The sequence below is a fragment of the Peromyscus leucopus genome, chromosome 22, assembly GCF_004664715.2.
Source record: "Peromyscus leucopus breed LL Stock chromosome 22, UCI_PerLeu_2.1, whole genome shotgun sequence".
NCBI lineage: Eukaryota > Metazoa > Chordata > Mammalia > Rodentia > Cricetidae > Peromyscus > Peromyscus leucopus.
The window spans coordinates 44,516,787-44,660,965 of record NC_051081.1 but is presented as its reverse complement, the minus strand read 5'-3'; the positions used below and the strand labels follow the sequence as shown (position 1 = coordinate 44,660,965).

Below are 144,179 nucleotides of genomic sequence, written 5' to 3'. Positions count from 1 at the left end.
GGGTAGAAGTTGAGACTCGTGGTTTAGAAAAGGCCCAGAGGGAACGACAAAGACCAAGGAAACCACAGCAGCACAGTAACTCAGCAGGTTGGGAGAAACACTTTGTTTACCTGGCTTAGAATAGGCAGCCAACGGACGCTAGCTGATCGCACAAGTGAAAATTCAGACTAAATACCACCAAACATTGCGCGTAGGTCAATAATAGCACCACTCAAGGCAATTTAACTGAACGTAAGCTGAATAAAAGCCATCAATTTCAGATAGAAGCCTAAGCCCGTATTTGTGCCAGAGAAGGGTTATCCACACCAAGGCAAGTTCTCTGTAGTCCTATGAAGCATGCATAGCTTCTGTAGAGCAAAGGGGCTAGAGGAATCATGGCTTGGCACCCCAAGGCTACCCAGCCTAGAAAGGGCCCTTAGTTGAAGTCATGACCATGCACAGCTCCCCCTGGCATGGTACAGGATAGATTTCCAGTACACTTTGCTGACAGAGCACCACAGGGGGTCTCTTCACTTGATGTTTCTGGGTCTCTTCAACAAAGCTGCATCCCAGCCCTGGAAAACCTCTGACTTGCATATGCTCTCATAGTCCTAGGTGTGAGAGCTCTTTGTGTTCGCTATGGCAACATTATATGATTATGTTAAAAGTTTTTTTTTTTTTTAGTTCTGGTATCTTGATGGATATATCACTCAGTCATTGTATGTAAAGATTTGTTTACTTTTGTATGTGTATGGGTGTTTTGCCTGCATGTACGTCTCTGCACGTGCATGTAGTGCCTGAGATGGCCAGAAGAGGGCATCACATCCCTTGGGACTGAAGTGACAGTTTTGAGCTGCCATGTAGGTGCTGGGAATCGATCAAACTTGGAACCTCTGGAAGAGCACACAGCGCTCCTAACCACTGAGCCATCTCTCCAGCCCTCAGCAAACATTTTTCTCTTGTCCCTACTTGATCTTTTTACTTATCAGGCAATCCCTCAAAACTCCACTGGTCACTGATTGCTTATATTGAGTTGTTTCCTTTTTCTGATTGCTGTGTGGGTTTTACTGATTGGATCCAGATTCGTAACATCTCGCAGCCATACTGGGTGGACAGCACTTAGTCAAGACAAGAAGGGGGAATGGGGATTAACACATTCAAATCACTATTTTCAATATTTGTTATATTTGGGTCTTAAATGCCTCCCCACCCCCAAAAGACCACATGGTAAAGGTTTGGTCCCCAGCTCTTGGCTTTGTTGGGAAGCTGTAAAATATTTAGGAGGTGGAGGCTAGCGAGAAAACTTAGGTCTTTTGGGAAATGTTGGGACATGGCCTTTTGCTCTTTCTTATTTTGCTTCTCATTGACTACCAGGTGATCAGTTTTTTCCATCACACACTCTGAGCCCTGGGCCCAGGTAACAGAAGCAAGCATACCAAACCTTCTGAATTCAAGAACTAAAACACATTCCTCCTCTCTAAAAACAGTTTATCTGGGGTATTTTGTTAGAGCAATGGAAAACGAACATATTTATATTATTTTTTAAGGGTTAAAAAAACTAGTAATAATTATACATAATCTGATTAGAGATTCCTTAATGAGAAACTGTGTCTGATTCTTCTACTGGCTTATAACATTGTAATGGGCAGGCAAGGTGACAAGAAATGCTTTTGGACATTGGCCAGCCAATCTATTTAACAATAGTTGAGGGCTGAAGAGAAAGACCAGTTCTCCTTGCAGGTCTTTGGAAATAATGATATATTAACATAATACTAGAAGAAAACATTAAGCAAATGATATGAATGGGCATTACATAAAATGAGCTCACAGCTAAGGAATTTAAAAGCCTGTATCAAGTAGATATTATTATACCTGACACATGGAAGAGTTCTACAACTTGTCTACATTCACACAACTAACAAGTGGCTAAGCCAGTCTGTCTCCACTATCACTAGCTCTTACACTTAAATTAACCTCTATTTTCGTCTATATTTATCCATGTGGCTTGATACCTTTTTTCAGTACAGCATTCTCATCTTGCTCCCTCTGCATTTGGCTGGTGACTCCTGATTCTTCCCTTCTTCCCAGCATTCTCCTAATCTGGCTCTCATGCTCAATCTCTTCCTGCTCAGCTATTGGCCAATCAGCTTATTATTAACAATGAGCATAATCCATAGCACTTGGGCAACCTCCCATGTGGGCGACCACAACCCAACATGACTCCACAACCATGCCAGCTGCAATAATAACACCTTCCAATGTTCTAGAAAAGCAATAGATAATGGGTTTTATGTGTTAATGCAGGGATAGTTTTCCTTATAAATCAAAATGCCTTCCACTGAGACTCAAGAGGACAGTTTTCAGAATGCTCCTGATTGACTTGTTATGTTTGGGTCTTAAATGCCCCTTCAAAAGACTGTGTGGTAAAGGTTTGGTTCCCTAGCTCTTGGCTTTGTTGGAAGCTGTAGAATATTTAGGAGGTGGAGGCTAGCAAGATAACTTAGGTCGTTTGGGAAATGTACTTACTGAAACATCTGATAGGCTGTTCCACTCAAGAGGTCCAGCCCCTGCTGGGTGCTTATCTCTTTCATATCCTCAAGTGGTTGTGATTGTGAATGTCTTTCAGAAGAATCAAAGTCTTTGGAACAAGATTCTTGCTAGAGTCTCAAAATAACGTCATTCTAGCCAAAGATCTCTTCTGATTCTTTGCCCATAGGATGTCATTGAAAAGTCAGTCTGGCCCACTTCTAAGTTTTCTACACTGATGTACTTTTATTCTGGAGAAGTTGGAATCTAGCACTCAGTTTCTCTTGGCATGCTATAGAGACCCATAGAATCCCACATGGGCTCTAAATTTATTTGACTTATAAGGTGCTGAGTGATTTTTTCTTTGACTTGGAATCCCTTATTGCTCTATTCTTTTGCTTTGAGAAGAAATACTCTACTCAATGTACATTCTAAGATGTTGCCAGTCTCTTGGGAAAACAATAGTTCTCTGGTATCCTCAATGTGGCCAAGATTCTTGTTAGACCTAGTCATGTTTCCCTGGGACTGACATATATTGGAGTCTTCTCCAGAATGAACATCCTTAGAAGGCAGAAGTTGCCTCATATTCATATCCATTTTGTCACAGCCCAATGTTATGACTATGGATGAGTAGGTGCTCAATAAACATTCATTATGTAAGTGAGTAACTGAACAGTGAATATATCATGATCTTTCCTAGTTCTTGCACTATCTATAGACCAAGACAAATCATATCACCTCTTTTAACTTACTAAGTCATCTTTTAGAATGAGCCAGTATGGTTAGATGATGTCAAAGAGACCTCCCATTTCTGGGATCTTGTACATATATGATTCAATAAACATTTTCTATATGTTGACTCTGAGTTTGCCAATGAAACTTTTATACATACAACACTTTTATTACAGTGCTAAATGCTATATATGACCTTGATGCCAAAAATCTCAGAGAACTCTGATTCATCTCACTTCCAGAGACTCCTGGCTCCAGATGCTAGTGAAACACTCTGACAGTGGGCAAGAGTCCACTGTACTGTAAGAGCATAGCCACATTAACCAAGCAGTTTTTTAGCCTTTCTGTATTATCTGCCACAGCTTTGACACAAACCTCCAAATCTGAACTGAACATTAAGCTGGCTCATTTGATAGTGGATGAACATCTACCACACATGTCTTCTCTATTCTCATTGATGACTTTAGCAAGGGACCAGATGCTATTTTGTTGCCTTTGTTTGAGTTGAAGCATCCACCTATAAAATCCAACTGAAGTCCCCCACCACATAAACACACTTCTATCCTGAGCTTAAGAGACCAAAGAAGCAAAGTTTTCCTAAGAGCTGTAGGTTGAGGCATTAGCACACAAGGCCAAACTTGAAATTTATGAGGAAATGTAATTGGATGGGAGATTGAACTCATAGGGACATCATGCTCTCATACCTAGGGCAAGCAGCCCAGACCCCCTTAAGTCCTGGGACCTTGGGCACCATTAGAATATTATCACTGGGGGTTTTCCATTTATCAGGGAAGATTGCCATTATGGAGACCAGTTATTGCATTATTTTATTTTAGCTTCACGGAACTGTGAAATCATCCATTTCTGGGAAGCATGGTCTTTGTGCTCAATCAAGAAGGAATTTAAATGTATAGTTCATACTACAATCCTATTATCCAAGAAGGGATGCTTTCCTGTTGAGTTAGAACCCATGGAACAACCCCTCTCATCTTTCTTCCCAATGCCGGGCATTGTGCAGTTACCAGCTGTTGGATGACCAATGCCAAGGGAGGCAATGCCCCCAACTGGCCACACAAAAGAAGCAAGATGAAAATGATGGCAAAATTAGGGTTTCTTTATTAACTTCTTATTCTTAGGGAGGATATAGCTTGTAGTAATTAAGAAGGCAACCTTAAGTCTCAAAGCAAGTAAGTATAACTCAAAAGAATAGGCTTTTCCACGTGTATTGTGGTATGTGTGTATCTGAGACAGATTGCACTCTAAAACATAGGCGTGCGTGCGTGTGCTCAAGTCCATTCATTTCAAGTAAAGGGATAACAGACAAAATAAGCACACACAGAGATCACATACACAGGTTGGGACCTACACTCCCTCGGCCTCAGCACATCAGATGCTGTTGAGTTCTCTGCTTTAGAGAGGAAGCCTGGCACTGCCAGAGGGGACACAGTCAATGGCATGGCTGGAAGGGGACAATAACTTGTGCTCTTATCAACTGATAAATCTAATACATGTGTGTTACCAGTGAGGGACATGTACAGAGAAGACAATAGTCATGTCTTACTCACTTTATGATGAGTCAGTCAAGATGGTGTGTATATAATGCCGAGTACCAGGGACTCAGTAAATGTTATGTCCCTCTTTGAATAGGGCTATTTAATTTTTATAATTATCATAATTATAAAATGTACTTGATAAAAATTTTAAACCATTCAGGGAATTAATGGAAGGATAATATAATTTTCTCCCTAAGCTTGTTCTCTACTGGTAATTATTTAAAATCTTTTCTGATTATTCCTATACTGAATTCTCAATATTTCAAGTATAGTTCTTTTCATTTAGTCACCTATTTGGTTAATTTAGCTATTATAGTTTAGCTCATAATTTTTTATCCCATCAATGCGTGGCAATCCATTCTGTTACACAATAGGGAGAAAAAAACTTACCACTCCCCATTTCTCATCCATTTATAGCTTTTTAAAGTCACAATTGGCAAGTATAAAATTACTTTTACATCATCAAGATTTGCCGCATCATGGGCTGTGGTGATCGATAACCCCAGCGTGCAGGAAACGGAGACAGGAGAATAGCTGTGAGGCTAAAGCCATCCTCTACTATGTGATGAATTCCAGGCCAGCCTGAGCTGCACAGAGCAATCTCGTCTCAACAAACAAAACCACAACAAACCTAAAGTCTTAAGATACAATTTCATTCTGTTACTGCAATGTAATCTTTTATAGTTGTTGTCCACAAGTTGGTTCTAGATAGAGGAGCCAATAAACAAAATTTAAATATTTGACTATACCAATAGTATTCTCTATAACACCAGCTATTATGTTTGGATGGAAAAAGAGAGAAATTGGTGTATTTTGTCACTGACACAATATGGTTGAAAGGTAGAGATCTAACCAATATATTTTGAAGGAGTTCTTTTTCTTTTGACCAATTAAATACCAGCAATCACCCCATATTTTAATTTAATTCTTAAATATGTGGTATCATTTCATGTATCCCTTGGTATTTTTAGTTTCTTTTTTTCTTGAATATGAAAAAAAATACCCCTACATACAGTATGTGTAACAACATCTGTATTTTAAATACACCAATTAACCATCCAGTGGTTCTCTTTGAGTGAAGGCTTTCCCACCCAGCTACATTGCAGTCTAAGATGTATCTGATTTTGTTTATATTTACATTCACTTCTGGAGTGTTGTCGCTGTTTCCTGAAATCATGCCTTTCGTCATAGCCTGTGCATATGAGATTTGGGTTTTTATCCTTTACAAAATGCATAAGCAAATCAACTTAAAGTGTGGATTTATTTTGGCTCATGGATTCAAAGGCTTCAGTCAACAATCATTTGACTGTGTTAGTTTGGGGCCCTCATAGTGAGGCAAGATATCATGGTGGGGTGTGTGAAGTTATCTCACTTCATACAGAAGACAGAGCCCTGATAGAAGACGGGTCCAAAGAAGAGATAAACCCTTCAAAGTCATTCAGTTCCTTCAACTGGGCCACAGTTCCCAATAAGCCATTAATTCATTCATAAACTTAGTGACCTCATTATCCCGACATCCCTCTATAGCTTCATCAGCTAGAGATCGAACCTTCTACACACGAGGTCTATCGGGGAACATTTCATGTCTAAACCGAAATTGTATATATTTGCTATATGGTATTCTCAGACATTTGGTCTATTGAAACAGTTGGTAAAAGAGTTTGGGCCTTTTTTTTTTTTTTTTTGAGTTCTTACATAAATAACACAAAATTTTCTCCCTTACCTTTAAGTTTCTTTTCATTTACCTTTTCTGACTTTGTTCTACTGCCTGGATGAAGTTCCTAGTTTTATCTTCTATATTTTCTATTGATTCTTCTGACTGAACTTGGACAGCGTATTTCACCCTAACTCCCCATGCTCTACCAGCCTGTGAAATAAGAGCAGTCTGACAGCTGACTCTAACACTCGGTACCCAAAACTTATCCTAGCCAATTTTTTTTTCATTTCTTAGAGTGAAGTTATGGGATATTCTCTGGGTGGAGGCAAGGAGCCCCAAGTGATGTCTCTAGGGAGGGATAGTTAGCTCAGTCAGATGGTTGGTTCATTAAGAGGCTTCTCCTTAAGCAGCTGGTGTCAATCATTCCTCCATCCTTGGTTTTCTATCTACAAGTTTGGAGCCCATGTAGAGCCCTTGATGATTCCAACAGCACCTGCTCCCATGCTCCTCTGTTTTGGTCCCTCACTGGCTCCCCTCCAGTTACCCACTGACTAGAATTCATCTACTTCCTTGCAGAAACCCCCAGTGCTCTGCTGTACCTACTTTGGTCTTCTACATCATTTTTTAAATCATGTTTATAGTTCCATTATGTGGCTAGGACTCAGGAAGGAGAAGGGGGAACCAGTGTATGCTCAGGTCTACATCACAGCCCCGAAAACCCTCAATCGTGTTTTAAAATGCCGTACACTTTTGAAAGGATTATCTTAAAGTCTTTTGGTGTTTTCTCATGGCTTTCTGTCTGTGTGATTTGGCTGCCATAGCAAAATACCACGGGCTGGGTATCTTAACAGAAACGTATTTCTCAGACTGAAGGCTGAACAGTTCAAGATGAAAGAGCCAGCGAATTCGGTTCCTGGAGAAGGTCCATTTCCTAGGTTAGAGATACGTTGTCAGTGTGACTTCACTGATGGAAATAGGAGAAAGGAGAGAGAAAAAAGGGGGCAGATTTTTTTTTCTCTCATAAGGCAACAGTCTACCAGGGTTATAGATGAGCTCTTATGACCTTATTCAACCTTAATTTCATCTTAAAAACCCATCTCAAAACACAGTGGTGTGGAAATTAGACTTTCAACACAAAAAATTTTGGGAAGATCCAGTTCATTCTTTCCTAGCCTCAATCAGTTTATTATGAAGAAAATTATTTGTAAAAATGGATTATATCCTTGATTTACAAAGTAATTGCACACTTGGATAAAAACTAAATTGCGGTACCAAACCCATTTTTAAATATAAACTACTGAGATGAAATAAACCCATGATTTCTTCTCATAGAGAATGTGTCTTAGAAGACAAAGAACTCAGCGTAGGTGCGTCTAGGTGAAGCCAGGTGTCTCTCTCTCTCTCACACACACACACAGGTGCACAAACCATCCATGGAGGGGACTGTCTCTCCTCTCTTCCCCCTCCCACTCCTTGTGTGTGGTTAGGGCCCTATACATCCCCCTGTGCTGCTTCAAGTCCATTTGCTTGGCTGTAGTCAGACCCTGATGGGCCTTATCTTATTGGCAAAGGCACATGGCAATTAAAAGGTCATTGGCAATCTTCTGATCTGTCTTGTGTAACAGAAAATTCAGATTAAGGGAAGATTATTCTAATGGGAGACGATCTCCGAGCAGGAAGTGCTTTTTGAAGACAGCTTGTTCAGTTCCCTGACTGACATGCTCTCTATTACATCCTGCCTAATGGTCTCTTGATCATCTCCAGTAACAAGGATCCTGGAACCTCCAGAGGCTGCAGTTTTTCTTAAACAGCACAGTTAAAAGGCCTTTAAACAGAGCCCCGACCTAGCACTATATACCTCCCTGTGAGTACTAGCTGTGTGCTCTGTGACATACAGGGAGAGTCAAAATGGCTGTCACATGCAAGAGGGATCTATATTTTGTATGTTTAACAGGACAGGCAAGGAAGATTCTTAATGTCATTGACAGTTGTCATTTCCCTATCTAAAGACACTTACATTCCTCAAGCGGGTCTTTTTACAAAAAGCAAAACTGTTAAGTGAATGCTTTAAAAATAATTCCATTACCTACCTCACAAAGACAGAGTGACAGCTGATCATTAAGAGAAGAATGTCTTTAGAACTTGGAAAAAAGATGAGATTTCACCCATCATAAAACAAGACGCATGGCAGCATCACACAAGGGAGCTGTTGAATGCTGGCCCACGTCATCTCTATGGTTTTTGCCTATTGCCACTGAGGAGACAAAGAACGCAGCATAGCTGAGCACAGGTCAAGTCAGTCAGTCTCCCGGTCACAGATGAGATGCACCCAGGCTAGTTGCAAAGAGCATCCGCAGAAGCAACAAGCTGAGGTGCCTTAGAATGCCCGAACAGCAACTGCTCGTGTAGTCTGTCCACAAAGGTCTGGGGAGTCCAGGAAGACGGCTAAGCCCTTGCTGCAGGTGGTCACCGAAGGATGTAGGTCCATCCGAGTGCATATCCTCTCTCTCCTTGTGATGTGTCTAAGCAACAGCAGCCAGGTCATAGGACCAGGAGATCTGTAAAGCCATTACCTTGAGCCCTTCACTGTCTCATTTCTGTGACTTAGATGTCTCCGGTCATTGTCCAGTCAGTGGTAGAGAAAATATTCATCTGTGCTATACTGTACACTGAAGCTTGGTTCCTTGACACATAGAGATCTCTCTCTTCCATTCTCCCATTATAGCCCGTGCTTCTTCCTGACCTGGCCCCTTTCTCCATCCCACGTTCTTCCTTCTTGTCTCTCCTCATCCATCCATTCATCCATTTGGCTCCAACAACTCAGGCATCCATACTCTTCTTGAATGACTCCAGTAAACTCCCACCTATGGGTCTTCGAATCTGCCTGCAACTGTTCTACTCCCTCCTCCCTGCTAGGACACCCACCCCCACCCCCCACCCCGCAACTACAACTAGGACCCTAGTCTCTCCAGGTGTGACCTCCTCTAGCATACTTTTCTCAATTGCTTTGTATAAACTACAATTCCCTGTCTCCTTTTTCTTTGTCCTGATTTTACTTCTGTATTTCTATATTTCTTGATCCTCAGGGAGCTTACCAAAGCCCTACATTCTATCCAAGACAAAGATGCTTGTGTGTGTTATAAGTGCATGCATGGACCCATATCCCCAGTAAATAGAAGTTTCATGGGGTTAAGGGACTTCTGTGGGTTTATATACTACTCTAGCCTCAGGAACTAGTGGGTACAAATATTTCTGAAAGCATGCTGAAATTATACCTGTGTTGTTTATTAAAAGTGAGAGCCTGCCGGGCGATGGTGGCGCACGCCTTTAATCCCAGCACTCGGGAGGCAGAGGCAGGTGGATCTCTGTGAGTTCGAGGCCAGCCTGGGCTACCAAGTGAGTTCCAGGAAAGGCGCAAAGCTACACAGAGAAACCCTGTCTCGAAAAACCAAAAAAAAAAAAAAAAGTGAGAGCCTTCAGAGGGTAGATTGCCACTCTGAGAGTACAGTTCAGGGCCTTGCCTTCCACACATGTGGTGGCTTTCTTGTCTCCGGTCTGTTCTGGCAGTCCCTAATAGAACCCAAATGGTCACCTAGTACCTGCTTTCCTGTGTTAGACACTGCTTGAGTCACTGAGAAATCAATTTCTAGAAGCCCATTACACAGAAGAGAACTACAGATTGTGCTGTAAATTCAGAGGTGAAGAGTTAGTCAGCTGTTTCCAGATGGGGCAACATGGTGGAGAGGTGTCTTCTGAATCCTCCCAGTCAACGTGGAGAGAAAGTTAGCTGTGAGAGATCATCCCGGGAAGGGTGCAATAACATTTGTCATTGCTGGAAGCATTTGAGAAAATGGGGGCAGAGGTAGAAGGAACTCAGAGGCAGAAGGATGGGGAGGAAGGACAGATTGTCGCTGCAGATAGTTTCTGATGCTTGGATCCCCAGGAGTCGCCATGCTGTCCCAGTGTTGTGACTAAGCATGTTTTATTCACACACCCTGCTGTCAGCAATTTGCGAAAGGCGGTTGGGACAGGGTCTGCTCAGACTGGCTAACTGCACCACACACTCAGCAGATGTGTCTTCTGTTAATAAGCATAGTTATTGATTTCAAGGGCACATTTTAGTAGTAGAATAAGCACAAGAAATAAGGATCCAGGATAGCTAGAATGTTGGATCCCCATTCTGACACTGGGGATCAGTTTAGGCAAAGCCTGAGCCTGGTGCTCATCTTTAATCCATCATCCAGTCTTCAAATAAGGAAGGTAAAATGGAACAGCCCCAAGAGACCTTCCAGTTCTAGAATCTCAGCATCATAAAACAGTCCCCCCCCCCAGCAGTTCCCCTCACCATTGGCTAGCACCATTGATATTAGAAGCATATTGTATTTGCATCCCTTAGGAAAGCTGTTCCTCTGGTCATGGCCCAGGTCCTCTCAAATAGACAATAGGCCAAGCCACAGTCAGAACCTATTTATCCACAGACCCATTTCCCAGCAATCTGATGCATTCAGGACCTTTTGATCTTGAACTCATTGGAAGAGCCTTCCCCAGCATCTACAGTAGCTGGCAGCAAGACCCCAGCCTTAATGATTGCATGCACTATTCCTCTTGAATTCTTGCAAAGCTGAGAGTCCAGATTCTTGGTTTGCATCAATTAGCCACTACTTAGGCTGGAAACTCCCTTCCTGACACTTCTTCCTGGTGAATTCCTATATGTTTCTGGAATTTTTCTGAAATTTCCTGCACATTCCTATTCCCCAGAGTTATGGCTCCGATCGGTTTATTGTAACTGTAGCACGTGCCTGCCTTTATTGCAGCTACTCTGCATTAGAGGCATGCTTGTGAACATGTAAGGCTAGTTGAGGTCACTGCCATGCTTAATGTCATCCACTGCCTAAGACAGAGCCTAGTTTCCCCAAGGTAAGTATAAAGTATTTTCTGGAGACTTGTAGCGATCTGGCTTCCTGGAAAAGAAATACAGTGTCCTGAAAGACAGTGGTTGGGAAAGGCATTTGGGAAAGATGAATACATGGGTTTTGAACAAGGCACAGGTGGCGTCATAAGATACTGAGAGAAGAGAGAGAGAGAGAGAGAGAGAGAGAGAGAGAGAGAGAGAGAGAGAGAGAGACTTGAAACCTACTACAGAACAGTGATGCTGCGGAGGATGCTAATGGCTGTGTAGTATGACATTGCTGAGTGATTTTTGAAATTATGTAGTTTGGTACGGCAGATGGGAATTGAGGATTTCTGGAAATGTCAAATACATTTCAGAAAGATGCTTATTAAAAAGAGCTTACTAGATTCACTTGGCCACTTGACAGACTCAACTTCAGTTATCTGGAAAGAGCCACACCGACAGCCGAGTGAGACACGACCTCGAATTGAAAACAGACAAGATCTAATGAAAGGCTACCATTTGGCCGGCATTGTCCAAAATGTTGCCGTGAGAAGTCAAAGACTGGACTGTCTAGGGAGTGGAGGGAGAAAACTCACAAAGCTGGATCAAGTGCAAGTTAGCACCGACAGGCACAGCACACGGAAGTGAAGACCTTGGTAGCTGAAGAAGGGCCAGGCGTGGCCTGAAGAGACAGGAAGGGAGGCTTCCCACAAGACTTGGGTCCACTCTTACACACTACTGAGGGTCAGGACTAGTAAAAGAGAAGGAGAAGGTTTTCTGGCTCAGTACGGCCACACAAGCAAAGGCCCTGGGGTAGGACTAGCAAGAACAAGGAAGGGTAGCACACTTCAGTCCACAGAGTAGTCGGTGGGATAACAGAAACCATATTGCGTCAGTTAGTAGGGACTGCTGGCAGTGGAGCAGAAATACCATGATGCAGAGGGAGTGGACAAGGCCAAGGTACAAAACGTTGACAAGTGAATAGCACAATTATTTTGTCTAATTTTACCTATGTCATCAAGTCAGAAGTAGCTGGATTGCAGTGGGGTGCTAGTGTCTAGACTCACATTACTTTATTTGGGCCTTCCTTCACCCACATCCCCCCACAGAGAAAGTGTAGACAGTACTTAACGCGAACTAAATGACTCTGGCTTTCTTTTTTTCCTTCGAATGCCCCACATTAGCAATGTCCGAGTCACTACACAGTGGAGAAACAAAGCCTTAGAGGAACAAAGCCATGACATCCTAGTGATACAGATTGACCTCTATCCTCTCCTCCTTATCCCCCAGCTCCTCACAGAAGCCAGGGTGAGTCTTTCCAAACTACGGAGCAGTCCTGTCCTTCCAGAATCCTCCTGCCTTGCTCCAAATAGGATACAACTTATCTGCAAAGGTTTGGGGCCCTGCTGACCTGGATGCTATCTTACCATGTACCTTCCTGCCTAGACTGGAGCCTTACTAGTTCTATGGGGCATCCTACCTTCTCAAGGCTTTTATTCTTGCTTTTTCTTCTGCCTGGAATTCTTTTCTCCAGAATTCCCACCTCATTTGTGTCCATATGAACTTGTTTAAATGTTGTTTCTGCAGAGAGGGAGAAGAAGAGGGAGAGAGAGAGGGAGACAGAGAGACAGACAGAGACAGAGAGCGAGAGAGCAAGAGAGAGCGAGAGCGAGAGCGAGAGCGAGAGCGAGAGCGAGAGCGAGAGCGAGAGAGAGAGAGAGAGAGAGAGAGAGAGAGAGAGAGCACACACTAGTCTTCTTACCACCTTATACAAATAGTACCACCACAGGCTCCTAGATCCCTCTTTGAAAGATTCATTTTTTTCTCTCCCGGACATTATTACCAGACAATAGTTAGTCTATATACTTGTTGACCCCTGCTGTTAATCCTCTACATCCAAGTCATCGGCATTTGTTCCTAAAGTGCTGAGATTCTGCCTTACACCAGGTTCTCTGCACTTAACATAGAGCATCCATCAAAAAAGCTTAGTGGAGGAGAGACTGTGGTTCAATGATAGAACACACATGGGACATGCAGAAGGCTCCAGGTTTAATAGTTATTGAATGAACAAATGAATGGATGAATGGCGGGCTTATAGAAGTCTTTAATAAGCCCACGAACTGTATTCAAATCTGTGTCCTAGTTTACTGCAATCACCACCAGATATTATTGAGGGTCTGTACCCAGTAGTCTGAAAGAGCTCCACGGGACATGAGTAGACACAAGAATCCTAAGGCTTGCTCTTAGATGGAAAACTTCATTGCACTGTGACTCTGTGCCTTTCATTTGCAAAATGGGCACACAATTCTGGTTTCATTTCCACTACAGTTAGGAAAGTGAAAGCTGTTGAGGCCTCCCCTGTGCACATCGCCATCCTCAGAATATAACCAAAATGTCTGTTCCCCTGTCTCAAAAAAAAAAAAGAAAAAAAAGCCCCCACAAAATTCAACAACTCACCAGAGAGGGGCACAGTGGTAAATCACTTCCAACGTGAGATGCTCATAGGATCTAATGTGGATACTCTTACCAGAGAATGCACATGCCTACTACACATACAGCATTGACTATTCCAACCATACCTCACAAAGTTACTTACTTTCACTAGAGTTGTTCTAGTGGCCAAATGAAATAATGCTTGCACAGGATTTAATAATACCAGGAATAAATTATTATTGATGCAAACTTGCTAAAAATTTACTGAAGATCTGAATAGAGTGCATATAGAAACTAGTTGGAAGGTTAGAAAATGTAAGAGAAGAGAATTTTAAAAATATGATTTTTTTTTTTGCTCCATATACTAAGCCATATGTGTTTTATGTATTTAAATAATCGGGCTCTTGGGTACATACCCAAGGGATGCTTAATCTTACCACAAGGACACATGCTCAACTATGTTCATATCAGCATTATTCATAATAGCCAGAACCTGGAAACAACCTAGATGACCCTCAACCAAAGAATGGATAAAGGAAAATGTGGCACATGTGGACAGTGGAGTACTACTCAGCAGTAAAAAAACAATGATATCATGAAATTTGCAGGCAAATGGATGGAACTAGAAAATATCATCTTGAGTGAGGTAACCCTGACTCAGAAGGACAAACATAGTATGTACTCACTCATAAGTGGATGCTAAATGTGAGGGAAGGGATGGCCAGACTGCAACCCACAACTCTGGAGAGGCTAACTAACAGGGAGGGACACTAGGAAGGACACATAGATGGCCCAGTGAAGGAGAAGTGGATGAGATCTACATTAGTGGACTGGGAGTGGGGGGTGGGGTGGCAGAGGGCGAGAAGTGGGGGATGAGAACATAGAGAAAGGGGAGGGTCGAGCTGGAGTAGGGACTAAGTGGGAGGCTGGGGAGGGAGATACCATGATAGATGAGGACGTCATAAGAATAAGAAGAGGAAGGTGCCGGGGAGGCTCTCAGGAATCCACAAGGATGACCCCACCTTGGACTGCTGGCAGTGGTCAAGAAGGTGCCTAGACTGATCAACTCTGGTGATACCCTAACTGTCATCATAGAACCTTTATCCAGATGGAGGTGGATGCAGGGATCCGCGGCTGGCCGCCAGGCTGAGCTCTGGGAATCCAGTCGATGGGAAAGAGGGGGGGATTCTGGAGGCGGGGGATGTTGAGATCATGATGGAAAGACGTGCAGAGATGCCCAGCCACAATGGTGGAAGCCCATGAACTGTAGACTAGTGGCCGTGGAGCCCCTGTGGGACTGGACTAGGCCCTCTGGATACATGAGACGGTTGTTTGGCTAGAACTGTTTGGAGAACACCTAGGCAGGGGGATTGGGATCCATCTCTGGTGCATGGGCAGGCTTTTGGGAGCCGGGTGCCTGCGGTATGATGCCTTGCACAGCCTTGGTGCAGCAGGAGGGTCTTGGACCTGCCTTGGTGCAGTGTGCTGGGCTCTGCTGACTCCCCATGGGAGACCTTGATTTGGGGGATGTGGGGTGGCTTGAGAGGGAGAGCTGGGGGGTAGGAGGAGGTGAGATCTGTGGGTGATATGTAGCGTGAGTCGAAAATTTCTTAAAGAAAAATGAAAAAAAACAACAACCATAAATAAATAAATAATCGGGCATTTACTGAATACCTTTGGATGTGTAAGCCCCAAATCTTGACCTTGATCTATGCTTTAGGAAGCATAACTGAGATATACATCTAAGAAATATTAAATGAGGGTGAGACCAAAGGAGCAAACCAAACATGTGTTGACTGAAAAAAATAATTGGATGAGCTAAGAAGATAGTTCCAGGACGGGTGGTGAAAATCTTTGCAGGAAAACGGGATAGGGCTTTGGTGGCATGTGCTTATTACTTCTTGATTTCATATATTCAATCTTATTTTCTGTGCCCCTTCTGCTGGGCTTTGCCATGTCCACTAGGAAATATGACCATTATGGTCAGTTACATTTCTTTGACCCCCCCTTCCCCGCCCCAAGAGCCAGAAATAGTCTTAGAAATATAAGTCTATATGTGTTACTATAGCTAATATTTGGGAGGTTCTCTCTCTGGCAGTTATAGAAAATGGAGATCAGAGGTAGGGAGTTAAGAGCTTACTCCAGCCAGACTGCCAGGCTAAGATGGGTTGAACATGCACGTCTCCGAGTTCTGAGCCCGCGTCCTTTCCAGTTCATCAGAAACTGTGGTTTCTGTCGCCGAGGAGCTCCAAGTCTCATGAGCTGAAAGGGGAGGACAGACATGATGGACAGTTGCAGCAGAAGTGTCCCGGGGACTTGAGAAAAGATGAGAAGGGAAACACAAGGTTGGTGAAGCACTGGAGTCAAGATTGTTCTTCCTGCCTACTCTGTGAGAAGGCGTGGCAGGCACCAGGACAGTGCTCTCTGGCTGTGCCTAAAGGACTGAGTTGGACTCCACTGCTGGCTTCGTGGTTGTCACGCTGCGTGGTCTCGGGCAACTCATTTTTCCCTCATCGAGCCCAGGTTTTCTTCTTGGGCAGGAGTCTTGGACCAAGCGTTCTCCCAAAGCCTTTTCCATCCTCCATCTGGGAGCAACACCTGGGGACACTGAATTCCAGGGGGCTGAGAGTGAGAAATATTTAGAGGCCAGAGCAGCTGGCCTCCTGAGCTCCTTTAAACCTTTTCTCGTCAGACACATTCCCTGCTGCTTTCGCAAACATGTCTAACATGTGAGACATTGAAGCAAAATGTCGGGGGTCCTGCCTGGAAGGGTGCTTATGGGGAGACTCAGAAAGAATGAGGAAAACTTTCTTCTCTAGATCACGTGATGTCATTCATGCTTCCTTGGCATTTAGGACCCCGGTGTTCCATGTTCTGGACCGAGAGATGCAATCAGAGACAACAGAATGTGTTAGTTCATCCCCGCTACTGTAACAAAATACTGGATTAATAAACAACATAAGTAACCGACTATAGTGATACAGGTTGGGAAGTTCCAAACCAATGCTCCGGTCTTTGGAGGTGGATTGTTACACACAGATGTGCCACTTCTGGGTCCTCACACGACACGAAGAGCGAAAGAGCACCCCACGTCCAGCCCTTTGGCATGGCACTCATCTCGTTTATGAGGCCAGAGCCCACCAGCTGCCAAAGAATCCATCTTTTAATATTGTTTTATTGGGAGTGAAGTTTCAGTATAAAATGAGGACGGGACACAACCTTGGAGTCATAGCATCATGAACAAAGAGCGGCTGCCTGCTGTTCCGCTCTCAAAGGAGGCCAGACCGAGCCAGGAGATGGGTGGGAGGAATCAGTTGTGGAGAAGTGCCCGCTCCTCCCAGATGACAGTGTCTTTCAGGGTGCACTCCACGTTGGTGAATGGGGAAGCTGAATGCAAGCCATAGCCAGAGGCTGAGCTATTATACACGTCTGGGCGAGAGCAAAATTGGGGCATAGAATGGACTTCTGTTGAGGCAAGATTTTCAAAGGGTTTGGTGCCCACGCTGATGGTTTCTGTTGGCACAAATGAACTCTGTTCCACTGAAACCAGATCTCTCCATCCACCGCCTTTCTTACTGCCTTTTGTCTCCCTCCCCCCTATACTTTACTGAATAATACCAAAAAACAACATATCTGTTCAAAATCTAGTTTCAAGTGAAAATAAATTAGCTCATGAGCTGATGGTGAAGTTTTCAGAAATTTTGTGATCTAGCTGTTAAAGCCTTGTTAAAATTTTTAATTATATATCTTACAACTAAATGATAGCAAAAACAGCAATAACTATGTAAACCCATCAGCTGCTAATTATTTTTCTAGAGTTTCTAATTTATTTTCTATAGTCTCAAGTTTACGTGCACTATATAATGATGTAGGTATATCTCTCCAGCTTAGATTTAAATTGGTCAAGGGTGCAAGTATTTGCACCATGCACATATTCAGTCCTTACAAATCAAGGCCCAACTTATTGATTTGTGAATTATCTAGACAGACGGGAGTGATGGATAAGGTGTTAAATGCAAATTACGTTGTGAATAACACACACGCACAGCTTGAGGAAATGTTACTTCAGTGTTCCAAAACAATACTCTGAATCACTGAGAGCGTTGTGTGTGTGACTGGGGAATGAATGGGATCCTAACACACATTTTCAATATTTCACTTCCGTCTTCCTCGTGAACCAAAGTGAGAACATCAGCTAACATTCATGGCTAAGCTATGTGCATTGTTTATCAATTGCTATCATCGATTGGCAGCAGATACAAGAGTTTGGCAAAAATCGATGGAAGCATCATATCCTGTGAGCATCAAATGGCTACAGGAAATTCATCACAAAGAATTCTGTGTATTTGTAATGTATACACTATGTACTATATATACTTTATATTAGTAAATCAATATTCAACTAATATACCAATCTATGTAACACACACATGCACATGCGCGCGCACACACACACGTCTTTTTCCTAAGGAGCTGGTTGAGAACTATTTAATGACATACTACTGGTTCTTAGAAAATGGATGCGCACATATATATATATATATATATATATATATATATATATATAATTGATGTATGATATATAATGGATATGTTATACGTAGTATATGTAATGGATATATAATAGATAACTAACATATATAATATATTGCTGTTATGATTTTGGACATGGAATAAACAAGATAGATGAATGGAGATTCGATCAAGATTCTACCCTGTTATCAGACTGTAATAAGTGCTCTATCATTTTCACCCCCAGTGTTCTTACTCACTTCTTAACATTGTCATTCCTGATCTCCAGATAAAAATCCGTGACTATAGTCTTTGACACTGAGGATACCTAGCAGGGCACAAGCAGGGCACATGGTGGATTCCAAGGGAGAGCTCAGAAAGGAAGGAGCAGGCTGGGAGAAATGTTTCCTCGGTCAAACTCTCCCTTCCTCATTTGAAAGGTTCAGTGTTCCAGGAGTGACATTCCTAGAATGCCAAAGAACAAACAGGTGGACATTTTAGAAGGCTAGCCTCCTGGAAGCCCATTTGTACCATTCCATTGTGCCTCTATGAGATGCATCCTAAGCACTCTGGAAACATAGTCAAGAGCAAATTAAGAGACTGACTTATTAGAAGTCACAAAGAGTACCTACCCATCTTATACAGTGCTCTGTGCATCACACACATTAACTTTTGCTTATTGTCTCTGCAGACTTTATTATCCCCCCCTCTTATAGAAAAGTATGCTTTAAATAAATGTTAGTCTGAATGAGAATGATTCCTCCCTATGCTCATATGTTTGAATGCTTGGTCCCTGGTTGATGGAACTATTTGGGAAGGTTTAAGAGGTGTGGCCTTGTTGGAGGAAATGTGTCAGTGTCAGTGGGCCTTGCGATTTCAAAAGCCCCGCTTCTCTCTGAGTTTTCTCTGTCTTATGTTCATGGCTCAAAAAAGCTATCGGCTACCGCTTCAACACTATGCCTGCCTGCCTGACACCATTCTCCCTGCCATGACAGTCACCAATTCTAACCCTCTGAAACCGTAAGCCAATTAAATACAATGTTTTATAAGCCATGGTATTTTTGGCACAGCAATAGAAAAGTCACTAAGACAACAAGCAACACTTGTCTAATTTCACTGTCATATCTAAACAAATTGTAGCTGCTCCCTTTATTGGCTTGTCCAGCTCCTGTCTACCATGGGGGAGGAAGCATGTGTGTGCTACCACACAGAAGGAAAGGTGCTATGTGCATATCTACTCCCTGTGGTCTGTAGGTGCATATGAGGCCGATGGATAGAGAGAGGCCCTCTCCAAGCATCAGAATGATGCACTGCGACCCTGGAAGAACTTGCTTCCCAACAAGTACATGAACAATGACCCTAGAGGGCTGCTCCCATGTCTGTGATCCTGCCTAAATTTGCTGGACTTGGGTAAGGAACCGTATGCCCCAGTGTTTCCTAAATTATACTGTTGAGCACTGGCTAGAAATTCCAGGTGGGATTCCCGTCTTACATCTTCAGTGAACTCTTAGGAGTGAAAACAGTAGCAATAAACATAACAGCAGATATTAGTAGAGCAGCTGGTGTGCCAGGCAGTGTTCTTCAGAACCTCGTGAACCATCACACTAACTTCTTCCTCTGAACAGCCTCCTGAAGTGGGCATTGTAAGAGGGGTGGCTGCATGCATGCCTTCTTTCTGGGACTCTATCTCCCCCTGTCCTCCCGAGCTCCATGGGTCACATGACTTGGGTAGCTAATGGAACGGGAGTCAAAGCCACGTGTCTCTTCCCAGTTGCCCCTCTATGTTTTGTCTCAGGGGCTGACCATCAACTCTCGGAGTTGCTAGAATGGCTCTCAGCCTGAGTCCTTCTGAACAGCTAGAACAGAGTCCTTCGCTCCTCTGAAAGGGCGCTGGTGGATTTTGTGAAAGAAAAATAACTTCTTTAGAATCGACGGGCTTGGATTTAGCTGTGGCCACCACCTCGCCTGCTCCAACCAAAATTTACAGTTTTTAAAGTCAGTGAAACACAGGCCGCTTGTCCTGATCGCACACACCTAATACAAGTGGAATTCGGTCTGGTGGATTTGAAGTCGTCTGGACCCAAAACACATGCCCTAAGCTATAGGCTACATGCACCCTTATGGACTGGAAGAAAGTTACCAGTAAGAACACAGACTGTGGGGGAGGTAGAGGTGATCCTCACTAGTCCCCAGGTGGCCTGGTGCTCCTTGTCACATGCCAGGCTCCATCCTAGATCAAGAGAGGCAACTCTGAGACTCTGCAACAAGATGGTCCAACAGGCTGGCTGGAATCCTTTTGCCGAATCCCTCATCTCTGGCTGGCTCCAGCATTTAGCCAGGCTTAGGAATGTAAAAGCAAACTTTAATCCTCATCTTTACAGATGGAAGAATAGAGAGGCTAGAGGATAGCCTGCCAAAGCCAACCTCTTGGCAAGTGGGTAGAACAGGGTTCGAGTACATCCAACTCAGAACTGTTCTAACAACCAGCCTACACCCGAGTTAGAGGAGCTGAAGATGCCCACAGACAAACTCAGAGTGAAGGACTGGCTGTGAGAAAAGCCTCTCACATCTAGCCACGGGTGCTCATTTGGAAGTCATTACCACATGTGAAGTGACCATGCCTTTACCGGGGCACCATGAAAAACAGCTTCCCAGCTGGAGGTTCCTCTAGCCATCTATTTTGAAGCACATGCCTTCCTTGGGTCTCTGCCCTGAGCCTCCTCCAGGGAAAGCCTGAATTTCGCTTCTTACGTTGTGGGTGGGCGGGATCTTGCCTTCAGAAAGGGGTGCAGAGCGCTCAGCTGGGGAGGCGGGACAGGCTGCTCCTTGCCCATTTCACAGACAGGAAGGTTGATAGCCCGTGAAGGGACTCAGCGGCTGCGCACAGATTCTCACCACAGCCCACTGATCTTATCTCCTGCAGCCCGGAGTCTACGGATCCACGATCTAGCAGTGTAAAACCCAGAGTGGAATTTGGGCTTTCTAGGGCACTGTCCCCTGTAGGAAAAGAGCGGGTCCTACTGTAGCGCTGGGAGTTACTGCTTGGCCCACCTGCTGCCCTAATGGGCGGTGGCAAGGTGACAGGGCGCCGCACAGTCCCCAACCCCTCCCCATTTCCTCCCCTCCCGATGGTTTCGGGAACCCCTCCACAGTGATCCACAGCCCTGCATGGCAGGGGTCCCTGTGGGCCGAGGGGTCGCCGCGCCCTGCTGCTTCCTTTGTCCCGGCCCCGCCGCCAAGGCGTCTGCAGCAGCCTGGAAGCCTGAGCAGCCAGGCGGGGCGTGCCGGGACTCTGCTCGGTGCACCAGCACCATCTAGAGGTGGCTAGGTGCAGCCTAGAAAACAGAGAAGGCTCCTTGGGGAGCCGCCTGGGGCAAGCTGCCACTCAAGCCCTGGCCCAATTTAGGGTTTCCTGGTTAGCATGGAAGTGGTAGCAAGCCCACCTCGTGCCCACCCTCTTGGCTTTCTCTGTAGCAAGATGGCATTCTATCTCTAATCAAAATCCTTCTGCTGATGGTCGCTGACAGACAGGGAGAGAAACCGAGGCTTTGGATTGAATTAAACTTGTCATACGGAGCACGGACAGGCAGAACCAAGTGTTAAAATCTGGAGTGTTGGCATACATACCTGTGCGTTCATCCTCGTTGGCCTCTGCTAGGCACTCACTATGTGACCTTGGCCAAACCAAGTGACCCCAAGAGATCTAACTGTGTCACTTAACAACGGTAGGAATCCTAAGGCCTTCCTTGGTCCGACTCGCAGGGGAGGGTAAGCCAAGCTCGGGAAAGAACTGGACAGTAAAACGCCGGCCAGGCATGTAAACCAGAAGAAGTGAGTCACCGGTCAGGATCAAGAAGAAAGGATGTCTGAGAAAAGAGCCTGCCCCATAAACCGGCCAAATTATCCTGCCCACAAAGGCAGGGCTCCATCGCCCTCCAGGCAGAGGCAGCTCCCTTTAGACTCTGGCTTTGAGGCTCACGGCCAGGGTCATTATCTCCATTTTACAGCTGAGAAAATCGAGGCAGAAAGAGCCCTAGATATTTTCTCAAGAGTTGAGTCCCAGGCTAGCCAAGAGTGACCTCATCCCTTGCTTCGACTGAGCCCCCTCAGAGTCTGGGGTGGGAAAAGTCCTCAAAGAGGTTCTGAAATGGTCTGGAAGCATGTTGAGGGGAAAATATGAAAGACACGGGCAGCAGCATCCGTCTTCTTATCCATGAACGGGCGTGTCCGGCGTTTTCTTGACATTGCATTCTAACCGACGTTTGTGAAAAACCCAAATATGAAAATAGAGGAGTTGGCGGGTGCATCAACAGTTTACACACGTTTAATAAAACAGGTCTTTCTGTTTGAACGCAAAGCAGGGGGAGGAGGAGGGTGCCGCTCTGAGGGTCCGCTACCATCAGAAAAGGAAGGCCCAGGGTACAGTGAGAACTTCCTGCGAGCCCAAGAGGGCGGAGACAGGGATGCGGAAGCCCCATGTGGAGCAAAGAAGATATATATGTGTGTAGGCGTGATGGAATGGCTCAGCAGGTGGAGGGCTCGACCCGCCTGCAAGACTGACGACTTGTGTCCGATTCCCGGACCCCATATCAAGGTAGAGAGAATCGAATCCACAAAGTTGTCCCCGACCTCCACAGGTGTGTGAGGTGGCAAGCATAACGCCCACTCCTGTCTCCATGTCCTGTGTGCACCCATGCACGTGAGCACACACCCAGAGTAATAATAAATAAATTAAAATAGTTTTTTTTTTTTGTTTTGTTTTTTTTAAGTGCTAGGCACCTTGGATGGGTAACACGAAGTGGTGGTCAGGCGCTTTTAGCACAAAGAGCCACAGAAACTCTGCAGCCGTGTGGCTTGGGTGGTGGCCTCCTCCCCAAAGCCACTCTGTGGATCCCTTCTCTCTACAGGCAGTGTCCCCTTGCTTCTCTGAGTCTTGGGCTTTCTTGATGCCTTTTTCTCAATGGTATACTGACAATATCCCCACAGCTGCCACAGACCGGGGCGGCATTTGGGAACTTTCCTTCCTCCTGGCTAGGGCAGTCATGTCTCACCCTACTTGTATGTACCTTGCAACCACACCACCTTGGGCTGTGCTGGTCCAGCCATTTGTACAGGCTCCTAGGATATTCCTAAGCTGGGAGTGCACCTCTCCATGTCCGTAAACAAAAGGGGCTTGTTGCTTCCCCCCTGAGAGTCTCAGTGACAGAGCCCACGTCGGTTCATCCTTTCTCCGGCTGCCCATACGCTGTATGTATGCTCTTGGGGTCCTGGGCTGTGTTTTGCCTGTGCCCTACCTCTCCCACCACTGCTCCAGTACTAGGATTACAGTCACATACAGTCACACCCAGCTTTTCTCTGGGTGCTGGGGATACAATCTCAGGTTTTCGTGCGTACCTGATCAGCAAACACTTTGCCCACGGAGCCATCTTTCCAGTCCCTCACCCCCCTTTTTTTCCCTTTGGCCTAAAAACGAAGCTAGTTAGTTGACTTAGTAGGGATAATCTGGTGGGCCACACAGGAAGCGAGAACCTGGCCCTGCTCTCACTAAAATGCTACACAAGGTGCTTCCTAGTCACGGTGTCGCAGCAGATGGAGAAGCTGCAGCCTGGCAGGCTATGAGCCTTGCACAAGGTCACCAAGCTCATTTGAACAGCTGGGTCTAGCCCTCCATTGTAGAACTCTAACACTGCCGTGATTGTCTTTTCCATGGGTCTTCTTTCTGTGTGTGTGTGGGGGGGGGACTTCACTGTCTCAAGCGTGACCTAAATTTGCAGCCTGCTGGAGACCTTCTATTTTTACTTCCAGTACTATTTAAAGCTCCACTCTCTGCCCCATCTCACTCCAACTAAAAGCATGCTGGAGTCAATGCCCCTCGTTTTGATGGCTGACCATCAAGCGGAGTCTATGGTATCCAGGGAACATTACATCATGGTAGCCGATGAGATACTTCCCAATACTGCCCAAGACAGGAGCACTGGCTATCCAACGAAGCAAGGGTAGCCCCAGATCTCTCCCTCTAGGCACTAACACATTAAATGTGAGGATTCCTTCGGTTCCTTCTCTGGAGCACGTGGACATCTCACGGGGGTAAATGGACAAACCACACTGGATCTTGCTAAGATACCAGGTAAGGGGAAAGAGCCAAGGTGAGGAGCATGCTTTTCTCGTGGCCTGGCAGGCCTGCAGATGGAGGTAGGAACAGGACTGCAGAGGTGGTATTTCTCACAGACACTGGTTAATCAGTGCCCTCTCTAGGTATTCTCCTTTAAATATCTTATCACTGAGAAATATGTAGGGCACACGTTAGTATCCCTAATTTATTAAGGAGAATACAGCCTAGGGAGTAGAAATGTCTTATTTAGGACCGCTGGGTTATTAGTGGAACCAGAGCCAGAATCTAGGTCTCTTCCCCTGGACAGAAGGGAAGTGCAGGAAGATTTTCGACCTCGTACATGTGACTGCTTCCAGACTCTCTACTTCTAGAGAGGGAAGAGGGGTAATTTGACATCCCCTCAAAGGAACCTAAGATTTATGGGAACTTAGCAAGACCCAGTTTGCCCCATATCCAGCCTCCTTTGATTCTGTATTGAGGAAAAGGGGAAGGGACTCTGGCTTGCTATCATGAGTACTTGAGTTAAAGTCCTGACTCCCTTTTCTGGCTGCTCGCATGATCTTGGCTATAGCTCTTTGAAGCAGGGTGGTGTATCCAGTTCCTAACAGTGATGAACATCTTGGTTCCTCGTCCCTTGCTGCTTTGTGAATCCCAGGTTCATGCCATGGGGTTTTCAGTGTCTAGTCCAAGCCTTTGTTTTGATTCAAAAACCCAACGTGCTTTCTTCTAGGTGAGACCCAGACCTCAGGTAGCCATCGAGAGGCCCCTGAGTAAAAGCTCCTATCAAGTGAATTAGGGTTTCATTGGTTTACTATATTGAAATTAGCACATTGATTGTTTCTACTAGGAAAGTCTCATTGGTACAAACCAGATCACCACTCAACTGTAAAGGCTACCATATTGCCCATGATTAGTCCCTGAGGGCTTCTAGACTGTGTGCTACCTCCATCCCTCCACCTAGGTGTGATTGAAGACACCTATCAGGTCCTACTTCAGTAATAAGGTATCTGTCACTCATCCTTTTCTTTCTTAAAATAATGGAGGTTTTTTTTTTTGTTTTTTTTTTTTTTTTTTTTTTTTTTTTTTTCCAGACTTGCATTGACATAAGAGTTGAATCAGCAATGGAGAAGAATGAGTCCATAGTGCTATCCCAGGGATGCTTACCGGCTGCCCTCGGGGTCAAGGGATTCTCTATCTTTTTTGTCCTCAGGTTATTATGGCCCAAACAACTACTTTGAAAGTTCCCTGCTGCCTCCAGGGCCACTACTGAGACCCTGCCCTTCTTCAGGAGTCTCTCTGCTCATTTACTGTGTGGTTGGGTCTGAGGGTGTCAGACCTAAGCATCCCTTTCAAGTTCAACTGATAAGACCTCCTCATTCTGCAGGAATGAAAGCCCCAAGACGGACAATGCCAATGCCTTGCCCAGGAGTGCTCCATCGAGGCTTCTAGCAAGTGCCTCAGTTCTTGACTACTCTTTCTTCTGCCAAGCGCACCAGGGGGAAGATTCCACAGATCATCGTGAGCCTTGCTAGAAAAATGACATACTGAACCGAACAAAGGACAGGTGCCTCGGCCAATTAGTAAGGGGATGGAGACGGTAAGGGGGTGGGGACAGTCACTGTGATGTTATGGAGAGCTGGTCTCTGCTTAGGAGGTGAGGCTGAGGCAGGGATTTACTGTGGAACTATTGCTTTTTTGCCACAGAATTGCTGTTTCCCTGCTAGTGATGACTTTGTAAGTTAGAGGGAGAGAGAAAAGATGTGAAGTGTCGTACTTCCAGTAGGCTCAAGGAGTCATGTGCTTCAGACCTTTGCTCTTTCTGCTTCTGCCTGGGGGTGGGAGAATCTACGAGATGGGAACGGAAGTTCTCCCCTCCTCCCTCGCTTCCTCTTGCTCTTCGCTTTCCACCTGTTTGCCTTTGAACTCACTGTGTAGGCCAGGCTTCCCTTGAACCCAGACTGATCATGTCTCAGCCTCCCAAGCGCTAAGGTGACAGACATGACGTGGTCAATGAAGTCATGAACTCACACCAGCTACTCACAGGAGTGCACAGGGCCTGCCCGAAACGGCAGCTATGAAGTTTTCGGTCATGGATGGAGGAGTGCCTCAGGAGGCCAGATTCCTCCCCCAGGGAGCTGTGGGCAGTAGGTGGCTGCTGGAGGAGGAAGAAGCTATTGTGTCATCGCCGATGACTGACTCACACTCCGGTAGATAGCCCCCCACCCCCACCCCGCACCCATGCTCACGAAGAGCGGCCCCGGTTGAACTCAGTGGCTCTTACGATAAAGCAAGACCAAAACCAAAAGATTTGAGAGTGGGAGGGAGATTTGTTGGGAGGAGAAGGTATTGGGGGCAGATAAGCGAGGGTAGGAGGTGAGTGTGACCAGAATGTATATTATACATGTGTGTTTATGTATGTGTGTGCATGTGCAGTGTGTAGTGCATGTGTGGGGTGTGTGTGTGTGTGTGTGTGTGTGTGTGTGTGTGTGTGTGTGTGTCTGTCTGTCTGTCTGTGTCTGATGGTTCAAGAATAAAATAATTTTAAAAATCACCTAAAAATATAATGCCTTTTATTCTGGACCTGAAATTCTACTCCGCTGATCTATGACTCCCAGATCATCTTGACTCCTGCAACTTTATAAGATTTGGAAGTGGTCTGGTAGCAGTGGCGCACGCCTTTAATCCCAGCACTTGAGAGACAGAGGCAGGTGGATCTGTGTGAGTTTGAGGCCAGCCTGGTCTACAGAGTGAGTTCCAGGATGGCTAGGACTGTTACACAGAGAAACCCTGTCTTGAAAAAAGAAAAAAAAAAAACCCAAAAGAGTACTAACAGTTCCTCTAATTGGGCTGGAGCACATGGCTCAGCAGTTAAGAGCACTGGCTGCTCTTCCAGAGGGCCTGAGTTTAATTCCCAGCACCCACGTGGTGGCTCACAACTGTAATTCCAATTCCAGGATCCAACACCCTTACACAGGCACTCACGCAGGCAAACACCAATGCAAATAAATACATCCCCCCAAAAATAAATAAATAAAAAATAAAAAATAAAAATATATATTTGGAAGTGCATAGTCTAAGTCCTGCTGTTCTCTAGCTGCCTCCAAAGACAACTCCTGGAACTCTAGAATCTAGCCATCAGGGAAGCAGCTTCCAGCTCAGGCCCAGCTACATTTCTCTATGTCCTGTATCCAAAGTGTATAATATCTTCTGCAATCTGCTTTTCCCATCTGGTTCTGATGGACAATATGTGAAAGGTCAATATGTGAGCGGTTTTGGCCTTTGGGGCTTGGAAACTGTCTTGTCCCTGGCATTCTGATTTTCTTGTTGGTTTTGGTAAGACAATCATTTCTTCAGAAAACCGGTCATGGTAGACAGGGTCCATTCTGATCACTCTGTATGATTCAGAATGCAGGAACCATCATCTTAAGAAAGGATGTATTGTTTCAAACTGAGCCACCTTGGGAGCCTAAGAATGGGAAATAACCACCAGTGAGTGAGCCTGGATTAGTCTGTCCAGCTCCAGGGCATTCCTGGGAGGCAGCTCTGGAAACCAAGAGGGCCAGATGCTAACAAACCGTGAAGTGCAGGTAACAGAAGAGTCCACTTAGGCAGCAAAGTTCACCAGTGGCTGAGGGACCTCATCAACTGAGAATAATCTTGGTATCTGATAATCTCAAGCCTGGGGACAGCTGGTGGCTCAACCTCTGGAGCCGCCTGTCTTCTGTTCACTGTGATACAGCCCCCAAACTCAAAGTGCCCATGGTTTACTTGATGCTCAAAATGTTCCTCCAGCAGGGTGATAAATACTTAAGTTTTGGAAGCATGAAAATAAATTTCTGCCTGCTCATATCTCAGTGCTACGGCTGCTTTTCACCCTTCTGGGGCACTTGGAAGATACCTGTCAGAACAGTAAGCCTGTCAAGGTGTGGGAGCTGGAGAATTCCAGGAAGAAACTGCTTAGCCCATCCACACCAAACTAAGATGTCCAGCAGAGGGCGCCAGTATGCAAAGAGCAGTGTCCAAAGTGAGCACAGCTCGGGCCCACACATTGGACACTTGTCCAATAGGGGATGAAACCAACATAAACAATAGGGAAAACAAGAGCCCGCAAGTCCAACTGACCTGCCACACGTGCATGTAACTGTCAGCCGCCAGTTTTTGATGATGCAGAAATAAACTGCTCCAATACACCATTCCCCACTCTGTTCTTACCCACCCCATTGCTTTTTTATTATAATTTTAGTAGTACTTTTTACTTCTTGATATTTTAAAAGTATTTTTTTCTCTATTTACCCTTCTTACATTCACATGATGCTGTTTGATAGGTCCTGAAACAGTAACAGATAAGAGATGAAGAGAGTTCACAGTTACACTACACCATGGACCAAAGAAAGAGACCTGAACAGATAGATATCTACAGAAGAGAAATGCATTCCTTCTTTTAGCAGTTTGTGGAAACTTCTTTAAAATAGATGCCATTCTAAGTCACAACGAATGTCTGAACAAATGCAAAAAGAAACAAAAGAATGTCTTATGTCTCATCAGATCACAATTTAGTGGAATTAGAAACCCATAGCAAAGAAACTACACAAATCTCGGGAGACTGCACAATACACTCCGGAATGACAAAAATATCATTGAAGAATCCAGGGAGGAAATGAAAAAAAACTCTTAGAATCAAATGAGCTGAAAACACAACTTAGAACATTTGGGCTACAGCTAAAACAATTTTAAGAATAAAGTATAAACTTATGGATTCTTATAGTAAAAATTCAGACAGATATTAAATAGTCTAATGATGCAACTCAAGGTCTAGAAAAGCATGAACAAGATCAATTAAAAGTAGTAGGCAGCAATAAATAGTAAAAATCAAGGCATAAGTTAATGACATGGGAAAATACCTCATTTTCAATCATCTTCAAAAAAAATTTTCCAGGGATAAATCTAACAAGGAGATGAAAGACAATGAAGGTAGGAAGACCTCTTATATGGTCATGGATTAGCAAAACAACTATTGAAAAAAAGTCATATTTTGAAAGTTGTCAATACAATCCTCATCAAAATTCCAATCATATTTTTCATAGAAATTGAAAAAAATTTGAAATCTATGGACACACAATACACACACAAAAAAGCAGACTAGTCAAAGCAACCCTAAAGAGAAAGAGCAGGGCTAAAAGCATCGTAATACCTGATCTCAAATTACACTGTAGAGCCATCATAACAAAATGGTGTGGTGTTAGCATAAAACCAGACGTGTGGACCAATGGGACTCAGAAATAAAACCACACAGTCACAGCCATCCCAATTTTCTGACCTAGTCACCCAAAGCATTTATTAGGTAAAAATATAGCCAGCCTCTTCAACAAATGGTTCTGGGAAAACTAGGAATTCACTTATAAAAGTGAATAAATAAACAAGAAGAAAACCAGATTCCTATTACACTGCACAGAAAAGGAAGACTGAAAGCCACCTTAATGGGAGGCCTTGCCTGCTAGAGGAAACAGAAATAAAACAATTCAAGTGCAGATAGAGACAAGGACACCAATGAGCTCAGAGAATAAGAAAACAAGAGCTGACAAGTGAGGTTCAGTGAAATCAAAGAGCTTTGGTGCAGCAAAAGATCATTTCCCTACTGTCTATAAGCCAGGAAACTAATATCTATAAAAATATAAAAATGTTAGAAAATTATGGGCTGGAGAGATGGCTCAGTGGCTAAGAACACTAATTGCTCTTGCCAAGGACCCAGGTCAGGTTCCAGTACCCACAGAGTGGCTGATAATCACCATCGGGAATTCCAGTTCCAGGGGATCTGACACTTTCTTCTGATCTCCATAGCCACCAACACAGGGTGCAAGCCAAACACTCCCACACATAAAATGAAATTTTAAAAATTAAGAAGTTAAAAATGGATGCACCACCCCCTGCCCCAACCTTTCAATCAGTGACTAGGCCAACGAGGCGACAGTTATCAACGGGAGAAATATAAATAACCAGTAATAACTTGAGAAGTGTTCAACGTCCTCAGCCATTATGAACATATAAATGAAGACTCCTTTGGGATTACATCTTACCCCAAGCAAAATGACCATCATCAAGAAACGGCACCATGGCGGCAGAAGTTTGTGTCAGGGGAAGAATGAACTTGGATGAACTGCTGATGGGAATGTAAATTGTGGCCAGTATGGAAGTCAGTGTGAGGCGTCCTTGACATTCTCAGAGTAGAGGAGCAGGTGCCTCGGCTGTAGCAGGCTCCCTGGGTAAACCAGAAGGACTCTAAGTACACACACCACAGAGACACAAGCACACCCCCCTTCATCACTAATTAAGAAAATGCCCTACAGGCCTGTCTACAGCCTGATCTTATGGAGGCATTTTCTCAAATGAAGTTCCTTCCTTTCAGATGACTCTAGCTTGTGTCAAGTTGACATAAAACCAGCCAGCTCAATTGATGGCTTGTCAACTTGACACATGAACACCCCACTGCTAATTCATAACCTACCCTTTCTTGTTCTTCTCCAAGATCACACGTGAATATCAACATTACAATATCAACACTGCAAATTTTAAAAACCCCAGTCTTTAAGAATTCACTTAAAAATCCAGTCCCTTTGAAATAGCCAATCTCTTTAAATAGAAATTTTAAAATGGAAACTCGCACAACTATGAGCTCTTGTAAATTAAATACCTTCTCACTTCAAGAGGGAAGGACCAGGGCACAGTCACAATCTGAACGAAGCGAAACCAAACTCCCAACAGTGTAAATAAGTCAATCTCCAAGGTCTGGAATTTACTCACTATTTTCTGGGCTCCTCCCAAAGGCTTGGGTCACTTCTTTGGCTCTGCCCTCGGCAGCACACACCCCTTGTCTTCTCTGGGTGCCTCCACTCTTCTGCTGCTGTTCTTGGTCACCCATGGTACTGGCATCTCCAAAACTGCCACAACTGGACTGAACTTTCACCCAATAGCCTCTCATAGGCTCTCTTCAGGGGCTTCATCCCTACCACACAGTGCCAAGCCTCAGCTGCTCTCCATTTGCCTCTTCATGCCTTCAAAACCAGTACCACCCTGGTAACTCTTACACACCACCAAGTTTGGCTGCCAGCATGAGGTATATCTTTGACCACCCCTGGAACACAGCTTCTGCATGCTGACCCTGAGGAAACACATCCCAGAAGATTTCACCCCACTGATGCTGGTCTCTTAATCACAGCCGATTCTTCAGCCCCAGCTGACCAGTATCTATTACTCCAGCAAAACAAAGGTTTCACCTTTGTGGCTCTGGTATCTTGTTAATCACAGCTGATTCTTGAGCTCCAGCTGACCAGATACCACAGATTTTTCACATAAGAGGTCTGGCAGAGTCTTGTCTTCCCTCTGAAACCTCACAAGCCAGGCCTCCATTGTCTACCCTGCTCTCAACATTCTTATCTTCAAACTCCTGCAGAACTGGCTCACTGAGCTCTCAACACGCATTGGCTTTTCTAGCTCAGAGTTCCAAAGTCCTTCCACAATCCTCCCCAGCACATGGTCAGGTCTGTCTAAGCAATGCCCCGGCATCCCGGTACCATCTTCTTGTGTCTTAGTTAGGGTTTCTGCTACTGTGTTGACACACCATGACCAAAAGCAAGGTGGGGAGGAAAGGGTTTACTTGGCTTACACTTCCGTATCACTGTTCATCATTGAAGGAAGTCAGGACAGGAACTCAAACAGGTCGGGAACCTGGAAGCAGGAGCTGATGCAGAAGTCACGGAGGGCTGCTGCTCACTGTCTTGCTCCCCATGGCTTGCTCAGCCTGCTTTCTTACAGAACCCAGGGCCACCAGCCCAGGGATGACCCCACCCACAATGGGCTGGGCCCTCCCCCATCAATCACTAATTAAGAAAATACCCCACAGCTGTGTCTTCTGGGGGCATTTTCTCAATTGAGGTTCCCTCCTTTTGGATGACTCTAGCTTATGTCCAGTTGACAGAAAATTAGTCAGCACAATGTCCATCAACAGGTAGCTGGATAAGGAAACGTGAGACATATACACAACAGAATTTTATTCAGCCATACAGAAAATCATAACATTTGCAGGAAAATGGATGGAACTATAGAGTACAATGGGAAAAGAAATAGGTCAGACTCGTCAAGAAAAATACCTGTTTTCTCTTCTATGTTGACCCCAGATCTCTCTGCCATGTTCTCTCTCTTTAAGTGCACACATGCACTTGTGTGTGTGTGTGTGTGTGTGTGTGTGTGTGTGTGTGTGTGTGTATTAAAAGAGGATTGTTGCACAAATCCTAAATGGTCTTATAATAAAAACCCAGAGCCAGACATTGGGTTAATTGCTGAAAGGTCAGAGAGACAAAAGGAACAAGCCACAGCCACTTCTCACCTCACCAACTCCACAAATTCTCTGAATGCCCCTGAGGCCTCAGCCAAAAGGGCCTCTAGCTCCTGTCTCCTCACGCCTTATATGCCTTTCTCCACCCAGCCATTTCACTTCCTATCTCAACCTTCCTAATGCTGGAATTAATGTCATGGGTGCCTTCCAATACTGGGGTTAAAGGTGTGTGCCACCACTGCCTAGCTCTGTTTCTCTCCAAGACTGGGTCAATCTCACATAGCCCAGGGTGGCCTTGAACGCACAGAGTTTCAGAGGGATCTCTGCCTCCTGAGTGCTAGGATTAAAGGTGTGTGTATGCCACCACTGCCTGACCTCTGTGTTTAACTCTGTGGCTGGCTCTGCCCTCTGCCCTTCAGACAAGCTTTATTTCTTAGATGACAAATATCACCACAGAGGATCATGAAAAGGAAGAGGTCTGAAGGAGAAGGAGGAGAAAGGAAAAGAGAATAATGGAATATATGTGATATGAAGGCAGAAAGGGAAGACTTCCAAAAAGGTAGTAGGGGACCAAAAAATGTGGGTAGAGGTGATAGGGAAGGGCAGTGGAAGAGAGGAGAAAAAAAAAGCAGGATGTTGCACATGTATAAAAAAATGTCATAATGAAAGCCATAATTTTGTATGCTGATATAAAAAAATGAAAAAAAATTCTGACTTTTTGAATAGGCATGAGAGGCAACTAGACTATAAAATCCACTGGCCAAAGCCTGCTAGCAGTCATTTGTTGAGACCTTATTTATGTTCCTCTAGGTGAAGATGCCCCTTTTGCAATCCAAGTAGCATATTTGACATCTTGGCTGTAGAAGCCAGTGCAGGAATATCTTGGTTGAGTCTTGGTCTGTCTGATCCAAGGGAGGATGCATATACTTCACACACATATGTGCCCTGCTGTCTTAGCCCCTCTATTGATTGTCCAGAAGTGAGTTTAATGAAGACAGAATGTCTCCTGTAAACACATCATTAGCCATGATCAAGGAAGTGTAAACAGAACCCGGCCTGGGAAACTGGCTCTTTGTCTCCCTACCACAGACATAAGAACCACTTGGGCCCTAGGGATTGGCTGAGATCTGGAGTCAATAACATACTTCTTAGAGCATAGAATAAGACCCTAAGATCAGAGGCACTGACATCTTCAGTATCAGACCATATTATAAAAAAATGGGGGGGGGGTGGATTTAAGCAGGACTAGGTAAGTGTTATTTGAAAAATACTCAAAAAAATTGTGTTATATTACAAAGGCAATGACCATCGCAACACTTACATCATAGGCTCTAGAAATGGACAAGAAAAGGATTTTATTTCCTTTAAAAAAAAGCCAAAATGTTCTCTTTTTATACCCTTTAAACACACACACACACACACACACACACACACACAAACACATATATGCGTACATAATAAAGTATTACATTATCTATCTACTTTATAAAACTTGTCTAGCTCTTCTCCTTTTTATGAAGCCAAACTGTTTTAAAATTATAAAATAGAAGGTAGACATATGAGGCTATATTTCTCCAGAGTTGAACACATAGTAGGTAGTTGTTTTCATGATTGCTGTAATGCTATAATTGCTGACTTTTTTTTGCCATTTAATTACTACAGCGGTAGAGGATGCAATTATGTCATATTAATAATGGAATGCTCGTTCTGTCTTATTGATTGTTAAGCTACATGCCAAAATATCTACCAGGCACTTTGCATGCAAACTGACACCGTATTTGCCTTGCTTTGGGTTCCAAGTTGCATGGTAGCTGTCCCACCTTCTCAGAGAATATTAATCACACTGACTTACCCCAGTGCAGAGAAAGTAGGCAGCTTGTACACAGCCCATGGAGACATATGGGGAAGTCTTGGTTCAGTGCCAAGTCTGTCTACATACACTGCTCTTCCCATTACTCTGGGCTGTCTGCTTTGGAGAGATTGACAACATATTCTAGAATTATCTTGAGTTATTTCCCCTGTCCCTGCCAAATGCACCTTGTTTACATGGACTGGCAAAGCCATCTGAGACTTCAGATGAGCCTTCTTGCCGAGGAGATACTTAAGCCTCGAGAAGTCTCAAGGAAGTTCTTTCCCTGTTTGTCCCCTCATTGTCCCCATCCTTTAATTTCACCCAGTGTGGTCTGAAGTACTTCAGGAGCAACAGATCCCAGTACCAGTCACTGCTGAGTCTGCTCGGCCATGCTCGCAATACTCACCAATTGCCAGAAAAGAACCTTGTGCCACCAGGTCTCACAGCAGAGGACGGGTGGGATCAGAGCTGAAAATTGTTCCCTGTGGGTCCTGTGCCTTCTATACAAACCGCGAAATGGCTGTCTGTTGGTTCAAATACAGCCAGGTCCCCCTTAGAAGCGCTTGAATACTTCTACTCATGGGAGGCTCATCACCTGCCAGGGAAGCCTGTTTTATGACTGCAAAGCTCTGCTGACTTGGAAGTTGGCCATAGACATTTATATTTAAATGTTAAGGGAATGTAAATTGGCATCTACTTTCTAAAGGTCAATGTATCAATACATAAACAAAAGCTTCCAAATAGTTTAGTTTTTGATTGGCTAATTCCATTCTTGGAATATACTTACCAAAGAATCTGAAACAGCGTGTGTAAGTGGGGGGGGGGGGGATATTCTATTTTTAGAATTGCAGTGGTATTTATATCTTACATTTAAATGAAAATATGCATCATCAAGGGTTTCTGTTGTCTTAAGTGTTGCTCAGGCAACATGTGTGTAAACATAAAAGGCTACTTCTGGAGGAGAGTTTCTTCACTCTCTCTCTCCACTAACATATCCCAGGTCAATTAAATGGGAAACTCTTGGAGGAAACCTGGGCATGGGCATTTCTTTCAGGCTGTTTGGGTAACCCTCGTGAATAGCCAAGGAGAGCGACTATTGTTTTAGAAAGACTTTTATAGTCACACACACACACACACACACACACACACAAAAAGCCTTGTTAAAATCGACCTAGCTCTTATTTTTCAGAAGGAAAAGAAGTGTGCCAGCTGTTTTCTACAGGGCTGTGGTGCCCAGGTTCTGCACCGCCATCCCACGGCAGAGGGGCTTAGCATCTGGGCCATCCCATTACAACAGGCACACACACACCAGGACCACTCATTACACCTCATGGAGATGAGTCTCCCAGGTATCCTGCCGGGCTCATTAACTGTGCCAAGGGGAGATTCAGGTCTGACAATCTGACGGGCTCTCTAACGGACTCCATGACACTTCACCCGTCACTGACAATTTCTGGGCCTCCATTTCTGGTGGAAAATGAAGGTAATAGCTCCCACTTCAATGCGGGTTGAGAGGGTCAGAAGGGACTGTGGGTAGAGTCACCTTGCTCTGTGCACTGAATAAACTGCCTGTGTCTTTTGGAGGTCAGTCGGAAAGGAGAAAGCACACTTCATGTTGCTGCTGTGTGGGAGGTGGAGAGGGCTGCCCTAGGAGGAGCCGGGGCTCCTGAGATCCGTCCCCTAGTCCTCTTCATCTTCTACCCGTGGAACTCAGCGTCTGCCGTTTCTCCTCACTGGGGCCTGCTCCGATGAGAGCCTCCTGATGGTTTCTGCCCCAGAGTTCTCTGCCTTGCTGTCCCTTGCATTCTTTACAAGTATTGGCCTCTCTCTGAAATTACATTCCAGGAATCAAAATTCCTACTTTCATCCTCTTCAGACGTGCCTCTTGCACAAATTGGAAAAGTACCAAGTGAATTCGGCCAGGTATTTTTTTTTTTTTCCTGCCCAGTGTCGCCACCATTGCCGAGGGCACAATCGGGTGTCTGTTCCTTCAGGTTCTATGAAGTTATGATATTGGGAGCACGCCTCTGAGCATCAGTCATGAGAGTCTTCCAGATTTGGTATATATTTTGTTGCCATTTTGTTTTTCCCTGAGAATAAAAAAAAAAAAAATCATTGCCGCCTGAGGTTGTAGCTTCGGGCACTCATCTGTATTCTTGGATGGGCTGTGCTCTGGAGTCAGAAGGACTGGGAATTAGGAGGTGGGGACCAAACACAACCAGAATGCAAACATTTCTCAGTGCTTCTTTTGCAACTACAGAGGCCCAAGCTACCACCGCCTCTGAACAGGGCAAGCACGGTTTGCTGCGGTCTGTCACTCAGTGTAGGAGGCTGGACAAGGAGGACCCTGATCAGACTCTGCATCATACTTACTTGGATTTCTAGCCTCCAAAAATGCAAGCTAAATAAACAGTATCCAACCTAAGTATCCCATGATGGTAAAGAAAAGCTCACTGATACAACAGTGACCTCCTACATTCTCTTTCCCGGCCCTACCACTGGCTCGTCTCAAAGAAGTCAAGGTTCATTTGATATGTTATTTATACTAGGTCACTCCTTGGCTCTAAACTTTTTTTTTTTTTTTTTTTTTGAGACAGGGTTTCTCTGTGTAGTTTTGGTGCCTGTCCTGGAACTCACTCTGTAGACCAGGCTGGCCTTGAACTCACAGAGATCTATGGTGATATTTTATTTGTACTGAAATGTGATTCTATTTGTATGTTAATAAATAAAGTTGCCTGGGGGTCAGAGCTATTAGCAAGCCATAGCGAAAGCTGGGAGGTGGTGGCGCACACCTTTAATCCTAGTAGAAGAGCTAGGTAGATCTCTGTGTGGTCAAGGATATAGCCAGCATTGGAGACACACGCCTTTAATCTCAATACCAACCATAGAAGACTTGGAGGTCTGTACAGACAGGCAGTGACAAGGTGGTCATGTGGTTGGGTTTACAACCAATGAGAAGACAGAACAGAAAGTCTTTATAAAGACAAACACACAGAAGTAGGTCTCTTTCGGAGAGGTAGGACCACCGTGATAGTGAAGGGTAAGGTTTTTAGCTCTTAGCTATTGCTCTGACCTCTTGGCTTTCATCTCTGTATTGGCTCTGTGTTTCTTATTTAATAAGACGGCCTGGCTCTGCCTCCCGAGTGCTGGGATTAAAGGCGCGTGCCACCACCGCCCGGCAGCTCTAAACTTATAGGAATTTACCACTTAACTCTGAGTAGAGAGGTTCCAGGCTTCACTAGGAGTCTCACATACTCACTGGCTACCAGCCTTGTGCTCCTGACCTCCAGGCTCATTCTTTAGAATCACGGGCATTAGGGCTTTGGAGTTGCCTCCATTCTCCTTCTGCCTCAGGTGTATTTTGCTAATCTAACCAGAGCACTGTATTTTGCGGGACATCTGAGAAGGTGCCATTAGCTGCAGGCTTGGTAGAGGAGACACCAAGAGGTCAGGCACGTTTAGAAACACCCGTCTGCCGGTGAAGGATCTCCTGATCTGCTTTACCTGAAGCCAAACATCTGGATAGAATATGCAAAAACCAGACCACATAGCTGGGTGTTCTTCACATGGTGGTGTTTGCCAGAGAACACGGACCATCTGGTGACTGTTGCGGCTTTCACTTTCTGTTCTCAGGTTAAGGTTCACTTGCGTTAAATTCCACAAACATTTGTTTATGCCAACAATTTCCTGGACCCTGTTCAGACTGCAGGGAAGGTAAAGATTAACAAGTCCCACTGTGGAGGAACCCTCAGGCCAGAGTAACGGTGATGAGGGCATAAGTAAAAAAGACAGAAAGAGATTTGCACGAACTCCAGACCTGAATCAGGAGCTGTCCATAGAGGGGTTCTTGACAGCTAGTCACGGGAAACAGTGGACGGGAACCAGGAAACTTGCAGCTTGTCAAGGCAATGAGGCAGCCTAAGGCTTAGTTATTGAATCTCTAGAGTGAGAAGGATCGGTTTTTTTGGCTTGTTCAAGGTTAAGCTGGACAGTGAAGCAAAAGACTTGGAGGCTTGCTGTAGAGGAAAACGTTATTCCTGATGGCTAATGGGAGTATGTGCATATGATTAAAAAAACTTTTCTGTTTAAAAATATGGTTTAACCATGGACTAATCAAACAGAAATTGTACCTCTTCAGAAAACAGGTCCCTCCCCTGCTCTCTCTTGGGTAAATATTTACCTACCAATGAAGACATGGCTGGACCTCATTATTCTCCTAGACGGATCTTTTCCAATTAGATGCTCATGAGCCACCTTGGCCTCCCTAACTCTCCAGCTTGTCCTCCACTGTCCTGAGAAACCAGGAATCCGGCAGCCTTTGCATGCCAATAGGGAACCTATACTAGAATCCCAGGTGAGGATTAGGTGGCATTCTCTCTATTCTCGGGAGTATTAGCCTCATTATCTGTACCGTAGTCCTAGCGATTGCTATCACTATATTATTCTATTGCATTGCCATGACTAAGGGGCCCAAATCCTCTCTGCTCCACGATGGCTGCTGATCATGTCAGGCCCACAGGAAACAGCTTCGATCGACTATCCATGCATAGAAGGGATTCCTCTTGCTACTACCCTTCTAACTCTGCTGTTTTCTGGGTTTTTTTTTTCTTTTCTCTTGCTTCCTCTGTCTTTATGTCTCTTTCTTTTTACTCCCCCCCCCCTTTTTTTAAATGCTTCCTTTCTGCTTGCCTATTTTAGTTCCTATCTGTTTGTGAAGTACTGGTATCCTTTAGCCAAGGGTGACGTAAGGGTTGGGGAGAGGAGCAGCAGCATCCTTGAGTTTGCTGTGGGCAGAGCATCCCGCTAAGTATTTTCCATGCACTGTACCAGGTATGCCCACCTCCACACCATCTGGCACGTCTCCTTGTCCCTACTTTGTAGAGGAGGCTGGAGAGACCAAAGGATGTTTCCAAGGTCAGACATCTAGGTGAAAGGTGGCCATGCCACTTCCCAAGTGCCAACCGTATACAAGATTGTGTGCAAGTCCAGGGCCATAAAGGACACATATAGGCTTTTCTGTAAGTTTCCTAACTGAGCAGCATAAGAGCCCCCAGACCTGTGCATCATAGGCTTAAGCACATTGCTAATCACAACTATGTCTCAGCTTGGGGAGAAATCACGCAAGCAAAAAACACCCAAGAGGCTGTAAAGGAGGCAAGTATAAGAATGTATTGGTGAGTGCTCATCTTGAGTGATAAGTGCTGGGATGTTCATGTAATACTTCCTGTAGTTACCATTTGAACATCTCCATGTCTCATAGTTTATAAAGGTGTCTCCATAGAAAAAGATTGTCAAGCTGGGTATGGTGGCACATGCCTTTAATCCCAGCACTCAGGAAAGAGCCAGAGACATGCAGATCTCTGTGAGTTCCAGGGCAGCCTGGTCTACAGAGTTGTTAGTTCCAGGACAGTCAGGGCTGTTACACAGAGAAACCCTGTCTCAAACAAACCAAACCAAGAAAGAAAAAGGAAATAGGGTGTCAAGTTCAAAGTGAAGCATCTCTTCCCAGAAATCAAGAGGTCAAGAAACAGAAATCCAAAGTAGATATGTCTCTCTGAGGCCTGTTCCTACTCTCTGGGATATATAGGTCAGTAGAGTGGACATGAGTCTAGACAAAAGAGGATTTTATGTCTTAAGCATCATGGGCTGACATCAGAGACACGAAACCATATGAAATTAGAGGTTTGTTCAGCTTAGATATCATGATATTCTTGCTCCTCTGTTTTTCAAATCTCTATGATTTAGTCACTATTCATGATGATTATTTTAGACTATACTAGAACAAAATTATGGTACCCCCAAATACATGAACCACTTTTCTTTGATATTCTGAGAAGCTATTCTCAGTAATCCCGTCTTTGAGAAGGTAGAACAGTACAATGTCATTTTGTACAGAAAAAAAGGAATTCAGCTGAAAACGGAAGCACACAATTCCATCTTCCATCTGCTCTGCGGCGAGTTTTCTGCCTGGTTACGGTAGCTTCTTGGTAACATGGGCTCATCATCATTCTAGGGGCTATCAAAAGGTAGGGATCTGGTGTTGATACCAGCTCTCCTCGCACCAAGAATGCTGCTCTGTGACAGTCCCAGAAGCTGGCCTCCCTGCTCTGTCTGGATTGAAGATGTGACACCCGATGCTGACACGGTGCTTCAGCTACCCACACGCTCGGAATGCAGAGTCCTGCCAAACCCCAGCTCTCTTGGTGGCTAACTTGGTTAGACCATGGAACATGAGAAGCTGTGCCATTCTATCTGTGCCTCCCTTTGAAGCGTGTGCTGGGAGCCCAGGGAGAGAAGGAACATGATTTCAGCCAGCCTTGTGGGATCTGGGGAGACAGAAACAACATAACTCAAGCTGGATGTGTCCCGTCACTAGATCGGCTCATGCCGCCCACAAACAGTCCTCTGGAACACTATCTTGGGCCAACCCAGTTACTCCTATCCAGAGACCCGGATCCATCCTAGAGTCTCTTTCCCAACTCCCCAGCTCCCTGCCCAGCTCACCAGTCATCACACACTCGACATTATACTTTTACCCACCACGTGAGCTCTCCCTGCAACTGGCCCGCCTCTTTTAACCTTCTGTCCCGTCTTCTCATGCCTTCCTTTTTCCACCCCATTTCCTCATGTGATCATGGCAGCCTTTTCCTTTCCCAAGCTTGTCAATCACTCTCCGTGCCCCTTCAGGTCAAGCCTGATCAGTCATTTGGAAGTCAGGTGTTCTCCATGGCCTAAGTCCAGAAGAGGTCTCCGACTTCATAGCCTACAAGCCCTCTTGGGAATCAAACCAGACTCCTCTGCCAGCATCCAGATGTTTTCCTGACAATCCCTCTGTGTAATGTATCTCCCTTTGTCCAAATACTGCCTGTCCTTTACATATAGCCCAAATGACGCCTCTTCCATGAAGCCTTCCTGATCCAATCAGCTGTGTGATTTTTCCTGTGCCGCACAGGCTTCTGTTCATGGAAACCTGCTAGGCAGAGCAGAAGACATATGTAAAACAGGCTTAGGCTTGAAATTTGATCAAGTTACAAAATGGCTGCGTGCTCCTGTGGTGCTAACACCGCTCACTCACCCCAGAATCTTCCTTTGGGAAAGAGAGGATGATCCTATCTCCTGTATTTACTGTGAGGATCAGAGATAGTATGTGGAAAGCTATCATACAATACAATACACACGGCAGGTTGTTCATAAAGTACAGGGATGACTGTTCCTAATCATACCTGTTATTGTGACTGTCTTCAAGTTGGTTGGGTGTTAGTCAATACTTCCATCCTCTTAGCACCAGGACCTGCTCTTGGGGGTAATAAGCTGGGCTGATGTCTTGCTTATTTAGGGGAACCCTACTCTGGGGAAATTGAAGAGGGTGCAGAAGGGTCACAGAGAACAGAGGCCCTGGGATCAACCCCATCAAAGGGCCGAAGGCCCCCCAAAGACCAGCCAGTTCGGTTAAAACAAAAGGAAGGATTTCCTTGAAAACCCCGTTCTTCCCCTCCCCACCGCGTTTCTCTGGGCTGCTTTGGAGGCCACACATGTTTCCGATGAATCTACATTCAAATGAATTTCAGCCGACAAATACTCGATACAGCTCTTTGGTGGGAGAGAATTCCATCAGAATGAGGTCATGGTTTGGCTACAGTAAAATTAAAAATAACCCAGAGCGCCCCCCCACCCCCTACCCCCCACCCTTCACCCCCACCCCACGCCCAGCCTGGCATCAACCCAGGGCGGTGCATTTGGGAACCATTATCGGGTTTATCAGGGTAACGTATCGCAGAAAACCTGCTTCTGTTTATAGACCATTTTATTATTCCGTTTTGACATTTCCCTTTTTTCTCCAAGCTCTTTCCCCCCTAAGCAAATATCTATTAGACTGAGTTGAAATATGATCCAAGCAAATGTACTCTTTTTCAACTTCGGGCTAAAGCAGGTCTGACTAGAAGCAGAAATGCTTAAGTGAAAAGTTATGATTTACTTGCTTTCTAAAGGGAAACAGTGTCAGAAGGAGAATTTTATGTGACAAGGAGACTCTTGCAGGGGTTGGCTGAGTTGTCCTGGGAAAGTATGGCTCCCTAGGAGGCTGGGTCTGGGCCTCCAGCGCCCCCTATGGCAGAATGGAAATACTGCACCGGGAGAACCGGATGGCGCGGGAGGCAACATTGGGTAGAGAGTGCAGAGATACGTCTACCCTGAACAACTTATATCTTACTGTTGGGGAAGCCGAGTCCCAGTGGCTCGTCTTTCAAGGTAACTGTGCAAGAACTTAGTGCAAGCGAGGGTACACCTTGGCACGTGGAAGGTGCCGGTGTGAGGAACAGCCGGGCCAATAGATTTTATCTTATGATGCCTCGAGCTTACAATCTACAAATGGGATTATGCTTTCTGCCCTGCCCAAGTCACACAGTTTTAGAAAGATCCAACGAAGAAGCAGACGGCAGGGCAAACACTTGCCCCGCCCTTCCTATGTGCCATCCACTATTGTAAGTATTACCTCTGCTCATTCGCCACTCCGAGCAATACTGCTTCGTGCAGTAACAGAGAGTTAGCTGATCTAAACCTAGAGTGTCCTGTTCCAGAGCCTGTGTGTTATCTACTTTCTGTCACCAATTAAAACAGCACCCAGATGGGCAGGTGAAAGGTGAGATCCAGGACCGGGCCATAATAGAAACCCACGTTCCCATCACTGCTTCCGTCGTGTCCTTTTCTAGGGCCAGTCCGTTCCCACTTTGGGAGGAGTAGGGGTGTAGAGGGGAGATCGGAGGCTCTCAGGCTGCTTTCCTGCCCTTTCTCTGAGGCCTGGGGCAACCATTATATTATGGAATGGAAAGATGGTTTGAATTCTCTCTGAATGCATCAAAGAACAGACCTGAAAGGAATATGTGTTTGTGAGGGACCAAGGGCATGAGAGCCTGTGCCTCGCCTGCACGTTGACACACTTAACAGTATTTCACGCATGCTTGGCTGGAGTGGCTGGAGGTGGGGAGCCACCCCCCCACCCCCAACTACTGCTCAGGCTTCAGTCTTTGTATCTGCCTCCTGTTTCCCCTCTGACTTCTGATTATTCCCAGGCATTGCTACCTCTAGCCTGGCCTTCTCCCAAAATCTTAGAAAAACCTCATCCCTTCTTTCTCTTTATACTGGGGTTCTCCCTGCGACCCTCCAAGTGGCAGCCTATCTGGTTGTGTGTGTGTGTGTGTGTGTGTGCTCGCACGCGCTGTTGTTGCTGATGTGTTTTGACTCCTCCATGAACCTATCCATGTCCTTCTAGGACTATTGCCCCTGCCTCAAAAACTCCATCAGGCACTCTGCCCACCCCACCCTTCAGGGCTTGGTGAAAATGCCCTGCCTCTAACAGCTTCTCAGATTCTCAGTCTAAATTAATCTCTCCCACGTTTGGTCTGTGCCTTTTTTATGCTTTTCATATATCTACATATATATGCATATATATAGATATATAGATATATACATATATGTGGAGGGTATCAGTCACACTGTTGCTGAAATGGGTTATTTAATATGGCCCATGCTGAGAATTATGAGTTGTTTGTCCATTTTGGACAGTTACATTTCAGATGGCTATAAAGCACCTATAATATCTTCAACCTTATTAATGATAATTCTTACTTTTCATGGTAGTCCTGGTCTACAAGCTCCATGTTAGCAAATACTGTATTCATCCTGTACACCCAGAAGAGTCTCTTACTCACTTTAACATGCCTCACTCATGTCTACAGATTCAACCAACCTAATACAGAAAATACTTGAAAAGAATTGCATCTGTATTGAGCATGTCCAGATAGTTTTCCTCTTACTCCTCCCAAACAGTGTATTTACATGACATTTATATTTCACTAGATATTTTAAGTAATCCAGAGATTATTTAAATATATGAGAAAATGTGTATAAATTATATGCAAATGCCAGATGATTTTATCTGAGGGAATTGAGTTCCTATAGGATTTTGGGTTCTTTAAAGAGTCCTGACGTTACTCTCCCCACCAGCAGAAGACTAGAGGTGACGGACCTGCCACGTAGTGGTAATTAAGAAATATTAGGTTACTGAAAGTATCAATGAATTCGCTGTTTCTTCTAGCATCCCTGTGCCTTAAGCGAAAGCAGTAGGTTCAGAAGTGGGAATTCATGTGGCGTATAAAAATCTCGTGTGAATTCCAGGTCTGCTTCCCAATGGTGGGATGCTAAGCTAAGTGAACTTACTTGAACCTCAATATTTTCAACTTTCAAATGAAGTTAGTAGTTGGATGAATAAATAAGGCAATTGGACAAGAAATAAAGATTGTATGAAATGCTGAGAATTTGGTATTATTGTGCCATATATCAATCTGCTGCTCCTTAGCTCCAAATCTGTCTTTCATTATTGACCCTGTGATAACGGAGCAGAAACTTTTAACTGGATCCCCCTTTGCCAGCATCTGCAATGTTTAGCTCTCCCAGTAGAGGGCACAGATGGAACACACCCAGAGGCTTGGGTCTCTGGGTTCTAGTGTGTTGCCTCTGGCTCCCACTTTGCAGGCAACATTTGCATGTAGCAGGACACCCACTGGTTCTCATGACAATTAAATTTTAGTGCCCCCATCCCCGTAGACAATTTTCTACTGCTCCCCAGCAGTAATCCTGGGGTAGACTCCTGGTGGGTCCAGCAGGCCTTGCCTAAATCACAAGTAGGTTTCCAACTTTCCACGCATGGCTTCTCTTCTTGATCACTTGGGACCACAGACACCTCAGAGAGGAAATTGCTGCTTGCTCACCTGGCTATCTGTACCTGGGGAGACTACTTCCTTTTCTGGAATTTTCAACTATATAGTTCCAGGTCTGCAAGGTTCAGTGTGGTGACTGTGGACCAGCTGTGACCCCAGGAAAGCCAGTGAACAGTCCTGCTATCTAGCAGAGTACAGAACACATATTCTGAAATAAGATCACTCATCTCTGGACAGACTCCTCTGCCTCTGAAATTGATTGTTTTTAAGCTGCGCCTCACTGACCTTATGACATCCTTTATAAATAAGCCCTTTATTCCCTTATAAACGAAAAGCTTATAATCCCTCATATTTAATTTCCCCTTTCAAATACCTGCATGGCTCCAGTCTCCAGATAGGTCCCTAACTCATGCAGAAGGTCTCAGGGGGCAGTTACATCAAGATGGAATTTGGAAGCTAGTTTGGTAATGCTTTTGTCTTGGGTGTGGTGCTAGGGTGTTGTTTGGCAATTGGAAATGAGTTGCCAGCACTCCATGGTACACAATGACATCAAGATGAAAGGAGCCGTCACCTGTGGTGGAAGGTGATGAGGTGCCTTAGGAGCTCATCTGGCCAGTGTGCTCGACCACTGTGTCAGCGATGATGACGATAGGGACCACAGTGTAGGATGAGTCCATCTGAGTTCACTTGAACAATTACAAAAGGAAAAGGATAAGTTTTGACCTTTCCCCACGAGCTAAAGCCACAAGTTGTAGACAAAGAGATTCTAGGACAACTCCAGACTATGTATTTATTTCCTGTAGCTAAGCGGCTGATATTGCTACAAGTCAGCACACATCTCAAATTACAATGACAGTTGAGTCTAGAGACTCGCCAGTCTCTAACAAGAAAGTTCAGACATTCCATGGGAAATGTTACTATGCTAAAATGTGAATGAGAACACGTGATGGAAGCTATGAATGGACAAGCTTGAATTCCCATATAATCCAGAGGTTCCCCTACCACTGAAATCAGCTTGCCCTACTACAGTATCTAAGAGAATACTATTCCTCTGCATGGAGTCCTCATTCTAGGTAGATGCCTTAGTAGTGGATAATCAGTCTCTTCAAAACCACAGTAGCCACCTTCTGCTGCTAGACCCATGGCCACAGTCATATTGCCATATGTTCTAGAGACACAGGTGCATGTAAAGTCTCAAAAAGAAACAGTTGGCACCAAAAAAAAAAAATCAATAGTCTTCTAATACTTGTTTAGAAACTTGGGAACTCATGCGTAGCCGTGGGTTTTAGGAGGATTTGAGCAAGAAGGGTAGAATGTCATAATATCCTAAGCTGAACTCATGGATGGAGCTCGATAGTCTGAGTGTGTCAGCGCATGCATTTCTGTGACGGGAGCCATAAGCCTAAGGGACCCTTGACACACATGCTGCCATGTTTAGGTTTCTCTCCTCTTTTCTTAGATCTAGGCCTTACTTAAGTCTCCATAGCACCAGAACCTCTTCCCACAGATACCAGAACCTCTTCTCAGATATCAGGTGAATGAGCTGCAGTTAAGCAATTAGGCAGTTAGACAAGGATAGATAGATAACCTTCAGAGCAACATTTCCTGCTGGCCAAACAGCCCATAATTAAATCCCTTCCTGCTTGCAACCCCCATTACTAAGTCCCTTCCTGTTTGCAACCCCCATAATTAAGTCCCTTCCTGCTCTCAACCCCCTTTGCCTACCTATATATGCCTTGAGAGTAAAATGAAATTTTGGAGCTTGACCAGACGACCTGTCTTGCTCTCATTCTTTGTGTCTCTTGTCCCTCTCATTCGCCAGCCCTCCCTTTAGGTCTCTGTTGAAGACCCCGCTGGCCAGGGCATTTCTGGGTGGCTCTCATAGCTTGCTTGGTTGGTCAGCTGGAGTGGCTTCTCAACTGGCACTAGAAGGTGACAGAAACTCCAGTGGGGGTGGGGACATCTTGCTTTTGGAAGACAGGCACGCTTCATCATTTCGGCACTGCCTGTGTTTTCCTGCGACAACAAGCTGAGTGAGTAGTGGAAGCAGGGACGTATATGCTAGGCTATCTTTCCAGTAAAAATTTTCTGACCGCTGGGTCACACACAAATTTAAGGAGAATGAGATGGTGGTTGATTTTTTTTTTTTTTTTTTTTTGTCAACTTGATACACACTAGTTAACTCAGAAGAGGGAGCCCCGAATGACACAATGACTCTGTCAGACTGGCCTGTGTGTTCAGTCCTTAGGGCATTTTCTTCATTGAGGATGTGGGAGGGCCAGCCCACGGTGGGTGAAGTGACCGCTGAACAGGCCGTCCCAGGCTGTATAAGAAACAAGCTGAGCAAGCCACGGGGCACAAGCTCACTGGCAGCGTTTGTTCCTCTGTGAGCTCTTACTTCGGTTCCTGCTTCCAGGTTCCTGCCCGACTTCACCTCGTGACGGACTGTAAAGTGTAGGATAAATAAACCCTCCCCTTCCAAGCCGCCTTTGGCCATAGCGTTTTATTACAGAAATAGAAAGCGGGCTGAGACAGATGCCGTCATTTCCCTACATGCGTGGGCACGTAGTAAGTGGAGCTGAATTGATCCTGGGTGATTCCTATACTCGTTTTCTGGCTGTCTGAGGGGATCCAGAACTCAGCTCCTTGACTAAGACAGACAGATGGACTGGTGAGTGGGGCACCCCAGGGGAGCTATCTCAGTTAGCACAGTGCTTCCCATGTTTTTGTTCATTTGTTTTTTTTTTTTTTTTTTTTTTTTTTTGGGTATTTCGAGACAGTATTTCTCTGTGTAGCTTTGCGCCTTTCCTGGGACTCACTTGGTAGCCCAGGCTGGCCTCGAACTCACAGAGATCCGCCTGCCTCTGCCTCCCGAGTGCTGGGATTAAAGGTGTGCGCCACCACCGCCTGGCTGTTCATTTGTTTTTTGCCTTTTTTTTTTTTCAAGCCAGTAACAGTGGCATGAACTTGTAGTCCTTGTACTGGGGAGGCTGTGACAGCAGATCCCTGGGGTTCACTGGCCACCCAGCCTGGCCTCATTGGAGAATTTCAGGCCAACGAGAATGACATTCCTCCCCACCAACGCACACACACACACACACACACACACACACTCACACACGGCAGTGCCTGAGGAATGATAGCTGAGGTTGTCCTCTGACTTGCACTCACACAGTGCAAGTGCTTCTGTCCTTGGAAAGTTGCAGTGACTGTTATTTGCAGGATAGCTATGAATCGAACAGGGAGAAGGACTCTTTAGGAAACAGAATCAAATGGCTGCATCTCACTGTAAACAGCTCAGAAACCTATCAGAATCAGAATATAAAAAAAAATTAACAGGGCATGGAGCATTGTTTGGTCTACAAAGTGTGTGTGTGGGGGCGCACATTATTATATCTGACAATCAAAAACATGACAAAAACCCTATTTACATTTCATCACAATAGTGTACAGTTACAGACTCTCATCCAATTTCTAGACACCAATCAGTTCACAGACTTAGAATCCACTAATTAAAGTGGAGTCAGGGAAATAACTCAAGTCATCCCTTTTCAGGACCTGGTGTTGAATTATTCTTCAGGAATCTCCAAGTGGAGGCGGTGTTGTAGTGGATACCTGTTCTATGACCCTGAAGCACAGCCCTAGAGACATAGCCAGTAACTGCTCTACCTGCCTACGGCCTTGAAGTCCTTGCCCCTGAGGTGTGGCCTCATGTGTATGAGATGCACATACGCTACTCTCTTTGCTCCCTCACGGGACTTGGATGCTGGGAGAGTCTCAGGCACGAAACAGCGTGGGACTGTGCCTCACCTTTTCCAGGACCCTGTGACAATTCCTCTGTTCTGGCTTGTGAGTTTCCCTTTTTTAAATAAATCCATTTGCCCTTTAAGCAGACTCGGTGGATTTCTCGCAGTAGGCTGTCTCGCCTCCAGTGCCTGTACTCAGGCATCCTGACAATTGCTAGATCAGTGGTTCTCAACCTTCCTAATGCTGTGACCCTTTCATACCTTTCTTCATGTTGTGGTGATCCCCCAACCATAAAATTATTTTCGTTGCTACTTCATAACTGTAATTTTGCTACGGTTACTAATCATACTGTAAATGCCTGTGTTTTCTGATGATCTTAGGCGATCATTGTGAAAGGGTCATTGGATGCCACTGAGGGGGTCATGACCCACAGGTTGAGAACCACCGTGTTAAGCCTTAGCTCTCAATCGCTGCTGATTTTTGAGCTCCCAAAAGCTGCGTCGTTCTCTCATTTACAATGGTGTTTAAAATGGGCAGGCGAAGTCTTAGCTAAAGTTTGACCTTCGCTGGGCTCCGGTTGTCCAGAGACTGCCTGGCAGTTATTCCCTTCTTCTTCTTCTTCTTGAATTTAAAACATGGCAACTAGGGGCTGGAGAGACAGTTCAGCTGTTAAGGGCACATGTTCCTGCTCCTGTAGAGGACCAAGTCCAACTCCTGGTACCCATATGGTAGTTGGTACTACCTATAACTCTAGTTCTGGGGGACTAATGCCTTATTCTTACCTCCACAGGCATCAAGAACAGAGACAGTGTACACACACACACACACACACACACATATTTTTCAGGCAGAGTACTCACTCATAAGATAAATAAATCTCATACTTAAAAAAAAATGACAGGCGGCAAAATCTTGACCTTGGCTTTCTAACCCGAAGCATGAGGATGAACCTTGTAGGGAAATCTAAGTAGCACCTCAGGAAGTTCCCCTCCCTGTCAAGACAGTAAAGGAGAAATAGTACTGCATAATCGCAGAGATTAATGTCACCACTAAAGACCCGAAAAAGGAGAATAGGTGTTACCCACCGCATGTCATTCAACTCAGCCAGACTCTCAGCTACCACACATCCATCTAACGGCGCTTTCTCCTCTCCAGGGGTCTTGGGGAACAACTTCATTGTGTAAATTTAGGCAGATGTGGCTTATAGTTCCAGTCTCTGTTCCTCACGTGGCTTTGTTACGGCAGCGAGTCAACACAGCTCCTAGGGCATGATATAAAACTATTGGTAAAAACAATTCCTGCATCTCCATATCAACCTGCAAGCATTGTTACCACCAGTCGGCCTTCGTGTAACACACAGCCAAAAAAAGTGTGCTGCCGTGGTTGTGTGGCAAGGCTATCCAAACATTATACCAGTCCATTAGATTGATGACTCTGTATTGACTAAATCTGGAGATAAGAAAGTAGTAAGCATTCTGGATATGTTAGTAAGACAGTGAAAGCTAGTGAGTAGAAATAAACACTACAAAAAGTCATGGGCCACCACCTGGAACTTTATAAAGTGTTTTTCTTTTAACTACTGTGAAAATAGCCACTGCAGGTAAAGAGAAGTTAATGGATTTCATATTACCTCTGATGAATCAGGGCCAAAATTCAATGGATCAACCCAGATTTTGGAAGCAGTATTTTTTGAGGACCTCTTTTTTAGTCGCCTATAATGCTATAAAATTGAAGGTAGGAAATTGTGGGAGGTTGATCATCAAATTAACATTACAGTAAACAGTAAAATTTTTTCCAGCACTTTTTTCTAATGTTCCAACAAATCTTAGAATATTTAATTAATTTATTTATTCTGTTTGTTTTGTTGAGTGAGGGTCTCTCCATGTAGTCCTGGCTGTCCTGGAATTCTCTATGTAGACCAGGCTGGCTTTGAACTCATAGAGATCCATCTCCCTCTGCCTTTCCAGTGCTGGGATTAAAGGTTTGTGCTGCCACACCTGTGTCAGTGGATGAGAAGGAAGCTCTATGGAGCTGCTGAAACACACCCAATCCCAAGATCACAGCAGTGTTGCAGAATTTGGGAGCAAGGTTTTGGTCTCAATTGTGTGCCATTTTCCTTTTAAAAAATGAGTTTCTGGCTTGCTACTGGATTTTGGTAGAAACCAGGTTTATTTAGCCATAGGATGTTAGGTGAGTACGAGATCTGAGCTTGCCATGGTCAGCCGAGTACTGTCTGGGGGGTGATGCAGGGCAGAAAGCTAACCACAGCAGCAGCAACAAAAGGAAATCTTATAATAGAAAAGGTTTGGACAGGTCTAGAAGGCAGAAGTGCGCTCCGTGACTGGATGGCTCATGCTCTAAAACAGACTCCCGTTGCCTTGTCTGCTCCTGTCCCTCAATCCATGGCCATGGTCAGCTGGGGAGTTATTTCACAGGAGCAGTTGACTAAGGAAGAAAAAAATTCAGGTCCAGCTTACAGGTATGACTGTGCAATATACTCAAGCCACTCTTCTGTGGGTGGCTGGGGCAGCACACCTCTCTCCCAGGAATGGTCCTGATGTGTGATGGTGAGCAAAACATCCCTGGTAGATATTGCTGAGAGAAGTGTCTCTTGTTGTCCACTACGCTGGAAGTAAGAATGGCATGGGTCCCCGAACAGCTGCTAATGGATTGGCTGAGACAGGACTGAAAACGGGTGACAGGAAAGCCAGAGGACAAGGTCTCTGTGTGTGTTCCCCTCTCACTTAGCACAGATCATGAAGTTACGTCTCTCACATGGATTCCCAAGGAAAGAGTATCTACTGTGGAGGAGCTTTTTATAACAGGATGAGGAGACAAATGCAGAAAAAACCATCTGGTTTCTAGTTTCAAAGAGTTCCCTGTCTGCCCAGGAGAGGTGAGAGGACCATGAGAAGCCAGAGGAGGCATGCACTAGTGACATAAATTTTATGAGCTTTTCCCTACTACTATAGTCAGACAGCCCAGTCATTACCATCCCAGCAGATGTAATCTGTGTTATCAGACACCTGTGCTGTCTAGGAGGGGGGATTGGGTTTTGCATAGCAAGAGCATCCTAAGAATTCCTTCTCTTTCCACCTCATTTCTTCTCTTTCTACCTTAGACATTTGTGATTCTATTGGGGAGAAAGATACATGGATATCCGTGCAAACTAGATCCAAAACAGTTTAGAGAAGCAGCTGGCTCAGAGCTGTTTGCTAAGAGGAGAGATCTTAGGAGCAAGAGCAATGAGAAGATGTTCATTAAATGGAAAGAAAGGGCTTTGGTTGGAGCCAGAAGGCTGGCTAGATTTAGGGAGGATAGCAATGGGGTATGGGCCAATGACAAAGAGTAGTAGGCTTCAGAATCAGAGCAAAGCAAGTATGTGTATAGGTCATGTATCTCTACATGCCCTGTAGAGGCCAGTGCTCAACCAGACACTAGCTTCTGATGGGGTAGGCACAACCTCATCATCCCAAGATTATGGGACCTTCTCTCTGCTCTTACTATGGATCAAGCATGCTCCTGTATTCTGCTTCCAGGTATCAACACATCTACATGTTTTCTTGCATTGTTATTTAGAGTCAACAACTAAGGCTCAAAAGACATGGAACCCCCTTAGTTGCCCATGAACACAGCTCCTCTGTCAACTCTTCCATCTTGTCTGAGACAGCTAAAATGGATATTTTAAGGGGGTTTAACGCCTTAAGACAGGGCTAGCACACATACCAATGACTTAAAGTTACCATGACAGTATTTTGACAAGATTTCTCCACCTCTTGGCCAGGGGTTTTATCAAGAAAGTTGGCTTAGCCTTGGGCTATCACTTCCCTCAGGGAAGCTTGCTTTCCTTCCTGAAAGGAGGTGACCTGGCATTGTACGCTGTGAAGTTCCATCCAGTTCTGGGGATGCAGAAGTTTACCTTCCACATCCTTCAGATCTCAGGCCATGCAAAAATGTCCCCTGGGGGAAGCAGTGATTTCAGACTACTCTGATCATCTTCTAGAGTTGTGAACATGTGTTCATCAACATGGGATGAGAAATCAGAGTGAATTAGCACTTCAATGGATGGATAAATAAGACCAGAGAGGCAGATCTAGAATCAAACAAATACAAGGTAAAAGCAAGACATTATTTTGTCTGCATATAAGCTCACTTAAAAAAATCAGTGTCATTTAATTAACCAGTGTCCCTTTAGAAATAGGCTCCCTACCAGTAGAGTGAACAGACATCAAGAGGGTGACCTTCCCCTACAAGTTCCATAAAAATGATTTCTTTCCCTGAAGTACATGTCAAACTGTCACCTGGATTTATGTTGATTAAGCTATGATGTAGATGGGTGGTGGCTACTTTGGATAGCATTACTCCACATATCTAAGTGGGGATTAAAGTCTCTTTTCTTACAGTCCCACCTCTGCCTTTCAGGGACAATACATCTCTAGCCACCAGCATTTTAAGCTTCTTTCTTTGGTACAGATAGGTGAAAAGAAATGAAAGAAGACACACAAAGCCTGGGTGACTGCCACAAGACTAAATTGGATATGTCATTGATGATAAAATAAAGATGAAATATTCCTTATTATTTGTGAGTTTTCTAATATTTAATCACAGCTATAAAAGCTGTCATCAAAATGACCTATCATAATATGAACATAAAAAGATTAAGAGGGCCCATGACGTCTTCATTACTTAATTAAAATGTCTCAGTTTAATCATGTGTTACTGTGATAGATTCACTAAATACCATATGGTCTCTAGATTACAAATGACAACCTCCAAATAAGAGTGATATATAAAAGAATAGTGTTGTTCATTTACTCTTCCCTCACTCATTCAGTCACTCATTCATTTATCCCTTTGTCCAATGCTCTCATAGTTTAACATAACACATATGCATCATGAAGGCTCCAAAGAGTCAAGATAGTGAGTGGAACTCAATCAACATCATCGCCTACATTCATAACCTACTGCACTGCTCAGCCATGGCCCGCCCAGTGGAAGCAAGTCACGTCTTCCTAAGGCTATGGTGGCACTGTAGATACTATCTGACAGATTTGGATGGATTGTCCTGTGTAGCTGATAATGACTCTGTGTTGGGCTGAGCCTGAGGTGTGAGAATGAGGAGGGTTTGATATCTGTCTCCCACGATCACTGCCTTGTAGTCATAGCTCATGGATTTCATGGTAAGTTAAACACATTACGTCATTAATGAAAAAAGTCCAGCTTAGCTCTTGATGCAGGTGAAGGCTATGACACTGGCTCCTGTAGGAATAGGGGCCAGAAGCAGAATCTGGAAACAGAAAAAAGAAAGAAGGAAAGAAAGAAAGAAAGAAAGAAAGAAAGAAAGAAAGAAAGAAAGAAAGAAGGAAGGGAGGGAGGGAAGGGGTGAAGGAAGGAGGGAGAGGGAAGGAAAGAAGGAAGGAGGGAGGGAGGGAAGGAAGGAGGGAGGCAGAGAGGGAGGGAGGGAGGGGAACAAATATGCAATAACAGTGGTGTGCCATGGTAATCAGTTTATCCAGATGGTTTTGACCATAATTTGCTTTCTTGTGGAAATCTGCAGTCATATTGGGCATAGGGCTGTTCCAGCAGTTATCAATTGGATGGTAGTGATCCACAGAATCTAGGTATGGGGGATGCTGTGCCATGTAGGCTTATGTAAGCACACGCTGGGTTGTTCTTGCACCAAAATCACCTAACGATACATTCTCAGAGCGCATCCCGGGTATTAACTAGAACATGTCTGAACTTCAGCTGATCTGAGAGTTGTCTGCGTGATCTGGATGAATCACTACAGCATCCAGTTATCCAACGCTAGTGACTGAAGTCACCATTTCCCAACCTTCTATCCACATCTCCTCACAACCCCAGGAATCTGTCTCTTCTCTTTACTGACTGATATATGGAGACCAAAGACTCCAGTTCAAGGTTACTCGGGTCTCTAGCAGCTACCTCAAAGTAGCATTTTGAGAAGACCAGGGGGTGAATGAAGGGAACCGAAGAAACTGGAGGTCTAGTGAGGAACAATTGGACTTATTCTCTTCTCACCACTTCCCTGGTCATTGTCGCTGGAGCTTGGCAGGCTACACAAGGCATACGCTTTAACTGTTGCACCCATCTGTTGTCATAATAGAAGCCTTACTTCCAGGTCCAGTTTGTAGATTCTGGGGTTTGTGCAGAGGGCTCTGATAGCTCTCTCTTCATATCTGCAGTTCTCATAGTGGTTCAGGACTGTAGAGTATCTGGCTGGGATGCTCCTGCAACTCAGGGGTTTATAAGGAGTCCAGGATGTTTGCTTTTGAGTGTTCTGTGGAGACTGGGCTTCTGCTGAGATGCCCCTAGTCTATTATCCCTCTAGTTCAGTCATCCTCTAGTCAGTCATCCCTCTAGTTCACCATTTCTGCTTTCGTTCATTTTGTCCGCCAGGGTCTTAGACACAATTTTGCTTGGACAAAGTGGTTTTTACACACACACACACACACACACACACACACACACACACACACCCCACCACATATGTTGATCATCGAAGTATTAGACCATCTTTTATTAAATAAAAGATTAGATACTGGAAGTGTATGCTCCTTGGATTCTTGCAAGGAAGTGTCTATCAGTAGACTTGGAAGAGGGTATGGACATCTATATTGTAGAAAGCCCTTCTTGGGATCTCACACAGACATGGCAAGTCCTCGGGGGTATATGGGTTTCTCCAGGAGAACTCTGTGCTGTGGAGAAAATGTGATCAGTGTTGGCCACTGAAACAGCTGCTCCATGCAACTCCTGGACATTTACATCATGGCCAGCCTGCCTAAGAAGCTGAACATAAAATATCACGGAATTTTATCAATTGCAAATTTAATTATGTGTATCTACTGGCTCCCATCCTGGATGGTGCAAGACAGTGTTTGCCCATGAAAGAGCCTGTACTGCAGCATTCGTGATGGACAGAAACGTCTCCTCCTAGTAACAGACCTCTCTGCATAAGCTAGGCCATTCCCAGGTAGGAGATACTACTGAACATTCTTTTTCACATTTATCATGTATCTGAGAATATGTAGAGATACAATACAGGGTCCCTGTTTCTTCCCCCCTGCCCCCCGCCGTGTGTGTGTGTGTGTGTGTGTGTGTGTGTGTGTCTGTAAAATGTGCATATTTGTGTGGGTATGCATACATGTGTATGTGGGTGTGGGTGCAAATATGTGGTATGGGTATGGATACCCACAGCTGATGTCAGGTGTCTTTTCTGATGGCTCTCTCCACATTCATTCATTCATTCATTCATTCATTCATTCATTCATTTATCCATCCATCTATTCATTTGAGATAGGGTCTTTACTGAATATAGAGGTCACTGATTTGGCTAGGCTGGCTGGCCTGGGAGTCCCCGGGATACACTCTGTGCTCCTCTTCCCCAGGGCTGCTGTGCAGGGCTTTCTATGTGAGCATAGGGGATCTGAACTCAGGTCTTCATGCCTTCATAGCAGGCACTTCACTGGGTTGTCTCCCCAGCTTTCATGGGTCTGTTTTCAAGAGACTCAGGAACTGTTCAGAATGGTCTAGTTAAGGAAAGGGGCCACATCTAGCCCCGTGAGAGACAGGATAGAAATTCTGATAATAGCAAATGAGTTTTCTTTCAGTCTGTATCCTTTAGTTTCTAGTATTTGTGATAGCTTTCAATCAAAGCATGGACGTTTCATTCTAGACTACTTTAGACACCTGTAGAATTACACTTTCAATTCCTAACCAGCTCTGCAGAACTCTTAAGAGCACGGGCTCTAGATTTGGGGAGTAAAGGTCTAAATCCTCGACTGTGTGTTTTTGGGAAATGAATACAAACTGTGCTTTTAGTTTCTTCATCATCAAATGAATTCTGTTGCCTACTGGCAGTCATGATCTGAATAGTAGCTGGGATCAAATATATGAAGTTTATGAGAGTCTCGACGTAGTAATTGGCCCTGACAATTCATTTCCCTGGCACAGCGATCGAGAGCCCATACTCTGTAGCCAGGCTTCCTTTAGCATCCCAGAACTGTCACTCACAGCTCTAAGCATCCAGACAATAAGACTTCACTCGGCAGTACTTTTTGAAGAGGGTAAGACTTTATTCCAGGAGTGGGGGAGGATTTTTTGCAGGACATCCCAAGGTCCACAGCAATGAGATGTGGCAGTAGTGATGAGAAATCCCAGTCAACAAAGAAATAGTTATCACACAGCATGGACAAGCAAGATTCACAGTGAAGGAGCAAGACGGGTTTGGTTCCATAAAATAACCAAAGGGAAATGTGGGTAGAGGGTCTGGCTGAACTATCCTACCACATTCTTGCTGAGTACAGGACAGTGGGATCAGATACCACCTAAGGTTTGGAGAGCCGAGATCAAGATTATTTATCAATAGTGATTAGACAACAAGGATGAATTCTGGTTAAAGTAAGTTTGCATGGTTCTTTCTGGACTTGGGTGATGCATAGACCAGTACAGCAGTCCAAAAGCCAGGCTAAGAGCCTATGTAACATTTGATCAAGAAGAAACCATGTCAGTACCTCAGTTTTCTCCTCTGTACAAATGATAAAGATCTTGTGTTAGAAGAGATCACAAGACAAAGCTAATATCCATAATTTATTTACTGGGTGACCTTCTGTCAGGTGCTGTACCACTTGTCATTTGCTATTGGATCCCTCTTCTCAAGCCACCCACTAATCCGGCAGCCAAAATAACTATGGGAAAGCCAAAATTTGACCATGCGCCTTTGTAACCTCATGTTCATGGCTGGTCATGGTGCTGAGTATTAAACAGGATACTCATATATTATCTCCTTCAAGGCCCAGGGAATACATCAGAAAATGAATGTAGGAGCTGGGCAATAGGGAGGAGAACCATGAAATCTTGTCTTATGGGCACGGCATGGCTGTGAACTCATGAACTCACAACAGCTGTAGTTTTCTGCATGGGGCTTACACAAGAACAAGGCACTAAACATTGTCCCAGATGGGGGAGGGTCTCCTGGGGGTCCAGCCTGTCCAGGGGAGCTACTGGCAGTTGAAGGGTGCTGGTGGAGAGGAAGGCAGTGACTTCAGTGATGTAGACGCTAGAGAGTGACCTGTGCTCCCGTGTAGATTCACATCTATGACTGTGAGAGTGGCCCTGCGTAAACCCAGAGGGTCACAAGGCAAGAGAGAAAGAAACAAGGAAGGAAGGAAGGAAGGAAGGGAGGGAGGGAGGGAGGGAGGGAGGGAGAGAGAGAGAGAGAGAGAGAGAGAGAGAGAGAGAGAGAGAGAAGAGAGAAAGAAAGAAAGAAAGAAAGAGAAAGAAAGAAGGAAGGAAGGAAGAAAGGAAGGAAAGAGAGAGAGAAAGAAAGAAAAAGAAAGAAAGAAAGAAAGAAAGGAGGGAGGGAGGAAAGAAAGAAAGAAAGAAAAAGAAAGAAAGAAAGAAAGAAAGAAAGAAAGAAAGAAAGAAAGAAAGAAAGAAAGAAAGAAAGAAAGAAAAAGACAGACCAGACAGGGACTTGGTAGAATGAGGGAAGAGGACAAGAGAGGGTAAGAGGGTCAGTGTAACAAAATGTATTATATACACATGGGGAAATGTCAAAGAATAAATCAATAAAAATCTTTCCACTTGCCCCCCCCCCCCATTCAGCACTGTCTACATCAGTGGTTCTCAACCTGTGGGGTTGAGTGACCCTTTCACAGGGGTCCCAATATCAGCTATCCTGCATATCATATATCTACATTACGATTTATAACAGTAGCAAAATCACAGTTATGAAGCAGCGATGAAAATAGTTTTATAGCTGGGGGTCCCCACAGCATGAGGGACTGTATTGAAGGGTCTCAGCATCAGGACCATTGAGAACCCCTGCTTTACATTCTTATCTAGCCTCGATTCTCACTGAGGCCCCACCATTTATTTTCTCCCTCATTCCCAAAGAAAACCGGGACTGAGAGAGCTATCCATAGACTGTCCCTGCAGTGGCCATGCCTCCCTGCCTTTATCCATGCTGATGCCTCTGTCAGTAATAACAGCCCTTTATCCTTCGCTGCTGGGTATCTCCCTCTTGTCTTCACGGCTGAGCTAACACAAGGGAAAATTCTTTGGCTTTGCCCAAACCTGACCCTAACTAGGCCAAGTTTTCCATCCTCCCTATCACATGACTTTGTATCCATCTCTATCATAACATTTAGCACATAGAATCATATTGTATAGCCCCCACCCCCAGAATATTGGAAGTCTCTGACTTTCATAAGCATATTGCTAATGATTTTCTAGTGAGCAAGATGACTCAGTTACTTGGCCACGCATGCAGAGGTGACAGAGTTTGGGAGCAACCAGAAAGGATGCTTTTCTGAGTGCTTCCTTCCTTTGTCCTGGGTCGAGGACCTTCACTTGCAAGCACAAGAATTCAGAGACGCTAGCTTGACACCCTCTGAGAGAGTGTACAGACTTCTACAGAGGGTGGAGGCATATAGCTACCCTGAGACAAGGAGGGAAGTTAATAGCACATAGTTTAAGTCAACACGCCACACATGGCTGCTTCTCAAGTCCCTTAACTCCATCCAAGGGTAGAATGGGGTATTTATTAAAAACACCAGCAAAGTCTGTCAAAGTGAGACCTTTCATATTCGTAATTCTTACCATCTGTAACATCTTATATTACACAAGATCCCCAATTACCAGTAGCCGTGTTAATCCATCATCTGTCTTAGATATTTCTGGATGCTCTTTATATACTTGACTCAGCTCCCTTTTCTGTTTTATGAGTATATGCTCTCTGCTTGCCACAATTAATTTTACGCTGGCTTTATCAAATTATGGGACTATTCAAAATCTTTTGGGAATGTTTTTTTTTTTAGAACCCAGAAGAGTATGTGATGACAATTTATACTGAAACAAACAAAAACAGTGAGGAGTCTGTTAATTAAAGAGAGGAAATCAAATCTCATCATAGATTGCAGATATAATTCTCTTATGGGGTGGCCATCTCTACCAAGATTAGATCTGATGTAGGAGGTGAGTGTTATTTGTACTAATAGCAAAGGAGATGCTACATTTCTGAAGCCACTAATGCTGCTCATGTCCAAATTTATCTATCCTATGTGGTCTTAATTAATAAATTCTTAATATCTAGCTTTGAATACCAAAGAGTCATTTACTCTTTAAGTTCAAGCCAAATATAAAGAAATTATTGGTCGAGAACCATTGGGATGATAGGAAGAGAGGACTGACTCCCACAAGTTGTCCTCTGACCTCGAGAATGCACACATACACACAATAAATAAATAAACAGAATAAAAAGAAATTATCAGTCAAATAAATATAGTTATTGGCTACTTGTTAAAGAAGAAATTATAGCTGTATGCACACTGCTGGCATCAATTTCAAACGGGATGACGACTTTGGAAAATAGTCTGATGGTTTGTTAGAAAATCAAAATACCTCATCCAGCCCCATTACTCACAGGGAAGCGAGGCACATTGCCATACAGAAATTTGCTGGTGCCCGAGTGAGCAGATGAACTAAACACGCCCAGACAAAAAGGAACCTAGAGTGTCGAATTCTGTTTGTAAAAGTTGTGGTTACCGCAAAGGAGATTACAGCGACAGCACACACCCAGGCTGCTGGGGATGGTGGGGTGAGTGTGGAAGGCGGAAGGACTACAGAGGAGCTGAGGACGTTCAGGGGTAGTGCATATGACTACTATGTGTAGTGTGCCTAACACCATGCATAACACTGTTACGTATAGTGTTTCCCATGACTACTATGTATAGTGTGCCTAACACCATACATAACACTATTATGAATAATGTTTCACAGTATGTGCATATTTGTATGCGTCAAAATGAATATGGACACTTTAAACAAGTTTAGCCTATTGTGCATCCACTAAACTTCAAAAAATATGTTTGAGAGGTGAATTAAAATGGTTAAATTAATACCATGAACCTCCCCCCAGTTTTATGTATTGTGTGTGTATGTGTGTGCACTTATCTTCATACCTTTATATCTGTTTGTACACATACACTGTCTTGCAAAGGTGCTTACTTTGTATTTTACATGAAAAACCAACATATAAATTATTTATAGCATGACCTTATTTTCACAAGATAAAAAACTTCCTATTCTATGGAGCCACCAAAAATAATGTTTAAAAACATGCCAAAATATTGACAGTAAACTATTTAAAGATGTGTACTATGGGAAATAGTTATTTTTATTTTTTTAAAAACTTATTCTCCATACATCACTTCAATCAAAACCTAAAGCTACATGTGCTAGGCTGGGGAGCCTCAAGAAAGTCTGTAGAAATGGCTCCCCCCTGGTTCTGTGGCTAGTTCTCCCTTGACTTCATTCATTCAACTAATACCTACTCATGTTTACTGACTTAGAAACTGTTTCCCCTTTTTGGGGTGGAGAGGGTTGGGTTTATAGCTCAGGCTAGCAGCTAAGGATGACCTTGGAATTCTTCTGTGTAAGTGTGTTCATGTTGGTAAAGCTATGTGGACAGAACAGCATGCATGTGTATCATCTGTATGTAGGCTCATTTGAAAGCCAAAGATCAACCTTGGGTATTGTCCCTCAGAAGCCATCACTATATTTTCTTAAGACATCGTCTCTCACTAGGACCTGAGGCTATTATCTAGATTAGGCTGGCCAGCCAATGAGCCCTAGGAATCCACCTGTCTTTGTCTCCCAGTGTTGGGATAACAAGTATGTGCCACTACATCTGGCTTTTTATATGGGTATTGTGGATCAAACTCAAGTCCTCATGCTTACATATAGCATAAATTCCACCTACTGAGCTAGGTCCCCAGCTCCATTTGATCCAGAAATTTTGAAGATGTTTGAGTTTTGTGAGCCAAAGATGAGAACATTTCTCTGAATAAGTGTCCATACCATAGTGAAAGCATATAGCCTTATATAGCAATGTGTTTACATTTCTCTTCCTTACTGTGGACAATCTCCACCTTCCTAGGCAATCAAAATGCTATTCCACTTGCCAACTATGTCTCCATGTTATATGAACATGATTAACTGAACTGGGATGCTGTGACATATTAGGGCTGTAGAGGTTAGCAGTTCTGGCATCCCGAGACCCTCACTGTGGTCTGGAGAACCATTTAAAGATTGCTTTCTCATTCCTATACTTAGAATTTGGTCATACTGAAGAACTCAGTTGTACACATCTGTGACTGGAATCTTATTGTCTAAATGTGTCATTAAATAATAACCTATATTTGAGGCTTTAGCTTGAATGTCTTGAATACATGTTTCTATTAGAATGTTCTGTTGACATCTTATGGATCCTGGAAATTTTACCTAGGGAACTAGAGATAAGAAGATCCAATACTAGGAGTTCTAATGGGCCAGAAGTCCTGAGTGGCCTGAAGCATGGCTGTTATGGTCACTCTTCTGAGAACACGATGAGACTCTGGTGCCAGACTGACATAGACCATATGAGGCTCATGGCTTGGGGAGCGGAGCAAGAAGTTCACCATACCCTGACAACTATTTCAAACTGTACATAAAGGTCTTGGACCAAAGTGCTTGTTAGTGAATCAACAATGAGGGGGAGCATGGCTGGTAGAGCTGCAATGTGCATGAGTACAGGAAGTTACTTTGTTGTTAGTGGCATGACCTGGGTTTCAGTTGTAGGTGATATGAGGAAATGCATTCAAATATGACCCAGAACATATTGGGTGATGCACATCTAGAGAGTTATATCTAGCAAGCTAAAACGATGTGCAGGCATTTATTTTGAGGAATCCATTTTACTTGTTGAAGAAGAAATAAACATAAAATTAAAGATGAACATATGCATGTAAAACAACATATCTTTTAAATATGCCTATGTACACATAGATAGATGATAGACAGATAGAGCTTCATTTTGCTAGGACCAAGAACATTGTGCATGATTTGAAATATTTACATACACACACACACACACACACACACACACACACACACACACACACACACACATCCTGGCTACTTTTATATCAACTTGACATAAGTTAGAGTCATCTGAAAGGAGGAAACTTCAACTGAGAAAATGCTCCCATAAGTTCCAGCTGTAGAGAATTTTATTAATTTATGATTGATAGGGGAGAGCCCAGCTCACTGTGGGTGGTTCTATCCTTGGACTGGTGGTCCTAGGTTCTATAAGAAAGCAGACTGAGCAAGGCATCGGGAGCAGCACCTCTCCATGCCCTCTGCTTCAGCTCCTGCCTCCAAGTTTCAGCTTGAGTTAATGTCCTGACTTCCCCTAACCGATGGACTATGATATGAAAGTGTAAGCCAAATTCCTAAGTTGCTTTGGTCATGGTGTTTCATCACAGCAACAGTAACCCTAACTAGACAATATATATTGTGGCAATCAAAGTGAAGTTTGAGTTTTAGTCTCCATATTCAGCAGAAAGGGAAAGATGGAGGGAGGGGGAGAGGGAAGAAGAGAGAGGGAGGGAGGGAAAAGCATAGAAGAAAGGGAGAGAGGGAGAGAGAGAGAGAGAACCTAACTTTGCTTAGGTAGCTCATGTAAATATTCAAAGAAGACATCTAAGCAATGCTCTCAAGATGACCTGGCCCCTACATAGCAGATGAGGGAAATAGATCATCAGGCAGGAAGAAGCAACATGATTGTCTGCACATAAAATAGGCAAAATCAATGGTACCCTAGAACTCTGGCAATGGCTGTGTGGCATAGGAGAGTGGAATAGCGTCTTTGAAATACAGTGAATGAAGTGGAGGAATGGAGGAATTTAAATGGCTTGTCTATTGGAAAGTCTTGTGTCTCAGACTCCCAGGTTTGCCTCTGTACTGTTTCTACAGAATGATAATGGCCATGAGACATGAATGATAGATGTTCTGTGAAATACAAAAGAATTTTATAGACAAAAGCAGCTAAGAACTGCTACCAATTATTTAGTCAGTCCATTTGTGGAAATTCATAATCTATGGGGGAATATCAGGTAGCAAAATTAATAGGTAAATAAAGTAATGTCTTTAATTTGCATGACCAACATTTGGAAATTATCATTCATTCCCTGGGGAATGCCAATGAATATCTCTAACAACATAGTTCAGGAAACTTGCTAAAGACACAATATGATCACATACTGGCCCAAACCAAAGTGACTGCTGTGTGCAGAAGACTAGAGGAGGGGCACTGTGGCCTGGTGACCCAGGGAAGAGGTAGAAAGGTTGGAGCCAATAAGACAGACTGAGGACAAGTTGGTATGTTTTGAGACTCTTTAGAAAGCATATGTGCTCTTCTTTGTACTCTCATAATAATAAAAGGTATAGGACTTAAGAAGGAGGATAATAAATAATAATAAATAAATATTTGTGGTGCACAGAATTTGGGCAATCAAGACTGGAGGCTCATGGATTTGAGGCCAGCCTGAGATTCACAGAAATTCTAGAGTGCACGAAGAGACTTTGTCCCAAATGAGAAAGAAAGAAAGCAAAAGGGAACAGGATAAAGGAGAAAAGGCCATTTTTCTAAGTTTACCCCCCCCCCCCGTCTCTCTCCCTCTTCCTCTCCCCCCTCTCTTTCCTGTCTCTCTCTCATATTTTAAAACACCACAAATATGAGAAGCCAGCATGGTTCCTGGGCGTGTCCTAACTGCTTTCCATCCTCTTTATGTAATGCTCAGAAGTCCCGAGAAGAAAACTGCCTTGGCAGTTACCCAGTGGGTTTAGCTTTCAAAGTTACAGATCCTTAATGTTTAGCGTTCCAGAGACAAACTTGAAACAGCCAACAAGGCTTGGTGATTCAGATTTGGCTGCCCTGCATTTTTGGAACAGTTGCCTGGTCTGCTATCCAAGGTGCTGAACTAAGTTTTGTAGCTATGGAACATCCTAGTTTTCATTTTTGTTGCTGTGATAAAAACATACTCAAATAAAAAGCAGCTTAGGAGGGAAGAGGTCTGTTTTAGTTAACAATTCCAGGCCACAGTTCTTTTGTATAGGAATTCAAGAGGGTAGGGACTGGTAGCAATTAGTTGCACCACATTCACAGTCAAGAACGGAAAAATGCATATGTGCATGTTTATTTGCTCGTGCTCAGCTCCAATTCTCCACTCTCATACAGTTCAGGATCTCCTGTCTAGGGAATGGTGCCACTCACAGTGGGCTGTGTCTTCCTGTGTCTTCTTTATTAGTCAAGATAATCCCTCATGGATACAGCCACAGGCCAACTCAATGTAGATACTCCATCCTTGAGACTCTTCCCAGATGACTCTTGATTGTGTCAAGTGGACCCATCTGTCTTGTGTTGAGTTTATTTGTTGCCCTTTGGTCTTCTGGCTGTTACCAACTTGGCACCCTCACCAAAGAGGAGCCTTGTCTGACATGGGGCAAGACACCATCTGCTCAGTGCTCTGACTGCCTGCAGTGCCCAGTCTAGCTGCTCTGATTTTAGCTCAAGAGCCGTCTGTTTCCTCGTTTGGGTTCTTGGCAGATTAGCCATAAGATGCAAGCTCTCTGTGTTCAGAGAAGCTAAAATATCCTGACAGTAAGTGACTATTTCTTCCAGAAATAAAATTGACTACCTAAGGGAGCAGATAATTTCTGTCCATGAAAACCTAAGCTGGATAAACTAAATCTCATAGCTTCATTTCAGCACACCTGGGTTTCAGGACCCAAGTGTCACCTTGGCAGGAAGCTTCTATTGGCCAACTGGCTGACTGAGAGGCCCATTCTTTGTTCCCAGGAATTCAAAACACAATGAATAAAGAAAACATACACTTATAAGTACTGTGCAGGAGTAGAAAGTAAGTTAAATGCAGTAACAATTCAGAAGAGAATTTTTAGCATTCTGTGGGAGTGGGAGGAAGCAGTCATGGAATGTTCCATGGAGAAAATGGAAGAAAGATTTAGCCTTGATCATCAGGCTGATTTCAAACATACAGAAAGAAAGACGGTGTGCCTGATGTCATCATTATGGGAGTGCATTTGAGAGATGGGAAATACCTAGTTCTGCTGAGAGTCCCTCGCCTTGGTGAGGTTCATTTTTTGCATCTATGTTTACATATAACACCACCAATCATGTACCTTTCCCCAAGGTGGTCTGAGTACTGCTGTGGGATGGTCTGTATGTCAAATTACTCTGATTGGTCAATAAATAAAACACTGATTGGCCAGTGGCTAGGCAGGAAGTATAGGCGGGACTAACAGAGAGGAGAAAAGAAAGAACAGGAAGGCAGAAAGAGTCACTGCCAGCCGCCACCATGACAAGCAGCATGTGAAGATGCCGGTAAGCCACGAGCCAGGTGGAAAGGTATAGATTTATGGAAATGGATTAATTTAAGCTATAAGAACAGTTAGCAAGAAGCCTGCCACAGCCATGCAGTTTGTAAGCAATATAAGTCACTGTGTTTACTTGGTTGGGTCTGAGTGGCTGTGGGTCTGGTGGGTGACAAAGATTTGTCCTGACTGTGGGCCAGGCAGGAAAACTCTAGCTACAGAGTACTTTTCCCAAACAAAGGAAGACATATCTTTTTCAAATACACTGTTATTTAAGGAGAGTACTTCAATCACCTTCCCCAAGTACTTTGATGTTCAGTCTAAAGAGAACTTCAAGGTAGAAGGGGGCTTACTGAGCCTCTTTATTCCTCAAACCAGACCACTGACACCATTAGCAACTGCAGGACAGTCAATGAGATATGTCCCTCACCTTGAAACAAAACCAGCTGTGGGGCAAACAGGGAGAACCAAAAAGTGACCAGAGAAGGGAGGTAGAGAGGAAGAAGCTTCCAGAAAGCACAGGGTTTGATAAGAAAACTGGAAGTGTGCACAGAGGAAATACTTCAAGGGGTTTCTAAGAACTATCCACTTAAGACACTCACTATTAAATTCTGGGATTTATCTAGAATCCTACACAACATAATTTCAAAGGGCAGTCTGTGGTGGCATTTTACAGAACTCATGTCCAGGAATTGGTGCATTTCCAGATCTTTGGGAACAATATGGAGGTGAGGGAAGAGTCATGACAGGAAAAAAAGTCTCACCAGACTGGATATGATCAGGGAATAGCTCTCTACTCTGGAGACCAACTTTGCAGTGCCCAAGCCTTCTATTTACTGTGTACGAGTCACCACATGGGTCAGAAGAGTGGGGCTCTTTCCTAGTTTTCACCTGGACTTGGGCATGGGATCAATGTATCTAATGAATACAGTTCAAATAAGTTCACCAACATTATTTAGCAGTATTGATCTTAACCGACACACATATAACACATATACTTTACCAACCCCTGGCTCTCAGAACTTAAAGTATAGACAGACAAGACACATACATGTATACACACTTATATACTCTCAAACCTCCTTTCCTGTTTCTCTTTTGCCAGCCTTTGCCCATTTATAATTTAACCACTTATCAATTGACAGAAAAGTCCTCATCCCCATTTTTTTCATGCCCCAAATCAACCTAAGTGTCATGTCTGTCTTTTCACAGGCTGGAGTGGGAAGGTCCCTCTCAGAGACTCAAATTCACTGAGCACACATACAAGAAGGTCTCTGGCTTCAGAAGTGCAGATTAAAAGTGACGCTCTGGGGAAGCGTCAGTGCTGAAGAGTTAAAAGAATCATTTTATTGCTTCTGTTGTCTGAAAAAAAAAAAAGAATTTACACAGAGGTTCCCCGCCACCACCAATTTTACCTAATTCATGAAATGCTACTGCATTCAAAAGAATGAAAAAACATTTATTAGTGTTTCTTAGCATCCTCGGGCAAGCAGCTCTCCTTCATCTCAAGATGCCAATCTCGCTTCTCCTCCTCTTCTTTTTTTTAATATAATGAAGGTCCTTGTTGAAATGAGTATTAGATCAGTGATTCCAAAAGCAGGCCTCTGGGGAATTACATGACATGTTTGAAGAAGCTGTGGTGGGGAGGGAGGAAGAGCAGCTGGCATGCCATGCTTTCCTTACCGCGGGCTCGGGCTAGGCAGGCATCTATACTGTACCACCCATTTGACCCTGTGCATCATATAAAGGCATGGCTTTAGATTATGTATGTACCAAACTTTAATTTTCATTTCACACTCAAAAGTTCTGTACAAAAAGAGGCAATGCAGGCAAAAAAAAAAAAAAATTACAATGGCTTCGGCAAACAACGTATAACAGCGTCAAAGCCCCTGCTAATGTGCGGCCATCTTTACAAGTATACTGTGACGACGGAGTTCTGAAGATCGGGGCTGGTGAAGATAAAATCCCATGTTAGTTATTAATGTCTAGAACATTCGAGAGATGCCTATTATATAGGGTTGAATGGGGAGTCTGAACTCTACTGTACAACGGGATCCCTAGATTAGGTAGGTTTCATCTTGCTCTTGAAGAAGCATGAAATAATGCTGACTTAATTGTGATGATGTCTCAAAAACTTAGGCTTGTCATTCATGTTTGGCATAACTGTGATAACTATGAATGTCTGCATATGTTGATGAGGAATACATTAACTAAATATTAAAATACACCCAAGACCTTCTTCGTGGTCTTTAGCTAGTATTCTGGCTCTAATATTCTGGCTCTATTTATCACAAATAAAAATATCCATTTCCACCAAGCTTTTGCTATGGATGCCTAGGTGAATGGGAGAGGAGTTACCATGCCAAAAGTTGAAACATGTCTGGGAAACGTCATTTTTACCTTCTTTCGTGCCTCAAATTAAATATCTGAGTCTTATAAAACTCTGTATTTTAAACTATGAGACATCAATTATGAAGTATTATTAACACTGACCCTGTCCCTAGTACTTTCCCCCAAACTACCCATGAGTGCTGGATACATGTGCATATAGCACAAAAAAATAATAAAAAATAAAAAAGGAAGAAAAACCAATTTTTTCAAGATGCCTACTGGACAGTCTGTTAAGAGAATTGGTCTCCCACAACAGTTCTGGAGTGGACTCAAGGCCCATTCCCTGTTAGTGATCACAGACACACACTCAGCCTGTCCTCTTGGTGACCCGAGGCAACTACTCAGACCCTGGGCTTCTCAAAATTCAAGTCCAGTGGAGTCTTATCTTGGAGATAACGGACTGGTTAAACTGAAGCAGACTGACAGCACCCGTACACACATTTGGTCCCATTGACTAGAAAGTCTAAAAGTTACAAATGTCCTCTCTGTGTGTATTTGTGTGTGTGTGTGTGTGTGTGTGTGTGTGTGTGTGTGTGTGTGTGTGTGTGATCTGACAGGTAATCTCTAATGTTTTCTTATGTAGCCAGCTGAGAGGCAGCTATGGTGTAGATACTTGGCTTGGGTTCATGGCTCAGGTCTGTGGGTAAGAGCCCAAGAGAAACTGGGCAGTCCTTTCTTCTTTGAAATCTCAACCTCCTCTCCTGAGGAAAGGGCAAATAGGCACCTGCTCATTAGTAGTGTGCATCTCCGCTCTTGGAGGCTGGAGAGTTGCCCAGCTGAGCCCTGCCTAGAGCTGTCAAATAGAACATCCCTAAAGCTGAACACTGGAGAATGACTCATCACACATGATCACATTGTATGGCTTCCTCTGGATCTTGGAATTCCTAGTTTTGACAAGGTCACGGAAGCCAACTAGCATGATTCTGTTCTAGTGAGAAGACTCACATCAGTCAAGTGACTGTACTTACTCTGCTGGTAGAGCGCCAAGGGACAGGGAGTCTCCCTCGCCATTGACTACGTTGATATATAGACCAGGGGACCAGTTCTCTCACTTGTTTGCATTTCTTTGTTGAAACAAACCAGGTATCCCCTTTCTGGGAGGACTCAATGGCCACCCTAGCCTAGAAGTGTTAGTATTTCACAGCTCTTCTCTTGGAATGTTGCAAACCCAATAATACCATACTCTGATCATCCTAGACCTGACTTCCATCATTCATCAACTGTCTGGACAATTCTCTCCTTCCAGCAGAGATATGCAAGTAACAACAGAGGTTAGCCTCAAGATTTCTCTACAAGCGTCCACACATTTGGATAGATTCACAGGCCACATGGTGAAGAGGGAAGAGTTTAGACTCAGGTGGGAACATGGGAACACCCAGGGATCTAGTTCTAGGAGTCATCTTGTGTGCCCACATCTTTCCATTAGAGGTCAGAATGTGTTTCCAAGATTCCATTCTAACTCAGCTCTGACTTATAGGCAGAAAGACTACAGGCCCGGTGATATTGATAACCACAAGGATACTCACTGGAATTTATGAAGGAAGGAAGGTTGGTGGAGTGGTTCCTAGACTCTTGGAACTGTTTTAGATTTTTTAAAGCTTCATTTATTTTCTTTCATGTGTATAAGTGTTTTTCCTGCATGTTTAGAAGCACACTATGTGCATGTGTGGTGCCCACAGAGATCAGAAGAGGCCACTGGATGCCCCGGAACTGGAGTAATGGAGAGTTGTGAGCCACCATGTGGGTGCTGGGAATCGAATCCGGATCCTCTGCAACAGCAACAAGTGCTCTTAACCACTGAGCCATCTCTCCAGCCCCAACACTGTCTACTTTCTACGTGACGAAGGGGAGGCTAAAAGCGAATCTGCCAAAGTCCTCAGACCAGCGGAGGATGACACCAGGTAATCAGAAAACGTCCATTTCCTCTCTCTAAATTCCTCCGGTTTGCTGGTAAATAACAAAATGCCTTAGTTCTCAGTTCTGACATGACAGTCCATTTTGATAGAGAAGGTGTGTATGTAGGGGGGCTCCCTTATCAAGAAGGGTGGTGTACCCAGAACTCTGCAGACTCACCTGGGAGGTGAGTGGACTTATTCGCAACCAGAGTTCCATTTATCTGCCCCCGCAGGCAGAGGGTTGACACAGATATGACTGTCCTTATGCGAACTCTCTCTCAAATGCTCGTAAGATAGCCACTTTCCTCAATCCCCCTGCAAGGACCCCTCTATCTATCCCATGGCCTCCCCATTAGCGGATTAAAAGACAGGCAATTTTCCTCTAGCAAAACCTAAAAGGGAGTAAAAGGGACACGGATTGAGACAGAAGGAGAATATTTTGGGTTAATAAAACACGTGCTTACAGAAAAGGGGCATGCACGTGAGGTTTGGAGGCAGAAGGAAGGGGGGTGGCGTGGCGTGCTGAACTCAGAACTTGTGCTCCGCTCTTCACATGCATTTTTCTTATCTTGATTCTTCTCCCTCCCTCTCTATCTCTACCAGGACAACAGTTGTGTGTGTTTCTTGTATCTGAGCCGACACAGGAAATCAAGTACTTTGTGTTTCTATAAACTATCCTCCCAGAGAGAGAACACATCTAGAGTTAAAACAATACCACAAACTATTCAGAATTTCGGATTTGTTACAGGTGTCATTACAAGACTCCAGCAGCCAAGATCGAAGTTTCCAAATGTGGCCCTGGGAAGAAAGGATTTCCGTTTCAGACGTCAAAGGTAAGGCTCTCAAGACAATTTATGCTCTGCTGGGTTGAGTCAGTCAGGATACAAATTAAGGTCCATATATTTCAGTGACAAGAAGGAAATGGTTATGTAAATACACAAGTATTAACATCAATCTGTATTAAATTATGTAAACATATACATCTTCTGAGGTCAGCACACAGATCCTCTTCTGGGAGCAGGGCCCTATTGAAGCATTGCTCGAATCTGTTTGGAAGTCGATTCATCATTCAAGTGCTTTGTAGTGAACCTGAATGGGGAAAGAGAATTGGGTGTCAGGGCTTATCCAATTGAAATTTGTACATAAAAACCACAGGCTTACTTCTTTAGTCAGAGAGCCATGTTTTGGTGTTCATTCCATATAGTCTCTGAATGTATTTTTTTTTAAATAATTTATTTAACCTTTATTTTATGTCCATTGGTGTCAGATCCCCCTGGAAGTGGAGTTACAGACAGCTGTGAGCTGCCATGTGGGTGCTGGGAATTGAACTCAGGTCCATCTGGGAGAGCAGCCAGTGCTCTTAACTGCTGACTCATCTCTCCAGCCCTGAAAGTTTATTTTTGATTTGACTTTGCTTTGCTCTCTAGTCTACACTGACACTGCACTCATTCTGTAATCCAGGTTGTCCTCAAACACTTGGTAATTCTCTTGTCTCGGGCTCCCTATTGCTGAGATTATAGACACACCCCACAATGCCAAGCTCTCAGGCAGGCAGCTATGATACTTGCTTTTTCTTGTGTTGAGAGTATTAAACTCTTGTTGTTGTTGTTGTTTTAACCTCATCAAATGATTACAAAGAGGAGACATAACTGGTCTCATTTTCAAGGAGATAAATTTCACTGCACTTAGTTCAACGTCATGTCCACTGAGGCTAGCCCTACTGAGTTATGGCATTCAAGTTAAGGAATCCTAAAATTTAAACGTTGATGACTGTCTACTGTAGGGACTGTGCTTATCCCCATTGCCACCACCAGGGGGCACAAATGCAGGTACACTACGGAAGCTGTAATCTGAAGCAGCATCTCCTGGCTCAGTCTTGAGTGTAAAGATTTGTAAAATAATTGACCTCTAACAAAACTTTGACCTTATGTTAGGCACTCTGGGCCACAAAGAACTTCTTAACTGTGGTAAGTGACTTGGTTTCACAGGTGGGAAGGCTGAGGACCAAAGAGCTGGAGTGACTCCCTCTGAATCACAGAGCAGATGGTTTTGACTTGTGACCAATCTGTGACTTTTGACTTGAGCCTAAGTCTGGATGCCATGAAAGCCTACACTCTACCCACTTCGTCGCGTGTCTCCAGGAAACACACGTTTCCACACTGGGATGGGAAATCATGGCTCTCTACACGATGTCCTGATCTCCAACGTGTTTTGGCAGCTAGAATAAAGCTGGAAGGTTCCAGAAATTCAGAAGCTGAAGTCTTCTTAATGAATATAGAATGCCAGCCTGGTGTGCATCCTACCGTCTCCCTTGGGGGGGGGGGCGGGAATCTAGGATTCAGGAAGCTCTTATGGTAAGGACTCATATTCTCTAAAGATGATGGGTTGGCCACTCAGAAAAACAGCAACTTGAGTGTATTGAGACTGCTGGTTTCTTTATCTACTGAAGGAGAATAACAGATGAGTCTTGGGTTGATGGGTGGCAATGGCTGCACTTGATAATGGGACTGGTAGAGCTAGAGCATTGCATGTATAAACGAGCGCTGCCTCATTTCTCTTCGACTCATCCCTGTTTTCTGCATGTAGTACACTGCATGGGACTGAAGGAAATGAAAGGCTAAGACAGCAAGGCCCTTAGGTCTTCCAGATTAAAATTCTGCATTGGGATGGTTTGTGCGGTTCAGCAAAATTCCTTTGGATGTAGCACAGCCAAAAATAACCATCTCCTCCCTGAAGTGGACTAAGCAAATGAAGTATCCTTGGGGAAAGAGGAGAGGCCTAAGGAGCAGGGACACACTACAGCTGGCTAAATATTCCGGCATCCAGCAGTGAACAACAGGTCCTCGGTTCTGGCAGCTGCATGTGGGAGCCACTTGGGGAGTTTGGACCAAGCAAACCAAAACAAACAAGCAAACACAAGAGGGATGCTCGAGCTTCCAGGCCAGTGATTTCATTTACTCGGCCTGCGATCTCAGTGCCTGAAAACTCCCCTCATCTCCCTCCCATGCAGCCAGGGTTGGGATTCATCCGTGAAGACAGACGTGAACCCTGGAGGCTCTTTCCCTCTCAGCAAACTCCACTCTTCACAGAGCATCACGGTCAAGAGTCGGGGCTAAGGCCGGTGGGGCCACCCAGACCCAGGTATAGGTCCTAACTTGGCCCTTTACGGTGTGACGTGGAAAAAGTTATTTGAGCTCACATAGTCAAGTATGGGTCTGGTGGCTCATACCTTCAATCCCAATACCCAGGAGGCAGAGACAGGAGGATCCCTGAGTTCCGGCACGGCCGGGACTACACAGATAAACCCTGTCTCAAAACCCCCAAACTTAACTTACCTCAATTTCTCCCATCTGTAAAAAGCGAATGGTACAGATGGGGCTGCCCTCCTCCCAGCATGGTCAGGAAGACGACAGCATGAAAACAATCCAAGGGCTAAGACCCGGTGCTCAGGCTGTTAGCCCCCAACCACATCCCAGTCTGCAATGGTCTGAACGGGAAGTGAGTGGCACTGTCAGCCCGCCCCGGAGACAGGCTCACCTGAGAGCGTTCAGCAGGCCTTCCACACTGTCCGGGGCCTGTTCCTTCAACACCTTTATGCAGCCTTTCATCTGGAAGAAGGAAGTACAGCATCTTGTTAATATTCTAGTAACCCTGACCACGGCGGCATCTGCCGATACTAAGAACTCTACGCGGCGGCGGCGGCAGCGCGTGGAAATCATGAATAAACTTTGCTAATCCTCTCAGGATGGTGCATCGTGCCTCTGGGTTTTTCAAGAATTCTGGATGACTGTATGATTGCAATCTCTATGGATTTTCATCCTATACCACAACTGTCCATTTGACTTACTTTGGGGATAAACATCTTGCCTTGTATTCTGGAGCCCAGACCAGGAACAGAAATCGCTCTCCTTGGTTCTCGGTTGAGATTTCAGCAAGTGCTTGACACACAAAATAATTTAATGCATTGTCTGCTAAGAATGCTTCTCCTCTTTCAGCTGTTGACTGGCACACCCTTCATATTTTGTAAAGTCTCACGTTTCACCAGCCCTAGGAAACGTGTGTGTGTGTGTGTGTGTGTGTGTGTGTGTGTGTGTGTGTACCAGTATATGTGTGTTACATACATGTGGAGGACAGAGGGCAAGTTCAGCTGTTATTCCTGAGGTAATGTCCACTTAATTTTTGAGACCGGGACTCTTTGGCCTGGAGCTTGCAAGGTAGGCCAGGCGAGATGACGAGAAAGCGTCTGCCCCTCTCCACTCCAAGGCTGGGAATGCAAACACACCACTGCATATGCTTTCTTTTAAAAAAGTGGCTTCCGGAGATGAACTTATTCCTAGTGCTTTCAAAGTAAACACTACGCAGACTAGCCCCAGGAAGGCTCTTTTCATCCCACTCTCCATACCATAGATAGTCACTACCGCTTATTTGTGACCCCAATACGGCTTTGTATTTATTAGATAAATCTGGATGGACAGCCCTTCTTCAAGTCAATAATTTCTCTCCCTCACTAGATCAGTAACTCCTAGAAGCGCAGGTCTGTGTCTTAACCATCTCTGAGAAGACTAGTAAAGGGCATTTGTAAAGGATGTGACCTTATAGAGGTCAAATGCCTAGTTTTTATTCATGCTGCTTTGTATTTGCATGAACTTATACAACTTTCTAAGTTTTCTGAGGCCTTGGAATTAAAGTTATCTAATTCTGTCATGAAAATTAAAATTTACATAGATCATGTTATTTTATGCATATCCTGGAGTGTTTTACTTATCCTTTGGGAACGCGAAGATCTTTCTATAAAAAGTCAATCACTTATTCTAATCTTAGACATTCATGCAGGATGTGGACATCTGATGAGTTTGATTGTAACAACAGTTTCTTGCAGAGTGGTAGTCTCTCACCATTTCTTGTGGGCATACACCTAATATGCAAAAGCTTTGTGGTAACAGCTTGATAGACCCAAGACTGAGAAACATTTGGAGGTCACACCATAATGTGTCATGGTCAAGTACATATGTCTATCCAAGATACAGGTTTGGAGAGAGGCTACAAGTATACCAGCTGTGTGATGGGAGCAGATGCAGAGAGCCCACAGCCAAGCATGGGGCCGAGCTCCTGGAGTCCAGTCCAAGAAAAGGGGAGAGATTATGTTAGCAAGATGGGCTCAAGATCATGACAGGGAAACCCACAGAGACAGCCGACCCGAGCTCGTGGGAACTCGCAGACTCTAGACCAACAGCTAGGGAGCCTGCATGGGACCAACCTAGGCCCTCAGCATGTGGGTGCCAGCTGTGAAGCTTGGTCTGCTTGTAGGGCCCCTGGCAGTGGGACCAGGATCTGTCCCTGGCACATGAGCTGGCTTTTTGGAACCTATTCCCTATGGAGGGATGCCTCGCTCACCCTTGATGCAGGGGGGAGGAGCTTGGTCCTGTCTCAACTTGATAGGCCATGGGTTGTTGACTCCCATGGGAGGCCTTACCCTTTCTGAGGAGTGGATGGGGGGGAGGGAGGAAGAAGAGGGGGAGGAGAGGAAGGAGGAGAAACTGTGATTGTTTATGTAAAATAAATTTTAAAAAAAATACGCCAGTTATGTGCCACTCAAGGTTTGTGATGGCACCAGGCCCGGAGATGCAGAGAATTTTGTCCCTCTCCCATTAGAGATGGGGGTGCAGTGGGAGGGGAGAGACCAGCAGCTCAATTTCATGGTGTGGTAGGTGTTCGCATGACGACATCCCAGAGGGGCAGTGAAAGCAGAGATGCAGAAGGAGGTGGACGGGCGGTGGGTACTCTTTGAGGAGTCTCCAGTTCTATTTCAGGATGATTAAAACCGTGGGTGTGAATAACAAGAAACTGTCAGCAACGCGTTCAGGGCCAGAGCCAATGTGGGCTTAACAACACAGTGGGAACCTGGAGGCTCTTCCTTGTAGAAAATACCCTTGGCAGGCGTTAAGCACTAGATAAATATAGTGAGGACAGAAAAGAACTAGAAGGAGGCGAAGACAGGAAGAGGAGGATGAGTGAAAAATCCCTTAGGATGTGAGGGGTGGGGGGTAGCAGGGAGCTGAAACACAGGCGGTGAGGGATGCTCAATCCATGATAACTTCTGAGGATGAGGAAGAGGGACGCAAACAATTCCTAGGATCTGAGGGATGACAGCTCTGGGGTTCTTCTAGCTTGGATACTGGATGAGAGGATGGGACCATATCTAAAATAGGGTTCATGAGGGAAGGAGACCCTTTGGTTGGGGACTGGCCATGTTTCAGGTCTCCATAACAAGTATTGTCTGGAATTGCGGGCCAAGTCTTGTCTGGGGACAGGGTGAAGGTGTGATTCTTTATGGGGTCACCTCCTAAGAGGGTGTAGAAATCACTTGAGAACACCAGTTCAACCCCACACATCTTTCCTGGCACCAAGATTGCCACCTGGTCCCTAAACAGCTCATTTCCCCTGAGTCTTGGTGATTATTCTGACCCTTCCTTCTTCCCCATAGCCATCTGAAAAAACCCTTGATGGACTACCTCAAACCCCACCTCCCATGCCGTTGCCTCTAAGCAGAATATTCTCCCCCTCAACTGGTTTCTAGAGTTCTCCACATGTCTTCTCTGCAAACCAGGCCTCGCCCTTTATGTATAACCAATACCTCTTCCAGAACCTCATAAAAACATGTTGCTAGGATCACAGTTGACCCTAACATCCTAAGGACTTATCACCGAGTGCCTATAACTGCTGCTTTAGATGCAGAATTGTATCTGGAAGAATGGACACACCTCAGATAGGTCCGATGTTTAGGAAGCCTAAAACCATCTTAGAGGCACATGCCCAGTTCAACATGAACTGGCCTTTCTTAATCTGCACTAATAAACAGACTTGAAAAATGCCATAGAAAATCAACACATTCCCCGTTTGGGAGACTCAGGAAGTGGCATAGAAAGCCAAGCTTTTTATAAAGTAGGGTGACAAGCACTGCGTAGATGGGGCAGTGGGTAAGAAAACTTGCTGTACAAACCCGAGGACTTGAACTTAAATCCCCAAGTACAAATGTCATTCTTCGCTGCATGTGCCCATAACCCCAGAATGTTTGGGTGAAGATAGGTGGATCCCAGGAACTGACAGGCCAGCCAGCCTAGTCAAATCCGCAAGCTGTAGGTTCAGTGAGAGACCTGGTCTCCAAGGAATGTTGGGAAGAGTAATAACATAGGAATCCTGCAATCCTTCCCTGGCCTCTGCAGGTGTGTGCATGGGTATTCCAAACCACAAACATATGTGAACACATACATACACACACACGTGAAAAATCACAAAGAAAAGGTTAAGGGTACAAAGGGCTCATTTTGCCCAGCACAATTTTAGTTGTTGACTCTGTGGCAAGTTAACAGCTGGCTATGGTCAACTGAAATCCCCTAGGTATACTAGGCACTAAAGTGAATTCATAGTCACATGATATTTAGAGGTTTTTGTTTTTATAGTTATTTATACTCGATCTGCAGTGCCAAACCCTTAAACCTCCACAATGAATACAAGAAATGTATTTATTGCAAGGTTTTCATAATATATTCTTACGTAAATGAAATATATTTTAAAATAGTACACAGGGTTCTAATTTGTTAGGCTCATCCACCCATCAAAACACAAGTAGCCATACTCATTTCTCTCCGCTTCCTAAATGTGAATGCATTGTACTAGGCTTTCTCAAGTTCCTGTTGCCATGACTTCCCACCATGATGGACTGTGCCCTGAGACTATGAGCCAAAGTAAACTCTTCCTTAAGTTGCTTCCTTCAGAGTAGTTAATCACAGCAACAGAAAAAGTAACTAATATAGTGTTTACAGGTAAACGCTGGCTGATGCTGACGGCAGCAGCCGTTTATTCTACAATCAGCAGGAAAGCAGATGCAGACATCACAGGCTCCCAAAGGTCTCTGCATATGCATCCATGTTTTCCTTTATCTTTCACTCACACTTATTCACTGAATAGATGCTCTGTGGGGGCATCTAGTGGGTATCAGGCCCAGTATCCCAGGTCCCAGGACATTAGGTGTATTGATCATTGTCCTTATACACTTAAAAACCTGGAGTCAGTAGGGATGTTAGAAAAAGCAAATTGGTAAATGACAGGAGGACCAGAGGAGAAGGAAGGCTTTACTTCTGCCGGGCACAGGAAACGTGATCCTGGGTGAACTACAGCTAAATAATGTTTGGAAGAAATCCACCTGCAGAGAAGGAGGTGATGGAGAGACTCTTGGATATTGCACTAAGAACAGACAGGTTGGTTGGTGGGGCAGCAGGTGAAGTGTGATAAGAGAAGAAGTTGGAAGGCCATTTGGTCTCTGGCCATTGTGCCTTGTAACCCAGATGCTCCCAACTCTATTTATATTGTCACACACAGAAGGTGCTGAGGGTGCATGGACAGGGAGGCTGGGATGGATGAAAGGTGGGGTGGAGGTGGAGGTGGAACATCTCTGCTCAGCTCCACTAAGGCCTCGGGGAATCAGCATCCCAGCACCATGTGAGAAAGAGTGGACTACTTGCTAGGAAGAAACCTGACATGCATCTCCAAGATCTAGATCTTGGAGAGGTCTTGCTCAGTGAGGGATGGAGGCCAGAGGAAGAGAGGCAAGTTCGATCTGACGGCACTCATGGGCTTTTATGTGGAAAGTGCATTACATGAATATTCTTACATCAATCTTGGATGTCTTGCAGAAAGCTCCCACAGGGTGCACGTGGTCATAGAGGATGATGACCCCCACCATCACCCTCATGCAGAACATGAGTGTCTCCTCACTTGTAAACCTGCTTCTGTATTCCCTAAAAGAGAAGACACAGCCACGGCATCACTTCCTTGTTCAAACACATGCATTCTGAGATCCACAACTGGCTACTCCTCTACCCCCACAACCCCCACCCTCCATAGAACTTATCCAGGACCTGCAACAACCCAGGTTAATATGCTCTTGAAAAGACCCAAGATGATAATTTCCCTTGAATCTATCCAACTAGCAATTCAGTGCAAAAATATGGTAAATGAGAGGGCGGTGAATTCCTTTTTCTGCTTCCCTTCAGAAGCTAGCTCACCATGTACATCAACCCCTGCCCATCAATCTTGAATATTTTATAGCCGGCCCCTCTGGCTGTCCAAGATTATAGAGAATAATGGCTTCATTACAGGGGAAAAGAATCAGGCTCATTTCTACACTGCAGTTTTCTTGTCTCCAGCTGGAGCCACCTCCTTTGTTAAGACACAGCCTGTGGATGAACTTGGATTGGCAGATAGCTCAAAGAAATTATGTACCTGGGAGTTATTTGTGGAGGTGAAATTTTGCTCACTTACCTTGATAGGGGCCCTGATGATTGCAATAATTTAGGCCAATGCTAGAGACGTTTTTAGCATCAATTTCATTATGAGTTGGCCCCACAATGCAGACAATTACTATTTCTGTCTTGAAATAAATCTTAACTTTGATATGAAGGGAAGATTTAAAATTAATACCCTTTTATGGGGCAGGGGAGATGGCTCACTGGGGCAAGGCATTTGCTGCACAAAAGAGAGGAACTGAGTTTGGATCCCTAGTGCCTACATCTATGCCAGGTGGTTGTGCTGGCTAGTTTCATGTCAACTTGACAGAAGCTAGAATCACTGGAGAAGAGAAAACATCAACTGAGAAAATGCCTCCATAAGATCTAGCTATATGCAAGCCTGTAGGGCATTTTCTTAATTAGTGATTGATGGGAGAGGGCCCAGCCCATTGTTGGTGGGGCCATCCCTGAGCTAGTAAGAAAGCAGGCTGAGCAAGACACGGGGAGCAAGCCAGTAAGCAGCGCCCCTTCATGGCCTCTGCATCAGCTCCCGCCTCCAGGTTCCTACCCTGCTTGAGTTCCTGTCCTGACTGCCTTCGATGATGGACTACAATGTGGAAGTGTAAGACCAGTAAACCCTTTCCTCCCCAACTTAACTTTTGATCATAATGCTTCATCGCAGCAACAGTAACCCTAAGACAGCCACCCACCTGCAATCCCAGCTCTTGGGAGGCAGCAACAGAGCATGCCTGCAGCAAGCTGACTACGCAGCCTAGTCGTATCAGCAAAATTTGGATTCAGATAACAGACTCTGCTTCAATATACATGTCAGAGAGCAATCAAGGAAGATACCCACAGCCTACACACACACACACACACACACACACACACACACACACACACACACACACACACAGCAGGGGGAGGGAGGAAAGAGGCACACACGCATATATATATGCATCTGCAAACATGTGCTCCCTCATACATATGAATATGAATACACAGACACACACGAACACCACACACAGACATACATGCAAACATATAAAAGAGTAAAAAAATCACTTTATATTTGAAGGCAGTCAGCTGCTGTAAGGTGCTTGTGACACTTTTGGGCTCCTAAACACCCTAGAGAGCGAATGGTATTATGGGAACATTACTGGAGACAGAATACAAGGAAGGTCCAGAGAGGCCGGGTCGTTCATTCACAGTCACAGTGAGCAGTGCAGACTAAACATCCCCAACCTTCCCCTGTAGCTGCATCTTTCATCCTTAGTGGCCCCCATCATCCTTCATCTTAAGTATTTAGCAACCAGTTTAGGAACAAAGAAACAGAGGGTGAGGAGGGTTTTGGGGGGGGGGCTACTTTTGCAGTGGTCTTGCCATTGCTACACTTGGTTCTAAATCTCTCAGATCTCTACAGTAGATTGACGCTAATAGTACCCACGCATCTAAACCATCTCTCCATTTCTTTGCCTGGCTGATAGCGGTGATTCTCAACCTGTGGGTCATGACCCCTCTAGGGGGTTATCCAACCCTTTCACAGGGATAGCATATCAGATATCCTGCATATCAGATATTGACATCATAGTTCATAACAGTAGCAAAATTGTAGTTATGAAGTAGCAATGAAAATAATTTCAAGGTTGGGGGTCACCACAACGTGAGGAACTGTATCCAAGGGTCGCAGCACTAAGAAGGTTGAGAACCACTTTCTTATAGCATCCGACAAGCTGTAAAACCATTGTGAAGCCAATCAACCAATCAGGGCCTCAGCTATTTCAGTGTGACATGGATATAACATGGACACAGACCACCCTGAGTTTCTATGGAAACTTTAATATGATATCCGAAAGAGGACATGCCACTATCAACACCTCTCCACAGGTCCCAGTTGGGTGGAAGCTTAGCCATGCCCACACCTCCGGTTTCACTTACGGTGTCTCCAGCATGACCTTGCAGACGCTGGTCATCGTACTGAGGCAGTCTGTGGTATTCTCTATGGGCAGGGTTTTATTCTGAGGGGAGAGACACAAACACGCGTTAGCCCTCCTAGAAGCACGGACGCACGCATGCGTGGTGAAGAAAGGGCACTCTGTGCCGCTCGACCGACCGCACTTACCTCTGAGACAAAGTGCATCGTGGCATTGCTAAGCGTCTTCAGCATCGGCGTGGCTTCTGCGTAGAAGAGGGACATCCGATTGGCCATCTCGTTATTCACTTCATTCTCAATGTCTAGCTGATGAAAGCAAGAGAGGAGACAGTTATAAAAAGAAAGTCGTGTTCTCCAAACCCAAGTTCCAGACAAGCACGCTGCCTTCTCTCTGGGCCCTGCCAGACGCGGAAGTCAAAGCAGTCAGGGAGAGAGGGCGGCCCCAGCCAGGGAGATGCAGGGACTCACATGCATGTTGTTGATACGGTTGCGACTTATTGTTCTTCTGTAGTAACTGAAGTCATTCTGAATAGCTGGGTTCCTCATCTGAAATTCGGGAGAGAAGAAAGAAGGTCACCTTCCAGGAACAGGTGACGGGGCAACATAGGGAGCCCAGACATGAGTGTTTATAAATATGGCAGGACTTCTCTTTGTCATTCAAGAGCTGGAGCAACCATTAAAAATAAGAGGCTGGGGGCTGGAGAGATGGCTCAGAAGTTAAGAGCATTGTCTGCTTTTCCAGAGGTCCTGAGTTCAATTCCCAGCAACCACATGGTGGCTCACAACCATCTGTAATGAGATCTGGTGCCCTCTTCTGGCATATGGCAAACTTGCAGAAAGAACACTGTTTACATAATAAATAAAATAAATCTTGAAAAAAATAAGAGGCTATAACTTCAGTGTTCTGAAATATGTCCTGTTCTTACTGTGAGCTGTATTTCTGGGAAAGCACATTTGCCCAGTGAGGAAAAAAGACACTTTTATGGGGTTTCTCTGTACTCACTTGACAGATTTCAAATTTCCACATGTAAGTCACCCTCTTAGCCAACTCTTACTGCACCACATGGAATGCAAATATTCACCACGTTATAAGCCTCCTCGAGGAAGGTATTCCATCTTATTCTCCCACCCGGGCCCTGCAGCCTTAGCAGAAGAGCCTTAAAGCAGTGCTACCCAGTTCAACTTCCACAGCACGTGTGGCCTGACCTTCAGCTCATCAAATCGAAGGGTGAAATGTAAGATTTCTGCAAATTCCTTTGCCAGGGCCTGCTCCCGCTCCAGATGTTGGGTCGGTGTGTAGGGAGGACATGTCAGAGATTCCAGTAAACTCTGAAGAGCTTTTTCTGAAATTCAAGGGGAGACAGAGATATAATCAGGGAGACCAGAGACATCCTTTAATAGCACAGTGTTCGGGTTCAAGTTGACATTCTCAGAGGCAACCTGCAATGGATGTTCCCTTTTCAATGTTTCCTAAGCCCAGTTTACTTAGTAATCTCACTTCCTGAACTTTGTAGAAGACCACGAATATATGTATGGAGCTTGTGTGTATGAGAGCCACGAATGATTCAAGCTGAGATGAGTGGACTGAGGAGAAGGTGCCAATCCAGGAAATGTCTGCTGTGTAAAAACGGGGTAACCCTATGCTTTGAAGGTGGGCATGAGGACAGGAATGGAAGAGTCAGGGATCTATGGGGCTGGATAGTTTAACCAGTCAGTGTGTAACAAAAGACCCCAGGGTCAATCTCTGGTCTCCACACACATATCCAAGAGTCCTTGAACACATGGGTTAAGTCACCTGCTTAACACAGTTGAAATTCTCTTCTATCATCCTTCTCTGTCTCTATATCCCCAGGATATTCCTCTACAAATCTACTACATATATGTTAGTCATTGTTCTTACAAGAAAAAAGAAAAAAAAGAGTAATGAAAAAAGAAAGAAAAAAAGAAAAAAGGAAACTTCTGCTCATAGAGTAATGAAAAGAGTAATGAAAAAAAGAAAAAAAGTAATGAAAAAAGAAAAAAAAAGAAAGATCCCATCCCTCCCACTTGCCAATTTCAATTTCTAATCATTTACCACTCTTTTTGCTTTCCTGTATCTTTTAATAGCAAAGTCATTTAACCGATCTTCTATAGCAGGAGTTGATGAAACTATGGCCCATAAGCCAAATCTGGCCCCCTGCTTGATTTTATAAATAAAGTTTTATTTAAAAAGTAGATATGTTCATTACTTCCTGTATTGACTAGGACTACTGTTGGTGTTGGCACTATGATGGTAAAAATCTAGTTACTGAAAAGACAGGATAGTTCACAAGATGCAAATTCTTTCTCTTCCTGTTGAGGTAGAACTCAGGTTGGAATTTCAGCTCACTACATTCAGACGCACAGCAAGGAAGCAGAGGATTTGATTTCTCTTCTGCCTGAGCACCTGAGGCAACCTGCTTTGTGAAATCAGTTTATACCACCTTCTCAGCTGGTCTTAACATCAAGTCCTTCTCAAAATCACAGTCATGGTTTTGATTTCAGTTTTCCTCTTAAAATAGGGCACTCGTTTTAGCGGCAGATTAAAGCAGAAGTTGCTGACTACCTTTTCCACTCTAAATATACTATGTTAACAAATGAAACCCCAAGCACTGGCAGCGATCACACCGTACTGCTGGTGGCAGGGAGCCAGGTTGTCAGCCTCATTTGCCTCCACTCCAGCTTCTGCAGAATCATGCTGTTTCTGTGCAGCTTTATTTTTGTTTGTAGAGCTCAAGTAAAAATGCTAAGTTTATTTTCTGACATTTTGCATTCCGCTAATTGTGGTTTTGGGGGGTGGGGAAACCGTAGCACTGGATAAACTCTATCCTTCAACTTAGTAACAACTGAGACCAATAGACAGGAGCCCAATCCAAGTTGTCAAAAGAGAGGCTTCATCCAGCAATTCATGGGAGCAGATGGAGACCCACAGCCAAACATTAGGCAGAGCTTGGGGAACCCCATGGAAGATGGGGTGGAAGGATGATGGGAACCACAGGAGCCAAGGACACTATAAGAACACAGCCCTCAAAAATCAACTAAGCAGTGCTCATAGGGGCTCATAGAGACTGAAGCAACAATCACAGAGCCTGTACAGGTCTGACTGAGGTCCTCTGCATATATATTATGGTGTGTAGCTTAGTGTTCTTGTAGGGCTCCTAAAAGTGGGAGTGAGGGTGTCTCCTACTCTCTTGCCTGCTCTTGGGGCCCTTTTCTTCCTACTAGGTTGCCTCATCCTGCCTTGATATCAATATTTCTGCCTAGTCTTATTGTAACTTGTTATGCCATGTTTGGTTGATAACCCTGAGAGGACTGCTCTTTTCTGAAGGGAGACAGAGGAGTGAATCTGGGAAAGAAGGAAAGAAGGAAAGGAGGGGAAGGAGGAATGGATAAATGGATGGAGGGAGGGGAAACTGTGGTCAAGATGCAATGTATGAGAAAGAGTAAATGTAGTCAGGTTGCAATGTATGAGAAAAGGATAGATAGATAGATAGATAGATAGATAGATAGATAGATAGATAGATAGATAGATAGATAGGAAGGATAGCTAAAGAACTAAGACTAGGGTTGGAGTGATGGCTCAGCAATTAAGAGCACTTGCTGCTCTTAGAGAGGATCAGCGTTTGGTTCCCAGCACCCTCATGGCAGCTCACGACCATCTGTAGCTCCAGTTTCAAGGGATCTGACAGCCTCTTCTGGCCTCTGAAGGTTCTTCTAGGCAACGGCACCCCTAAACTCACACAGGCCCATATAGAAAAATAAAAAAGAAGTCTCAAAGAAATGATATCAGTAGGCTTTGAAGAGCTGGACACAGATGAGCACAGTGACAGAATGTCACGACACCGTGAGCCAGAAGAAACCCTCCATGTGCCAATCAATGACTTTCAGAGAAAGGAGCACGCGGTAGATCAAAAGAAAGAAGAATGATGGAAGTTGCTTGTGAATATCCTCATAATATGCAAGTGGGGGATATTTTCCAACAGTAGAGCTGTTCCCTCTACTCTCTCAAATGGCAATAATAATAATAATAATAATAATAATAATAATAATAAAAGAAGTGCCATGTGGGACATGGTAACTCTAGTATTCACTCACCAAGCCGGATGGAAAATTCATAAAACCGCTTCAGCCTCACAACCAGGGGGCAGACCGCATTCCAAGCCTTTTCTTGAAGTTGAATGTCATTGGGGTTTTGAATGGCCTACACAGGAGAAAAAGGGGGTGATGATGAGTTTTCAGTTTAAGAAAACTAGTTACCCCACACCAGATTACCCTGAATGCTTTTAGTTTAAAAAAAATGAAATCCCTAGTGTGCTTTGAGAATTAGAACCACCTCAGTTGACAACGATTATCTGGAGGATTCCCCAAAGAACTCATTTTCAAAGGCAGTTTCAACACTTGAACATAAAGCTAACGGGTCTCAGGTAGATCTTGTCTAGTCTCACTCACTTGGTGTTGTTTTCTTGGGTTAAAGAGAAAAATAGGAATTGGAAGACTCAGCTCTCTCCATTAGCACTTGATTCGTCTAAAGACTGCTCATTATGGAGAATGGAGGCAGTAGTCATTGTGTCTTTTTGGTGATACACCTTGTCCTTGACAGTCTGTAATAATGTCTATACTTACGGTGACCTTGAAGCAGAAATGCCGCCTCTTAATAGACTTTTCCTCAGTAGCATCCTGACAGTGGTATGTTCTCATGAGGACAGGGGAAGAGGCAGGGTAAATTTCATGCAAGTGTGTGTGTGTGTGTGTGTGTGTGTGTGTGTGTGTGTGTGTGTATGCTTATGCACACGCACTCAGTGTATGTGTAAGGTTTTTCCTTCTCCCCCAAGGGTTTAGTCAGTTCAGTGCGGCCATTGACTTACATCTCGGATCTCTGGTCCTGCGCCTTTGTAAGCCTGCAGGTCTGTGAGAATGCTTTCGGAATCTTGGAGGACAGCACTGATCTGGTTCCATATCTCTCGCTCTCCTTCCGTAGGCTGGGCATCTAAGTGACAGAGAAACCAAGAGAAACTGAGGGCTGGTGTTTCCCAATGGCTCTCAAAGTCCATAGACTGTCAGTTCTCCCAGCTGAGCGGCCCCTTCTCTTCCTCCAGCTGTGGAAATCATTCTGCAACTCTACAAGCTGTTAGGTGAGGAAAATGAACACAGCTTCTGCCCATGACGTCATTCAAAGCACCCAACAGCCCTTTTGTACAGATTCAACCTAGTATGATCAAATCATCCTGAGTGTTCATGTGCTAATTTATTTACATAAGATGCATTTTTGCATGTCTTATGTTCACATTGGGTAACAGGAGGGCTAAGCATTATTTTGGGGGAGCCAACTTCTTTTTTAACGACCCCTCCATTGTGTTTATTCTTCCTTAAAGCTATCGCTTCCAAGGTGGTCAAAATCCATAACATAAAATGCATCACGTTAGCCATCTTCAAATGTGGAGAGCAGTGCGGCCAATAAAGATATGAATCCTCCCCAGCATGCAGCTCCAGGGCTCTCTTGATCTTGTAAAACCAAAACACTGCACAGAGTGTGTGCTTTTTAACAGCAAGAATTACAGGCTATTTTCATCATTGAAAACGGGCAGACAAGTATAGGTGAAAAGAAAAAAAAAAGCCCATTTGATACAGAGTTCTTTTATTTTATATATTTATATTATTTTATTTATATTTATATCATATGTATATCTGTATATACTAATCAACTTTAAAGCTCACTTAATTTGAGACTGGTGTGATAACTCTTCAAGTAAAGGCACTTGCTGCCAAGCCTAATGGCCTGAGTTTGAGGCATGGGACTCGCCTAGCGGAAGAAAAGAACCAACTCCTGAAGGTTGTCCCAGGACCTCCATGTGTGTGTCATGGCACACCCTCTCTTAAAGAAATGGATGTAATAATAATAATAAAGAAGACTGGTCATTAATGTGCACAGCAGCGGCACATCATTCTGGAACTGTGACATACAGAAGGCACCCAAACATCCCAACACACATAAACATCTCATCTAGGACCCAAGGAATGGGTAGAGTTTCCTGGGAATTCATCAGTGCACGGAAATACTCTTAGAAAAGAAAATCCATGGAAGTGAGAGGGGCTGGTCCAGAGGAAGAAAGAGGTCAGCAGGGGTAGGATGTACACACACAAGTTTCTCAGCCAAGACACACCAGGAGTTCATTGTCAAAATGCCTGCTCTGTTTATCTCCGGTCTTGACTGTGTTACCTGTAGAAACGTGTGCTGTGCTTAGGTTCACATAAACAAAGGCAGCGTTCTGATAGCCACAAAGTGCTGTCTAAGATCTCCAGGAAGATCTTACACTCTGGCATCTCTGGAACTCTTGCAGATTCTTAACCCCAGAAGCATTTCACGGAGACGGACAGATGAGAAACATGGGCTTTCTCTGTCCTCCTCACTGCTATGAATCAGGCTAGTTTCTTTCTGTAAAATGATACCACCGCTCAGGAAGAGAGGGACAGACAACATGTCATGTAACTATGGTTCCGGGCATTTAAATCCTGAGATGAGGGATGCTGTCAGCTGACTTAATTAACATAACAAGGACCAAGTTGTACGACATCTGACACCGCCCTGACCCAACCCCAGTGTGTTTAATCTTTCCACAATACAGGGGGCAGATGCTCCGAAAGTGTGACATGCTTTCATCACTAGTGAGACTCTGGGGTGTCATAAATGGATTCACCAGACAGGTAAAGGGAGCATTGGCTGAGTGCATAAACAGACTGGGCAACAAGTGGAGAGTTGATGGCCAGAGCAGGCCAGAGAAGCTTCTGTCCAACTCCTGACGAGTGACATCCTCAGCGAGTTTTGGACTAGTTTATTCACCAGGTCCTGCCAAAGGCAAAGAAACTGGTAGTTTCCAAGGAACTAGATACAATGTCAACTAGAGAAGAAGTGGGTCCAAGGTTCCTGCTGGTCAGCGTTAGGAAAAGAATGTGGTTTGGAACGAGTTGGAGACGTCGGTGTAAAGAATGATAGCAGAGGTGGGAGATAGAAGAAGGTCTATCCACAAGGAAGGGACAGAGCGGCCAAGGGCCAGGTGGCTGGCTGGAGCACAGCTGGGCCAGGAGGGAGAAAGAGATATCGGGAGAGAGATCAGAGGCTGACCCAGGAAATGAAGGGGGACGCTCAGCCAATTCCTCCTCCATCCCTGAATGCTTTGCTTCCCATGAACACTGGGAAGTAAACACTACCAGGTCTGAGGTGTCTCCAATATGAATCCCTCCACACGCTATCCCTTCTTGTTTCCTCAAGGCTATACGGACGTCATAAAAAGAAGACCGCACATCCATGAGCTGGGAAGTCCGTCACTGCAGAGAGCACTTTGGTAGACCATCCAAGCGAGGGGCTGGAAGTTTCTGAATTGTAATAGCAGCAGGGGAGGAAAAGACAAGACAAACAAAACACAGCAAAGCAAAAAGCCTACAAAGCAAATAAAAACGAGGTGCTCACCCGGGAGCTGGAGAGATGGCTCAGTGGTTAAGAGCACTGGCTGCTCTTCCTGAAGGCCTAGATCTGATTCCCAGCACCCACACAGTGGCTAATTATCATCCCTAACTCTAGTTCCAAGAGATCTGAGGCCCTCCTCTTGGTTTCCTTAGGCACTACGTACATACATGGCCCGCAGACATACATGTAGCTAACACACCCATACACATGAAATTTTAAACACAACACAACAACAACAACAAAAAAAAAACTACAGAAAAAAGGGACTCTCTCAAATCCAGGAACACATCGTTTATAAGGTAGAAAATTTCCAGATGAGGTATTTAGAGAAGAGAGCATGTCCAACACGAGGGTTCACAGTTGTAAAACTGTGAAAGAGGGTGTGCTTTGGGAGGCAAGGAGATGGGCTGACTCTCCCCTGTCACGTGGTCCCATCCCAACAAGGCACTACGGAACAGTGTCATACGAAATAGAATTAAAACTAAGTGGGCTATCAGAACACAGACAAAACCCAAACGGCATCCTGTTTTTGACCACGGAACACAAAAAGAGAAAGCTTTCACACCACTTCAGAGAAAACAGAGGAATTTCTTAAGTGTTTTCAAAATAAACATCCTACCGGGTAGCCTCAAAGTGGTCCTTCAGCTGGGAACAAGCAGCCCCTGTCTCCATAGCAGAAGTGATGCTTTATTTAAACTGACATGGACGTTCTTTGGACCACAGAGAGTTGCATGAGTGGCTTGGGGGGTGGTATCCTTTCTATGTCCCAGGAGGTGGATTCGGGGTGCGGGGTGAGCACTTTCAACTAGACAGAGCTGTTCTCCCAGCAGCTAGAGGATGTATAAACCAGGACCGTCAGCCCCCAGCCCTCTTCTCTGGGAAACTGTTTCCTTTGCCAGATGTCCTGCCCATTAGGAATGTTTGTAGTGTGGTCCTGTTTAGGGGGTGGGGCGCAGAGACCTAATCCATCACTCCCGCTTCCATCCAGGCTCAGAGATGTGTTGGCTCATTTTCTGCCGTAATTTGTTAGTCTCACGGGATACCTGATTTCGCCCACCTTTCCTGTCACGGAATTGAAGTCAATTTCTCTCTCAGCCAACAGTTAGGCCCCTCATGCCAGCCAACAGGCCACCATGCCGTCTGGGCCGAAAGGTGGAATATTCACAAGAGACTCAAATCACTGGTGGTACCAGCTTCCCAGTGCAGAGTGACAGCTGAGAGGCTCTGATCTCAGGACTGGCCAAGCTTTTGACAATGTGACATGCTGTTGTCACCTAGGGAGGTGTTGAGTCACACTTGCAGTTACCCTGGGCTGTGTATGGACCAGGCTGCAGGTGGGATGTGTCTTTTCTAGTGCCTAGCTCATTATGTAAGTGGGAAAAATGCTGTACAACCCCAAGTGACATTTAACATTATCCCAAATCCATACGGAATCCAATGATTCATCCCACTTTTATCCCATAGTAAAAAAAAAAAAAAAAAAAAATCAGGGGGGCTGGAGAGTGGCTCAGAGGTTAAGAGCACTGACTGCTCTTCCAGAGGTCCTGAGTTCAATTCCCAGCACCCACATGGTGGCTCACAACCATCTGTAATGAGATCTGGCACCCTCTTCTGTATACATAATAAATAAATAATCTTTAAAAAAAGAAAATAAATAAATTAAAAAAATCAGAAGTAATTAATAACAACTTTATCCACTAGACATAGTTCTCTGACCATATCTGTATATTTGTTTCATTTGATTACATATTTTCAGTGCCTGGTTAGTATACAATATGGGCTCAAGGAAAATGTGCCAAACAGTTGAAGGAATGATTTATATATACTTTCCACATGTTTTAGGAATTTTTTTTTTGAGACAGGGTCTCATGTGTTTCAGGCTAGTCTTGAACTCACTATATATTCCACTGATTGTTTTGAATTTCTGATCATCCTCTTTCTGCTTCCCAGGGGCTAGGGATTCTGGTGTGCGCCATACCGGGGATGGAACCCAGGGGCTTTGGGGATGCTAGGCAAGCACTATGGAGCTACATTCTTGGCCCCATTTGGGGATGCTTGTCTTTGAGTTCGGAGCTCTTTGGATACAGGGCTTCCACACTTATATGCAGTACTCTTAGGACATCATAGTTAATGAAGATAATAAGAACCTAGGAAACTGAAGTCAGTGGGTGCTAGGGGGCAGTGGGATAAACAAAGGTTCCACCCTCCTAGACTAGTCTTGTTTCCTTCCCACAAAGAGCTTGTACACTGCTGTGTGTCTGCTGCTAAGACATCCATACTCACCTGTGACCAAACGGACCCTGCTTCATCAACATGTGCGCTTAAATCTCCCACTGCTCAGGGTCTCACTGTGGCCGGCAAGCTGCTGGGCCATTTGCTCTATCTGGAAGAATGAAAAGCTGCCAGAGATCTGCCATTCCAGTCCTGTAACTGTCCTTGCCTTGCTTTGTGGGACAACTCTGAGAGGATTTGGATACTCTTCCAGCACTCTCCACATTCAGACTCAACCACCGACCAGATTTAAAAAGTTTATTGAGTTTTCAGATGTCAAGAAATGACATCTTGAAGGGGACTCTGCAGAATTAGTGGTGGAAAAGGTTACTGTGTTCAATCCCCCCAGCAACCTTGAGAGCATTTGCTAAGTGAATAGCAACTCTGAACTATGCTCTTTGCTTTTCTATTTTTAACACGAAGCTTGACTTTTTATGAAATGGTACACTACACACACACACATCACACTGATGTACACATATACTTATACACATACACACATACACACATGCATATGCACATTCATACAAACATATGCACACACTGTACACACATAAGAACACATATACTCATACACACATCCACACATTCACACCACTACTCATGATGGCAATGGGTTCTCATTTCCAATTGTAGCCAACGAATTCTTGGGTGATGTTTCTTCTAAGACTACATTCTGAACTTCTAATCCTCTTCCATTATTTTAGCGAACGGAGAAGAATGGCTACCCAAAGTGAGTGCTCATCCTATCTTACGACGGAACTGTTAAAGCCCCGGTGATTTACACAGGCAATTTCAGAAACCAATACCCTTAGGAGGCCTGGGACACCTGTATCCTAGCCATTATCCAGGCGATGATTTAAGGCTCGTTTTGGACTCACTGCTGTGGAAAGTGTGAAAATGCATCGCGTGTGTATTGTGACCTTACACACCCACTTTTGTTGTCAAGAACTCACTAAATTCCATGTATCTACAATTTTGAATAGATAAAACACCCTTTTATCAGTTAAGAGGGAGGATATTAGTTTTGTTCGCAGGCAGGGAATATATTGACTGCTCCTCATTTGGATGTAACTGCTAGTGATGGTTCATGTTAACTGCCAACATTTTGGGTGTCACTGGAGGCTAGGTGGAAGGTATCTCTGTGGCGGACTCTTGATATTTTTTTTTTTTTCAAAGCAGAATGCTTGGCATTCCTCTGTGCTAATGGGAAGAAAGTAGTTGTCTTTGTTTGTCAGAAAGACTTTCAGTAAAGCTGCCACAGGGAACAAGGGCAGGCCTCAGACTGCAAAGAGGCTGTCAAATCAAAAAGGCTTTATCTCTGTAAATCAGTCAAGGCCTCATCCTGTCTTCAAAGGCAGCAGGGACACCTCCACCTTGCCCCCACAGCCTACTTAGGCCTGTGAGGAGATTCTGACAAAGAAGCAAATTAACCTAAAATAATCTGAGGAGAAGACACAATTTATGAGATGCCTTTGGTCTTGAAGGCAGCCATGGCACTTCATCATCAGGATGTATAGCTATCTCTGTGCCCCGATGACTGCTGGGTAAACACTGGAGCGAGGAACAGCAGAAAGGATTTGCCCAAGCCATAAATTAAACCCACGGCCCATCTTCCCACCCACTTCCGTACTCTCCCAACCCCTCCTGGGTTCCAAATAAACTAAGAGACATAAATAATTACCTGGTGTTAAGTTTGGGGGATGCAAAATGGTAATAACCTATACCATAGCAAGACAGTGTTTACAGAAGCAGCAGCTTGAAATTGCAAAGGTCCATTGGAAAATGTAAGCCGGGCTGACACATCTGTTTGGACAGGACATTAGTCATCACATACCTGAGCCCATGGAACAATCACCCCAGGGACGGAACAGGGTTGGGGGGGGGGGTGAAGGGTGGTCTATTTCATCTGCTTCACCGAGATTCCTAGGTGGACATGGTACTCTAAGGGTGGAGTTTTGAAAGCAAATCCTATGCCACCTTAACTAACACTCATTGAAAACCACCCTCAGGGCACACTAGCTAACCTCTCTAAACTCCAGATTAGATCTCAGGCCAAGAAAGGGAGGTTAATAATAACCCTGTCTGTTTCCTACCTGAAGGGATGTAGGGAGAATTCAGACAAGGTTAAAGGTCTTAGAAAGTTGGCATGCTAGAATATTATGGAATGTAAAAAATCTCTCTGCATTTGTGTGTATGTATGTATACGTGTGTGTGCCTGTGCACACGCATTAAGTATAGGCACGTATGTACAGAGGCCAGAGGTCAACCTCAGGTATTAGTTCTCACTTTCCACCTTGCTGGAGAGAGGGTCTCTTGTTCTTTACCATTGTGTACACAGGCTGGCCAGCTGTGAGCTCCCGAGAATCCCTGTGCCTCCAAAGTTAAGAGCCCTGAATATGGACATGCATCACCACACCCAGTTTTACATGAGTTTGGAGGATCCAAACTCAGGTGCTCACAATAGCATGACAAACATTTTAACCACCAAGCTGTTTCTCCAGACCCTGTGAGAGCATATTTGTCACTGAGTATTTGTGTTGGATCCATAAACTGCTTTGCAGGTCTGTTCTGTTCCGATTTTTATTATTCTCCTTGGTGGAGTAAGCATACTAGAAAAAAGACATTTGATCATCTAATGAAAGAAATGCATTTCCCCTCTGCTAGATCCTCTAGCTTCCTCTGAGCAGACGCAAGACTGACAGAGGACAGGTGCAAACAGAGAGCAGCTGAGGCAGGAAGTGGACCTGAGTCACAAAGCCATCCCAGATGACAGGCTAACCCGATACAAACCTTTGTTCCCAAGAAGAGGAAACTGAAGCCTTTTGTAAGTACAGCGATGGGATGATGTTTTAGAATTCCCTAAATTATCCCTCCCTATGTGCCACTATCATCGCTGGATTAATTTATGAGACACAGATTTGCCTCATAAGAACACGATTTTTTTTTTTGGGGGGGGCTGGGGATTTAGCTCAGTGGTAGAGCGAAGGCCCTGGGTTTGGTCCTCAGCTCTGGGGGAAAAAAAAAAAAACACTCAGGTCATCAGGCTTGTGTAACAAGAACACAATTTTATGATATTTTACAGATTTATCTTTTTTAATTGTGTGTGTGTGTGTGTGTGTGTGTGTGTGTGTATGTGGATATATGCACATGTTTGAAGGAGCCCTTGGAGGCCAGAGGCACTGGTTTCCTCTAGAGAGGAATTACAGGTGGTTGTGAACCACCCAGTGTGGGTGCAGGCAATTGAACATGGATCTTCTGTGCAGAGTATGGAGGGCTTCCGGGGAACAGTATGTGCTCTTCACTGTAAAGCCACCTCCCCAGCTCCTCCACTGTTTTAGCCACCACCTACTAAGGAATATTTCTTTAGCCTCATTCAGGATCCATTCTTCTGGCCAGTACAGTATTTGATCTCTGTTCGGGATGTACCTGATTCCTGTACTATTGTCTCTGCCCTACTCATATTTTATTTTCCTAATGAAATTTAAAAAAAAAAAAAGCCTTTAAGAAGAGATCAAGTCCTTCTAATACTCTCATTTTAACATGTGATGTCTTATCTTTCCAGGTCTCTTTGCCCCTGCAAGAACGCACCATCATACCTGCTTCGTCCTTAAATACAGGAGGATTCTTTGCATATGGCCACTCAATTAGTGTCCTCCAAAACCAATGAAATTATACTCCATGCTCAACAAGATGACAGACACAGGAGGCAAGAACAATCTAAGCACATGACTTTCTATAAATCTTCATCCCAAGAAAGTGTACACCAGTGATGTGGTAAACACACCTGAGCAGAAGAAAACTGCATTGTTCAATTGCTGATAATGCATCAAAAAATAATGCCCGAACCAACAATGCATCTTAGATGGCCTCCCCAGCCAGACTAAAAGATCTTCAGTCATTTATACCATAGGGTGGTTGGTGCTCAGAACACCCTTCAAGATCGATTGAAAAACTGGATCATAGAAACTATAAGGCAGTTTATTCTCCTTCTATGGCTCTCAATCTGTGGGTCACAACTCCTTTGGGGGCTGCATAACCCTTTCACAGGGGTTGCTTAGGACCATCAGAAATATCAGATATTTACATTCTGATTCATAACAATAGCAAATTTACAGTTATGAAGAAGCAAGGGAAATAATTTTATGGTTGGGGAACTGTATTAAAGGGTTCCAGCATGATGGAAGGTTGAGAACTACTGAATTAAAAGGAACAGAGAGTGAAAAAGTAGCATAAATACAATTAGACTGGTGTTCAGATTTAATAAAGACATGCAATATAAGAATATAGATGGACCTTGAAGATGCTACAATGGTTGAAATAAACTAGTTACAGAAAGGCACACTGTGGGATCTCACTTATGCAATGCACATAAAAATGTCAATTAATAGGTGTAGCGTGTGGGGGGGTGTCAGGGGCGCTGGGGGTGGGCAACATAGTCGCTAATTACCGGAGATGAAGCTTCTCTTATGCAAAATGAGTAAGTTCTAGATGCAGGGCGCAATGATCTGGCTAGTTAACAACAGTGTACTGTACATTTAAAAATCTGGCTGGGCGGTGGTGGCGCACACCTTTAATCCCAGCACTCGGGAGGCAGAGCCTGGCGGATCTCTGTGAGTTCAAGGCCAGCCTGGGCTACAGAGCGAGATCCAGGAAAGGCGCAAAGCTACACAGAGATACCCTGTCTCGGAAAAAAGTATATATATATCTGATAAGATGACTGAATTCATGGTAGAACAGAAAACATCAAAAACTTAAAAGCGATTAACTCTATGTGTAAACCAGTTTCAATCTTGACTAGTCAAAAACCTGTTATTTTTCATTTTAAGGGAATCAGGGAAACCTCAATGTGCTAACTATATATTCAAGGACATAAAAGAATTAATGTTAATTTTTTTGTGTGTACATCCATAGCTCTGTGACAAAATTCTATACCATTGTGGAAACAAATAAAAATTACAAGGAACATTGCTTTCTTTCTAACAAAGAGAACATGTTATTTTTATTGCAGAAGCCCAGGCTGTCTACTGAGTGCAATATAATCGGAACAGTAAGACAACTGTCCTAGACAATGGGGGCACCAGGTGTATTTAGGTTTGGCAGAGGGGAAGTAAGGAAAGGAAGGTTCTACAAAAGTAGGAAGAAGAAAACAATGGACATGTCCACGTGTTTACATGTTCACAAATGATCCCATTTTACTTTTCAGCCATTATGTACAACGTCCCACGTAGTGCTCAAATACACGTTTTTATGTGTACGTTTTCATGTTCTTGGGCATATACAGGAACAGCCTGATTATACGGTAACTTGAACCTCAACCTTGAACACTTCAGAGTGTCTCTCAAAGCAGATGCAATTCCCTACTTGCCTGAGCATTCCAGTTTCTTCATAGTCTCAACAGCACGTTTATCATCTTCAATTCGATGACAGCTGCCCTGGTGGGCATTCTCTCATGGTAGTTCTACCTTGCATTTCTCTCCTGGTTGACGACACTGAATATTCCTTTCCCACGGAATACTTGACTTTTGGTGGAGAAATGTCTGCTCAGATCTCACAGGCATCTTTGATAGGGCAAACTGTTTACTAGTAGACAAAAACTTCCTCCCAAGTGAGGTGCTTTTGAATACTTCAAGATATTTACTATTATTTGTTGTGTGCGTGCATGTGTATGGGCATGCCTGTGTGAGTGTGTGTGAAAGAGAAAGAGAAAAAAAACAGAGAGGGGGGTGCTACTTTGTAACTTCAGCTGTCAATAAGCTTACTATGAAGTCTTGATTTGCCTCCTCCTTTCAGTTTCTGAGTTCTGAGATCACAGTCATGTGACCACCATACCCCCCCCCCCCCCGCCCCACTAAGCTACTTGAACTTCTACCGTCTTGGAGACAGTAGAAACTGGCAAAGTTGCTTGCTATGGCTTGCCTGGTACTGAACACAATGGCAAGTCACTGGTGCATCAGTTAAAGATGGTCACTAAACCGGCTGAGCACCGGAAGTAACCAGAAAGGTGGGGGTAGCCAGATCCTTACGGACTAGACCACCGAGTCAGATTTTGGGGGTGAGGTTTAGCTCCCTATTTAAAAGAGAGTTCATCAGATGTTGCTGATCACTCCAGTCTGAGAATCAAGGCAGCTCCTTGTGTGGAAGGCTGCTGCCTGCTGCCCACCTTAGGGCCATCATGGAGGCTCGGAAGAGCAACCTGCCATAGGGTTTCAGCCATACTTGTACAATGTCCTTCAAACCATCACTCACTGAAATGACATTCATTAATCTTCTCCACCACACCCCCTACTTCCTGGCCTTCAAAGAGGAAAGCGTGGCCTAGTAAGGAGACAGGGGAGACAAAGAGAAAAAAGAGTGAAGGGATAAAAGATGCAATGGGAAAAAAAAAAGATGTCAAAGGTCTGTGGGAAAATAGGAGCATAAATTGTAGAACTCACTGAAAAGGTCAACAGGAATTTAAATCAGATCTTTGCCACTGAGGAACCCAAGGACAGATGTATCTAATTTTGTATTATGTTTTGACCCAGCTTAATTATATCTATTTGACCCAGTTCAATTATATCCCATCACTGACTTCAAAAAGAATATTCAACACTGAAAGAAGACGTGCTAAATTCATTTAAGCTGTTACTACGCTGCTCAGCCTTCCTCCCTCTCTCCATCCCTCACTCCTTAACTCTTCACCACCCAGCCTCTGGATAGAAAAAAAGATTCTTTCCCAGGGTGACTGGTGACACCTGAATGCTCAATGATCATCCCCCGTTTCCTTGTTCTCTTCCTTGACCACAGTACGGTATCTGGACTCCCTATGTTCTCTTCACTGCCTAGATTTGGCTTGCCTGGTTCTTCCTTTACAAGATCATCATCTACCCCTGATGCTCATGCGGTACCCAAATCCCTAGCTCAACATAAGGCTAGGTGCTTGGTCACAATACTCAGTAGGGCTCAGGCTCTGGCCCCAGGAATCTCAACTTAGCAGGCTACCCTTCTGTCTTGGAGACTATTACTCAAAACTCACAAGGTTGCTTGCTATGGTTTGCCTGGTACTGAACATAATGGCAGGTCACTGGATGCATCAGTTAAAGATCTGTGGCATCTATCCAGGACCCCTTACCCACTGAAGCCCTTTCCAGTGGGGTGCCTGAAGTTCTCATCTACTCAGTTCCCATTTACCCAAGGAATTTGAGCTCTTCTGTCTGGATGTGAGCTCCAAGGATGAGCCTCCAGCCTTAAGCTTGGCAAGTGTACTTAGCATCATCTAACCAAACCAGCCTTCCATTCAAGCCCCCCTCCCCATTTTCCCAATAGACTTTTAGTACTCTGTCTACATTGGACTTCTTGTTGTTCTTCAAACATGTCCTTTCTATTCTAATCTCTATGCCTTTAATCACACTATTTCCATCTGTTGGAAAACTTTGCACCCCATCTGGGCTGGCAGAAAAACTAGTCATTCTTTACAGCCCATTAAAACACCACCTGTTGCTATATGCGTTGTCCTAGTGTTTCTGTGGCCCTCCCTTTCCAGAACCTAGATGCGAGTTCTGTTCCCTTCTGTCCCCTGGTGGCACGGTATGCCTTTCTCAAGTCCCCTAGTTTGTCTTCAAGGAAATGTCTATCTGGCTCTCCACTTCAGCCTGTGACTTTTCCATGAGGCCATTCTCCTTTAGCTCCAAATCCTGCTGGTGTGTGGCTGATGTGGAAGTCATATCATGCTCAACAGACCCTTTCTTGAATAAACTGCAGCCCACAGATTCAAGGGAAAATCTTCCTAAAGTCCACCTTTTCCACCTCTCTTACCATTGGTCTTTCTTGAAAACCTCCTTCAGAAATACTATTTTTAAGACATGGGTGGTGGTGTCATATGCCTTTAATCTCAGCACTCTGGGAGGCAGAGGCAGGAAGAGCTCAGAGTTCGAGGCCAGCCTGGTCTACAGAGCAAGTTCTAGGACAGCCGGTCCTACACAGAGAAAGCATGCCTGTTGCGGGGGAGGGCAGAGATATTTAGGATAAAAAGAATGTTTTTGTTGTTGTTTTGTTTGTTCTCATGACATACGTTTAGTTTGGAGAGGAATAAAACATGTTTTTCCTAGTCAGGAATAGAATGACGGCAGGGTACTTCAAAGAAGCTGCTGGCTGCTGGGATGAGCATTTGGGGACCACAAGGTAGAAGATGACAGAGGGATCCATGTCCCCATCTTACCTCTCTGGGTGACCTCAGCTCAGTTAGTTCCCTCCTAGCGTAAAGCTAACCTTCTGGAGAATATGAAAGGGGTTTCTTTTTATTTTCCCTAAGCAGAATTGTGTACATTTTTTCTACATTTGTATTTCCTTTATAGTTCTAGTTTATATAGACTTATATAGTATATAGATTACAGTTACAACCCCAATAGGAAGCCATCAGACGTGGTGATCTGGTGCCCACTTCCTTGTCTTGGAGAAGTTATAATATCTGTAAAGGGAGCTTTTGTATCGTGGACATCAAACTCCAATCTCTCTCCTCTTACCATTTAGCCACAGGACCTTTCACTGAACAGTGAAACAATGCCCGAAGCACACGACTGAGCCGATTAGAGTGCAATGACCATAGAGAAGAGGAACCCAGCCCTCTCTAGGGCCATTTTGCCTGCTGCCAAGCAGGAGGGAGGGGCTTTCCAAGGCAAACCTCAGAGCCCCAGGGAGGACCAGTAGGAAACCATTGTTTTAAATCCTCTCAAGCTTTATTTGTACTGTTTCCAGATTCTGAAGATTAACCCTGACAAGGGACTCAACATTCACAGCAGGGGCAGCATGGAAAGCCAAGAAATCAAGACAATTAGATCAGCTGTGGGGGCCACCGAATTCTGGCAGGGAGGTGGGAGTCAGAGCAGACTCATGTGGCATGTAGGGCTTCCCAGCAAGAGTGGACATTGGATCACTCTGGGTTCCTAGGTGTTTGGAAACTGTGAATGAATGGAGACTTTAACATTATTCTTAACTACTGTATACATTGAATGTAATCATGCAAAAGGTGTGCTACAAAAATGGAAGGGAGCCGGGCGGTGGTGGCGCACGCCTTTGATCCCAGCACTCGGGAGGCAGAGCCAGGCGGATCTCTGGGAGTTCGAGGCCAGCCTGGTCTACAGAGCGAGTTCCAGGAAAGGCGCCAAAACTACACAGAGAAACCCTGTCTCGAAAAACCAAAAAAAAAAAAAAGGAACTTACGATTAAAGTTAAAGTACAAAGTGAGAATGATTAGGATTACAGACAACTTATTTAAGGCTATTGACGGATCTTACTTTAACAATAATATATGAACACAGGTGTACAGACAGACAGGCAGACTTTAGAAGAATCACAGGCAAATTCATCTTGAGCTCCTAGCTGAAATCCTTATCAAACCAAATGGAAATGAAATCATAACCAAGCCAAGCCAAGCCAAACCATACCAGCGGGGAGGGACTGGGTTAGATCTGAAGTGAAGGATCTTTCAGGGAGTGCAATGAAGAGTTTCGCTACCAGAATTCATGAGTTCTGGAGGCACTTTCCTTTTTGAGCAGCTGTTTTAAGTCTATCAGAGACGCCATACAACACCTTAGAGAGCTTTCACTCTACAACTTGGAAAGGTCTTCTAGCATTTAATTAACAAAACTGCTAGGAAATTCAGCCTATACGTGAAGACATTCTGACCATTTCCTTCCATATAGATAAATACTTGACAAATTAAAGTTTCAAGCAAGTTCAAGAGGGCAGTGGATGTGGATACAAAAGAGATATCCAGCTGTGTTCCAGCTACTGTTATAGTTTAAAACAAAAGGGGAATGGGGAGATGGCTCAGTGGGTAGCCAACATCTGTAAACCCAGCACTCCTGAAATGAGATAGGAGGCAGAGACGAAACAATCACCCAGAAGCTTCCTGGCTGGTGAGCCTGGAGTATGCAGGGTAGAGCTTGTGACATGCAGGGTAGAGCCTGGAATGTGCAGGGTAGAGCATGGAATATGTAGGGTAGAGCCTGCAGTATGCAAGGTAGAGCCTGAATGTGTGGCTTGGAGAGCAGCAGCAGAAACTTTAGACCCAAGCGGCTAGGGCATGTCTGTCACCAAGAGCTGGAGTCCATGGTAGCCAGAGCCCAGCAGAGAACATCTAACACCCTGCAGAGAGGCTGCTGCCCTGGGGCAGAGAAACAGCAGCTGGATGAGCAGCTGAGACAATGCCCTTGCATGGAACAGCAAATCGAGAACTTCTGAGGTGAGGCAGAGCTGTGCTCCAGGCTGAACGGCAGAGACGCAGGAACCTAGGCCAACCTGAGCTCCCAGCAGCAGGATGTGGCTGAGCCATGGAGTTGCCCTGGGATGACTTTTGGCTGTGCTGCCCTGGCAGAGCAGGTGGGGGTGCAGCAGCCATGATTGTCCAAGGCTGGGTTTACCCAGTGTTGCTGAATGAGAGCCGTAGCTCATAGCAATGAAACCTGTGTGTACATGCCAGTGACAGGAGGCACAGACAGTCCAGGACTGTGGAAGTTGAATGGAGCCAGCAGCAAAAGGGGCAGTTTGTTTGCTGTTGGTTCGTGCTGGCTGTACAAAGAGGTGCTCTTCAACCAGTTAACAGCTTTTGCCCTAGATCAAATGGCCTAGGGGAAGACTAACTGAAAATGCCTCTGTAGCTCAGAGTGAGGCTTCAGAGACGCTGGTTTGAACTGGGTTCAGTGCAAGGGGAACTGCAAGAAGTCTTGGTAATGGGACTCCTCATATGTGGAGCTGTTCACTTATGACTTGGACAGCTATATGAAGACTTCAGGGCAGCTGACTAGCCAGGCCCTGATCTTGGGCTGTCCGTGGAACATGAAGACTGGTATCAGAACTGACTTTTTGAACTTTTCAGACTGCAGAAAGGGAGCAAGGTTGAATTCACTTGCGCATATAGACTTTATTAACTGTGATGACTTATGAATTGTTTTGTGTATGCATATATGTTTTATTAATTGTGGTGACTCATGAACTATTTTGAGTAGAAATGAAACTTTTGTGTAGAAATAGAACTGCTTGTGTAGACATAGAGAAGTTTGTTTTTTTTCTATCCAGGCTTAAGATGCAGCTAAAAAAATTTTTTTTAAAAAAGCAGGGGGCAGTTAAGATTCCTCAGTCTCTTTAGTTTACACAGGATTATTTTCTTGTCCCTTGCCAAGAAAAATATAAAAGACATGGACAGTTTTCTTGATAGGTACCACATACCAAAATTAAATCAAGACCAGATAAACAATTTAAATAGACCTATTACCCCTAAGGAAGTAGAAACAGTCATTAATACCAACACTCCTCAAATTGTTCCACATAATAGAAACAGAAGGAACATTGCCAAATTCTTTTTATGAGGCTACAGCTATCTTGATACTCAAACCACACAAAGATGCAACAAAGAAAGAATTACATGCACACTACTCTCCCTCATGAACATTGATGCAAACATATTCAATATTGGCAAACCAAATCCAAGAACACATTAAAAACAAAAACAAAAAACACCCACCATGAGCAAGTAGGCTTCATCCCACAGATGTAGGGATGGTTCAACATATGAAAATCTGTCAATGTAATCTACCATATGAACAAACTGAAAAAAAAATACACATGATCATCTTGTTAGATGCTGAAAAAGCCTTTGACAAAATCCAACACCCCTTCATAATAAAGGTCTTAGAAAGATCAAGGAACATACCTAAACATAACAAAAAGCAATATACACCAAGCCGACAGCCAACATCAAATTAAAAGGAGAGAAACTCAAGGCAATTCCACTAAAATCAGGAACAAGACAAGGCTTTCCACTCTCTCCATATCTATTCAATATAGTACTCAAAGTTCTTGCTAGAGCAATAAGACAACAAAAGGAGATCAAGGGGATACAAATTGGAAAGGAAGAAGTTAAACTTTTGCTATTTGTAGATAATATGATAGTATGCATAAGTGACCCCAAAAATTCTACCAGGGAACTCCTACAGCTGATAAACATCTTCAGTAATGTGGCAGGATTCAAGATTAACTAAAAAAAAATCAGTAGCCCTCCTATATAGAAATGATAAACAAGCTGAGAAAAAAATCAGAGAAACAAAACCCTTTATAATAGCCATAAATAATATGGAATATCTTGGAATAACTCTAACTAAACAAGTGAAAGACTTGTATGACAAGAACTTTAAGTCTACAAGAAAGAAATTGAAGAAAATATCATAAAGTGGAAAGATCTACCATGCTCATGGATAAGTAGGATTAACATAGTAAAAATGGAAATCTTACCAAAAGCAACCTACAGATTCAATGTAATCACCATCAAAATCCCAACACAATTCTTCACAGACCTTGAGAGAACAATACTCAACCTCATATGGAAAAACAGAAAAGTCAGAATAGCTAAAACAATCCTGTACGATAAAGGAACTTCCAGAGGTATCACCATCCCTGACTTTAAGCTCTACTATAGAGCTATAGTAATAAAAACAGCTTGGTATTAGCATAAAAACAGACACATGAATCAATGGAATTGAATCAAAGACCCTGACATAAATCCACACATATGTGAACACCTGATTTTTCACAAAGAAGCCAAAATTATACAATGGGGGAAAAATGCATTTTCAACAAATGGTGCTGGCATAACTGGATGTCAACATGTAGAAGAATGCAAATAGTTCCATATTTATCACCCTGCATAAAACTCATGTCCATGTGGATCAAAGACTTCAACATCAATCCAGTTATACTGAATCTGATAGAAGAGAAAGTAGGAAGTAGCCTTGGAATGCATTGGCACAGGAGACGACTTCCTGAATATAACAACAGTAGCACAGACCTTGATTCAACAATTAATAAATGGGACCTCTTGAAACTGAAAAGCTTCTGTAAGGCAAAGGACAAGGTCAATAAGACAAAATGGCAGCTTACAGGATGGGAAAAGGTTTTCACCAACCCCACTTCTGACAGAGGGCTGGTTTCTAAAACATATAAAGAACTCAAACTAGACATCAAAATACCAAAGAATCCAATTAAAAAATGGGGTGCAGATCTAAATAGAGAATTCTCAACAGAAGAATCTCAAATGGCTGAAAGACATTTAAGGAATTGTTCAACATCCTTAGTCATTAGAGAAATGCAAATCAAAATGACTCTGAGATACCATCTTACACCTGTCAGAATGGCTAACATGAAAAACACTGATAACAGCTTATGTTGGAGAGGATGTGGAGTAAGGAGACCACTCCTCCACTGCTGGTGGGAGTGCAAACTTGTGCAGCCACTTTGGAAATCAATATGGTAGTTTCTCAGAAAAATGGGAATCAATCTACCTCAAGAACGATGTTTACCCAAAGGATGCTCAATCATAGCACAAGGACACTTGCTCAACTATGTTCACAGCAGCATTATTCATAATACCTAGAACCTGGAAACAACCTAGATCCTCCTCAACCAAAGAATGGATAAGGAAAATGTCGTACATTTATACAATGGAGTATTACTCAGCTGTTAAAAAAAAACAACGACCTCATGAAATTTGTAGGAAAATGGATGGAACTAGAAAAAATCATTTTGAGTGAGGTAACCCAGACCTAGAAAGACAAACATGGTATATACTCACTCATAAATGGATATTAGGAGTAAAGTATAGGATAACAAACGTATAGTCCATAGCCCCAGAGTGGCTAGATAACATGGAGGGACCAAAGAGGGATGCATGGATTTCCGTGGGAAGGGGAACTAGAAGAGATCTCTTGGGTAAACTGGGGGCAGGGGTGGAGAGATGGAGGGGATGGGAACTTGAGGGAGTGGGTTGGGCAGGCTGGGTGTGTGGGGTTGGAGGGAGGACATGTAAGGGGAGGGTAACAAAAGAGATGTCTTGATGGGGGGAGCATTTGGGGGTTAGGGAGAAACCTGGTGCCAGGGAACCCCCCAGAAATCCACAAGGATGACCCCAGCTAAGACTCTTGGCAATAGTGGGAAGGGTGCCTGAACTGGCTGGCCATCTACTGTAATCAGATTGGTGACTACCCTAATTGTCATCAGAGATACTCTATCCAGTAACTGATGGAAGCAGATGCAGAGATCTACAGCCAAGTACTTGGCTGAGTTCTGGGAGTTTTGCTGAAGAGAGGGAGGAGGGATTGTATGAGCCAGGGGATCATGACAGAGACAACTGGCCTGAGCTTGTGGGAGCTCATGGACTCTGCATCAACAGTTAGAGATCCTAACTGCATGGGACCAACCTAGGCCCCCTGCATGTGAGTGACAGTTGTGTTGCTTGGTTTCTTTGTAAGGCTTCTAGCAGTGAGACCAGGACCTGTCCCTGGTGCTTAGTTGGCTTTGGGGAACCTGTTCCCTATGCTGAATTACCTTGCCCAGTCTTGACACGAGGGGAGGAGCTCGGTCCTGCCTCAATTTGATGCTTTGTTCAAGCCCATGGGAGGCCTACTGCCCCTTTCTGAATGGAGACGGAGGAGACGTGAAAGGGGGGAGGGGTAGTTGGGAAATATGGGGGGTGGGAAGGAGGTGAGGAGGGAGGGGAAACTGCTGTAGGTATGTAAAATAAATGAAAAAATGTTATTCACATAAAATAAAAAAATATTAGGGAAGATTTATGGTAAAGTTTTATGTATATAATACCAAAGCACGGGCTGGAGAGATAGATGGCTTAGAGGCTAAGAGCACTGCTTGCTCTTCCAAAGGTCCTGAGTTCAATTCCCAGCAACCACATGGTGGCTCACAACCATCTGTACTGAGATCTGGTGCCCTCTTCTGGCCTGCAGGGATATGTGCAGACAGAACACTGTATACATAATAAATAAATAAATCTTAAAAAAAAAAAATAATACCAAAGCAAATCCTTATATCAAAGAAAACCATGGACCAATTAAATTAAACCTTTCTTTGGGCTTCTAAAAATCATGAAGACAGGGTGGAGGAAAACAGCTTAGAAACAATGTCAGAAAGAAGTGCATGGTGTCATTTGGATTTGGTTTGCGTCTCATACAAAAATCACTATAACTTCCCTACGAACAAGGCCCACCGAGCAAGTGCAAAGTTTCCATTGCTGTGTTACTGTGCTCAGAACTTACTTTCAAAATCCAGGAAAAAGTGCGGATAATTCTCAATTTCCCGGGTCAGGACTTTGAGCAAGTTTCCCATGCCAGCAAACCTAGAAAAGACAACACAAAAGCAAAAACCATCAGGGACATGAAAAGCTGACTCCTGTGCATCCAGCTCCACCTTCACATCCTCAAGACCAAGGGGAGAGCAGCTCCATCACCTGGAGATGAACCTTCGGAACTGTCATCGCCTCACAGCTCATCCCTGAGCTGCTGGGAGCTAAGGAACTCTGAGGTGGGGCTCTTCAAAGCACGGCAGTGGTGGATGGGTGTGTCACGGGCCTCTGAAGAACACACTTGCCCCCTGCATCTCATTCACATAATAATAAAATAGTAACAACTTTTTGACTATTTCTATGCAATGTTTCCCTCTCCCTTTTAAAGGCCCTGTAACCACACAGCTGACACCTCTGCCTCGCTTTGTTTCCTGCTGATGTAGAATAACTTATATCACTGGAGAAGTATGACAGACAGGGTGTCATTAAGATATCCACCATGAATAGCTGGGATTTCTCCTTTATCTTCTCTCTTGTATTTTTTTTTTTAATTTTTCTTCCCTTCCTTCCTTCCTCTTCCTCCTCCCTCCCACCATCTCTCTCAGACTTGCTGGGTAGCCTGGAGTTCCAGGGTCTTGCTGTGTCATCCATACTGGCCTTGAACTCACAATCCTACCACCTTAGTCTCCCAAGTAGTGAGGCTCCAGGTGTATGCCTGCACACCCAGCATAAATTTCCTAAAGTTTGTGAGAGAAAGTTCAAGAAACAGATTTCAGGTCCCAGGGACTCTCTTGACACTCAAAAGAGGCAAGATTTTCTCAAACTATAACTCCTAGTCTAGTTACAGGATCTCATTCATTGATGTTTCCATGATAAAACACTACTACATAAAATACAAAAATGTAAAGCCTTGGGCTGGCGAGATGGCTGGGGCAGGTAAAGGTACTTGCTGCTAAGCATGACAACCTGAGTTCAATTCCCGGATCCTACACAGTGGATGGCTGAAACCCACTCCAATTCCATCTGCTACTGTGCCATCTGACTTCCACATATGAGTGAGTGTGTGTGTGTGTGTGTGTGTGTGTGTGTGTGTGTGTGTGTGTCCCCATCATGACCGCCCTTGTTCAAATAATCCCCCTGACTGGGCTCCCGGAGCTCAGCCTGGTGCTTGGCTGTGGACCTCTGCATCTGCTTCCATCAGTTACTGGATGAAGGCTCTGTGATGACAGTTGGGGTAGTCACCAATCTGATTACCCCGGTTGGCAGGTTCTGGCACCCTCGCCATTAGAACTCATTTTAATGAGCAATTCCAGTTCTGAGCTGGAAGCACTTCTTAGAGGAAGATGATTCATTTAATAGTAGGCTGGCATTCGTACCTAACAACTTTAATGGAAGTTAAATATTCTTAACTTCCCTATTTTGCTGTTAAGAGTGTGTCTCAGATTCACTTCCTTCTAAACTTGTTTTATAAATGACTGTCCTGCCAGAATCCCTACATGGCAAATATGCCAAGCCTTTGAAATTTGTAAAAGCCCCAAACAAAGAAATGTAAAGATATCTCCAAATGTTACCTGTAGAATGTTAACTCTTCATAAGGTTATTTGAGATGGTTGGCCAACTACATTAAATATTTTGGAACACGATTCTAATATCAGCCATGCTCAGTTACCTGGAACATTTGGGATTCTAGATGTGTGGGCTTTTGACCCAGGTACATCTGGAACAATGACTCAGGGATGTGGTGCACTATTAGGGATTAATTCTGTTCCTATGGAACCTTGGAAGCGTGTCTTTCAAACCCAATACAAGATCCCTAAATTCCTATAGACATATTTCACCTCATTGTTTTCATAAGAAAAAGGTGTAATACTTGCTATTTTTTTCCAAGGTCAATAATGCAGAAGATTTTATTCTCATTTAGGTAAGTCTACTAAGTGAATGAGCACATCACAAAGATGGTCATCAAACAGAGCCATCTATCTGTCTGTCTGTCTATCTATCTATCTACCTAACATCTATCATCCATTTACCCATCCATCCACTTATCTATCTATCCATCTATCTATCTATATTCCATTTATCTACCTATCCATTCATCCATCTGTCCGTCCATCCATCCATCCATCACCCACCCATCCATCCATCCACCCATCCATCTATCTATTATGCACATTCAGAATCAAACCCAGGACCACCATGACTATGCTCTCTCTGAGCTACATCCCCAGCCCACTCCGGTACTTTTTAAATTGAACTCTGAACTCCACTTAGACAGGCCCCTCACCTAAATCCTTCGTGGCAGGGACTCTCCAACCTGTTCAAACAGCTCCTACAGGTGCACACTGCTATGCACCACAGTACTAAGGAGACAGCTTAATTAAGATAGATTAATACTTTAGATTAGACATACTTTATGTCATCCAATAAAAGAATAACATTTTCACACTCTACTGGAGGATGCAGATACTGATGTAATTAAGTTGGAGCAAAGAGAATACAAAAGGCTGGTCGCAAGCAGGACACAAAGTGGAGGCCATAGGGCCAGCAGCTAAGGAAGACATTTTGCATCTGAGCTTTTGCAGAATCAAAGAGCAAGAGGTAAAAATAGTCCCTTTCAGGATTCAGTATTCAGGGGGAAAAAAAATGAAGATCACAGTGGGTAAATATAGACATCATGGTTAAGAGCAAGTGAAGACAAGAAAAACTCCCCTCTGGCTCAGAGTAGCTGCTTCAAAGAGGATATCTGAGGATATACTGAGTCACAGTTCCCATGGCAGAGCCAACATATGGGCGGCAGATCTGCCTGCTGTGGCAGTCCAGGGGTGTACTCTGCAGAGCTGGGAAATCTGGCTTGCACATCCTATTCAGTGACTTCAGGGCTGCCCACCCCCCTTCTATGACTCGCTCCTGTTTCAAGGATTTTCAGCTGTTCGTCATTCCTCCCCAGCTGCAGGAGTTTATGTCGCAGAGACTGCAGCCATACAGAAGGTGCTTGGAGCCCCCAAGGAACCTTCTTCCTTAAAATAATGTCACCTGGGAACAATGTGGCAGCACCTTGTTCTTGCTCATTGGCTTCATAGAAAACATGCCACTGTTCACAAATGCCCTTCAAGAACTATGTTGAGCATCCTCGTACACAGGACAGGTACAGGTGAGGAATGGCATGAGGGAAGCCATGATCTCAATGGTCAGTGATACACAGCCTCCTTGTAGCCTAGCATCTGGTTAGGAGTTTAATCTAGCTGAATGTACATAAACATATCCTGGCATATGGTAAGCATTCAAAGATGTTCATTGATTATCCACCAACATGTGGAAATAATAGTATGTATCTGGCACGTATGAAGAATATCAACACTTTACAGAGCACCTACTGTGTGTCTGGAAGCCTTTTCACACTTTATTTGTTCAAACCCACTTTCAAGATGTTATGTTTATGTTCATACTGACAGCAGAAGAGGGTATTCAAAATGCATAGCTGGCCAATGGACTCACACTTGACTTTGAAAGTCTTAGAATGTAAACGTAAAGCTCTTTTCTCCACCAGAGACAAAGTATCACATTAGACACTCTAGGGGTCCCTGTGTGGGGACATCAGAAAATCTATAGTCTTCTGAAAGTGTATGAAGGGTATGGTATTACTGTAGGTATATGGTCCTTTTTCTGAAAGTATATGAAGGGTATGATATTACTGTAGGCATACGGTCCTTTTTCTATGGAGAGACTCTACAGGTTCTATTAGTTACCAAAGGCTTTGTGGCATGTAGAGGAAGCGTATGCTCTTCAGCCATTCAGAGAAGAGATGAAGCACATGGGGCACCATCGCCTGGGCAAGTCTGCTTCGCTCAAGAAGAAAGCTGCCACTCACAGAGGGGGCTGGGGAATATGGGTGGAAGCGAGAGTTCTTCCATCTGGGGGATACTGGGAGTTAGGAAGTAGAAGGTATGCAAGGGGAGTAACTGCTCAAGATCCCTCCAAACAGTGAAGACACAGGGTGTCTCCCAGGTCATGCTGGCATCTGTGATGACAACCTGCATGTTCTTGACATGGGAAGCAGCCATCTTTAAGGGGTGGCACTTTTGGATATACAAATCACATTTTTATATATATATTGTCACTCTCTGGGCCTCTCAGTTCAACTGACATTTATAGAACTGGCTCTATTATCACCCAGTGGAAAATCTACAGCATTCCAAATGAAATTATTCACTGCTAACATTTCCAGTTTCAAAAAAAGGGAGAAAATTCATTCTCTCTCTCTCTCTCTCTCTCTCTCTCTCTCTCTCTCTCTCTCTCTCTCTCTCTCTCTCTCTCTCTCCCTCCCTCCCTCTCTCTCCCTCCCTCCCTCCCTCTCTCTCCCTCCCTCCCTCCCTCCCTCCCTCTTCTTCCCTTTCCCTCTCTCCCTCCCTCCCTCTCCTTCTCCCTCCCCCCCTTGGAATTTTACTTTGGTTTGGAAGAAAAAGTTTAAATGCCAGTATTAGCTGTCTTTTCAGAATATAAAGCCAAATGCAACCAAGTCTAAAACCAATCAAGTCTTATTTTTAAAAAGCTATGTCCAAGCCGGGTGGTGGTCATGCACACCTTTAATCCTAGCACTCGGGAGGCAGAGGCAGGGGAATCTCTATGAGTTTGAGGCCAGTCTGGTCTACAGAGTGAGTTCCAGGACAGCAGGTGGTGATAACATTTCATGACTTGTCCTGTTTAACTTCCACAACCAACACAAGAGCTAGAAGCCATTATGATCCCAATTCACACTAACCTTCACCACCACCACCCTCAACTTAAGAGCTATTGACAGCTGATGGATTCCAGGAGGAGAGATAGTTTCTTCTTCTTTTTTCTTTCTTTCTTTTTTTTTTAAGATTTATTGATTTATTTATTATATAAATAAATAAATACAGTGTTCTGCCTGCATGTTTGCCTGAAGGCCAGAAGAGGGCATCCGATCTCATTACAGATGGTTGTGAGCCACCATGTGGTTGCTGGGAATTGAACTCAGGACCTTCGGAAGAGCAGCCAGTGCTCTTAACTGCCGAGCCACCTCTCCAATCCGAGAAGTAGCTTCTTTAGCAGTGTGGCTCCACTATACAGATTGACCGTATTCCTGTGCATGGTCCTACACCCATGCATACATGGGCAGCACTAATTGCACTCAAGAGGTTGTGAAAGAGAAGGAATGGGTGTGAGAGCCTGGGTTCTTGGAAAAGAACCGCAAATCATTCTGATTTTTCACCTCATTGCAACATAAAAACAAACAAACCCTATGCCACTGAGCAAGGTGCTCCATTTTGCTCCCTTCCCAAGCTGTGTGCAGCCTGTGACTCAGCTCCGGATCATAATCGCACACTTTCTCGTGGGTCTCTCTGAGCATGCATGAGGAGTTCTGGGGCAGAGCTGCTGTTATCACACCTCATTGCATTCCTGGCACTTAAGAGTGGGGAGGCTGGCAGACAGTCAACACTCTGCCCAGGGGTTCCCAAGCATCGGTTCCCCGAAAGTAAATGAGAAAAGCCAAGGCTACAGCAGCAGCTTTTCAGAGAGCTAACACTAACCGCACACGTCTATATTTCTGTTCTGATTTATGTTATAGACTGAAGGTGACTGTTGTATATTCCCTCCCCAGAGTGTACCTTGAAGTTTTACTGGCTTATAAAATGTGGACATCCGGGAATTGCTCACACACAGAGTGACTTGCCCAGGACTGAGGAAAAGCTCCAAGTGGGGTCTGGCCTCTCATCTCTCAGGACAGTGCCTTTGGCTACACTGCTACCCAATCATCTTGAGTCTGACTTGATGATAATACCGGAATATGATTTTGCTGGGGTCTACAAGCCGGCCTCTGAACACAGCATCTGGCCTGCTGCCTGCTCTGAACCAGGGGAGGATCAAGGTCTCTCCATCGCTCTTCCCACCTCCTCCTCCTGCCCTCTCCCTCCTGTGACACAGAAGGGGACTTCACTGAGCTTCCCTTCTCTGCTATAGGCCGTGCTCTCCAAAAGATTAACTTGCAGGAGGGAAGACCAGAATTGATGTCGTCCTCCACAGCCAGGTTGGAGAATAGCCACCTATTGTCTATTCTTTGGACCATTTGTCTTCCCCTGAAAATTGCTTTGTTTTTCCTACCAAAGTATATGACACCTCCCGCTTTCTGCTTTCCCTATAAAGCAGGTGCTTAAGCATCAGTCACCTGACCCTCCCTGGGGTGGGGGGGTCATACTTGGCCTAACTGGTGCACCTTCACATTAATGTGTGTGTCTCATCTCCTGAGAATCTGCCCATTGTCAGCTTAAGTCAACTCCCTCGCAGGGCCTTCAGCAGTCAAAGAAAAGGAAGTCCCTATCCGTGCAGAAACATCCTCACCAGGCTAAAATTCTTGCAGTAAATGCTAGCCCTTGCTCTTTAGAATTGCAAGTGAGACAAATGACCAGCTTCCCTTTGCCTCGGCCTATACCATATAGGATACAAAGTGGGTGGTTGAAAAAAAATAATAAAATAAGAACAACCCTCAAAATCATGCTTCTTAGGCTGAGGCAATAGCTCAGCAGGTAAAGTGTTTTCCTTGTGTGGTGGTTTGAATAAGAATGGTCATTAGTCATCAGTGAGTGGCACTACTTGAGAAGGATTAGGAGGCATGGCCTTGGAGGAAGGTGTGTTACTAAGGGTGAGCTTTGAAGTTTCAAAAGCACAAGCCAGGCCCAGTACATCTCCTTTTCCTGCTGCCGCTGGATCCAGATGTAGAGCTCTCAACTCCTTCTCCAGCACCATGTCTGCCTGCATGCCACCAGGCTTTCTGCTATGATGAGAATGGACTAAACCTCTGAAACTATATGCCCCATCCCACATAGAAAAATCTGGGCAGGGCGGCATGCATTCGTAATGCCAGTGCTGGCCAATCGGCCTAGCATCCTTGGTGAGCTACAGGCCAAGGCCAATGAGAGACTCTGTCTTATAAAAACATGGTGCATGGCATGTGAGGTTGTCCTCTGGTCTCTCTTTCTACACACACACACACACACACACACACACACACACACACCACAGATACTTCTGTGGATAGGATTACATCAATGGAGTGAAGTATTTTAGCTTGTTAACTCTAGGAAACTGAAATTGCCAGGCAGCTTAGCAGTGTAAATTAGTTGGGCTGGGTGATGAGTCTTCACTAATTTTACCATCTTGTGGATGAAGTCATAAGGTCTCCAGTTCCGCTGCGGAAGGAGTTGCCAAGAATCCAGCAGACAATTTCATTCCAAGATGAAGGAGGAACAAAGCAGAACTGAGTCTATTAGGCACTTTCATCTGACCATAAAAATGAGTTAATGGCTTAAATGTGTTTTTCAAAACGTTTTAACACTACAAGTAATGTCGCTCAAATGGGAAAATGTCTTGAATGTGCTCATGGTCGTTAATACCGAGGTGTCCCTCGGAAGGTTTTGACATCCTCTAGAGAATCCAAGCTCCTGAAGTCCAGCTGTAAGCCAACCCACAAGAATTCACAGCATGCATACACACACACACACACACACACACACACACACACACACACACACACATTTCCCACCAAGAGACCATAATGGACCTGAGCAATTAAGTGCAGGCTAAAATAGCTCCTTCAATATCTGAGTTCAACTTTCTAAAATAGACTTTTACCTCATCACGGCTAATTCTCCCATAAACACCAATATTACAGCAGCAGGCAAAAAAAATGTTCAAGAAATGAGGGCAAAATTAGATGCTTTTTTTAGGGAATGAGAATCAGCATGCCCCTCCCTGCATTTCAAATTCTAGTGAGTGTGGAAACAATCAAAGTAGGGCCCGGCTCCGGACTGACCTGGCACTGAGAAACTATGAGTATATTTGTCCAGTCTCCCCATGGAATCCAGAACAGGGCTGTGAGGAAACAGTTTGAAGTATTTGCTCCTTACAGAAGAAAGCCGAGAGTGTCAGCCCACCCAGGCCACCTGTACTGAATCTCATGTGGAAAGAGACACTGTGGATGAGAGGCAAGGAGCCCCAGAGGTCTGAGCCTTGGAGAAGCCTTGAGCTCTCTCTGCTGCGTTGGGAATGCTGTTTCCACTGTCCCTGGATGGTTTCACCTCCAGTCTAGAAAATGAAATGGCCACCCAGAAGTTACCTGCCATCCAGGCTGTTCCAACCGTCGGTTAATGAGATGACAGACCACCAGTCCTCGAGGGTAATCCACTCTTTTCCAAAGCTCTTTCCCAGCAAAGAACAGATGGGACCCGCCTGGGAGAGGGGGGGCTATACAGAGGGGTGTGTACCATGTGTACTGCTGGCCATCCTCCTCGTAACAACTGGGCTCTGGCAGGGGAGGGTTCCGCTTACACTCCTCCTCAAAAGATGCTACGGTATCCTCACCCATCTCTAGGAAGGGTCCTCTTGCAGGATCCACGTCTCCACTCAATGTTTCTTCACACTTCCTCATCCTCTCTGCTGAGATAGCCCTGACTCCAGTTTCCATCCATACTCCAATGTCGTCTCAACTGTGGTCCTCAGCCATAGGCCCAACATCTGGGTGGACTTCCCACAGGCATAGCCCCCTGGCGTGGCAATAATACACTCACTTTCCATGTTCCCTAGCCCCTTGTTTAGTGTATTCAAGGCACCGGCATCTACCTGATGACATCAGCCAGAAACTGTCTCTAACCCACCACATCCCTTCCTCTCGGCACACTCTCTCGGCTACCCTCCAAACCACTTCCTGCTCTGGATCCTCCTCTCCCTCTGTACAATGTTTTCTTGTCAGCTCCAGTAGCCGAGCCATTTCCCTGGCCTCCCCCATGAGAGGGCAAAGGTTCCTCAGATCAGTCACCGGTTCCTGAGCACATCACGGAAGATGTCATGTTCTGTGCAAAATGAAAGCTGATGAGTTAAATCCCTGCCATTTCAATCCAAGGGAAGCTATACTGTGTGTGTGTGTGTGTGTGTGTGTGTGTGTGTGTGTGTGTGTGTGTATGCAGTATGTCTATGTATGATGAATAGCATATGTGTGTGTTTATGTGTGGGCTGTATCTGTGTATGAGTGCACAAGTGTATGTGTGTATGTGTATGCAGTGTGTCTATGCATGAGTGAACAGCATGTATGTGTGCACATATGTGGTATATCGTATAAGTGCACAAACGCTTATGTGTATGCAGTATGTTTATGTATGTGTGAAAGCATGTGTATGTGTGCATGTGTGGGGTATATCTGTATGAGTGCACAAGTGTGTGTGTATGTGTATGTATGTGCATATGCAGTGTGTCCATGAGTGAGTGAACAGCATGTATGTGGTGTATCTGGGTATGAGTGTACAAGTATGTGTGCATGTGTGTGTGTGTGTGTGTGTGTGTGTGTGTGTGTGTACACTGTGTCTATGTATGCGAACAGCATATTTGTGTGCATGCATGTATCTGTGTATTAGTGCACGTGTGTGTGTGTGTGTGTGTGTGTGTGTGTGTGTGTGTATGTGTGTGTGTACAGACGTAGAGCTCTGTATGTCACTTCTCAGGCTCTATCCACCTTGTTTTATGAGACAGGGTCTCTAAATGACCCCGTAGGTTAGGTTGGCTGGCCAACCTGCCCCAGAATCCGCCTGTGACTGCCTCCCTCACACCGAGATTATGAGCATACACTATCATGTCCAGCTTTTTCAGATGGATGTGAGGATCAAACTCAGGTTCTCATGCTTGCAAAACAAACACTTTACTAATTGAGCTATCTTCACTCCCCCCACCCCGACACACAGACACACAGACACAGACACACACACACACACACCCCTACACCTCTTCTTGAAGTTTCTAGTTTTCTATCAGGAAGTGAAACATAAAATAACCAGTCAAAGCACAGGGAAAGGTAGTGCTATAGGAAAGAGTCCCTGGGATCCCAGACATCACACAAGCATCAAAAACTCTATCAAGAGCCATTGCATGTACTAAAATCCCAGAAGCATTAGGGCTTCATTTAGTTTCCAGAATGCAGAATGCCCACAGCATCGGAATCTCATCGGATGTCAGAGTCAAGCAAGGCTGTGTCTTTGTCCCTGAAAGGAGTCATCGCATTCATTTTGAAACCACTCTTGCCCACAAACAAAACTAACTCCTGAAGGGAAAAGCCCTGGCTTGAGCCCTGAGCAGGCTGTGTAGACCGTAACCCAAGCCTGGGAAAGGAAGAGGATGGAGCAGGGTTGGCAGGTCTGAGTCTGGCACCTGGGGCTACTTCCTGAGTTGTGGGGCGTTTACCCACCACCCCCACAGTTCCCCAGAGTTTTCTTGAGTGTGAGCAGCAGGAAATATTAGATAGAAGGATTTATTGCAGAGAATATTGCGGAGATAAACAGACAGAAAATAAAGGATAGCCTCGAGAGGGCCTGGAACCTATTCCAACAGGCTCTGACTGTCTCTGCCCCAGGGTTTTTATAGAGACGCCAAGGGGTGGAGCAAAAGACCTCCTCCCCCAGCACAGCCAAGTGCAGACCATCTCAGACACCTGCACTCAGGCCCGTGGTCCTAATCATCCTCTATGCGGGCCTGCTGGGTAAAGCCACGAGGAACCCGAGAACGGGCTCCCACACTGAGTGAGATCCCCATGAGGCAAGCAGCATTGGGAATCAGCAGGACCCAACCATGGTTATTTCAGCACAGAGGCCCCAAGATTTTCTGGTGTCCTGAAGGCCCATAAAATTAGTTCAAAGCTTCCTTCCAAATTTCAGACCTGGAGAAGCTCATGGGAATATGGACCTGGCACAGAATTCTGCCTGCTCCTTGTTTCTTGTTTTTCCGCGCTTCCTTTGTCAAGAACATCCTGTCCCCTTGTGCCTGTGAAGGTCTAACCTACAACCAGATCTCAAAGCATCTTCAGAGATCCCCCCTCCCCTAGCCCCAGACAGAATTAGCAATCTTTGTTGTCATGCATTTTTAAGGGGCTGCTTCTTATTCCAATAGCACCCTGTCTACACCTCCACCCCACTCTTGCATCATGCATAGGTCCAGACAGACAATTGCTCCTCACTGGTATTCTCTGAAATGGACCACAGTGCTGGCCAAGCAGCCACTGAATAATAAAGGCAACGGCATTGATTACAAACAGACCCAACAGTCATTGTTAAGAATGGGTGGAAAAATCAGCATCCGCCCCCCAGATCAACATTCTGGGGAGTGCTTGAACCTTTTGGGAGCCCAGGAGGCTATTTTGGAAAATCTGAGGAAAATGAGCCTTATAGTAAAAATGTACACATGTATAAAAGACATGTTTCCAAGATGTGCAATAAATAAACTGGAGCCCAGGAATGGACTCCCTTATTTATGTTAAAATGGGGAACTTGAACTTATAGCTGCATGAAGAAGAAGGCATTTCTACCTGTGATCTCAGATGCCTTAAAAAAAAGGGGGGGGGGGAGCCATAGCCAGGCAGCAGTGGCACACGTCTTTAATCCCAGCAGAGCCAGGCAGATCTCTGTCAGTTCGAGGCCAGCCTGGGCTACAGAGTGAGATCCAGGACAGACACCAAAACTACACAAACAAAACAAAACAAAACAAAACAACACCCACTCCCCACCCCCACACACATAAAGGGAAGTCACTTCTTGGAAACCGTACGAGCTTTGGAAACCTCTCGGGGGTGTCATCTATTTTAGATTCTTGGGTTTTCCTTTTCCATCAAAAGCAAACCGTAACACTTCCCTTTCAGCACTGACACACATTAAGAGAACGTTGGTCTTTGGGTCTAGGGTTGCCTTTGGGCCCCTGCTCTTCGCCAAAACAAACACTAGCGATGTGCGCCCCCTGCCCTGCATCTGTAGAACTGCAGCCGCAGTGAGAGCAAGCCATTCTCTTTTTCAGGACGAAAATCTGCAGCGGCTGCTTCAGCCAAGGGAAGAAAGCCGACGCAGACCACCGCCAGGAGAAGGCGGGCGCTGAACGGCTGCACTGGGCTCATTCACAGGGCTATTAATCATACAAGAGCCCATTTATGACAAACACAGGTCACTCCCTTTGCATGACAAGGCGGAGGGGTCCACAGAGGCCCATTATCCTCCCCCAAAACAGAGCCTTGTGGGCGACATGGGAGAAGCCATGTGCTCCCACACAAACGGACATTGTAAGGGTGTTTGCACAACCCCGTCCTGCTCCTCGCGGATTTCCTGCTAAGGAGACGTTTAGATCTCACAGAGCCCAAGCAGCAGACATTGGCTCATTCAACATGGCTTCAGGCGGGGAGACCTAGAAACCCGGCGCATGCGTCCCTCTGCTGGCCATGCCTAGAACTGCAGGCCAGGGATACTGAGATCCTGTAGCTCTTGGAGGATTGAGTCTCAAGATCTCAGGCTTTCTGCCTTTCCCTCTAAAAGTGGGGCGGCCATGAGCTTTGGGGAACAGGGACCCTGCGATTGCAACCGGTACTAGCTTCAGAACTTTGGACAAGTCATATAACCCATCAAATAATACTTTCTAACTGGAGTTCACGCCATTCATTGACTGCTCTGAGACCATAGATAAAAGATATGCCTGACAGTTGGTCAGGGTGACGAAAGCGGATTTCCTCGGATTGCTTTCAATAGGACAGGCATGGCCACATCATTCATACAGGAGCAGAAAGGAGGAAGTACAATGCTTACTCGTCATGCCTTTTTGTTTGATCAGGGCAGTGACCTTAACTCCTGATACTCCGAACACTGCCGTTATTTCTAACTGCAGACAAGCCACCATGGTATCTCACGTGTTGGCACGGACAGCGCCGTCTATGCCCCTGAAGACGCTGCTTCACCTGGCATCGGTAATGCCCTCCTTGGAATAGTCTCAACTTTACGCTGCTGGTCAATGGTAGAATTTTCCAGCGCAAGTTGTAACTTTGCAAAGCTGGATGACAGATCAGATCGCTCCGTCGGACTCCCCAAACTGAGCTACGATCTGGCTTCTGAAGTGGAGTGCGTCAGCAAGAATGGGATATTTGGAGTCAGGAAGGCCCCGCATGAAATATCAGAGCAGCCTTTTTTACTAGTCCCGTAGTCTTGACCAATGCATTTAACATTCACTTAACCTTCCCCAGTCTGCACCTCACTGGTGAGCGAACAGATGGTTTTAGCTGCTACCAAACACATGAGTGACCATTGCCATGATCGCCACCTCCGTTAGGACTGGCTAGTCTGAGTTCTCTCCTGGTTAATGGGGGAATTTCTTGTCTTTTCACAGTTGGTATCTATGAGGGGACTCTAAGTGAAATATCAAAAGACAAGTGCTGATGATAGATGACGTCCCCATCTCCTAAAGACCACCCAGAGCGGTGACTCTTAGCTTCTTATCGGGATCTCAACCTTAACAAGTCCAGAATCAAAGGCTTCATTTCTTCCCTGGAAATCAGCCCCTTCCACAGTATTCCCTAGCTCAGTAGACGGCACCTGAATGAGTCTCCAGATGTTCCGTATGAAGTGCTGTTGCCAACTTGACTTGGACCTTTCTCATCCCCCCGTATTCATGCCCATGCATCCCACAGCTCTGCTTTGAGACAGGCCTTGAGTTTAATCCTTTCTCCTCATCACCAATGTTCCAGACTAAGCTGGAATCCACCATCCCTTGCCAGAGCATCCACAGTGTCTTCCTCCACGGGTCCCCAAGCCCTCTTCTTGCCCATTCCCAACCACTCAGCTAGCTGCCCATCTAGCCACTATAGCCTTGCGTTAAAAATTACACCCCGTCACTCAGCTTAAATCCCTTCAGCGCCCACCACTTCACTCCAAGGACTGTGAGTTTGGTCATGGTCAGCAAGATCCTGTGTAACCCCTTCATCTGCTTTAGTTTCTCTACTCTGCTTTGGCTACTCTGGCGTCCTTCTGTTTGTTCAGGTTCACGCCCCCACACCAACTCTCTCTTGCCCTTGCTAGTCCTTCTATTTGAAATGCTTCTCTCCGGGTCTCTGTTCAGTCTGCTTTTCTGTGACACCCAGCCTAACTTATATTTTCTTTCTTTTCTTTTTCTTTTTTTCTTTTTTCTTTTTTTTTTTTTTTTTTGGTTTTTTGAGACAGAGTTTCTCTGTGTAGCTTTGGTGCCTGTCCTGGATCTCGCTCTGTAGACCAGGCTGGCCTCGAACTCACAGAGATCCGCTTGCCTCTGCCTCCCGAGTGCTGGGATTAAAGGTATGCACTACCACCTCTCAGCTGCCAGCCTAACTTTTATGTTCACAATAGTGCCTTGCCACATACCATCCCCTAGGCTCCTGGTTTTTATCCTTATATCTATCTCTCCTAATTTATGAGCCCTTAAACTTAAGTAGAGCCTGTGACACAGTAGGAAATCTATCTATATCTATCTACCTACCTATCTGTCTCTGTGTGTGTACGTATGCATATCTGTCTGTCTTATGTATGTATACACATCTATCATTTATCTTATCATCTACCTATATGCATATGTACAATATGGTATGAAATAAATAAAAACACCATCCATCATCCTGCTGTAGTGCCGCCTCTTAAACAAAACGAGTTCCTTCCTCCGTATCACAGGGAAGGGGAAATTCTCAAGTCTCCCTGAGATCCACCCCCGACCCACACACACTCTTTCCTATATCAAAGCAAGATTCTGCTACTAAATAGTATCCAGGACTGTTTGCAGGCCCTCAAGTGTGGTCCAAGCAGCAGGCCTCCATTTTTCCTCCATTTGGACCCGACATTTCCACTGATGAGACCAGGGTGGTACTGGGAAGTTCCGGCAGTCAGAGCACACGGCTCATGTGTATTGTGTTATAGCCAAGAAAACATGAAACCGAATCCTTATTCTTTACTTGGGGATCTAGTTAGCAATCCCAGCCCCGCACTCTGCGTGTATTCTGTGATAGGCACTGTGCTGAATACTTCCTAGATAATGTCAAATCACACCCACAAGGCTAGGTGCTGCTCTTGTCTCTGACTTCTAAGCAAGAAGGCTGACACATGTTGAGAAGCTTGTATAGTTACAACCAGCATCCAGCAAAACCAGGCTTTGAGCACAGGGCATCCTGGAAAACTCACACTTTTAGCCACTGGGCTAACCCACTCATCTGATACTCCAGAAATACTACCCGATGTTTAGAGAAACAGAAAACAGCTTTAACACATGGCTTGTTGCTTCTGGTGAGAGTCATGTTGCAGAAGCCACACCCAAGAAGCCATAAAACAGCTGTGTGCTGGATTGTATGACATTGAGCGCCACTCCTTTCTACAAATTATGTAAGGGGTGCCGACCAGGCTTCCTGGATGCCAGACTAGCATGTGGGCTTCAGAAAGGTACCAGGAGGTTCATTGGGAGAGAGAAGTCATTGGTGAGCCTGGTATTCAGGAAGACAGTGCCTCACCATAAAACAAGGTCTGTTCTTGGGTGACTACGGTAAGAGGCCAGGACAGTTCGCTAGGGATTGGTTGCATAGCAAATCTGCACTTAATAAACGGGGCAGAAATGGGGCTCAGCCCTCTAGTACTGGGAAGATACCAGCAGTTATACAGCGGCCAAGTCACAAAGTTAACCTGTGACAAAAATCTCATGTGGGATATTTGTTGGCCAAGTTGATGTTTGGGAAGGTCATTTTCTTGCCCTTAGTCTCAGTCTTTATCATCTGCAACCCAGTGGCTGGATGGCCATAGAAATGCTTCCCTGTGCCAACACTCTAGATTTTACCCAATGAGCATGCCCACATTCCCAAATGTGATGGAGGCAGCCTAGGGCCAAACCACAAGCTAAGCTAATGGAGAGGGGACACCAGTCGGAATAAGACGCAGAGCTGAGGATCAGTGGCATCCGTGCAGGGCTTCAGCAGGCTCTTTCCCTGCAGGCAGCCTCGTGCACTTTAAAGCCTTCAGAAAGGACGGTGGTGATGGAGTCATGTACTTCATGCACACACGAGACAAAGGATGCACAGGGTGCAAAGACCTTATTGCCAGGAGGGAGAAATAGAGAAACTTCAGAGGATGCAAAACCTCACAGAGAAGTTGCTTCTGGACAGGCCTTATCACACATCACACATAAGTTACCGATAACTACAAACCATTCGTACGGATTCCATAAAGCAGGCTCTATTATGTGTACTTCCTAACATCACCTAAGGCTGTGGTTCTCAGTCTTCCTGCTGAGACCCTTAATACAGTTCCTCGTGTTGTGGTGAGCCCCAACCATAAAACTATTTTGTTGCTACTCCATAAGTAAAAATGTTGCTACTGTTATGAATTGTGATGAAGATATATGCTATGTATGCAGCGTATCTGATTTGTGAGCACTGGGAAAGGGTTGTTCCACCTCCAGGTTGAGAAATGTTGATACAAGGGCTAAGACAATGCTTTTCTAACTCAAACATTTTTTCCTTTGGGATTCTAGAAATTGAGGACACGCCACATTTCCAGCCCCAGGAACTCGAATTATGTCTCCCTGTTTTACATGAATAGTAAACTGTAACATCAATGTTTAGACCCAGATTTTCTGCTCATCTTCCTACAAAAAAATTAGTCTGCATGTGTCTGGTGAGTTGCTTCGGCGGTGTGTGTGCGTGTGTGTGTGTGTGTGTGTGTTCAGTCAGCTCTGAGTGGACAGAAAGCCAAAAGACTAGGTCCACGCAACGCCAGCCCTACGTGCAGACTAGAACAACCTAATGTCCCGTAGATAACAACACCATGCCACAGTGTCCGCAGGTGGCCCCCCTGCTGGCTGTACTGTGAGGAGGCATCAGTCAGAGACTCCCCAAGTACTGCGGGAATGGTCCTGGCTGCCTCCATCCTAGGGAGAGTGGGCAGTGCTCACAGCTGCGTTCCAGGCGAGGACACATACTCTTCAGTCCCTTTCCCAGTTCATACCATGATGACAGTGCGTGTCCTGCCGTTGAAATCGCAGAGGCCCAAAGGTCCTTCTCTCTCATTTTTCTACTTCTGCCCAGGCCTCCACCAAAGCCAAGTGTTCCGGAGCAGATCACCAGTCACTGGTTGTCAGCACTGTGCTCAGTATTTCGTGAGATGCATCACACAAAGCATCTCACTTCATTTTTCTCAGAACCTCCAAGGCCAGCGGGCGTGGCTCTACCAGATTATTTCTGCTAAAAGGAGGCCCTTAGACGGAAGAGCTTGCAATTACAGAACTTAGCCACCAGAGGGCGTCATCGCCTCACTTGAGAAATGGCAGCTCGGTTTGGGTGTAGAAAAGCTACGTAGTGCAAGGAGAACAAAGCAGGATCCCCTCCAACACCTGCAATATTCTCCTAAATAATATTTCTTTCCAGAGTAAAGTGTTTGAGCTCAGAACTGTAATACCCAATACTTAATGTGGACGCTCACTTCCTGCTTCTAGGTAATTTCAGAATCATGAAGTCTTGAAGACTAGTTTGCCAGACATGGAGTCACGATTTTTAAGAGGGGGTGGGAATGAATAAATTTAGTTATTGGGCTCAGTGACTACCCTCCCCAGCCTCCTTGATAAATTTTTGAAATCACATTTCCAAGTAGGAATACATCTTTAGGGCCGACCTTGACTTCAATTCAAAGGGGCACTGATTGAAATTCTCTTGCAGGATCAGCAAAGCATGCTTCCACAGCTCCCGCGAGAAATACTGGGCTCTGGTGCTGAGGAGATGGTGTATCAGGTAAGGGCTCTTGCTGTGCAACCAGCAGGGCCGGAATTTGAATCCTTATCACCACAGGAAAGCCAGTGTGGTCGCATGAGCCTGAAACCACAGGTGGCTGGGTAGAGCCGACTGCAGCCTTGCCAGATGTCCAGCCTAGCTGCAAAACGGCTCTGGGTTCTGTGAGAGACCTTGTCTCAAGAGAGTCAGGTGTAAAGCAGTGGGGCAGGGCACAGGCTACCCTCCTCTGGCCCCAACACAGGTGCATAAACCCTCCCGCCCCCCAACACACATGTAAACACACATGCATGCCAGGCACACACGCACAATATCGAGACTTAAAATATCTGCATGAAATACCACGAGGAGATGAGATTTTTTTTTTCTCCACTTGTGGTGTACCCCACACATGAAGGGTGGTCAGAAGTCCAGTAGCTTCCACACAAGACGCCTCTGCAGGAAGCTTAGGAGGCTGACAATACACAAGAGAAGCAACGTAGTCCCTCAAGGAACTTCCCTGTTTAGATGAATGAACCGGCACCACGACGGAACCCAACAAACCAACCCTTGGAGTTCACGTCCGGATGTCTGTTCAGGCCCCGCCCAGCTATTGAGGACTCGCTGGCCACACTCCATCTTCATAAACTCCTCCAGCCGCTAGGCTTTCCCGGGGTGGTGTGTGCGGGCCACACTGAGCACTCAGTCCGAAGGTATTGCCCTCCACTCTCTGCAGGGCCTGAAGGCCGCACAGACAGACAGACGGGACGCTGTCTGGCCTAGTCTTTCATTCTCCTGGAAGACAGCAAATTCTAGCCCCTGATGTGGAGCCGGCCCTCGGCTCTGAGAGTCCAGCTCAGTGGAACATCTTTGTAATGAAGTTCTGGGGCCACATCTCTCTCTCTCTTTCTTTCTAGCCATCTTTATCTGAAAGCTGACTGGATACAGATCTCTTTTCTGGCTCTTCCTAATTCCTCAAGTCACTCTGAAAAGTAGACTTTTAAAAGTTGTTATGCATGTGTATGTACGTGTGTGTGTGTGTGTGTGTAGGCTAGAGGACACTGTGAGGTGTGGCGTCATCCCCAGGAGTGCCAATTAGGCTAGAATGGTTGGCTGATGAGCCTCAAGGACCTTCCTATCTCTGCCTCTCTTACCGTCGGATTCCAAGCTCAACACTACCACACCCAGAATTTCCATGTGGGCTCTGGGTTCCAAACTCAGGTCCTCAAGCTCGCAATCAATTTTTCTTGCCTGCAAAGAATTCTAGAAAAGAAATGCACTGTAACATAATTCCAACCACGAATTCAAAACTCTTTTCCTCAGCTTTCTAGATTCTTGCCCCTCTAAGCCGATGGTTGCAGCCCCACCACCCACGGACAGACTCACGACCCACGCAGACACTGCAAGCCCTGCCTCTGTTCGCACGGTCCTTAGGGGGCTTCACCGTCAGGGACCACTCCACCCCGCTAAGGACTTGAAATTCCAGCATCAAGTTGCCTTGCTGTCCTCGTCTCCCTGGACGGCACAGGAGCCGCTCTCGTGCTGACCGAGTTTGCATTCTGCCTTGTAAGTCGGCTCACTGATCAGTCTTACTTTGCATGGATGAAAATGTTCATGGGGATAAGGTCCGTGAGTGGGCACTCCCCACTGAGACCTGGGCTGTCTTTCCATACAGTATTCCATTCCCTCAAGCCTGAGAATGCATGGCTAGAGTCAACACCCTTTCCATTATCAACACTGCTGACTCTCCTGTCTACACATACCACACACACACACACACACACACACACACACACACACACACACACACCCCAAATACACACCCATCAGACAGAAGTGGCACTTGGTGATCTCTCACGGTCCTCTACACAGTATACTTTTATGAGATTTCCAAGGCAAAACTCTCTACATAAATCTTTGCGATACAAGAAAATTCAGCCTGGCCCTGGGGATACAAACCTGCCATTCCATCTCTTAAAAGAACTCTAAAAAAAAAAAAAAAGAAATCAAGTTTGAGGCCAGTCAGGGCTACCAAGTTTGAGCCTGTGCCTCAGGAAAGAGAGAGGGAGGGGGAGAGAGAGAGAGAGAGAGAGAGAGAGAGAGAGAGAGAAAGAGAGAGAGGAAGAAGAAGAAGAAGAAAGTAAATTTGCTCAATGCAATACTTAAAAAAAAAATTAAGAAAGCAGAAAAGAATCAGCCCATTGTATGGAGCAATTACTTTATCCAACCCTAGCATACCATACTCACTAACACGCAGCTAGGGACAATCTGAACAGAGACCAGCGGCCCAGCCCCTGGAACCTGGCCCGGGTATGAGCTGGTGCACTGCCCCCAGCAGGCACCATCCTCCTCCCCCTACAGGGCCAGCACGTTGGCATGGTGATGTCCGAGACAGTCTTGATTCATCTCTTCCCGTCCCTTCTATAATCGCTGTGTGAGATCTGCCCCAGTAGGACGGAGAAATCCTGAGGGTAGGGTCTGATGGCAGGAAGGGAACAGGCGAGTCTTTGTTAAGTCCTTCGAGGGGACCCGGCCAGCCGGGCTCAGGCTGCACACAGAGGAAGGGAACTGTGCTGGGCCAGTTCTGGAGCGGAGTGCTGCCGGCCGGCTAAGTCCCTCCTGCTGGGGACCCCCCACTTTTACAGGCTATGTCCAATGAAGAGGGATTGACAGCCAGGTCTTCAGACAGAAGCGACTACCGTGCGCCACCAACAAAACAAACCTCCACGTGTAAGTGTCTCCCCCTGGCTGATATGTCTCATTCGCAATGGCGCCCTACGCCTGAGTCACCCTCAGCCCACCCCCCCTCCATCCACCACTCCCTCAGCCTCCTGATTCTGGCCCGACCCTCAGCCTCCACCCCCCTCCTCTCTTCGAACTTCCTTGTTCAAATATGGTCCTGCCCGTGGAGGCCTAACACCCTCCCTTAGTCGGATGTCACGGGGCTACTGATACTTGACGGGGAGGGGGGGGGGCCTGCTCATCACTGTTGCTGACTTCATGTCTGTGAGTTCACTGCCTAGGACTTCAATTTTCTCTCCCCAGGAGCTGCTGAATGAGCAGGCAGGCATTCGGAAGTCGGATGGCTCTGCGGCCCAGAAGCCTACTTCTAGGAGGAAATCCCAGAGGCTTTCGGTCAAAACCCAAACAAGTACTAGTTGAGTCCCTACTGTAATCCAGACAGCACTCAGCACTCGGAGCATTTGCATGCATTAACTCATTCAAGGATCAGAGCCTTCGTGTGCGCATGCGTGGCTGGTACCGGTTTTTTTCCCCCCCATTTTTACCTCTGTAGACACTCAGGATTCAAGAGGCTGGAGAGCATACTCATGAGCGCTCCTCGGAATGCCCCATTATAGATGAATTATTTAACGGCTGCCATTTGAACCAATTCTACCCGTCCCCTAAGAAGTACACTATTTGGAACGTGGGGATCCTGGAAGGTTGGCGCGGATGGCTCCGCTCTAGCATCATCAAATTTCCCGGCTGGCTGCATCCCATGTGACTGCAGCTACAGACAGTTGGTAGACTACCATTCCCTGGCTTCCATACTCAGAGAGCACCATACTCAGGCCCCAGACCTGGAAGAAAGAGCTCCCGGGGAGGTCCTGTGAGAAGCAAGAGTCTTTGCTTGAGAGCTTCCCCTAGTTCCCAACCCAGAGAAGGCACAAACTCAGAGCCTCCGTGTGTCCAGGGGCCTAAGAGTCAGGGGCTGAGCAGGAAATGCTGCTGAACTGGGCTCCCAGAAGTAGCCACGCCCCCCACCCTCCTCCAGTTTCTCTTCTACCTGTGTCCTGTAATACTGAGAAGTGCCACAGGGAGGCGGCGCTGTTAGAGAGAGAGAAAAAAAAAAAAAAAAAAAAAAAAAAAACACCCTTTGCAGCTGGGTCATCCAGATAGGGTTACTTAGGGTGCTCTGTCTGGGTTGGAGTTGGGGGATTAAAGGGCCATAGCTGGGCAGATCAGGAGAAGCCTGTGAGGAAACGTGCCTGAGTAACAGGGGGGAATCATGGTACGGTAGAGGTGGGGGTGGGGATGGTGGAGGTGGGGGAATAGGGGTAGTGGGGGTAGAGGTGGGGGTAGTGGTAGGGGTGGGTAGAGGTGGGGGGGTAGGGGTGGGGGTGAGAGTGTCTCCATAGGAACACCTGAGGAGAACGCCGGCCCCTCCTTTCCTGGCATCTTCTCTTTCTCTTTGTCAAAATCTTTTTGTCGAAGGAAGTCCTCCCTCCCCATGGAGAAGCGGGTAAGAGAAAAGTTTGGTCTGCAGTCTTCTATGGCAAGAAGAGAATTCACAAAGCCGTGTGTCCTGTCTCCAACCTCAGCCCACCAGGACAACTTGGAGGCCAAGAAGCAAGAGTTAGATATGCTCCGGGAAATGAGTCTCCCAAGAAAGTCCATCCATCAGGGCAGCAACACACACAGCCTTCAGAGCCACACTGTGGAGCTGCTCAAGGCCGCGAGGACTGAGGCCTGGCTGGATGCCGCATGACTCTACGTGAACGGAAAGCTGCACTGCATCTGGAACTAGATCTGGCCGCCTTGTAAGGTAGTGAATCCCCTGTCCCAGAAAGTATGTGAGCAGACACACCCGCAGGGCAAGAGGTTGCGTTGGGAGCATTTACAGACCTGCATCTCTATCGGCCATCATGCTCTCCAGTTCTGCATTTGGAAGCATCAGCTGAAGCATGCCCAACGGCACAAAAAGACCTCATTTGATGAAAAAGTCTTATTGTTATAGAAAGGATGACATACAGCGGAAGAGGGGAATGATGCCAGGGTTTGGATGTTGACTTCCTAAGACCCGGGGACCTTGGGCTCGCCATGCCACGGCTCTGAACTTACTTCAGCCTCTCTGGGACCCATCCTAATGTTCTCTGATGGTGTAAAAATAGCACAAAGTGTACTGACCTTGACACATCTAAAGAAGTGTGTAGGTGGCAAGGTTAATTCTCACCCACCTATTCATCTTCTAGCCAACAAAGGCAATGGAAGGTTATTAAACCAGGGCCTGTGCTAGGTTCTAGAATAAATTTAATATAATGTGTATAAACACACACATACACTCATATGCACACATGCATATAGAATGTACATGCACAAACCTCTAATATACATACATGTATATAGACATACACATGTCTCTCTCAGTCTCTGTCTCTCCCTATCTGTTTCTGTCTCTCTGTTTGTCTCTGTCTGTCTTGGTCTCTTCCTGTCTCTGTCTCTCTGTGTTTCTGTCTCTTTCTGTCTGTCTGTCTGTCTCCTAGATAAAGGGAGAAGGATTGGTTTGTACCCTCACAAAGCAACATCAGATTCTCTTCTCTGGGAAGCTGCATTTTTCCACCAGGGAACTACAGTGAAACCTAGAAGACATATGGCCATGCTGCTGCTGCCACCTCCTCCTCTTCTTCCTCTTCCTCCTCTTCCTCATCCACTTTCCACTTCCTTTCTCAGCGCCTCTTATCTTATTATGCTCACCGATTCCTCCATGGGGTCAGAGAGGAGATCAAGGCACCTTCGTCAGTTTGCTGAGTGTTAGTCACTGCTGGGAACAGGTGGGAGGATGAGGAGGCAGCTCCTAATGGATTTTTAAAAAGCAAGTTGAGGCATGATCTGTGCATGACAAGCTCTCCTGCCGCTCGCCCTACTCCTGGCGTAGAGAACTGAGTGTCAGGCCCTATTTATAGGTGCTTCTGTAATAGGAGAGCTTCTCTTCCAATTCCTTGATTCCTACTCATCCTTCAATGCCCAGCTCACAGAGACCTTCTTAAGACCTTCCCTGATGTCTACGGAGAGAGACGGCACGCTTCTCATCCTGCCCACATCACTTGGTCCACGCCAGGGCTCCTATCTATGAGCTGCTCTTCTCTCTATTAGCTCTGCTGTCTCTGCCAATTAACTGCAGACTCCTCGAACGTGCCCAGTTACTGGCACTCACAGGCCGAGCTGGGTGCATGGCCAAAGTTAAAAACACGGTACATTTGGCCTATCTTACCACGGGGAACTTCCTTTTCATGTCAGTGGATAGAGGGTTAAGAGGTGAACATGATCCATTTGTTTTCTCACTGAAGGAACAAGTAAAGGATCTGAGTTCCAGTCTCTGCCTCTACAAGAACAGTGTGTGCATTAGCCAGGCCGTCTGCCTATCAGAGAGAGGGCTTCCGGTCCAACCACCGCTCACAGCAACTGGAGCACCAAGTCAGCATGCAAAACCTACTGCAGCATTCCCTGCTCACCAGGCGGGGCCGGGGCCCTTGGAACCATTGGCCACCATGAAGCCTGCGTGGAGCTGATTGTGCAAATCTCCTGTAGACCCGAGAAGACTGTGTCTGTCAGTAACAGGTGGAGGAGTAAAGTCGGCATTCAAAGGAACTGGGGGGTTGGGGGGGCACAAAGGAAATCAGGCCTTTCTTTTCTGAAACTCCAATCCTATCAGGCCGTCCAGTGTGTGTGTGTGTGTGTGTGTGTGTGTGTGTGTGTGTGTGAGAGAGAGAGAGAGAGAGAGAGAGAGAATGAGTGTGTGTGGATTGCATGCATATTTGGATGTACATATGTGTGTGTGTGTGTGTGTTCACGTTCATGTATATTTGAGCACATGTATTTGTAGATTTGTGCATGTGTGTGTGTATGCGTGCGTGCGTGTGTGTGTGTGTGTGTGTGTGTGTGTGTGTGTGTGTGACAGAGAGAGAGAACGAGCATGCGTGCGAGTGTGTGTGTATGTTTATGTATATTTGGGCACACAAATCTGTGGGTGTGTGTATGTGTGTGTGTGCTGGTGTCTGCATGTTCATGTGTATCTGGGTGCACATATATTTGTGTGCATGCGTGCGTGCGTGTGTGGGAGAGTGAGGGGTGAGGGCATCTGTGTAGAACAGAGGGTTCCACTCCTCAAGAAATGACTGCCCATTTTTCCATTTTACTTTCCTGGATTTACCCCTGGCCTGGACCTCACCAAGTGGGCGAGGCTTCCTGGTCAGCAAGCCCTGTGGACTGTCTGTCTGTTTGTCTGCCCCAGCTGTGTTGGGATTATTAAGAGTGGGCCACCACGGGTTCTGGGCATCAAACTCAAGTCCTCGCATCTGCGTGACCAGAACTTTCGCAGCTGAGGTACACCTCCCCAGCCCTGGCAATCCATCCTTACTTAAAACCCGTCAAGAGCTCGCTCCGCACGTCCTCAGGTTAAGTTCAAAGCACCTGACCTGGCCTACAGGGCTCTAGGCTGACCCCTCAGCTTGCACAGAGGCTCTGGGGTCTCCAATTCCAGCCCCAGCCACCAGGAAAGCAGAGTTCACAGCCTTTGCTCCTGCTACTGCGTCCTCACATCACGTCCCAGAGAGTCCTCAACCCTGCCTGCCGTGAAGTTCTTGGCCTCCCTCAGTTTTACCTGTAGACATCCTGGCTAGGTCTGAGAGGAAAAACACCCCCAGGGAGCCTCTCCACTCTGGCCTTTGGCTGCCCTGGGTCTGAGTCAGTGGCCTCTGCTTAGGTTCCCTGACACCCCCTTTGGCCTTACTGCTGCGAACTACGTGTTTCAGGCTACATAAGTCTGATAAAGCCATCAACAACCATGGCGTGGGCGTGGACTCTAACCAGCAGTTGGGCTGAGGACCGAGTGTAGGTGCTGACAGGGAACACCCAAACACTTAGGGAATGAAATTGATCCCCCCTCCCCCACCTCGATTAGCCTGAAGGCAAGTCCTGGCAAAAGGCTATTATGTAAATGAACTCCAGAAGTGTTGGTGGAAATGGCCTTTGGGTGATTCTAGAAAAAAAAAAAAAAAAAAACCTACGCTAGCAAATTGGTTCTACTCTGATCAAGTTAGGGCAACTATTCACTTGGACCTAACCTATTGATGAACTTCTCCCCCAAAGCCTTGAACAGGCACCAGGGAGAGACTCCTAAGGTCAGGGCCAAGACTCACTGATCTCCAGGCTTGGAGCCAGAGCCCAGACACAGTTCTTTGAATGGATGACTAATACAACATTGGGTAAGAGCACTCATCTTTGTGTCTATGTAGGGATGATTTAGAGAGGAGGCTTTGAGAGGTACTGGGGAAGAAAGAGGAATGGTAAAGGAGCCGGGGACAAGTCAGCCAGGACATAAACACCAGCGTCCTGACAGCGGCCTTCAAGGAGCCTTGTTACCTGCCCACACTTCCCTGCCTGCCTCCTTCCACTCTCCCGGGATTCCTCTGCTCCAATTCCAACCCCACTGACAACTTTTAGTTCCGTAAGGGCAGCACAATGATGCCCTGGGGCCTTTATCTCGGCATTCCTTCTCACCTCTCCCAATCCTCCCCAGATAATAACTCTTTATCAGGAGTTTTCTGCTTAGCCTTGCTGTAGCAATACCTCTCTCCTGGGACAGCCTGGCCCTCTGGCTCAGATTTATTTAGCTCTTTTTTGTTTGTTTCCAGTATTTTTCCCATTGTGCTGAAGTCGACTTCTCTTGCTCATGTGCTCATCCTTGCTGATCCCTGCCTGGCCTTACTCGGATGCCAGCTCCCTGCAAATAGGAACTTTGTTTCCTAGTACACTGTTATCCTTAAGCACTAAGAAACACCTGCCTCACGCCGCATAACACATGCCCTACACATTTTTGCTGAAGGAATGGATGCCCCCCTGGGGGGGTTGGGGGTGGCAAATACCCCTAACAGCTCACAGCCTAGGAAGAACATCTGGAGGAGACTGGAATTGGAACTGAACTTTCTGCCTGAGTCTCAGAGCAGAACACTTGCCCCAAATTGCATGAACCTACTTCTAGACCATGGGTATGTGCTGGTCTGAAGAGAAGAAGCTTCTGGAAGGGGGGGGCTTGTAATTGGTAGTTCAGGGAACCAGGGATATGGTCAAGGCGTTGGGAGAGGGGTGGGTCCTGAAGTTGCATAGGGCAGTGGAAAAAGCAAAGCTTCCAAATGGCTGGTGAGGGTGCTCTGGCCAACGCCAAAGAGAAGTGTTGGGCTACAAGGCCTGGTGACAGCCTCTCTTTCTGTAACTGCTGGGGCCTTGCTGGCGTTGGGGACAGCGTCCGCCCACAGATTGTAGGCGCACAGGTCACGGAATCCATCATGGGACTAGAGCTGTGATTAGGCAGCTCTACAAAAATGGGGTGGGGAGAGGCTCTAACCTTTGCTGTGACTCACTGGGCGTAAGAAACTATGTCAATGGATTGTGTCTTTCAGTCCCCGCCGGCAGCTGTGGACACCATCCCTGTCCCCATGCGACAGGTAGAGAGAGACACAGGTTCAGTAGCTTAGCAAGGAGGTCAGCAGAGCCAGTGCACAGTGCCGAACACACCCTGGGGTGGTTCACATTCACGGTGCTTTTTCTTCTTCCTCTGAATGGTCCCACAGCTCAGGGAGCACTCTAGAGAAAAAATAAATAAAAGAAAGACAAGAGGAAGAAAGGAAGGGAGCCCCAGGCTAGGCTATTCCCCAAAGGAGGAACGAGAAAGTGCGGAGCTGAAGATTCTGGGGACGGAATGTCCACAAACACCTCGGCGGTCCCCTAGCTCCGCTCTGTCCTCTCTCTTACGCTCATGAACTCCTTCTGGTTTTAGCTGCCAAGGAAAATGAAGATCAGCTCTATGGAAAAGAGCTTGATGGAGCCTAGGAGGTAGAAACAGGTAACTACTCCGCTGAGAAGTGGGCAATCATTTCGGCGTAAGAATGTTGCTTTCATCCTCCCTGATCTAGTCACGCTGCCTCCCAGGTCTGCCTGAGGGAGCTGAGCTAGTCAGTGGGAGCCCAGGAAGCCGAAGCCCCAGAGATCTTTAGTTAAATGGGGAGGCCGGCCAGTCCCCCTGTCATACGCAAATTCAGTGGAGAAATTCAAATAGGTGTGGCCCTGTCCTACTCAGAGGAAAAGGAAAACTGCCCGGTATCGATGGGGCACAGGAAGGAGGAAGAGTACGAGAGAAACAGTCTGGGCCGGTCAACGAGAAATGTACACTGCAGTCTGTGTACCTATCACAAGAGCCCTTGGAGGACAACCCCGTAAGCTGCCTTTCTCCCTAAAAATGTTGCAAATGGGATGCAAATCAGGCCCCTAAGAGGACAACTAAAACCCACCTCAGGAGGCTGCCTACCCGACGATTTCTGCTGTCCTCAATATGCTTAGCTAGTAAAGGTAGAGAGGACTTCAAGCGTGCTAGCTGGATGATACAGGAGAGGGTGACTAAGCTCCAGCTCTAACCTACTCCTCCTTCCCCACACGTCATGCTAATCGACTGCTTCAGGCCTAAATATTCCAGACACCCGGGGCGACCCAGACACCGGTGGAGAACGCAGCTAAAATACGCCCAGACGCCTTAGACTACGTCCTAATCATAGCTTGCTTGGGATACATGTCACTTCTTATTTAGGTCCCTTTTCATTTAGTTTTTTTTTTTTTTCTTCAGGCACAGCTTCTAATCAAAGACGACAAACCTAGGGAGGTGGGCGAGCCCCATGCTTCCGGGTGCTCTGCGAACACACACGTTACACCCTTCCTTACCAAAGTGCCAGTGACCCGATCTCGGCCGTCCTCAGACTCAGCAGCCCGTTACCTGGAAATATCTCCTCAGGGTGTGTCACCAATCCAGGCTGAAGGGAGGATGCAGGGGAGCAGCTAGCAGGCCACAGGAAGGAGCTCCCCAAGTCAAGACTGTGGTCCCTGAGCGTCTGTGTCTGTCGTTCTAGGAGGGGTAGCCTGCAGAAAAGGAATGGAGGCCATGTTACTATGACGACAGGCCACTTCCAGGTCTTCTCCCATTGCATTGCAGTTGTGAGGCCGAGCACAGGAAGTCACAGGATCAGGGACTACCAACACGGAAAGACATCCGTGAGTGAGATCAACTTGTCCAATTCATTCATTCTGTAGTTGGGGAAACCTGAGGCTCGAAGAAGAAGAAGAAGAAGACAGCATCTTTGGAGGATCATCAGTTTAGGAGAGGGTCCAGACTGGCTTTTGGACTCTCTGGCAACTGGAAGGTTCTAAGGCAGCCTCATGGTCAGGCTCACTAAAGAGTGGCTGCTGGCCCTGAATGGGAAGGCTTTTTCTGTATGTGTGTCTGTGTGTTTATATACGTATGGAGCCTTGTGTGCACGTGTGTACGTGTGTGTGTGTGTGTGTGTGTGTGTGTGTGTGTGTGTGTGTGTGTATACATGTGTGTGGGAGCCAGAGGTTGACAGTCTTCCCTGTACACACTGAGGCAGGGTTTGTCACTGACCCAAGAGCTCACTTATTGGCCAGTCTATCTAGTCAGCTTGCCCTAGGGACACCCCCCCCCATCTCTGCCCCCTGAGCACTGGGATTAAGTGAGTTCCCAAGCCTGTGCAGCATGGATATGGGTACTGAAGATCTGAATATAGGTCCTCACAATGGCCCAGCAGGCACTTAACACATTGAGATGTGTACCAGCTCCCCTCCCTTTTCAAAACAGATTTCACAGAGAGGTGATCCTTTCCCCAGGCTTCTGTTTTTGTAGTTTTCTTTTGTTTTTTATGGTTTTACCACGAGGGGGGAACTGAACTGGTAAAAAAAGTTCATCTCAAGCACGTGACTCAGACGCTGTCCATGTTTCTCATTATAAAAATATTGTTACGGAAGGCTGACCCAGGGACACAGTGGTAGGTGGGCTTTGCTTTTTAGTGGCAACAAGTCGCAGTGTCCCCCACTCCCCCACACCCCCTCCTGTCAACTCCTCCCTCCCCTCTCTCTCCGCCCTCTCCTCTCTTTCTCCCTGTTGCAGAAAAATGGGAAAAGATATGAACTCTTCCCTTGAGTACCAATTCTTAAAGGGATTTTTCTGACTCCCCCATTGTATTTGAACAGCCAACACAGAAAACAGAGCTGAGCGAAGCAACACAAGTATCTAACATTTCCCAACCAAATCCTATCTCCCAAGCATGTCATGTGACCTCTATGCATGCATTTCCCCAACTTGGCTTAATTTTTTTTCTTCTTAGGTACTGTTAATTTCATTTTTCCAAACAACCAGAACCCTGAATTTTACAGCTAGGAGGTTTGCTAAGGCGTGAAGAAAGTGCTCTGTAGAGAAAGAGAGATGAGTCCGACCTGCACAAGGCTTCCTCGCGCGCGTACACACACACACACACACACACACACACACACACACACACACACACACACGTGCACACACACACAAGGAAAGAGGAGGTAGACTATTTGGAAAGAAAAAAAGGAGTTTGCAGTAGAGGGAGGAGCTAAGAGAGAAGTAGCCAGATGAATCTGGTCAAAAGTTAAAATATAAAAAATAAAAAAAAAAAAGAGGTCCACGTCTAACTCCCAGATCTTTCTGTTCATGTCAGTTGGATTACATTTATTGGGGTCAAAAATCAAACGTTGTCTGTGCATGCATTGTCCTCCTTAAATGCAGGACAAAGTGCCTTGGAGGCCATCAGGAAGACAGGGAGGATTATTCTTACTAGGTTCTGTCCGGGGCAGGGTGGAGGGGGTCTTTGAAAGCCAAGGCCTACTGCCCAGCTCTCTGTTTGCCTCAGGGAGGTTGGACTCGTCCTGGCTCTGTACAGCTGCAGCCAGAGGGCACCACAGGAAATCATGATTATCAAGGCTCTGAGCTTTGTTCCTGTTCTCACACAGCCTGGACATGCCAGGAGAGATGGGGTGGGGGCGGAGAAAGAGGAAGAAAAAAAACAGGAAGTGAAGTGGGGGGAGGAAATGATAGAGAAAACAGCCACTTTGGAACGTCCTCCATGAGAGAGTGTTTTCTGAGCAGACTGTGGAGCTGGGAGCTGTGTTTTTGGAAAATAGGGTGTGGTATAAATGAGGAAGAGGGTCCTGTGGGTGCGTACCCATAATTCTATTTCCAGCCCTAGAGCCTGGGCTGTCCAACAACACAAGGCTGGGTGTAAACACTAAAGAAAGTGAATTTCCAAAGGGCCAGAGGGGAAGTCCATTTTCCCCACCTCTTGGCAAAGCATGTGAGGCCAGGTGAAGCCAAGAAGGTTCTAGAAGACAAGACAGAAGCTCTTGAGGTGATGGTGACCAGACATCAGGAGAGCTTTCCCATGTCCCCCCACCACCTATTTTCTCTCCCAACCACTTTGAAATTACTAGTGGTTCCGGAGGCATAAGTGAATGTGAGGCATAAGTGAATGTCACTCACCCAAACAGGTCTGGGCTACCTTCAACTGGATAACCCGGAGGTTCAGAACACTAAGTCTTCACTACATGCCTATGATCCTGCCCTGGTGTTTTCTATCCATTTGGTTCACTCTGATACTCAAAAGATGCTTCCAGAAGTTCCCCATCTCCAAATACACATCATTAAACATCATATCTCCTGGTGAGCTCAACAGCCTCACAGAAATAGTCCTATTATACAGGAGAGGGTCACAGGGACCCACTGCTCCCTGAGGGACTGTTGGCAATCAATGGTTACTGCTGAGCGACTGTCATTTTCTTCTTTAGTCTGGTCATTGGTTAAGTGGTCCATGATTCAGTCAACGAACACCCACCCATGCTCTTCATAAGCAAGCCTAATTCAAATCAGCGGGTCTCTCTGTCTCTGAATGTCTCTGTCTCTCTCTTACACACACACAAATACATGAAGTGGGAAGTGGGAGAGGGCTTATCGGGAAGAGGATTTCCATGGAAGACCAACGAGGAGGAGAGAAAATAATGGGGTGGGACCAAAATTCACCACAGACATGTATGAAACTGTCAGAGAACAAAAACGGAAGAATTTAATGTGAAGGGTTAATGATGAGACATTTGTAGGAAGATTATTAACTTTATCAGTGTTTGACAGTATTCACACACACACACACACACACACACACACACACACACACACTACCTAATAGTATTTAACTACTCTTCATTCTCCCATGGGCGTGAGGAAGGAACAAAGAGCACAGAATCCTTCACAAACAAGTCCACAAGTCCCCCCACTCCAGTGGTTCCCCTTAACTAACTGGCTGGGCATCAGAGAAGCTACTAGAAAGTACAGCCCAGTCCGGAAGAAGGAACTGGGAAAGTTGCATCTATGAATCCGGGAAAGGAACTGGGAAGCTTGCATCTGTGAATCCAGGAGAAGTCCCGCCCCTTCTTGTTTCCTAGACAGGATCACAAAGACACAGTGAGGATTGTCTCAAGGTCTGACATCGAATGGCCTTCTGGGGATCTGTCCCGGATTCTGTAAATCATTTTCTTAATATCCAAACAAACATGGGATAACCCTGTGTAAGTTTGTCTTTGTGAGGAATCCAAGCTCTTTGAAGTAGCAGCTCATGGTTGACTGTGAGAACCAAATGTCCACAAGGGAGAACAGAGATGAGATGGGGAGGGCAACATCTGAACCCTCCTCTGTCTCTAGAGCAACCTGAGCTAGAATCCTACTCCACTGATTTGCTTCTGACCCTCCGGTTGTGGACACCATGGCAGCCTATGGTGCTGCAGGTAAGCAGGAGGGCCACCGCTCCATAGCCCACACTGACCAGGAATGGGTTTTTCAATACCATAGCCTTTGCTCAGCTTGAAAGTTACAAAGATAGCCGGGTGGTGGTAGTGGCGCATGCCTTTAATCCCTGGGATTAATCCTTGAATCGCAGAGACAGGCGGGTCTTGTGAGTTCGAGGCCAGCCTGGTCTACAGAGTGAGTCCAGGACAGCCAGGACTGTTTCACAGAGGAACCCTGTCTCGAAAGACAAACAAACAAACAAACAAACAAAAAAAGGAAATAGTTACAAAGACCATTTAGTAACTGGGGAAGCCAAAATCTAGAAATGTGAAAAACTTCATCCAGGGCCACAAGACAGCTAAGGCGTGACAGGTAGAGTCTAACTGACAACATCTAATGCAGTGACTTTCTCATAACATCCCCTCCCTCCTCTCTGGAGAAGGAGCTGGGGGGCTAGCTGCCGACAGGTGTATGTCTTCTACTCTGAGAGCCTGTGATGGCAAGAAGGACAGGCTAGAAACACACAGAAAGAAGCACAGGGGAGAAAGACCATAGGACCACAGGCCTGAGAAAACACACGCTTGTGCCTCCATCCAGACCTAGGGAACCCAAAGGCCAGCCTGGGAGTGGTCTTCTTCAAAATTCCCCGTTCTCCAAAGCAGAGTGAGGTCTCCAGTTCAAGGTGCTCCGTCTGACATTTTCCCCACAGCAGCAGGCGTGGGGACAGAACAGTGTAAAGAATGAAGGGGTAAAGCTAGACAAACCGGAGTCATATCAGGAGGGACTTACTGTGCATTAAGCTTTGATTATACATCTTGTCACCCCTCAAAGTCCCACAGAAATCCCATTGGCTTGGCGTTGCTTTGTCTGTTTTCCAGTTGAGAAAACTGAGATACATCATGGCTTAGCCTTTGGTCTAAGGGACTCAGTGTTTGAGAGCGAGGGTCAATTTATGAACTCGGGCACTCTGGCTGGAATTCTTGCTTTGAAGCACTTCCTAAAACCCCCTCTCGGAGCAGCTATATTAAAGGGTAAAAACACTGGAAAGAACTAAATAAAAACAAATCCCTTAGGAACAGAGGACACTTCATTCAGAAGGGAAGGAGGAGGCAGTAAAGCTCTCCCGGGCAGGGAATGCCACGAAGTGCTCACAGCTGACTGGGAGAATTTAGTCCCTGATCCCTCTGGCTGGCAGCCCGCTGGGGTCAGCCAGCCCCAGTAAATGGCATCCTGGTCTTGGTGTTTACATAGCCCCACTCATAGGAAAAGGAAGCGGTTGGACCCCGGAGGCCTGAGATGGATCATCATCAGGGTGGGTGGAAGGGATGATGATGCCTCGGGAAGTCAGTTCCCAAGGCCCAGGGGATGGAGCGGCTGGGGCTGGCAGGTGGGCAACTCTCGGCTCGCAGTCCCCAGGCTAATGGCATATACTCTCCCAAGGGTTCCTGGAGGCCTAGTTTCAATCTCCCAAAAAGAAGAAGGGACGAGGCAGGACAGAATCATCCCTCACCATTTCACAGATGCAGAGAGTAAAGCCCCGACACCACCAACCCTGGGATAACTAACAGTAATAATGACAAGAACAGCAGCTGCCCTCAGTCGGCAGTCTGTCCTACATCAGGAAGTAAGCTGGATGCTTTGCATGGATCCCTATTCCAACTCCTGGAGGTCGGCATGCATATTCCTACTTCATCATTGAGACAACTAAGTAATTTCATAAAGGTCAAAGGTAGCAGGCTCCGAGAAAGGCCACTGTTGATGTGACATGTCAGCATACTGGCTCGCTAGCCACATTAGAAACAAACGGTTCAAGGAATTGCCCATGTGATAAACTGTAACCAACTTCTGAGCTGTTAAGAGTACTCTGCACAGGACTTCACAAAATCTGTGGTCCATCCTGCATAGCTATGCTCAGTGAGATTGACCACTGCTGTGTATATAGGTCGAATATAATTACCATGTCCTTACGGTCTGTCAACGCAACTTGGATGTTTCCGAGAACAAAAGGTAGTCCCCCTGGTAATACGGCTGGGACAAATGACCGAAGTCAGAACTGACCCAGACACATCAGGACACATGGACCCCTGAATGCAATTCAGACTCACAATGGGCTGGTCATTATGTCCAGGTCCACAGGAATTCTGCTGGACAATCCCTCCACTTCCCAGTCCACACAAACCCTCCTCGGTAACAATTATTCCTCCCTTTCATCCTGGAGTGTATAAGGCCATGTCTCATGAGTTCCAGGCAGTCATGTGATTGGATTGGAGAAGTAAGACGCGGGACTAGGTTTGGCAAGCTACTTGAGGAGGGCTCCTAGGTTCCTTGTATCCCGGCCATCCACAAATTGAACCATTGTTTGTTTGTTTATTTATTTTTTTTTATGATAAACTATTCCTCTGGAAGTGAGGGTCTGGTAGTGGCTCTAGAACCTCAAGACACTTAGGCCACTGGATGAGCAGGCTGGTATGGTAGACATGACTATTCTGCCTAAGTTCACCAGATAAGAGTTTCCTTTGAGATCAGTATATAACTCCACAAGTCCTAGCATTCTCCTCTTCAAGCAGTGTCCAACCCTACCTGGAGGGTGAGCAACTGTAGGTTTCGCTGCCTGTCCTGGGCCAGAGGAGAAAGGATTCATCACTTAAGGATAAGGAGCAGGGTTTTTGTTTTTGTTTTGTTTTTCTTTTTTTATCTTCCCCAAGAAACCTCCTTCTTAAGAATCTTAGGCCAAAAGAAGAAAAGTACCTGAAACCAGGAAATCAGTCATGAATTCAACCCACATATCAATACAGATAAAACGTAATACTAACTAGGGAGCAACAGCCAGCCAGCCATGCTTTGAAGGGACTCAAGTTTCTAGAATGTATCCAGGGGATATTACAGACAGGGGATTGGCTGAGGAGACCCAAGGCAAGGTAGCTCTGAGCAGGCCCCTATCTCTGTACAGGGCTCAAGGACTTATCTTGGGTAGCACATAGTGTGGCTGTTCCCTATTTGCACGGGGACATACTATGTGCATGCTCCCTAATTCAGAGGAGATGTCTGTCCTGTTTACCACAAGTCATCACCTGTCACCAGCGCTCTGTGGTGGGAACCTCATGACTATTTCTCTGGGTCCTTTCCCGAGACTCAGATCAGCCTTTCTGGCCATAGTGGCACATCTGTCATCCCACACCACCACACCACACAGATGGGAGCAACTGAGGCTGAGACTGGCATTCCGAGTTAACGTTGGAAAAGGGAAGTGTGCATCTGGAACCCGGCTCTGGGCTCTGTCAAGAGGAGGCCGATCCAGGTGTTGCTCGTGGTTGGTAGTCCAGGTCTCAGGTGAAGGAGCTGCTAGAGGCCTATGGTAGCGGAAAAAGAATAAGAACCGCATGTCTACACTCAGGCTCACAGGTGGCCTGTGATCTTTGTCGCGTCTATACCGCCATGAAAGTGAATGCCCCTGTCGTAGAGGCTGGAGCCTTCAGAAATCTCCACTCAGCCTTTCAGTGAGGCCACAACGCATTCCCTGAACAAAAGCCCAGGATGAATCCTTTATCTGGAGACAGTTTTTAGAGGGCTCTTTAAAGGGGAAAAGGAGGCACATGCCAGACAGTTGGCTTCCTCCTCTGACAGCTCTGAGTAATAAGGCAATTAAGTGCCAGGCACCAGGCGTTTTTGCCTGCCTCTTCTCTCCCTGGGGAAGCAAGTCCAGCTGTGTCACCCCTGCGAAACAGTAAGGGGCACAACTTAAGTCAGCCAGAGATGCCAAGCGTTGACATCCTATCCCGTCTCCACAGGGAAAGTAAAGCAGTAAGACAGAAGGGAACAGTCTAGAACAATCTGTGCTTGACTCTTTCCTGGACACACAAGCCAGGATGATGATTTGATTATACCACCAGAGACTTGGGTCTATCCCTGAACTTGGCCTCGACTGGGCAGTCCTTAGCCATTATTTTCTGACATGAAAATAAAACCCCGCTGAATGCAGTTCACATAGCAATGACATTCCGGCAAGCCTCTTTGGGCAACTTTGAAGATCAAATGAGTCTTCTTTTCCAAAAGTCACAGCCATCTGTGGTTCATACTGGACACCCATCATGGGATGCCCAATTCTTCTTCTTTTTTTTTTTTTTTAAGATTTATTTATTTATTATGTATACAGTGTTCTGTTTGCATGTATCCCTCCCTGCAGGCCAGAAGAGGGAGCCAGATCTCATTACAGATGGTCATGAGCCACCGTAAGGGCGCTGGGAATTGAACTCAGGACCTCTGGAAGAACAGCCAGTGTTCTTAACCTCTGAGCCATCTCTCTAGCCCCAGGATGCCCAATTCTTACTAGGAGAGTCAGCATCCTACCCCTCTGTATTGTGACTGGTCAAGAGGTCGGTACAAAAGAGGAGTGCGGATGTCTTAATTTCTTAAATGCAACTTTATTGAGGGCCATGAGCATTCAGTGACTCCGAGGAGGACGTAAGGGTAACAGAGAAGCTACTGTACGCAGTACAGGTAGGGCACAGCTGTGGCCAGAGCTGCAGGTGGGACAGTGGTAGACATCAATCTGAACTCCATGGAAACATGTATTATTTCAGTCTCGTTGGCCTTTTTCTACAATAGAACTAGCTCCGTCCCAGGGTTATTAGAGTATTTACAAAGTGACCACTTGAACTTCAGCCAACGGGCTTGGCCCAAACTATTGAGACAAAGCTACCTTGGGCCATCTGGTGTAAATAAAGGTTTTAGGAGACTGAAGGCAGCGCCACCATCAAGCACAGGAAAGTCAGAAAAGGCACACGGCGGTGTTGCATGGAGCACAAGGTGAAAGCTGTGTCGTGAGGGGCATTTGCCATTAAAGGTCCAGCTAGACCAGAGGACTCCAAGCTCCAAGCCTGTCTTCAGAGGCTCTGGCACTCAGGAACCCAAAGCTACAGGGCTCTAACATAGCAAACACCACCTGAGTCCCATAAGCCACGCTGGAACTGGCGAGGGTCCTGGCCTCGGTGCCATCACAAAGGATGGCATCTGGAAGCCGGGTCCGGTGCTTTGTGTAGATCTCTCCTACAGCACAGGTCCAGGTTAGGGTCCAGGCAGGTGAGGCGGTGTGGTCTTGCCACAAAGGAGACACCAGGGAAATCGGACCCCACCGCATCCGCTCCTGATTAAGGGGCAGATTGGAGAGAGGATTCACCTACCCATGACAGCTGGGAGCCAGAGTCAGCCCTGGCCACCCAGACAAAACTGGCTCTTGCTCTAGACAAAAACACAGCTGCTCTGGGGCCTGGGCTTCCTGCTGTGAGGAAAATCCCAAGTCATGTGATCGGCATCCAGGACTTCACTCAGGCCAAGAAGCCAAGGGATTATTCTGTCCCTGAAGAACAGGGAACAAGATCCTGCCATATCAGGACCCTTGGCTCTTCACACCTTGCCATGGGGAGAAAGAAAGAGGAAGCAAAGAGATCAGGGGAGAAGAGACAGGTGTACAGTCTTCAGAGAATGTGACAAGAACCAAACCCACCTTCCATTCCTAACAATTCCTCTAGACCCATCATCTTCAAGCT

At 45.4% G+C, this 144,179-nt stretch overlaps 1 protein-coding gene across 2 annotated transcripts; it reads right to left on the bottom strand.

The window, feature by feature from the left end:
• Window positions 1–67,813: 67,813 nt before the first annotated feature.
• Cyria (CYFIP related Rac1 interactor A) lies at window positions 67,814–134,924 on the bottom strand. 2 transcript variants are annotated; one of them, XM_028867611.2, is made up of 11 exons: window positions 134,703–134,924; window positions 106,614–106,693; window positions 86,666–86,787; window positions 85,896–86,001; window positions 82,989–83,125; window positions 82,251–82,328; window positions 81,972–82,088; window positions 81,788–81,867; window positions 79,234–79,360; window positions 74,100–74,170; window positions 67,814–71,651 (listed from the first exon to the last, which is right to left on the bottom strand). In XM_028867611.2, the coding sequence occupies exons 2-11, from the start codon at window positions 106,681–106,683 to the stop codon at window positions 71,588–71,590; spliced, it is 972 nt and encodes a 323-aa protein (XP_028723444.1). In that variant the 5' UTR covers window positions 106,684–106,693; window positions 134,703–134,924; the 3' UTR covers window positions 67,814–71,587. The 2 variants fall into 2 exon arrangements, with proteins under 2 accessions (XP_028723444.1, XP_037054047.1); XM_037198152.1 differs by having other exon boundaries at window positions 134,755–134,828.
• Window positions 134,925–144,179: the final 9,255 nt, after the last annotated feature.

Excerpts from the sequence above, each read along its gene's own strand:
- Cyria (XM_028867611.2), bottom strand. The coding sequence starts at position 106,683 with ATGGGAAACTTGCTCAAAGTCCTGACCCGGGAAATTGAGAATTATCCG. Across the intron at positions 81,868-81,971 it reads CGATGCACTTTGTCTCAGAG|AATAAAACCCTGCCCATAGA; the intron begins GTAAGTGCGGTC and ends CTCTCCCCTCAG. Across the intron at positions 71,652-74,099 it reads GGCCTGCTGAACGCTCTCAG|GTTCACTACAAAGCACTTGA; the intron begins GTGAGCCTGTCT and ends TTCCCCATTCAG.